General features: G+C 38.1%; 4 protein-coding genes across 6 annotated transcripts; 3 read left to right on the forward strand and 1 right to left on the reverse strand.

The window, feature by feature from the left end:
• Window positions 1-8358: 8358 nt before the first annotated feature.
• Window positions 8359-11652, forward strand: LOC132128980 (protocadherin gamma-B5-like). The gene is made up of 8 exons (XM_059540399.1): window positions 8359-8475; window positions 8661-8807; window positions 8894-9017; window positions 9107-9285; window positions 9727-9849; window positions 10006-10219; window positions 10309-10530; window positions 11558-11652. The coding sequence occupies exons 1-8, from the start codon at window positions 8431-8433 to the stop codon at window positions 11650-11652; spliced, it is 1149 nt and encodes a 382-aa protein (XP_059396382.1). The 5' UTR covers window positions 8359-8430.
• A 1291-nt stretch (window positions 11653-12943) lies between these two features.
• On the forward strand, window positions 12944-17989 carry rhoac (ras homolog gene family, member Ac). Of its 2 annotated transcripts, none has more exons than XM_059540279.1 (5): window positions 12944-13067; window positions 14297-14452; window positions 15151-15271; window positions 16136-16266; window positions 17121-17989. In XM_059540279.1, exons 2-5 carry the CDS (start codon window positions 14297-14299, stop codon window positions 17292-17294), a joined length of 582 nt encoding a protein of 193 aa, XP_059396262.1. In that variant the 5' UTR covers window positions 12944-13067; the 3' UTR covers window positions 17295-17989. The 2 variants fall into 2 exon arrangements, with proteins under 2 accessions (XP_059396262.1, XP_059396261.1); XM_059540278.1 differs by lacking the exon at window positions 12944-13067 and adding an exon at window positions 13070-13204.
• Window positions 17990-21402: 3413 nt separating this feature from the next.
• LOC132129702 (RNA-binding protein 10-like) lies at window positions 21403-41050 on the forward strand. Its single transcript, XM_059541375.1, has 23 exons — window positions 21403-21537; window positions 22064-22137; window positions 22517-23045; window positions 23164-23352; window positions 24694-24763; window positions 28354-28427; window positions 30758-30844; window positions 31628-31688; window positions 31787-31945; window positions 32893-33053; window positions 33161-33258; window positions 33435-33522; window positions 35992-36166; window positions 36247-36332; window positions 36466-36553; window positions 36747-36838; window positions 37083-37259; window positions 37403-37576; window positions 37658-37720; window positions 38388-38564; window positions 39371-39430; window positions 39589-39677; window positions 39821-41050. Exons 2-23 carry the CDS (start codon window positions 22121-22123, stop codon window positions 39894-39896), a joined length of 2790 nt encoding a protein of 929 aa, XP_059397358.1. The 5' UTR covers window positions 21403-21537; window positions 22064-22120; the 3' UTR covers window positions 39897-41050.
• A 3154-nt stretch (window positions 41051-44204) lies between these two features.
• On the reverse strand, window positions 44205-98169 carry LOC132129434 (FERM domain-containing protein 4B-like). 2 transcript variants are annotated; one of them, XM_059541035.1, is made up of 24 exons: window positions 97850-98169; window positions 72756-72821; window positions 72553-72647; window positions 71773-71865; window positions 71501-71585; window positions 70469-70525; window positions 70361-70383; window positions 69767-69850; window positions 68705-68770; window positions 68482-68539; window positions 67613-67699; window positions 60914-60990; window positions 59668-59806; window positions 58844-58982; window positions 58449-58582; window positions 57697-57813; window positions 56973-57201; window positions 56152-56208; window positions 55747-55888; window positions 54965-55129; window positions 53948-54732; window positions 53113-53248; window positions 44626-44755; window positions 44205-44495 (listed from the first exon to the last, which is right to left on the reverse strand). In XM_059541035.1, the coding sequence occupies exons 2-23, from the start codon at window positions 72819-72821 to the stop codon at window positions 44668-44670; spliced, it is 2922 nt and encodes a 973-aa protein (XP_059397018.1). In that variant the 5' UTR covers window positions 97850-98169; the 3' UTR covers window positions 44205-44495; window positions 44626-44667. The 2 variants fall into 2 exon arrangements, with proteins under 2 accessions (XP_059397018.1, XP_059397017.1); XM_059541034.1 differs by lacking the exon at window positions 97850-98169 and adding an exon at window positions 79171-79368.
• Window positions 98170-102635: the final 4466 nt, after the last annotated feature.

Here is a 102635-nt window from a genome sequence, read left to right on the forward strand (position 1 = left end):
ATGTTGTTTGCAAATGTTTAGTCGTAAAAGCTGATAACATTGCTTTTTAACAGTTAACATTTAAAGCTTTACAAACATGTTCTGTGATCAGTTTGTCGTTTACCAGTTCATAATTCAGTCGTGCAGCCTAATTATGACTGAATGAGAGAGGTAAATGTTTAAAGATATTTGAAATGCACTTTTTTTTCTACGTATTCACTGCTCTTTTTCACACAGCAGGTTTTTTGTGTGTCCGTTTTTTCTGGACAACCTTCTGATGGATTTTACTTTAAATTGTGAGTTCCATTCAGGTTTCATGCCATTGGCACTTTATTCAAAGGATTGTTTACAATTTCACAGCATAAGCTATAAAGCTGTTTCCCAGTAAATAATAAAATACAATGCACTGCAATTTTATTCTGTTTTATCCTTATTCTTCATGAAAATATGTTCTGAAAGATTCCTTAATAAGCTTTGTTCGGGATGTTAAACTACTTTAGGAGCCCTAAGGACTGCCATGGTGAAAACATTATTTGAAATCTCCTTGTGAAATTTGCTAGAGTATGGGTCAGTGTTTTGATTGCAGAAGAGTTTGACAAGGGATCACTAACACATAATAAAACAACTCCAGGTATATTTGTGATGAGGATATGACAATGCAAAATTATTAAAATCTCTTAAAAATCTATGCTGAATTATAAAGACCCTTTATTAATAATTTACTTTGGGGGAAAATGGAAAAAACTAAAATATAAGTACATAAACCGATTAATCGATTAATCATAAAAATAATCGACAGATTAATCGATTATCAAAATAATCGTTAGTTGCAGCCCTAGTGTTGGCCGGCGACAGCCTCTGACGTCGCTACCGGCGCGACTATAAATACACGCCTGTAGGACCCGTCACTTTATCTTCTTCGTGAAGCTTGTGTCTGAAGCATGGCAGGGAGCTAGAGGACGCAGTGTCTCGTCCCCTCTCAGGGAACCATGGTTACATTCGTAACCTGAGACGTTCCCTATCAAGGGAACTTCGAACTACGTCCTCTGAGGGGACACTATGGGGAACAGTATACCCACGCCGCCATGCTGAGGGGAGTGCAGACCAGAATCATGGCAAACACTAAGTACCAACTCTACCGCTTCACCGGGAGTCGCCCCTGGGACGGTTCGACGGCTGTCTATGACATTATCCCTTACGGCCAAAGGCCTAAGCTACATACCCAACTTACCTGTAGGGCCCTGGCCCGGGGTAGAGCTGAAGGCTTGGAATCACAAAAGACTCCTTTAAAGGGATACGGCTAAGAGCCTGGCACTTTCCTCTACCAAGTCTTTGCCTGTCACACAGGGGCTACTGCTAGCTTTCGCAAAAACTTGCCGAAAGAGCTGTCCCAACAGTACTCTAGTAGCGGCGCCCTGCTCTAGATAGGTATCAGAGGATACCTAGGTGGAGTGGTGCCCAAGATGAACGGGGCTTAAACAGACTCAAGAAAGGGCACGAAGCAGCAGCGCGAAGCCCTTACCATATAGGGTTTTAGAAAGAACGCCGAGTACTAGCGTGCAAACTTACCACAGTGTGGATTTCAGAAAGTGTGCAAAGACTTCACGTGCACACTTACCATAACATGGATTTACAAATACTGTTCTAAGGAGGGGCTCTCGTGGAACTCTGATAGAGCAGCTCGTAGATGGAATGGCCCAGGAGCAGAGCAATTGGAGGACGGAACATACAGATGAAGCCTCGGCCACGCCTGTACCATGGCGTCCAGCCCCCAATTGAGCTGGATGAGTCAGAGGAAGCCAGAGGGGATAGTGTGATGCTCTCCGAGCTGCAAAACCGATCCACCCAAGTCTGGCCAACCTCTCTAACTCTGCCTCAACACCTTGGTGTGAAGGCGCCATTCCCCGAGCCTCAGCCCCTGCCTCAGCAGGATGTCTGCTCTCACAGTGCGTCTCAAAACAGTATGTAGTACTGGAGCGCTCTGAAAGAACCGAGAATCAGTCCCCCAAGAGAGGAGGACTCCGAGCAGCATGCTCAGTGACCCTTTCAGAAAAGGGGAGCGCTGCTAAACTACCGCGAGAATTGCCCACACAGCCCCCCATGTTGAGGAGTCTTGCGTGCACACTTACCACTTTACGTGGATTTCAGACAGTGCGCAAAGCGTTAACATGCACACTGACCACCATGTGGTTTTGAGAAAGTACACAGGCTTAGCGTGTGTACTGAAAGGTTACCTGACAACCACAGTATGTGGGAGCTCATATTCAGAGAGACCTGTGAAGCCTGCTACCTGATAACCACAATACGTGGGAGTTCAGAGAGGCCTAGAGAGGCCTACTACCTGTTACCAGATAACCACCTCAAGTGGAAACTGAGAGTAATATGGAACTCGACTCCAGGGAGGCCTGGTGAGGCCTACTACCTGACAACCACAAACTGTGGGAGCTCGCTTTTTAGTGGAAACGCACAGTATGTGGGAGCTCGCCTTCAGAGAGACCTGGTGAAGCCTACTATCTGAAAACCACAATATGCTATTTAGTGGAAATGCACAGTATGTGGGAGCTAAATCTCCAGGGAGGCCTGGTGAGGCCTACTACCTGGCAACCACAGTATGTGGGAGCTCGCCTTCAGAGAGACCTGGTGAAGCCTACTATCTGAAAACCACAATATGCTATTTAGTGGAACGCACAGTATGTGGGAGCTAAATCTCCAGGGAGGCCTGGTGAGGCCTACTACCTGGCTACCACAGTATGTGGGAGCTCGCCTTCAGAGAGACCTGGTGAAGCCTACTATCTGAAAACCACAATATGCTATTTAGTGGAGACGCACAGTATGTGGGAGCTAATCTCCAGGGAGGCCTGGTGAGGCCTACTACCTGGCAACCACAATATGTGGGAGCTCACCATCAGAGAGGCCTGATGAACCCTACTACCTGATAACCACAATATGTGGGAGTCCACCCAGCCCCTCATGTTGAGGGAAGCGATGCTTGAGGTGTATAGCAAATACACACCGGCTGAATGAAGCCCATGGAACCCAGGGCTAATCATCTTAAGAAAGGGAACGAAGCAGAGTGCGTAACCCCTACCATACAGGATTTTAGAAAGTGCGCAAAGTCATGCGTGCACACTTACCACTTACGTGGATTTCAGACAGTGTGCAAAGTGTTCATGTGCACACTGACCACCATGTGGTTTTGAGAAGGTACACAGGCTTAGCATGTGTACAGAAAGGTTCCCAAGCATCGCAGAGGCGCTGGATCGCACGGGAGAGGTGAGCTCCAACCCTCAAGCGAGGGGAGCACCACCTGAGGCAGTTCATACAGAGGACTCCGTAACCACCACCTCCCCGGATGCGCCAAGCGGCCAGGCGGCCCCTCAGGGTGACCTGGCCGGACATCTATGGAATTCCCTGCAGTTCTGTACCAATTCTGATGATCAGCCAGGCTCCTCGGGAGGGGGTGTGGGATGGACAACCGCAGAGCGCTTGCCTCCCACGCACAGGTCTCACTCGGCGGTGGGTGTCGCGCCCCAGGGGGGCGGAACCCACGCGGTGCAGCCGCCTACCGAAAGCCTGTGATCTTGGCCACCTAGCTATTCCCAGAGCACTGTAAAGGAAACTCACAGAGATTGTTAGTAGACATATAACCACCAGCAATATAACATCCATAAACAGGTAAAGCAAGGGTTACCTAACTCACCCACCCTCCTGTACTGGAGTCCTGCTTGCGGGGCGCCCCCTTCTGGTCCGGTCCGTCAGTAAGGCGGTTACTAAGAACATAGAACCAACCAAAACATCATAGGTCCAGGAAGGAGACTGTTATGTGAGAGACTGTCCACCTAACCTCGATCAGGTGGAGAGCTGGTGGCTACAGGGGAATTAGGCAGGGGAGGACAAAAACAGAGGTTAAAAACATCCGGAGCTACTAGGTCTTTCTACCGCTCTGACCCGGGCGAGGACGCTGCCTCGTCTGAATCACGTCCCTCAGACCCTGCTTACCTCTCCGTGACCCGCGGTTCCTCTTGCCTCTGCCCTTAGGCGGGGGAGGAGCGCGAGCCGCGACATTGGCCTTCTGCGCCCGTCTACGATCCTCAGATCGAGATGGGCCAGGACCCCTTTGTTGTTCGGGCTCGGACCTGGACCTTCGTGGAATGAAGGATTTAAAAGCAGCTGAGCGCGCCCTTGCCTCCCTGAACTTTTCGACCACCATCTCGACGGAGGTACCGAAAAGCTCAGAAGGCGAGACCGGAGCATCAAGGAGAAACCCCCTTTCTTCCCTCCCGATGTCTGCCAGGTTCACCCACAGATGTCTCTCCGTTACCACCATGGCCGCCATAGACCTGCCCATGGTGGAGGCGGCCTGCTTGGTAGCCCGGAGAGAGAGGTCTGTGGTGCGGCGCAGCTCGGCTACCTGGTCAGGTGAAAGGCCCTCACCTGTATCCAGGTCCTTCAGCAGGTCAGCCTGGTAGGCCTGGAGCACCGCCATCGTGTGCAACGAAGCCACAGCCTGACCTGCTGCTCATAGCCGTTTTCGTGCATGCCCTCGATATTAGCATAGCTCGTATGCTGAAACCGGTGGATGCGAGAGGAAAACGGCCTCTTCCATTCCTTTTTGACTTCTGCATGCAAGTCAGGCAAGAATGGAAGGCTCACCTGGGCTGGAGAGCTATGGTCAGACAAATAATGCTCATCGAGGAGACCTCGTGACATTACCTTTCTGGCACGCTTCCATGGCAAATCTAATTTTGCCGTAATCCATAACCTCTAACAGCTCCTCATACGCATGGCAGGAGGATTGGGAAGGCTCAGCCTCAGCTTCTTCGCCACTCTCAAACATCTCCTGCTCTTTCTGGGTAGAACCCAGCAGAGCACTAACTTCAGTGTCAGAATGGGTTAATGATAACGCATCTTCCTCCCGAAGTTCACTCTCGTTCGCCGCCGGAGAGTGTGAAAGGGAAAGTCCCTCTCTACACTCCTCAGCGAGATCCATCTGTGATCCCCACGAGCTCATTCTCCTCCGTGCCTCGACAACGGCGGGTCCTGAACGGCGGGTCTCTTTTTCCTCGAAAAGAGAGACAAACGAGAGCGGAGCTTTCTCACAGAAAAACGCTCGCAGTGCACGCAGATCGCCCCCTCAAGGACATCGCGCGCGTGCTCTTCGCCCAAACAAGAGACCCAAAGAGTGTGTGTGTCATCGGGTGTCAGATAACGCTGACACGGATGCACACACTGTCTAAACGCCTTGCTAGTGGAAGCCATGGTGATAACAATAATAGATCGCTCTTACCGTTTCTCAGATGCACGCTTCAAACAAACAGTCAATGAAGACGAAGAAGATAAAGTGGCGGGTCCTACAGGCGCGTATTTATAGTCGCGCCGGTAGCGACGTCAGAGGCTGTCCCGGGCCAACACGTTGGCGTTTTTCAAAGTATGCTTCAGACACGGGTCACGACGAGGTGTTCCCCATAGTGTCCCCTCAGAGGACGCAGGTCGAAGTTTCCTTGATAGGGAACTTTATTTAGTAATCAGTAAAAAACTTTTTTTATTTTATTGATCATCAGTAGGTCCAGTAGCTGGTATATTTTTTATTATTATTACTTGATTTTATGATTATTTTTTGTTTTATTATTATATGTTAATTTTATTTGAAAGTCAAAACATTTGCCAAGTATGGTAACCCATATTCGGAATTGGTGCGCTGCATTTAACCCCTACAAGTACACACACACAGCAGTCAGAAGTGAACACACTGTGCACACACACCCGGAGAAGTGGGCAGCTATAGATCCAGCACCTGGGGAGCAACTGGGGGATCAGTGCCTTGCTCAAGGGCACTTCAGTCATGGGTTTGAGGGTGGGAGAGAGTGTTGTTCATTCACTCCCTCCCACCTACAACTCCTGCCAGCACAGAGACTCAAACCTGCGACCTTCGGGTTACTCTCTAACCATTAGGCCACAGCTGTGAACTGTATTTGCACGTTTGTGTGTTTTGATATGAATATGAATTGACACATTTGTACATCTTGAAAATGTCAGTTGTATTTTTACACATTCTTGTACATTTAAATAAAATATTGTAAAATATATTTGAAAAATTTTGTTCCTTGAATATTAAAATAAAATTTGTAATTTACAACAAAGTAGTTTCAAAATATGGTTGTATTAAGTAATTTTTAATAAAAATACTGATGTTAATTAATATAAATAATTAACTCAACTGTTGAGTAACTTTTAACCCAATGGGTTGGGTTGAAATAACCCACCGATGGGAAGGTGCTATACCAACCCATAGTTGGGTTACAGGTTGGGTTATTTATAACCCAACATTTTTTAGTGTGTACTAGTAAATAGCCAGTGTGCTAGTAATATATATAGTGAGAATTGGTACTTAAAATAAAGCGTTAAGCGTGGCAAAAACAAGCTTCCATATATTTCTTGTGCATTGACTAGATCCTCAAAACAATGTTTCCATTGTATTTGTTTGTTTACTAATTACTACTTTAGTCTGTTTGTCTATAAATAGCCCAGACAAGTTATAATAGTCTTCCATTTCACCTTTCACGATATGAATTGCAATCGCTGTGTCTAATCAGTATTTCCAAACTTTTTGTTATTTAAAGGGACTGTTTTCAACACGTCAAAAACCACAGCAGATCAGAATGTAAGCTGCTTGCCTCCTCATGACACTTCTTTCTTTCTTTCTTTATTTTGATGACTGATTGATTCACTAGAGAGCAAAAAGTGACAATCTTCCCTATAATCTGGTTAACCAAAGAGCAAAGATGATTTGGTCTAACAAAATGTTTTTGGTATGACCTGTGCATATATATTTTGCACAGTTAAAGACCATAATTAAGACCAAGCCCTTCTGTAACACTGAAAGTGTACTCTGGGTGAAAAGTCTACGTCTTTTCAAAAAGTGGAAATAAGACATCTTCTGATCATCTCCTTTTGACTATTGTGAATCCCCTTTTCCTTTCACCAAAGGCCTCTGACCTGACACTAGATTTAAAAAAACTAGCTGATCAGAAATGTCCAAATTATGTTGTTATCTTAGTTGCATGCTGTTGTTAGACTTAACAGAAGGTTTTCCACTGGAAACAATTAAAATGAAATCCTCAATGCAGATCACAGAATAATATGATTTTGAACTCTGGAAATGCTGATACCTGTTTACCTTCAAACATGAAAATCTGCAGTCAATAGAGCTACATTAAACACATTCCACATGGCTTATTTACAGTATGTCTGTTTTACAAACATTATTTACTGAGAGTGTAACTTTTATGCAGTTTGTTGTGTTTAGTCAGTAATGTGAAGTGGGGTTTGTTTGCTTGGAAGGATATAAATGGATTAATAAAATATCATGCCTATAAAAGTTGACTCAAGCTGAACTCATCACAGAGAATAGAACAATAGGCACACTCCTGACAGATTACAGTGTTATCAAACCAGAACCAGAACCTGTTTAAGAAGCCTGTCATACTTGTTAAAGAATGCCTGGACTCTTGCCACAATCCTTCATGCATCCTTCCTTAAAAAGCTCATCAGACAATAGGGTGCTAAAGCTCTTAAAAATGTATCTGATTCAATGTATTTCCAGAGAAATCTTGTCAAATCTTCCTCCTTCGGCTATAAAAAGAAGCAACAGTCAGCTTGCTTCTTCACATGAACTTCAAAGCAAAGCTGAAGCAGGATAAAACAACGATCCCTCTCGCTGCTTAATATGAAAACTGTGATTATTTTCCTTGTTGCAGTAAGTAACAGAATGGATTTGATTTACTTATTTTTATCAGTTTCATTTTTGTTGCACATTATTTTAAGGTGCCCTTATTATAGTGTAATTATACAGTTACAAATACTGAGCGATAGTAATCAACACCATACACTTTCTTAGTTTGAGGGTTTGGTTAAGGGTTAGTTGCTTGTAATTAGTTTGTGCAGAATTTACTCTTCTTATACTGCAATATGTACTTGTAACGTGTAACAGGGACACCGTAAAATACAGTTTTACTAAAACATTTTATTTCGTAAAAACAAATACTGTATTTTAAAATCACTAATTCTGACTAGTTTTATAATGTGTTTTTTTTCTCCTAATTTGCTGCTTATTAATATTTAGTTGGATGGTTATGCAGAAGACGACATTAATATGTGCTTCATACTGTAGTTACTAATAAGCAGCCAATATGCTAGTAATAGGCATGCTAATAAGAAACTAGTTAAAAGTGAGAATTGGTCTTTAAAGTAATGTGTTACTATTGCATTATATCCTCCAGAACATAATATCTAACAGGTTAGAACTTGAAATGAACAGAATATATTATTGAGTTTTTAACTGATCAATGTTTTCTACAATATTTTCTCTTCCAGAGTGTCTGTATTCAATGTGCAACCCCATCAAAATTACACATACGCAAAAAACGAGCCTGGATTGTGGATTCACTGTCCATGGAAGAGGAGCACACTGGTCCTTTCCCATATAAACTAGGAGATGTAGGTTACACTGACACTTTTCTTTAGTAATCAGCCACTTTTATAGCAGAATATCAACTGATTAAACTCATATCGAATAGATAATCCATGGATAGTTTAGGTTCTTGAAAACAATGCAATATTTTTATTTGTACGAGCTGTTCTCAATCAAATGAATCATTTTGAATGTTTCCATCCTTTCTCAGTTAAATATTGAGAAGAAAGTTATCGAAGAGTACTCCATTCATGGACAGGGCATCGACAAAGACCCCAAAGGGATTCTCTCTGTGGACAGAAATGGGTCCGTTTATGCTCATGGAAAAGTTGACTATGAGGAGTACAAGAGACTGAGAGTAAGTCCTACAATAAGCAGTGACTACATTAGACGAGTATTTGTATTAGTTAATGCTGAATGTTTTTTTTTTTTGTTGACTTGCAGATCACACTTTCTAAAAAACACACAATAGTCGCTGTGGATATTGATATCATGGATGTTAACGACCACGCTCCTGTTTTCAATCGAGATGTGTATGAGCTCACAGTAGATGAATCAACACCACAAGGTACCGACTCTCATACACAAAACCAGCTGGTTTCCAGGTGAAAAAAGAGCAACATTTCACTTGATCCTCTTGTATTGTTTTACCCAAAGGTAAGCCTCTGGTCACAGTGCTGGCCACCGACAACGATCAGCCTGGCACAGCGAACGCTCAGTTTACTCTGAGCATCGTCTCAGTGTCTCCCTCTGCCTCCAGTGCACTGTTCTTCATTCAGCAGAGAACAGGAGAGCTGACAGGAACCATCTCTTTCAAGGGATCCCTTGATTATCCGGTAACATATACACAGTTTTTCCACCCTGAAGTCCTTTTGTCAATGTTATACTGCAGATATAATATATTATTATTTAACATTAGAATTCCTGCAAATGTTCAACATCCGTTGACAAATGAATAGTGTCTTATCTTAACATTCTTGATCAGGTACGCTACACAGTCAAACATTTCAAGTCAAGTCACCTTTATTTATATAGCACTTTTAACAATACAGATTTTGTCAAAGCAACTGTACAGCATTAAATAGAAAAATAGTGTGTTAATTTGCACTCATCTCATTCGGTGTTCAAATTATTTACCACATTTTAGAAAAAAAAAAACAATCTTATTGTGTATTCGATTGTATAAATAGGTTTGCATTCCTGCAAGCTTTTTTGATCCAAAGGTCAAAGATCATCTGACACAGGTATTCAACTTCGCTGTGCCTTTTTCAATGCAGGAGACCCAGAAATACACGATTCTGGTTGAAGCGAAGGATCATGGGGAGAAGATGCAGCTCTCCAGCACAAGCACAGTGATTCTGAACCTCATCGGCAAACACAACCAACTCACAGAGAGAACAGTAAGTCAAGGAAGTGTAAACTTGTTTCTGTCTTCAGAGCTTTCAGATGTTGCTATTTCAGTCGGGTTATGCCAGTTGAATTGTTTTTGATGATGAGTTGAGAACAAATAGCCAATGAGGAAAAGTCCAGATCCTTTCCAATCACCATTTATTCAGAAAGATGGCGGTGATTCCTCAGTATTCATGAAACAAGTGGGTGTAACGGAGAGAAAGGAGACTGGACCGATGCTGGATGCCAACAAACTGGCCATGTGTCTGTCTGAGGAGATGGTTGATATTACAGCTATCAATCCAGACCTGTACAGCCCACCCTTACACTTCCAGCTGACTGGAGACATCCAGGGCAAATGGAGGCTTCAGTCTAACTATGGTAATTGAACAAATCCTCTTGTTTGACATTGTGATAGCTTTCAAATGTACCTGTTTCCTCTGTGATACCATGCTCTGTTTTCCTCCCAGGTCCATCTGTGAGACTGATCAAAGAGAGCGCTGTACGTGCAGGAGATCATGAAGTGACCCTGGAGATCTCTGACAGTCAGGGCCAGCAGTCCGTCCAGACGCTCTCGCTGCGTGTGTGCGACTGTGATGTTTCTGCACACTGCACTGCGCTCAGAAACCCAACAATAAAGCTGAACGCCGCTGCCATCGCTGTCTTAATCATCTGCATCCTGGTGCTGCTGGGTAAGAAGACCCACAATCCTGGCTTTCACGTTCTCGTCGAGGAGTCGGCAGAAATGTTTGTTTGGTTCATCCAAATTATCAAATTCTGCATTATATTAAACTGAGACTGAGGCATGGATTTTAATATCAGAAACATTAAATAAACTGCTAATTTTATATGAATCAATTCACACTACTATTTAAACGGTTGGGTCAGTAAGATTATTATTTTTAAGAAATCAATACTTTTATTCAGCCAGATTAAATTAAATTGTAAAGACATTTTATTTTGTTACAAAATATATTTCAAATAAATGCTTTTTGTTTGTTCATTCAAAAAACCCTGAAAACAAAAAATAACACGTATTTAACAAATATTAAGCAGCACTACTGTTTTCACCAGAAATCAGAAATGTTTCTTGAGGAGCAAATCAGTATATCTGAATGATTTCTGAAGATCATGTGACACTGAAGACTGGAGGAATGATGCTGACAGTTCAGCTTTGCACACATTTTAAACTATATTCACATGGAAAGCAGTTATTTTGAATAATACAAATGTACAGTATTACTGTTTTTACAGTATTAATATATTTTACTGTAATGTTTTTGATCAAGTCAATGCATCCTTGGTGAGATTGAGACATTTTACTGACCTCAGACTTTTAAACGCGAGCGTATGTGCCTGAAGTGAATCTAATGATCTTATGTGTGTGTGTTTATGTGATTTGAAACAAAAAGGGGCCCTGCTGATGTCCTGTCGGATCAGAACAAAGAAAGGGACCAGACCAGACCTCGTGGAGGGACCAGACCAATCTCTTAATCCTGACGTCAAAGAAATGCGTTGAACTTGGCTGCATGGTAAGAGTTATTTAGCTGTTTTATTCATTAGGATCATCTAGCACCAATTTCAGCTATTTCAACAGTATTTGTTATTAAAATAGCCTTTGCATATGATATGATAAATTGATCTGATTATGTAAACTAAAGGATCTGTTAAACAGCAAGATCTAGATCCAATCAGATTAATATCCTCTGTGTTATCCAGACAGAGCTTTACTTCAGATGAACTCCTCGAGCCAGAGCTGGATCTCTGGTGCTGCTGGACGTCAGCGTGTCACTGAATGTGTGCTGAAAATATAGAGGACATCAAAAAATGAAGCGGATGAGTGCACTTTGTGTCAGACTGCTTGCTTTAACACTGTGAATTAAAAGGAAGGGTGCTTTGGTTGTTTCAAATGTACGATCATTCAATTTTAATGACTTTAGGAAGAGATTGATGATTAATTCTGCTTTAAATGCATGGTGTGAATGAATATTTAAGTGTCATGATTATATCAGCTAATGCAAATGTGAAATCATGTGCTCAGACTGGGCAGGTGATACTGTATAGATTGTATAGACTGATACTGTTATATATTTATAGTTTTTATATGAAGGAATTTCTTTTTGTAAGTGAGAGCTGTGTATGTTGTGATTGTGTTTATATATATATTGTTTATTGTCATTTTTTTATTGTGGTCAAATAAAAGAAAATAAAAAGAATCTGTTGCTGATCACTTGAAAAATAATCATATGTTATTAATACAATCTATGAGGCCTGGATTTACCTTTGAACTTCCTGGAAGTGGATGCTTCCTAGATTTCCAAATGATGGTCCTACACACCCAAAGAAAGAACAATTATGTCTTTTCAAATCTGACAGTACAAGCGCATGTGTTCATAATGAGAATCATATCACCAGAAGACCATCACTCAGTAAAGGGCACCTTCACATACCTCCAAAAACAATGCTTCAGAGAGACACGATTTGGCAAATTAGACAAAACCGTGGTATAGACTGTTCAAATTCTGTCAGCAGGGGAAACTAGAGTTTAACAAGATAACACTGCTGCTTTAACCTAACTGTGAGGAATGTGTAAGACACATGACTGCTGTAATTTGGTTATGCGTTTCTGTCTAGTACTTTTTAGTAGTGTTGTTAAACTAGAGTGATTATTGAAATAATATAAAAACATTTTGTGTGTGTGTGTGTGTGTGTGTGTGTGTGTGTGTGTGTGTGTGTGTGTGTGTGTGTGTGTGTGTGTGTTTGTGTGTGTGTGATTTAGCCATGTGTGTTTCTCGACAGGTCTGGTGCTTATCTTAAAGAAGACTAAAAAATAAACTATTTTATTTATATATTTCAGAACCGACTTGAATAATTCTATTATACATCTGAAATCACCATTTATTCTATGGTGGAAATGACATTATAATCATTTGGGGAATAAATAAACTGACTCCTTTGACTTCTCTGGGCTAAAGAATGTTTACACATAAATAAAATATATTTTAATACTTTTGCATAATTCAACAAATATCCATTATTGGGATAATAATAAATGTATCCCAAGGTACATTTAGTGAGTCCACCCTGATCAAGGTGTGTGTTGGAGTCAGTCGGGTGTACTGTAGGGCGGGTGTTGTCTCGTGGCAGCACTGAAGATGGGCGGACTTTAAACCCTGCCAGGAAAAGACAGGAAAGCCGATACTTCCCCGGAGCACAACAGGAAGAAACGGTAAATGTTTTTAAATGTTTTTGTGTAAATGTATCAAGTTAACGCGAAGCGACGATCGGTTGGTGAGGAAACGGAGAGATTTTCCACGGTTTTTATGTATTTCCTCTCTATTCAGCGGCCTGAAGCTCACTGTGACCGTAAATACAGATTTTCACAAGAGTTGTATAAATTCTGATGATTCATGACAACTAGTTTGAACAAAATAGTTAAAATTGCTCTGATGATCGTGATTAATATTAATATAAAGCTCTCTGTGTTTTTTTCACCAGAGTTTTATTTTTACATCAGCTGAATATCGAGACCATTTGAAGCGATTAATGAAATCCATGACATATGTTAATAAATGTTTCAGTAACGTTAGATTAAAGCAAGCATGATTTCAGTTTGACCTCGGTTTGATCTTTGTTTATCGCAAAGATTGTGCCACTTCGCGTTACATTACAGCGTGTTTCTAAAGGATTGGCTTACAGTGAGATAAATGTTGATGAAATAATGTTGTACACTTTGTTCCCGACAGACAGGTACAGATTTCGTACCATTATGTAATGTGCTCTCGGCCTTTTTTCTATTTAACTTATTTCATGTAAACCCGTTTCTCTCTGCGAATTGTCGGCTAGCGGCTAACATCCCTTCACTTCACATTTATCACTTAATAGGCATCCTGTTTATTTTTTGTTATTTTTTTAATGTTATTTTCCATGTCAGCATATGTATTTGGGTGGTTGTTAATGTTTCGCGGTGTATTATAAGTCTTATTTGTGTGAATGTTTTGATGGTGGGCGCGGTAACAGGCCTTGCGACACTTCGCTTTATTATCATCCATATCTCGAGCTTTACACGCATTAATACATCTAGATAATCGTTAATGCGGTGTTTTGTACTTCTGGCCTTTGGTCGTTAGCTCAATATTGTGGAAAGATATTGGGTAATATTGTTTTTTTCTTTTTTTTTTAACATAACGATCCAGATTCAGTGTAACTTCCGGTCAAATGATACTTCCGCAGCTGTGTTTCCGGTTCAAGTTGACTATAGAAATGAGTCCCAGAGCACGTCTGACTTCCATATCTATCTATCTATCTATCTATCTATCTATCTATCTATCTATCTATCTATCTATCATGTAAACTTTACACTTTACAGTTGCTCTTCACTCTTTTTCTCTTTCTGAAAATGTTTCAGATCTGTAAATCGGTTTTTGCTTATAGTTTGCCTCTTCTCTCTCCTCTCAGATGGCTGCCATTCGTAAGAAGCTGGTCATAGTGGGCGATGGAGCCTGTGGAAAGACCTGTTTGCTCATTGTTTTCAGTAAAGATCAGTTTCCTGAAGTCTACGTGCCTACAGTCTTTGAGAACTATGTTGCAGACATCGAGGTCGATGGAAAACAGGTATGAAAGCATGTTTTCTGGGAGAATGCATTATCATCAACAGCAATACGTACTTAAATGTGAACGTGTCTTTTACACAAAAATGTTTTAGTCTGTGAATAGTGGGACTGTGCTTTGAGTGACGATAAACAAATCTTCGAATGAGTTAATTGAACTTCCCAACTGTAATGCTGTTTCTGCTACTAAAGTTTAAATCCCGGATGGCATTGACCTTTAGGAACTTGTATACCAAAATACATCACCAGGAAGAATATTCCAGATGTATTCCTGCCGTATTGCGTAGATGTGGTTACATTGGTATAAGTTACACCTGCACCAAATCTGTGTAGATTTAGACAGGATTAGTGACCACTTTATTTTTCAAAGCGGAAGTAAGCTGTTTTCTAGGAGTGTGTGAGACTTCCGCTTCATTAGCCACGGTAGGGAAGAATAACAGATACAACCCAGTGTGTTTAGAATTAAAACAGTACATTAACATACTGTGGTAAGAGACACAAGTTTGTCATATCAAGCAGCAAAACGAACTGTTTCGTACAGTAAAACAGCTGGAATACTTTAGGAACATAATGTTGATAGTCAAAACAGACAGAAGAGACCCAAACTTGTGACTAAAGTTCTTACTATGTAAATGCACACAGTTGTGTAAGAGAGGAATGTTGTTTAGTTTGGCACATGGACTGATATCTCTCTTCTTACAGGTGGAGCTTGCCTTGTGGGACACGGCTGGACAGGAGGACTATGATCGGTTAAGACCGCTCTCGTACCCCGACACAGATGTCATTCTGATGTGCTTTTCTGTTGACAGTCCCGATAGCTTGGGTAAGACGTCCCCATAAACAATTAGATGTTACCAGCCCAATCATCACACTTGAGTTCTTAATGTTGAAGAAAGATTCAAATCGGCATGAGATGAAAACAAACCTTATGTATTTTCTGAATGGATTGAACTTATTGTGAATGATTCATCCATGCACATTTCTCTTTTTTTAATGTATGACCTCCTAATTTTTAATCAAAATAGCATAACTCAATTTCTCGGTGAAATAACTTCTTACAGCTTACATTCATTAACCAGTTTTATGTCACAATACAGAAGAATGCTCTGCCAGTAACTCCATTTGCTCTCGACCTTACGTGTGTTTAAACACAAGGCTTTCACATCAAAGTGACATAGTTAATGAAGCAGAACTGGAGTTTTGCCTTTGCTATCAAAGATTGCATACAATTAAACATTTAGCATGAGTTAGCAATTCTTTTTTTATTAATTGAGTTCTTTTTTTTCAGCTCTATTTTAATAATCAGGGTATGTGATGAACACATTGAGTATGTTGGTCTGTACAGTCAAATGCTCATAAGTCAAAAATCAGCTATGTGAGAGAACTGCATTTTCTAGAATGATCCGGTTTTTATCTGGCCTTTACATCAAAACGTAAACAGACATGTGCATTGAATAATACAAACATGAGGTAATGGGCAAAGATTGAGGTGTCAGTTTTCAGTTTCAGTTTTTATGAACTTTCTGAAAAAATAAATAAATAAATAAAAAACTCTGTTTAAACAATATAAATTGCTTTACTCCTTGAAGCCATTAAATGCTTGTCATGATTTTAAAATAAGGTTTATTAATGTTGTGTAATGTGGTTAATGCAATTATTGCTCTCTCTCTCCTTTGATCCATTCCAGAGAACATTCCAGAAAAGTGGACACCAGAGGTGAAGCATTTCTGTCCGAATGTTCCCATCATCCTCGTTGGTAACAAAAAGGATCTCCGAAATGATGAACACACACGAAGGGAACTTGCCAAAATGAAACAGGCAGGGCCTTTTTACTTTGTAAAATGTATTATTCTTAAATGAATAGTTTACCGAAAAGCTTAAATTTGCTGAAAATGTACTCGCCCTCATTCCATCCAAGCTGTGGATGAGTTTGTTTCTTCATCAGATTTGGGGAAATGTAGCATTGCGTCACTGCCTCTTCAATGGATCCTCTGCAGTGAATGGGTGCCGTCAGAATGAGTCAAAACAGCTGATAAAAACATCACAAAAATCCACAAGTCTATGCATGAATTTGCTTTCAATGGAGAAATATTTTAACCGGAAGCAATGGTTTGGAGTTAAAAACATCACTTTTCACTTCACAAGTCATTAACTGATGGATTGGAGTGATGTGGATTACTTGTGGATTTTGGTGATGTTTCAATCAGGTGTTTGGACTCTCATTCTGACGGCACCCATTCACTGCAGAGCATCCATTGATGAGACACTGATGCAATGATGCATTTCTCCAAATCTGTTCTGATGATCAAACATACTCATCTACATCTTGAATGAATTGAGCTGCTCTTTTCCGTACAACAAAAGTGGATGGTAATTTACAATGCCAAACTCCAGTAGATTTGTGAATTTAATGTACGATCAGTTACTCAACACAAGTTGTATGGACTAATTTTATGATGTTTTATATCTGGTGTTTTTTGGTGCATTAAGCTAGGATATTCTGCCTTACATGTATTTTGTCTTTTTAATGGAAGATTAAAAAAACACTGTAATCAATCAATGTGAATGAATGAATGAAATGAAAATGTTCTTATTTTAGGTGAAGTATCCCGTTGATATTGGGTAGACACTTAGACACATTTGTAATATAATTGATATATTTGTTCACTCAGGAGCCTGTGAAGCCAGAGGAGGGGCGAGACATGGCCAACCGAATCAACGCCTTTGGTTATCTAGAATGCTCAGCCAAGACCAAAGACGGTGTGAGAGAGGTGTTTGAGATGGCCACCAGGGCGGCGCTGCAGGCCAGGAAACGGGGCAAAAAGACGGGCTGCCTGCTGTTATAGAAACCTGTAGAAGAGAGGATGTCAGTTAACAGCCCAGGAGACTTCAGAGCAGGGAGGGAGGGATGACTGATACTGTGACATCATGTCAGACAAACCACAAGAGACCAGCGGAAAGACTTCAGGAACAAGATGACATCATTTCCTGTCATCACAAAGTTTGGGATTAAGAGTTTTATGGTCACATCAAGCAAAAAATTTGATTTCTTAACTGACTCTATACCTAGGATAAATAATGTTACAACCCCCCCCCCCCCCCCCCCCCAACTCTTTAGTCCCCCAAAAAAGGTTCTTTTAATAAGCATCCCGTCTTCAGCAACTGTTTTGTGCATTGGACAGACTGTATGTATGTTTGTATATGTAAGAATATGAATGTTTGTGTCAAATGAGCGCATGTCCGTCTCCAGGTTGCCATCTCTTCTTTGTATATGTGTGTATCTGCCCGGCTTTATTCTGTTTGAATATTTTTTGTTCAACTAAAGCACACACTGAACATTGAAGTGGGCTGTATTGTGTATAACCTTCCACTTCACGCTTTTTCCTTCTTTTTTTTTTTTAAATCGCTGATGTCTCAAAGGATTCTGGGCTGTACATTAGGGATCTAAACCATTTAGTGATACTGATTTATTTAAAGCATACAGTTTTTTTTTTCTTTTTAAATCATTTGCATTTAGAAATAAAATTTAAAGAAAATCAGATTTGAAAAGTAATTTTTCATTTACTCAAATTCCTTCAGCTTGTGTTTCATAAAGGTGTGCTACTTACTCAATACTGCACAGGGTGCTATAGTGAGTGAAACGGTAGTATGCTATATTGTTGCCATGTAAGGTCACTATGGCAGCATAAAATATCTATATCTCGATATTAATCGATTCTCATGTTTACGGAATGTTATCATTCTTAAATCTCACGAATCAATTAGAGTAGCCTGTTTTCAGTTAATGGACGGAACGTCCCATCCAATATATCGCAATAAGCATTGTGCTTTGGCACTTTTAAAATGAAACAAATTCTCAGATTTCAAATTCTGTCCGTTGTATTGCAGTATTTAAACAATAAATGCTGTTTTGGCGCAGTTTAATGTGAAGTGACCAAAAACAGTGACAGATCGCCGATAAACTCATCAGATAGAAAAATAAACTGTAGGGAAGGGCGTTTTGCTAAATATATGCCCCATATAACATTCATTATACATTTTACTGTTCTTAAATGTTTATGTTTCAATAAATCTATCAAGATTTAATGACAGCCACCATTATGTTTATATAAAAAAATATTATGTAATTGTAACTTTATTATTTTAAAAACTTTTTTAATTTTGACAAATCAGCCAATTATAACTTTCAATATTATAGTAATGCAGTACCAACTGACTCTTTTGTACATTTTAAAGCATTAGTTGAGAGATATCTTTTCCTTGAGAAAATCTGGCATGTACCATACCTGATGTATATCCAAATAATCGATATCTATAAATCTAATCTGTAATACAATTTCATCAAATCACTAGTTTGTGAATGAGAATCGAATAGTGAAATCTGTCAAAGCCCAGCCCTACTGCATAAGGAATTGCATTCTTCCATACTATATAGTAGGCAAAAAAAAAAATATATACACTTATGTGAACAGAGTAGTATATCCAAATTCTATTTCCAGCGAGATTCTGAAGTGTGCATCTGATGGACACCTTACTTTCCCATGAGGCCACAGGATAAGAGCTGGAAATGGCAGTGGAGCGCCGTAACTGATGTGGGTAGGTCACATGACGATGACAACAAGTTGAATGTAGTATGCACAGATTATATTCATACAACACACATGCCATGTAGTTTTCAAAGAAGCCTAAATGACTTGATTAGCTGGATCAGGTGTGTTTAATTAGGGTTGCATCTAAACTGCAGAGCTGTGGCCCTCCAGGAACTGAGTTTGGCTCCCCTGGGCCCAAGTGTTCAAGTGAACATGAAGCCCACATATGTCTGTACAACTTTTCATTACATGATTGAACATACTTATAGTGTTTTAAATACACAAGTGTTTACAGTGTTATATATTTTTTTTCAATACTTTGCATTTTAAAATCAACTTCTAAATGTCTGTTCAGTAACAGTTGACACAATTTAATTTCTGGTGCTTCTAATTAAGTGATAAAAAGCATTTGCAAATGTACTACAAGCTAATTATACTAATCTTTGCAGCAATAAAATGTGTAGCACTTTGTTTTTACTAACAAATTATGTATAATGTCTTATTATTATTATTAATATTTAACGTACACTGGAAAGGTTTCCATGACCTCTCTAATTAAGAAACCACAACTAGATCCTCGTGAACTGGCAAATTATAGGCCCATTTCAAATCTTCCATTTATGTTACAATTTTAGAAAAAGTTGTGTATGCTCAATTGTGCTCCTTCCTGCAAAAAAATAAAATAAATGATCTGTGTGAAGAATTTTAGTCAGGTTTCAGGCCCCGCCATAGCACAAAAACTGCACTTGTTAAAATGACAGATGACTTGCTTCTTGCATCAGATCAAGGCTGAATCTCATTGCTTGTTTTACTTGATCTTAGTGCTGCGTTCGGCACCATAGATCATGACATACTCATAGATCGATTACAACACTATACAGGTATTCAAGGGCAGGCGCTAAGATGGTTTAGATCCTACCTGTCCGATCGCTACCATATTGTTTCTTTAAATGGTGAGTCATCTCATTTATCATCAGTAAAATATGGAGTGCCACAAGGATCTGTCCTAGGTCCTCTTCTATTTTCAATATACATGTTGCTCCTTGGTAATATTATTAGAAAATACGGAATTAGCTTCCACTTTTATGCTGATGATACTCAGCTATATATCTCAACAAGACCAGATGAAACTTCTAAATTATCTAAGCTAACAGAGTGTATTAAAAATGTAAAAGATTGGATGGCCAATAATTTTCTCCTATAAAATTCGGATAAGACAGAGATATTAATTATTGGACCAAAAAACATTACACAGAATCTTGTAGATTACAATCTGCAACTAGACGGATGTACTGTTACTTCCTCTAAAGTCAAAAATCTTGTCTTTTGAAATCCATATTTCCCATGTTACAAAAACTGCATTCTTCCATCTTAGAAACATTGCCAAGCTACGAAATATTGTTTCTGATGCAGAAAAGCTAGTTCATGAATTCATGACCTCTAGACTGGACTATTGTAATGCACTTCAAGATGGTTTATCCAGCATCTTCAATAAACAAGCTATAGGTAGTCCAAAATGCAGCGGCTCTGGCTACCTATTAAGTTCCGTATTATTTACAAATTATTATTAGGCCCTAAATGGTTTACCTAACTAGCCTTATACCACGCTACAATCCATCGCTTGGGTTAAACTAATTAATTTTACTTTGTTGGAACAGCAGCTATGCTAATGATGTCTCTATTTTTTTCTCCAGTCTGGATCCAGAAGACCTGAGAAGAAATGATGCCAACCCCTCAGATGACCCCAGATGATGCTAACCCTGAAACAACACCAGAACTAACAAATATTTGCTACTTACTATGCAATCACATAATAATTGCTTTTAATAATGTTCATCGTCTGGTTGACTACGTCTTGTATTACTTTTTCTGAAAATTCATGTCATATGCACATAAACTGACAGTCACCACTGATAAGCTACTACTAAATATTGTAAAAAGCGTTATACAAATACACTTGAATTGAATTGAACCTCTCGTTGCAGTCTTGGAAAAAAAAATCTCAAGATTTAATTGCAGAACATGATGCATGATGGGATAAGCAGATTCTGCCCTATTGAACCTCTCGTTGCAGTCTTGGAAAAAAAAATCTCAAGATTTAATTGCAGAACATGATGCATGATGGGATAAGCAGATTCTGCCCTTAAATATCTCTGAAACTGGTGTTCACGTTATTTTGTCCAACCCCTGTATGTAGGCAATCTTGATTTTTATATTTTATTGTTGGCAATTTAACGAACTGACATCTTGTAGTTTACTACTTTACCAGACATTGTGCCCAGAGGCCTCTGGATTGTTAATCCGGGCCCTGCTAGTGAGGGTTATTTAACCTTATACACATTTCTATGCGTGTGCATGCCAGTGTATTTGCAGCCAATCAGCGTGCGAGCGCAGTCCCCGCCTCCCGCACTGAGGCCATCTTACACTGAGCTGCTGTGGGGCGTCACACATATACACTGTATCAGTTTCGGTGCTTATGTGACGCGGCTGCTCTATAGAGGTAAGCGACTGCATGGTGTTGTTATTACGCGATTAAAAACGATTTTAAGAAGTTTAGCTGATCGCGACCCTAGCCACGCTATTCTGCGGATGCTCGCGCGCACAGTGTCGTGGCTCGTGCCCTCTTGACTGATCCCTAAGCTGTCATGCATGCTACTTTACTCAACCCATGAGTCCCAAATACTATTTATTGGGACAAACAGAGGTAGAACTTTCAGTGACGGTTGTTATTTATGCTTTCAAATATATTTTTCTATAGATTAGTGTCAGGCTCAGTTTAGCATCTGCAGAGTTGCAACTATTTAATATCATATCTGACAGCGGGTTTTACACCTTTTTTTTCTTTTCTTTTTTTCTAAATGGCGTAAAAGAAATATGCAAACGAGTTTTTGGCTCGGACCAATCCAACGCATTGTATACAGCTCACTAGTGTTTAAAAAAAAGCATTAGAAGTCGACATCTCTTTGTTTTTATGCATTTTTATTGTTATTATAATGATTGTTGATCAATACATATTTTGTCACCAGTTGTAAATGAAGCAGGTAGAGAAAAAAGTGGCCCTTTCTGTGGACTTGTACTGAAGCATGGATTATGAGAGGAGGTAGGTCAAGAGTCCATCAGCCTGCAGTGTTTTCTTCTCTTTTTAATATGAATTTGCATTCAACCACTGGATGCATAGATGTTCTGACATTATTACTTAACTGCATGTGGTTAAATTTAAATTTGTAAATGGCAAATAACAGACATTAACTCTTTTAATGCAGTATATATGTAATGTAAATGCAGTATATATTTAAGGTACTGCATTTTTTTTTACCTTTTCAACATCAGCTTTCTGAAGTTTATTTAAATAGTCCTGCTGTGTAATAGAAGGATTTACAAATAGGAAATGAGAAGTGTCCCATGCTGTCCATAAGTTAAGGTTAACTATTCCTTTAAGCTACAGATTGCCTAAACCTTTCTCTTTTACGCTGTCATAGGGGCGGTCGTGGTGACCGCATGGGTCGCTACGGGAAAGAGTCCGATGATCACGACTACAGGGACATGGACTATCGTGGCTATGGGCAAGGAAATCGACCGAAAAGCGTCTTAACAAATTCTAGACGTAATGAGTCTGATAGTAGTTTTGCAGGCATGAGAGACTTTGCCTCAGGTAATTTCTCAAATAACCGACCCGGATTCAGACAAAAGAGGAACCATGGGTCTGAAAACAACCAACTTGGAAAGAGTCTCCTCCAAAGTCCCCCAAATGATAATCTCCACTCAAGATTCCAGCAAGATGATAATGATTATGAGTTTGAACCAGAGATTGATGCACACAGAAGGGGTATGCAGACATTTAGATCAGGACAGAAGGTGTACCTGGATGAGCAAACCCCAGATGAAGGAGAAAAAAATGAGGATAACACCTGGAGCAGAGTTGGAGGGCGGTACAACTCTCAGGGCGAATACAGTGCAGAATGGAGAGCTGAGGAGGACAAACATATCAGGCATTCTGCACACAAACAAGTGAGTAGATTTATATTGTTTACTGATTAAACATTTTAACATATCTAAACATTTCTCTTTGTTATTAAGAACTTGAAAAGAGTAATCTATATCTAGGGGAACTGTCTTCCTGATTTAGGGCTTTCCTGACCAAGCCCAACCAGCTAGGGACAAATTAAGAGATGGAAGTTTTCATCATGCCCTGGACATGGGCCAGGAGGAGCCAGAACCCCGTGACCAGGACTACAGGTCGGATACAGAGCAGGCCCAGAAACCCAGCAACATTGTCATGCTGAGAATGCTCCCACCAACTGCAACTGTTAATGAGGTTTGTCTTCGCTTTTATTTCTTGATATGAATACAGTAACCTTTTCAGTTAACATTTGTGGAGTATTGATACAATCAAAAACAAAACAAAAATAGATCTGCACTTACATTGCAATAGAAATCTGTATTGCAGTTGTTGTTTGTTTGCACTATAGACTTGCATTGTGCATAGCACATAGTTTTTATAAACTATGGGATAGGTTGACTTTTTTTTTGTTCATGTTATACATAGCATGCAGAAATTAAAGGAATAGTTCAGCTAAAAAATTACAATTTGCCCTCACCCTCATTCCATCCAAGATGTAGATTAGTTTGTTTCTTCATCAGATTTGGAGAAATATATCATTACCTCACTTGCTCACTGCAGTGAATGGGTGCCATTTGGGGAAGTCGTGGCCTAATGGTTAGAGAGTCGGACTCCCAATCGAAAGGTTGTGAGTTCGAGTCCCGGGCCGGCAGGAATTGTGGGTGGGGGGAGTGCATGTACAGTTCTCTCTCCACCTTCAATACCACAACTTAGGTGCCCTTGAGCAAGGCATCGAACCCCCAACTGCTCCCCAGGCGCCGCAGCATAAATGGCTGCCCACTGCTCCGGGTGTGTGCTCACAGTGTGTGTGTGTGTGTGTTCACTGCTCTGTGTGTGTGCACTTTGGATGGGTTAAATGCAGAGCACAAATTCTGAGTATGGGTCACCATACTTGGCTGAATGTCACGTCACTTTCACTTTCATCAGAATGAGAGTCCAAACAGCTGATCATCACAATAATTCACATGTAGTCCACTCCACACCACTCCAGTCCAATAAATTAATGTTTTAACTTAAAACCATAAATAAAATATGTGTCATTATTTTGCTTTGATGAAAGAGTCACCTCGTCTGAATCAGGAGAGAAATAAGTGAAAATGGTCCAAAACATTTCTGAACAAATATGTCAGTGGATTTTGATGTGAAAGGAAACAATGGGATGGACTTTTACACTAGAGGAAGTGCTGTTACAGATTATGGAATCGTATTTAAGTCCTTAATGATGAGTGTTTTATAAACCTATAGGTATTCACTTTTTCAAATAAATCGATCGACTGGAGTGGTCTTTTTATCAGTTGTTCTGTTTTTATCGTCATTCTGACGGCACCCATTCACTGCAGAGGATCCATTGATGAGCAAGTGATGGAATAATACATTTCTCCAAATCTGTTCATATGAAGAAACAAAGTCATTTACATACTGGTTAGACTGAGTGTGAGTAAGGTTTCAGCAAATTTCATCCAGTAGCATACCCACTTTACTTGAGGTCCTGCTCTGATGTTTTGGTCTAGTTAAGCATTGGTGTTTGATCTTTAGATTCGTGCTCGACTGCAGGAGCAGGGGATCCAGCCCAGAGAGGTTCGCCTCATGAGGAACAAGTCTTCAGGTAAGCATGCTCTACCAGGGGGGCTTCTCTGTACCCCAGACTCACCTCCAAATCTCTCTTCCTCTGCCTTTCATAACAAGCCTTAGCTCACTCTTGCGTCTGCCTAGTTCAGTGTGTTATTTCAATGCAGCATCTTTTCGTTCTCACTTTCCTACTGGTGTGGTTGAGTTGGGTAAAGATGCTGTTCAGTACTGGTGCTTTGAAATCTTCAGGCGTATGTTTCTTTAACTCCCTGCACATCTTTTCGTTTAAGCCATCACTGATTATTTCCTGTTCTCTGTTGTGTGTTAATATTTTCTTACCATACCCCTTGTCAGACTGTTCTTAACCAGACAACATACACACTCACAATACATCCACAAGCATGGGAATAACAGAAACATGTACACTGGCACACAAGCACAAACATAAGTACTCCCAAGTTCACATGTCCTGCCAGCCTTATCCCTCATCTCACTTTGATTGCTCTTGTCCTGAACTCTGGGGAAGATCTTGCACCTTACATTGTGTAAGTATTTTGCAATAGCTGTGTTGAGATGATAAGTGTGGCTGACCATTACATGAGCAATTTTTGGCTTTTTTTTTCATGGGTATGAAAAGGTTTTGGAATTGTGTGTCCTCAGCTAAAAGGGTGGACAAAATAATGTAAACACCATTTAAAAAGTTTTTCAGGTCATTTAATTACACCGCTACATAGGTGAGTCAGTGTAGGTTTATTAGTCTTAAAGAGTACAGATGCTTTGAGGAGTCGTCTTTGGTCTGTGTTTTAATGGATTTACATTTGAAGAAGCCAAATAATGCATTTTAATCCGTGTTTTAGGAAACTCTTAAATATTGATCCTAATCCATAAAGGAATAGCTAAATCTCGGGAATCATTATCGCCTGCCCATCCAGTCCTAGTGGTTAATGGTAAACAAACTTGGTTTGCTGTCCAGGCTTGGCTTGAGCTTCAAATTCAACCCCGGCCACTGCGGTGCTACATAGAGATAGAATAACAGAAATAGAGGCGGTGATGGGGAGGTGGAGGGATGCCAAAAGGGTCGTCGATGGGATGGCACAATGACTGCTGCTTATATAGGCTCATAATCATGGGAAATTACCCTCCAAAAGATCATTTGAAGTCATTGTTGTGTTAAATGAGAAAAGATCTGAAAAGACATCAACATGTAGCTTTAGAAATATTAGCTATAGAATTTGTTACACCTAAACCTTTAAGGCTACATTCATTTAGTACTGCCCTTCATGAAGCAACAGAAGATACTTGCATGTTTCCCAGAAGACAAATTAAGTACAATTTATCTTGATCTTCAAATTTAAAGGTTTTCACCCCCGGCTCTTTATGCATCGGGTTTCCTTCAGTCATGGATTGTCCAGGCAGGCACAGTATTAAAAACTGTAGGACTGAAGTATTAAGAGTTATTAATAATTTCACTTATTTTTCTTGTGGACTAAAAGTAAACATCTTTTATGTAAAATATCTTACTCAGGACAGTACTAAATAAGAAATAGCGTGACATACATCTCATTTTGTTAAAATAATTAACATTTTCACAGATTCTGCAAGAGATTCCCAAACTTTTGCATACCACAGTATAATCATATGATATACTGTAAATATAAGACAAAAACCATATGGGGCATTTTTTTTTTAATCTTATGGGCATATAACTGCATTCTCATAGGCTACATCATTTAGTCATTTGTAGGGCTGGGCGGGGCGTGCTGCATTAATAATTTATAATATATATATATATATATATATATATATATATATATATATATATAATTACACCAAATGAACATGTTAAATCAACTACTCTAATAGTTACATAACAGAGGACCAGTGACCCCTGAGAGGAAACACTGTTGTCACATGCTGTGGTCTAATACTTTTGCAAGAATGACTTCTTAGACCGCTTCCATGATGTTGCTCATTACCTGATGTAAATGTCATTGTAAAAATGTTGTGTACGAGTTGCTCTTCCCCTTCCTTACACCTCAAAGAAGAGCAAGAATGGTGAATGGTTCCCAAACGGTTGAGGACTTGTATGACAGCATTCCAAGGACAGAAGCTGTCTGAAGGCAAACAGGGTATAGGTCCTTGATACTGATGTATTAATCAGGTGTTTCCTTTATTTTTTCCACCCCACTTATGTGTCAGTAACATAAAGTATTATGGTAGGAGATTAAAGTTCAAGGAAAACTATAGACTTTTCAGGCATGTGAAATAGCTATTGACCACCGTTTTAAAGATTAGTCAATTTAATTTGAATTAAAATAGTTATGGTTCGAATGTAATGTTGTTCTTTAGTTATTATAGCATTGAAACATTTGACTGTATGCTGTGTTTGCAGTAAGGCTGCTTGGAATGCCTCTTTTTATGAGCTTTATTTTTAATCCAATGTGAGCAGTTTGGCCAGAGACCTTTGTTTAAACCCAGTCCTTTGGCATTTCAGGCCCACAGGTATCCACCTGTACTGTACCGACTGTTGTGATTTCAGACGAGTTTAAACCTATAATCAAAATTAGATCAGAGGTATTATAAGTTAGACTTTTATGCACATTGGTGAATCAGACAGTGTCAAAATGTTACAAACAAAGATCCATAAAGTTGCATAAGTGTCAGTGTAATGTAAGTTTTGTACGCAATTACTTAAGTCTCTCTCTCTCTCGCTCTCTCTGTCTTGCTCTCTCTCTCTCTCTCTCTCTCGCTCTCTCTGTCTCTCTGTCGCTCTCTCTGTTGCTCTTTCTGTCGCTCTCGCTCTCTCTCTCTCTCTCTGTCGCTCTCTCTGTTGTTCTTTCTGTCGCTCTCGCTCTCTCTCTGTCTCTCTCTCGCTCTCTCTGTCGCTCTCTCTGTCTCGCTCTCTCTCTCTCTCTGTCTCTCTGTCGCTCTCTCTGTTGCTCTTTCTGTCGCTCTCGCTCTCTCTCTCGCTCTCTCTCGCTCTCTCTCCCTCTCTCTCTTTCGCTCTCTCTGCCGCTCTCGCTTTCTCTCTGTCTCTGTCTTGCGCTCTCTCTCTCTCTGTCGCGCTCTCTCTTTGTCTCGCTCTCTCTCTCTCTCTCTGTCTCTCTCTGTCGCTCTCCCTCTCTCTCTCTCTCTCTCTCTCTCTCTCTCTCTCGGTATATATATGATTTAAATTGCTCACAAGTGACAGTAAAATTTTTAAGATAAAAGTAAATGCTGTACTTTCAAACATTCTATTCATCAAAGAATCCTGAAAAAAGTATCATGATTTCCACCCAAATATTTATCAGCACAACATTGATGATAATATTAAGTTTCAGCAATGATTGACTGGAGTAATGATGCTGAAAATTCAGCTTCGCATTCTAAAATGTATAAAAATAATTTTTATTTTCAGACATCTAATAGTTTTGTGTGTACCCACATTGTCTAATAATGTCTTTTGCAGATAATGGTAAATTAACTGGTGTTAATATCAGTTCTAGCTGTGATAGAATACAGCTATGGCTCTTTCTACCATCTATCTGTCTCTTTCTTTCTCCCTCTCTCTCTCGATATGAAAACACTAACCCCTCACTGCGTTGTTGTTGTTCTGTCATTGTGGCCCGGCGATGGCTGTGTCTCCAGGTCAGAGCAGAGGATTCGCCTTCGTCGAGTTTAATCACTTGCAGGAGGCCAGCCGCTGGATGGAGACCAACCAGGTCACTTCACACTGCACACACACATACACACTACAAGTCCACACGTGTATGGATATAATATACCCCTTTACGCCTGGATTCCTTATGATTTCACAGATTTCGCCATCTCTTAAGAATGAGGTCTGTCTGTTATCTGTATTTGACACTGCCACTAGTTGGGTATTTTCTGTCCAAGTTCAGTATAAACTCAGCAGCGTTAACCTGAAAGCTCAGTTTGTGCGTGCTATTATCTCCCTTTTTCAGTCCGCTGCTCTCAGCCGTAAGATCCTAGTGTGAGATCTGCCCTATATTTCGTTTTTCTCTTGTTGAATCCACATGGCTTTGAAACATGTTCCAAAACAGCATGAGAATTTGCTGTTCCTCTAATGCATCTTCTTATTAAAGGATACAGTTATTACCAGTAAGTCCGTAGATCAGCTGACCTGTATACTGAATGTCAGTTTACATGAAAGCTAGGAAGAAGTTAGTAATAATGTGATACTGTGATGCTTCAGGTCCTCCTTTGCTGAAGTGCTAGAGAGCATCAGAACCAATTCTAGTCCAAACTGCAGCTTATTTTGACCAGACAAGGAGAGCTTGTTTGACAGTCATGTAAATTGTGCGGATGATGCCACAATAATAGGTCATGTGGAAGAAAATCTGATCTAAATAATGATGTCTTTGTTTCTTCATACAATTGTACAGAAAACTCGGGAAAAATCTGAAGAAGAATGTGGATTTCAACAAGAAGTTCTTACAGAATTAATAAGTGCTAATTATTTCACATAAAAAAAACAACAACAATGTGAATTGAACATGGATATCTTGCCTCTAACGGCCTTGCAGATTTAGGCCTAATCCAAAGATGCATTCTTCCTTAAAGGGATGGTTCCCCCTTAAAGAAACTCCCACAGGTTTGGAAGAACTTTAGAGAGGGTAAATGATATCAGAATTAAAATTTCTGGATTAACCGTCCCTTTAAGTGAACTAGCAGACCAATACCTATCTTTCTTTCATGCTGTGCACCCTGATTTCTGCTATTTCTGGTCTAGCAGTCAGCCAGTCAGATTTGGTATTGGCTATTTCAGTCAGTGCTTGCCATTTTTGCGTGTAGCATGATGAAGACGGTTTGTGAATGGACTGTGGGTGGTCTGTAGTCTGAATGGGATTTGAAACGACAAACCCAGATACAGATTTTCACAATGCTGAGAAAATGTTATTTCTGTACTTGTTTTCGAGTATAATGGGGTGCTATAGCAAATAATTGGACCTGAAACGGTATCTAGGCGTAATTGTTTTCTGTACATAAGTACAGGGTCATGTTATTTGTCTTTATATATCAGGCCTCTGAAGTGCTCCAAATAAGGCAATTGGATAGCTATTGGTTTTTGAAGTATTCAGTTACATTAAGGATGTTTTCTTAAAGGGATAGTTCACCCAAAATGACAATTTGCTGTTAATTTACTAAACCCTGCCGGCCATCCAAGATGTAGATAAATTCTTTCCTTTCAGTTTTTTTTTTCTCTATAAAAGTCAAAGGTTGCATTCACTTTAATAGTCAAAGACGCATATCAGGCAATGCTAAATTAACACCAGCATGGCTCCTGATGATATATTAAGGTTTTATGAAGTGAAGTAATTAGTTATTTACAACATTATCTGTCCTCCAGAGCCTCAGGCAAACGGTCCAGAGTGATGTCTGGTTCATGAACAAATCATCCTTCTGAACTCGTTCTTTTTAGTGATTTCAGCTAAAATCTTCTTGTGTGTTCTACTTCAGAAAAAAGTCACCTACATCTTAGATGGCCTGAGGGTGTGAGTACATTAACCGCAGTTTTCCATTTTTGGGTGAATTATCCGTTTAATGCCTGTTTGACGTATAGCTGGAATGAGGGATGTTCGCGTTTATTTTTAACCATCCAGATCCTGAAGGATTTATTTTTGGCTCAGGTTCAGCAATACACTCAGGTCTTTATTCTACATCTCCTGTCATCGCTGTATGAATTTGCTTTTGTGAAACGTCTGTCTGGATGTTTTTTTTGTATTTGTGGCTTAATGTGTGTTTGAGGGTGGGCAGGAGTGAGCGTGACCTGTTTGTGTTCCCCTGAATGGGGGAGGTGAAGGCTTCTGGCCGGAGAGGGTGTCCGCACACACTCTCTCACACGCAGGCCGGCGCGTCTTTCTGAGTCCTCTCAAGCTGATGGTGATATCTGTCTTCCTCTCTCTCTTTTATCCAGTCTTCTCCCCTCTTGTGTGAGATGAGGTCTCAAGTGTGCCAATTCCACCCTGAAAATGACATTTACCCGGTTTTATTCTTTTGTCCCCTCTTTTCCTCTGTGTCTCACTTTCAGAGAGTGCTCTCTATATTGGGACAGCGAGTATCTATGCACTACAGTGACCCAAAGCCCCGTGCCAATGAAGACTGGCTCTGCAATAAGGTCACTTTCATGCAGTCTTTATTTCAGTTTATTTAGTTGTTGAATTAGTATGTCTTTAAAAGGTTCGTTCATTTGAAAATGAAAAGTCTGTCATCATTTACGCCATGTTGTTATAAACCCATAAGACTTTTGTTCGTCTTCGAAATACTAATTTAGATATTTTTATTGAAACCTGAGACTTTTGTCCCTTAACTTGCCAAAAGTTCATAAAGATATTATAAAAGCAATCAATATGAATTGAACAGTTTAATCCCAAATCTTTTGGAGAGAGACTTTTAGATTGCATTTAATGATTGAACAAATTTGATTTGGGCTTTTATTCACATATTAACATTAATCAATACATACAGAGCTCAGCTGTTTATTGTATTTACAAAATTAAATATTACAGTTATACTGATTATGTCATAATAATAGACCAAGTGAAAATAACATTCAGGTAATGGTGCAGTTTTTGATGTATTCATCAGCGTTTATTGTGAAAACCAAAGTGATTGTGTCTCTTCAAAAGACTTGGATTTAACTGCTCCATTCAAATCGATTACTTTTACAATGGCTTTGTAAACTTTTTGAAGCATCAAAGTTTGATGGAATTGAGTTTCAATGGAGGGGACAAGAAAATATCTTCATAAATCTTTATTGATTCAAGTTAAAGAAAAAAGACGTAGGAATGACATAAAGGTGACCAAACGGTGACAGAATTTTTATTTTGTGTGAACTTTGCTTTTCAGTAAACAAGATGTTCTCCCTTGTGTTTTCCCAAACATCTGTTTTGATTCACAGTGTGGAGTGCAGAATTTCAAACGAAGAGAAAAGTGTTTCAAATGTGCAGTTCCTAAATCAGGTGTGAATTCAAAGGGGTTTGTTTCAGTTATTTGTAACCGCATGGTAAAAACATGAATATGAATGTAAATCCTTGTGCATATGGCTCTTTCTTGTCAGAGGCTGAGTTGAAACTGCCTTTGGTGCCAGTGAGTTTACCTCTGGGGCAGTTAAAGGACTCGGCTCAGGGTTTACTGCCCCTTCCTGCCATATACCAGACAGCAGCTCCATTAATCAGCTTAAGTTCCTCGTCTCAGGCTGCGGAGATGGCCAATGACAGTACGTCACACATTTAAAGACATAGTTCACCCAAAAATGAAATTTTGCTTAAGGTGACCATATGAGCCATTTTCCCAGGACGCGTTCTTGCCAGGATTTCTTTATTGCCTAAAACATCCAAAGTAGTTTGACCAATTACATGCAGGTATGGTACATAATCAACCAATCGTGGCGTGTGAGAAGGTGAGATCTACAGAGAACGATCAAAGTAATGCAAATACACGTACATGTTAGGTGTTTGTTCGTTCATTCAACTTGAAGCGTCGCTGTGCACCGATCATCGTACGACACCAAAGTACCAAGAGAGTGATTTAAATGCATAAGGAGCCGTCTGCTCTTGCTCTCTATAGCTCTTATGAATGCCATACAATGATCGATCTGCACAGCACAAACAGCTAAAATCTGGATATTTGAGGCAATAAAAAAAATCCTGGCAAGGACGCGTCCTGGGAAAATGGCTCATATGGTCACCCTAACTTTGCTCTTAATTTCCTTTACTTTGTCTTTTTTTCTTCTTCTTCTTCAATAGAACATTAAAGAAGATTTTATTTACATTTTTTTCACAATAGTCAATGGCTACCATCACTTTAGTAGTCAGAAACATGTTTCAGGCAATGCAAAATTAGTGCCTGTGTCTCCTGGCGATATATTGAGGTCTTATGAAATGGTCGGTCTGTGCAAGAAATTGAATAATATTTACAGCATTTTTACCTGCAATGCAAAACCTTAATTAAGTAAGCCAGGCATTAATTTAGTGTTAACTGACATGCTTTTTTCACTCTCAAAGTGATGGTAGCCATTGACTTTCATTTAATGAATTACCAAGGACCACAGTTTCCAGTAAAAGTCTTCTTTTGCTGTTCTACTGGGGGTAAAAAGTCAGCTACATCTGTGATGGACTTTCATTCTGGAGTAAGACACTTCACTCACCTCTATTGTCTCTTCAGCTCTGATACTGAGGAACCTGGGACCCCATACGACGCTGGAGGCCATTTTGTCAGCTCTGGCCCCATTTGCTACTCTCTCACCTTCAAATGTACGGCTCATCAAAGACAAACAGACGCAGCTCAACCGAGGGTTTGCTTTCCTGCAGCTCACTACTATTGTGGTAAGACAACGACAGTACTTGTAAATGGCATCTGCTTCTTCTGTTAGGGCTGTATCGCGGCTACAAAACATGTACACAGAACAGGTATTACATTGTGTGTGTTTTAGGAGGCTTCACAGCTGCTCCAGATCCTGCACTCCCTGCAGCCTCCTCTCTCTATCGATGGGAAGCTCATCTCTGTGGAGTTTGCCAAGGGCTCCAAACGGTACGAGTTCATGCTGTTCTGATGCTGATCCTGCAGCGTTACGCTGATCTCATAGTTATGTAATAGGGAAAGGAGAATGCAGTTAAGCCACTCGTGTTAGAGAATGTTTACAGAACACGCTATTACTGTAATAATAATGCTTTACATTGAGTTTAATGAGTCTCTCTGTCTCTCAGTGATGTTTTTCTGACAGAGGGGAATCGGGTGAGTGTGGCGACAGTAGCGAGTACAGCTATAGCTGCAGCTCAGTGGGCCGTCACTCAGGTACACACAATACAGGCAAACTAGGCTTGATTAACTACATAAACACTCATATGTAGGAAATAATTAACTGTAAAATGTTGAATGAACATGCACACAAGGTGTAAATGAAGCTGTGTAGCAAAGCAGAGTGAATTGGAATCAAGCGTTGGTTGTGCACAAGGTTGTGGGTTCAATTCCCCGGAAACACATGATAGGTAAAAATTGATAGCCTTGAATGCACTGTAAGTCGCTTTGGATAAAAGTGACTGCTAAATGCATAAATTCAATTTTTTATTTAATTTTAATTTAAATTCATTGTTGAAATATAAACATTTAAAGGTGGCTGTAATTAAAACTTATTGTTTACTGTTTGAATTACATTTGAAAATTGGCAGAATTGACAAAGCACAAAGCTTATTATTGCTTATTTCATCAGCTGAAATCAGCATGGACTATAAGATCTCAGTTCATCAAAATGAAACTTCGTGAAATCAGTCTTGTCAGCTCAGACCATGTTTAGCTGTTCTAGTTTATCCAAGTTGTGTGCATGAAATAGACTCTGACAGCCTCATAATGCACCATCAGAGAAGCACTAATTAAACGCCACCATTCTAGTCGATGGCTTTGGATCTCCAAAACAGATCAGACAAAACCATGAAATCAGTTTTGGACAAATATTTTTGGTTGCAGAAGTTTCGGTGAGTCACTACTTTGAAGGGTTTTCCTAAGGAAACGTTACATATATTGATTTATAAAAGATTGATTAAATTAAGTCTGTTTTTAGGTTGATTTAAAATTTTTATAGAAAATGAACCTCAACTTCAGACTTTTGCATAACACACAGGTCCTTCTAAAAAAATTAGCATATTGTAATAAAGTTCATTATTTTCCATAATGTAATGATAAAAATTAAACTTTCATATATTTTAGATTCATTGCACACCAACTGAAATATTTCAGGTCTTTTATTGTTTTAATACTGATGATTTTGGCATACAGCTCATGAAAACCCAAAATGCCTGTCTCAAAAAATTAGCATATTTCATCCGACCAATAAAAGAAAAGTGTTTTTAATACAAAAAAAGTCAACCTTCAAATAATTATGTTCAGTTATGCACTCAATACTTGGTCGGGAATCCTTTTGCAGAAATGACTGCTTCAATGCGGCGTGGCATGGAGGCAATCAGCCTGTGGCACTGCTGAGGTGTTATGGAGGCCCAGGATGCTTCGATAGCGGCCTTAAGCTCATCCAGAGTGTTGGGTCTTGCGTCTCTCAACTTTCTCTTCACAATATCCCACAGATTCTCTATGGGGTTCAGATCAGGAGAGTTGGCAGGCCAATTGAGCACAGTAATACCATGGTCAGTAAACCATTTACAAGTGGTTTTGGCACTGTGAGCAGGTGCCAGGTCGTGCTGAAAAACAAAATCTTCATCTCCATAAAGCTTTTCAGCAGATGGAAGCATGAAGTGCTCCAAAATCTCCTGATAGCTAGCTGCATTGAACCTGCCCTTGATAAAACACAGTGAACCAACACCAGCAGCTGACATGGCACCCCAGACCATCACTGACTGTGGGTACTTGACACTGGACTTCAGGTATTTTGGCATTTCCTTCTCCCCAGTCTTCCTCCAGACTCTGGCACCTTGATTTCCGAATGACATGCAAAATTTGTCCAACAGTCCAGTGCTGCTTCTCTGTAGCCCAGGTCAGGCGCTTCTGCCGCTGTTTCTGGTTCAAAAGTGGCTTGACCTGGGGAATGCGGCACCTGTAGCCCATTTCCTGCACACGCCTGTGCACGGTGGCTCTGGATGTTTCTACTCCAGACTCAGTCCACTGCTTCCGCAGGTCCCCCAAGGTCTGGAATTGGTCCTTCTCCACAATCTTCCTCAGGGTCCGGTCACCTCTTCTCGTTGTGCAGCGTTTTTTGCCACACTTTTTCCTTCCCACAGACTTCCCACTGAGGTGCCTTGATACAGCACTCTGGGAACAGCCTGTTCATTCAGAAATTTCTTTCTGTGTCTTACCCTCTTGCTTGAGGGTGTCAATGATGGCCTTCTGGACAGCAGTCAGGTCGGCAGTCTTACCCATGATTGCGGTTTTGAATAATGAACCAGGCTGGGAGTTTTTAAAAGCCTCAGGAATCTTTTGCAGGTGTTTAGAGTTAATTAGTTGATTCAGATGATTAGGTTAATAGCTCGTTTAGAGAACCTTTTCATGATATGCTAATTTTTTGAGACAGGCATTTTGGGTTTTCATGAGCTGTATGCCAAAATCATCAGTATTAAAACAATAAAAGACCTTAAATATTTCAGTTGGTGTGCAATGAATCTAAAATATACGAAAGTTTTATGTTTATCATTACATTATGGAAAATAATGAACTTTATCACAATATGCTAATTTTTTGAGAAGGACCTGTATTGACTCAATGCTGAGATGTGAATTCCTGCTTCAACACATGCTTTCAAATATGTGGTTCTTGTTCCAGACGGCCCAGAGCGGTGATATCAGTGTGCACCCGCAGGGGCCAGCAGCAGCTGTGTTTGGGCAGGAGCCCGTGCAGGTCATCAGTGCAGAGGCACACGCCTTTAAAGGGCCAGTGTCTGCAGTACTGACCAGCCACACAACATTAGGCGCTCCTGACGGAGGAAGAGTCTCCACAGGTATAATCACAGCTCACTTCCATCTGCTGTCAGCCACGAGTCTTGAATTTGTGTAAGTGTGAGTGTGTATTTGATCACAGGAGAAGCAGGTGCTACCTCTATATTGGCGCTCGCAGCATCCCAGACTCAACTTGTCGCCTCGACAGCCTCCAGACAGGCCAGTCAGGTAGAGTTCTGTTTTTACTGCTCATTCAAGGTGATTTACTGTGTTGCTATTAAAGCTCAGTGAATATGTCTTTTGCTTTTCTGAAGCACTAATTGTCTCTCTTTACACTGTGTATGTGTGTGTCTGTTCAAAGGTCCCGGTGGAGATCATTGGGAGACCTCAGCCTGCTGCCCTGAACCCTCCTGCTACACCTGGAACCGCTCTGGAGCGCCAGCAGTACCGTAAGCACAGCATGCTCAAAGCATGAAAATCACTTGACATCTCATGACCAATTAATGCAGAAAACCAATTCCAGTGGGTTCACACACTTTTTCTTTTCACTGATTGTATAGTTATTTTAGCTGAATTAATGATTTCCTGTGCATGTTCAGTTTCATTTGAGTGAGGTGCAGTTGTATTCCCTCTTTCCTGCAGCGGATCCTGACGTCTCCACGTACCAGTACGATGAGAGCTCTGGCTATTACTATGACTCTCTTACAGGCCTCTACTACGACCCAAATTCACAGGTACTGAAGAGTTAACTCAGATCTGGCACTGGAAGGCCACTGTGTGGCACGTGAAGCCACAATTTAAGATTAGGTTTTATTCTGTTCATTAAAAAAAAAAGACCTTGAATAGCTGGTTATGGTGTGTTTAATTGGGGTTGGAGCTAAAGCCTGCCGGACATTGACTTAATGAGCAGCTAATTACAGCTTCTTCTACAAGCTGATACTGATAATGTCACTGTTTGTTTTTGTGATGTTCTTCTAGTACTACTTTAACCCTCATACACAGCAGTACATGTACTGGGATGGGGAAAGACACACGTATGTTCCTGCCTCGTCCGAGTCGTCTGACGACATCACAGGAGTGACCTCTGACCCTACAGCTGCTCCCAACAGCAGCAAGGACAAGAAAGACAGGCCCAAGAATAAGACCGCACAGCAGGTACTCCCAGAAATCAGAGAGGCTCGCTGCTTGGGAATTATTTTGCACGTTCAGGTGTAATAATGTGTCCCGGAGGGTGAGGTTTTGAAGGGGTGTCAGTTAAATTTAGTATCTCTTCCTGCTGTGCCTGTACGTTTCCTCAGATTGCTAAAGACATGGAGCGGTGGGCCAAAAGTCTGAACCGGCAGAAGGATAATGGGCGAGGGTCCTCCTCTTCCTCGCTGAGCACAAACTCTCGACTGATGGTGCAGGGGAGACCCGATGACAGACGGGAATCTGCCAGCGCTGATGCAGGCTACGCTGTCCTGGAGATGAAGGTTGGGTTTTTTATTCGTCCGACGAAAGCTTTACTCTTAAAATGCCATGTTTTTCATTGGTCGTATGTGTTTTTTCTACAGGGTGCCTTGCTGGAGAGACCTCTGATTCTGATGGAGCAGATCAAACATCCAGAAGAAAGACAAGTGTGTTTACTTTTACTTGTATTTTCCTTTCCTCACTTTTGTTTTTGTTTTATTTGCTTTCTTTTTATTATTGTAATAGTATTTGTTTGTTTTTTGTTTTTGTTTTGTAGGCTTTGTTTTTAGTATGTCATCGTGTTTGTTTTATTTAGTTTTTGTTTTATTGGCTTTGTTTTTCTGTCATAGTGTTTGGTTTTTGTTTTATTTTGTTTCATATTTTTGTTGTTTGATATGCTACAGTACATTATGGTTTTTATTTTTTGATTGGCTTTAAACATATTCAAAGCAAGGGATTTGAACAGTGCGACTTCAGATTCTGATGGAAAGAGAAAACATCCAGAAGAAAGAAAAGCGTGATTTTGCTTTTTGTTTTGTTTTTATTGTTACTTTATTTTATGGTGTTTGAATTTCATTTATTTTGGATTTTCAGATATTGCTTAATCTTATGTTACATTATGTTTTTTCTTTTTCTTTTTACTTTTGTCCCTTTTTACTTGTATTTAATGTTTTGACTTGTTTCATGTTTTTCTGTCTTGTTTTATTTTGTGCATTTACCATGGCACTCACCACTTGCATCTTTCGTGTTGTACCCTGTTAAACCAGGTCTATTATTGGCACTGCAGTGTTTTCAAAATCTATTTTCCTGTATACGGGTCTGGTCTCTCGGCAGAGTCCTCCTCAGGGTCTGGTGGCAGGATACAGTGGAGAGACAGACAGCGAGGAGGAGGCCGGAGAGAGAGAGGAGAGACTGACAGACTGGTCCAAACTGGCCTGTCTGCTGTGCAGGAGACAGTTCCCCAGTAAAGAGGCTCTGATCAGACATCAGCAGCTCTCTGAGCTACACCGGGTGAGTCCTGCACGGCACATGAAGCCTTGAGATCTGCCAGACCTGATCGCTCTTATAGAGCTCATTCAGAGCAGTGCCATGACTGGCTGTGAGGGACAGTTTTCAATGGTGAAAAGTTGTATACAGTCCCTAGATCACTTATAATTTTCCACAGCTCATGTTGTCTAGAGTTCTTTGTCTATTCATTTTCTGGAAAATGTATTTTTGCAGTGTTTCATCAGCAGAACAATCCTAAAACATATTAAATAACCCACTAAAGAGATGTATGTCTTTTTCTCACAGCGTTGCTTTCATTCCCATTAAAAATCAAAGATGGCGCTGCTGTGAATAATGTCCGAGTCTTAATTTTTGAATAAAAAAATATATTACTAGTAATCAGTGTTATTACTATTAACTGAAACAAAATCTATTAAAAACCTTGTAAATAAGTTAAAGATGAAATATAATAAAAAAAATTAGACGACATCATTAGATGAAGAAATTAAGTGTAAAAAATACTTTTTACACTTGATTACAAAACTAAAAACTAACTTACTGCAATATAAATATCAATATTTTCTAAAAAAAAAAAAAAAAAAGTTATAAAAATTACAAAAGCACATACTGTAACAATATTGCTAAAACATATGCAAATATAAAAATTAATTTAAAATTAAAAAAATTTAAATTAATCTCTGGCATTAACGAGACTATTATTAGTTTTGCATACAGTCCAGTGATTCATCGAGCTCAAGGCACCTGAACAAATTAATGAACAGAATAATGCATTAGTTTGATGTTTTTGATCTTTGTTCATCCATGTGCAGCAAAATCTGGAGCAGAGGAGAGGCAGACCGAGCCAGACACAAGAGAGATCAGAAACAGAGGTCAATACTGCCTTCACCTTCTTCTCAAAGTTCCTCTGATACATTCAAGAGTGTCTAACTACCTTTTTACAAAGAACTGTTTCCTCTTATTTTTCTCTATGATTCCTTGTTTTGTCACGTTTAAAGTATTGACCTCTGGGTGGCGCTCTTCATTTTAGCTTAAATACAGAGACCGCGCTGCAGAAAGGAGAGAAAAGGGGGCCGTCCCACAAGCACCAGATGTAAAAAAGAGGAGATTCAGTCCTGTGTAAGTCAAGTCCTACATCATATATACTGTCAGTTCAATGCAATGCTTTCACAGACACAGTAATACCATGTTATCTGGGGGTGTACCATGGTAATGCCATGTTGTTTGAGTATAATGTCTTTTGTGCTCTTGCTCGTGGTCAGCAGTGGCGTGGGATCTCAGATGCTTCTTGGAAGAATGGAAAAAGGCTTTTTCATACAGAACCTGCCAGTGGAATAATGCTGTATGTCTTTGGACTTCCTTCAGTGCTAAACGAAATGCCTCGTGAGCAGTTTTTAATCATATGGTGCAGAGCAAGTGCACAGCGCAACTAAGACACCATCTTCAGGATGTTTCACCAAGAATAGAACAATGTGGAAATGTGCAGATTTATACACACACACACACACAAATGTGTGTACTTACTTTTTGGGATTCAGGTTGATTTAAAGAAAAGGCCTCAGGACCCTGAGAAATATAGATATAAAAAAAAGCTACTATAGATCGCACAGACACTGTAAATACGATCCAACTGTGTTTCATTCTTATACTTTATCCCATTGTCGGCTTCCCAGAAAGCAGTTGTAAACATTTGTAGATGGCTTGAGTTTATGTGAAACATTTTTCATTTCTGGGAAGCTGTGAAAATGATGTCAGGATGGAAAACTTGGATCTTCCAAGAAACTATTTCTTGTACGTTTCAACTTTAAATACATCTTTGTGTCCCTTTAAGTATGATTTGAATAACAGCCATCATGGGCCCTAAGGAGAAGCTTTGCTAGTAAGTGTGCTATGCATTTGCATGTCTTGTATGACATGACAGTCTATGCAGAATGACAGACAGCAGCTGTCTGGGTTGACTTGCACAGTAGATTAGACTTTTGTGATTTATCTTGACGAAAAGGCACAGCAGATGATTATTGTTTACCTATACAAAATTTTATTAACCTGAATTGCAGTGTGTATCATATTAGACTATATAAGCTGTATATAATTAAATAAGCTGGTATACAGTTGTTGTTTTTTTCATGTGAATTTAAGGTGGACCGAGTGAATTAGTGAATGTATGTCCTTATGAGCACCAAGTGCCATTGTTGTTGTTTTTTTGTTTGTTGTTGTTTATGCACACATATGAAATCATGTTAACGACTTTCAAATTCTAATTTAGTTTAAATGTCATCAAAAAAAACTGAAAACCCATTGTTGATAAATTTGTTTAAATAATAATAAAAAAAGATTGCTAATGAAAAACAAGTAAACCATATGAATATTGAGAATTAAATTCTGAAGTCTGAGAAATGTACATATGTGTCTCAATACAGTAAGAGAATCTCACGAAACCTGTCGAGAACATGTCTGGGTCTTATTTACTCCAAATAAAAATTGTAAGAAAATCGGATTTAATTTACTGCTTTACTAAATTGTATTTAATTATACAAAAAGATTGAGCTTATTTTTAGGATGCTTAAGAGTTTTCGTATTGTATTGTGACTATTTTCACTCCAATTAAGCATTTTGTGTGTAGTATAATTATTTTTTTTGCTGTGAAATATGTCTTTGTCAGATTGACCCATGCAGATGTTCGTGATCTAGTGACCCTGTAATGTTCTGGGACTTTTGCAATGAGTGAATGTGTCCCTCAACCATCCATATGTGTCGAAAGAATGCATTTGCACAAAACAGCTTCCTGTTTTGACATCAGTTTGGTCGTTCTGTCATATTATGTACAAGTCACAATACATTTCTAATAATTAAGGTTTTCCAGGCCCACATGCATATAAAAAAATAATAAATAAATATATTTAAATAAAAAAATGTATGTTTTTAATGAAATCTATTATGCTCACCAAGACTGAAAAACACTAATATTGTGAAATATTATTACAATTTAAAATAACTGTTTTCTATTTTAATATATATTGGTAAAATGAAATTTATTACTGTGATGCGCAGCTGTATTTTCAGCATCATTACTCCAGTCTTTCAGTGTCACATCATCTTCAGAAATCATGATAATATGCAAAGGTGTGGGGTATGTGTGATGAATAGAAATGAATACTTTTATTCATTATTATGCATCGAATTGAACAAGTCTGACATTAAAAAACTTTCTAATGTTACAAATGCTTTCTTTTCATCAGAGAATCCTGAAACAATGTTTCCACAAAATATTACGCAGCAAAAACCTAATTGTGCATCAATTCAGTTTATTAGAATAATGATGCTAATAGTAATGATGCTGAAAATACAGCTTTAACATTCATAGGAGACTTCATTAAAAACACATTTCTCTTTCTTGGTATCCCAGTGTGTCTCAGGCTGCATGTCTTAGATTTTTGTGGTGAGGTTGTTGATTAGTTTTATTACTCAATGAAATAGCTGCGCTGCATGGGAAGTCACGCATTCACTGCACAAGCTGGGCTCTGTACCACAACACAGGCTGAGTGTTCAAGAGCTAACATGGGAAAGACTCTTGTTAGGACAAGACTGCTGCAGCACAAGGACTGTTGAGATCATTATATTACCAGCCATGCAGCAAAGGAACCTGCTACATACAAACAAAGTTGGCATGGCACTATTAACTATTAGCAAGTGAAGTCTTGTTGGCTGTCAAAGCAGAATGAATAAGAAAAAAGTTGTTGAATTAAGCGTCCTTGGGAAAGTATCTTAGATAATGGCCAATATAAGCAAAGGCAGATAGGAAATGCATGCTTATTCAGTTTTCCTCCCTGTCCTGAAGGGAGCGTTATATGTGCAACACAAATACTGCACAGACGTGTCCAAACACTGCCTGCCAGCTCTTTTCTTTATGAATCGATTGACTCGATGTTAAGTGTTGCCTCTGTGACTAAAACAGCACAGACTGAGATGATCTAATATGAGACACTGTGATGTAAGACCATGTTTAATTCACATCCCGCTCTAAAATGAATGAGTGATTACTGATTCAAGGAATGAACAGTTCATGGTTTCAATTGAAAGGTGTGCTGGGTCAATGTTCACATTCAAACCGTACACTTAAAAAAATAAAAAACACTAAACAACTTTCTAAAAGGTGTGCTTTTACATCACATGCTTCTAAGCCACAAATACAGACATTACAGGAAATACATCAGATTGACATTCAAAGCAGGATGTTCCTACATGGCACATGGGCATTCGGTTCGTGAGGCTTAAAGGAATGGTTCAGACTCGAAACAGGTCGAGTTTGTTCTGTGACAGCTATAAAAAAAAGAATTCAGTAAAGCACTTACAATGGATGTATACGGAACAAGATGCTGCACTGGGATAAACATAAAAATACACAAAAATATTTATAGGGGTGTTGTCAGGCACTTCGTGCTATGCCTAACAATGCTCCTTAACCGAAACTATCTGTTTAAACATGTTCAGTTATGTATTGTTCATGCTAGCTCACATCCACTGTATAATATTATCAGATGCAACCTTTGGTTTTAATTACATAGGAAACACTGAAATTTGCACTAAGATTAGTTAATGCATTAGAGGTATTTTGATAGTTCATGTTTAATAATGTAGTTAATTAATGGAACCTTACTGTAACGTAACCAAAATTACTTGAAAAATGATCCGTGAAAAGTTATATTATTACATTTTGAAGTATAGCTTTTATTTTAATGTTTTAGTTAAGTAATTGTATGTGCATTTCAATTTTATAAGTATTATAATTATTATCATTAATTTAGGTTTAATTTATATTTATTTCTGTTTTAGTTCAGTTTTATTTATGTCCAATGTTAGTGCTTATACTTGAGCTAGTTTAAACACTTGTTTAAAGTTTTCATCTATTATTCCTATTTTATTTCATTACAACTTTACAGCTCAAATAAGACTCTTTTTTTTTTTAAGGAAGAAGATAAAATAAGTGCTTTAACAAACATACAAGCTTTATATGTCTTGCGTTCCATTGTAAGTTCAGTTGTGTACATGTGTGTGTTTGGACACGCAGAGCTCTGACACAAACAGAGGATTGAGTAAATGATCTACTAATCAACAGCATACTTCAGATGCCGTCCTACAGCGCAACCTGTGCTGAACCCGAACATTCCTTTAAGAACACTGACAACATCCTTAACGTATGTTTTTAGGCTCAAACTGTTGGGTTGATGTTTTTTTTTTTCTTTCTTAGAGCAGAACAACTAACGTCTGTATTTTCCAGGGTCTTGCCAAGCTTCACTCCATTCAAGTGCTGTTCTATCAGAATTTGTGCAGAACAAAATATCTACAGTAATAAGCAAGCAAGCCACTCACTTGTCATGTAATGGTACCCAATCAGAATCAGAATCTACAAGCACAGACAGCTCAATAAATTACAAAATAAAATGGCATTTAAAAAACAGCCACTCAGTCATAATAATATTTACATTATTTTGTTCTTGCCATGTTTTGAGATTTTAATATTATTGAAGTTCAATCCTATCACTCTTCTGCATGAGACAACGTAAAAAAGGTCATGTGACATGGCTAGTTTCTTCACTCTCTCAGAAACTCCTGTATGAAATGACATTCACTATAAGTGTGCACATCTCGTTTGGTAGGTTTATTATTCACACCACAGAACTGAGCGTGAACACCGATGCTCTCACAGTCCAGGGCAATTTACAAGTCATTTGTTAGGCTAGACGTCCACTAGCATGGCCACAGCGGTTCTCCTGTCACTCTAGGCACGAGATAGAATTAGGTCCATGTTGTCCACATCTGTCCGTAAGGTGCTTCTGTATCCTTTCTACTTTCTGTTGTGCCGGTATATCTTTTGGTCCTCCAGAAGTCGTAAATACAGCAGTCGTGTTGCTGAAGTATCAACGTGTGCTCTGTGACGTTGATACTTCAACTGACACGCATAATGAGCTTTTCCAAAAAGACATTTCATTCATGTGGGCATAACAAGTGCTTTAAATCATTACTGTCAGTGTCAGTCTCTAACATGTAAAAAATTGAATCATATTAGTGAAAGATGACAGTTTGATGGCTGACCGGTCCTCATTACTCTTTAATGGTCTGTGTCAGAACAGCTGGCCATGGCTCCAAACACCTCTACCGGCTCTGATGTGTGAGAGGTGGCACTTTCTGACGGGAACCTGCCATAAGGTACAGGAGAAAATGCAAACATTAATACACATCAACAGCTGATGAAGTTGAGGTGGGCAATAAACAAACTTTCTTAAGAGTGATTTTTGAAGGGGACACAAATAATACAACTAAAATTTTATTCGTAAGGATATGTATACACAGAGTAAACCCTGCTATTAGTGGAGCAGGGAGACCCTGCCCAAATTGGGCAAGCTGACCAAGCACTTCAGGATGTGCAGAAGGGGGAAGAGAGCCGGTGTGCTTGCTTAGCATCCCTCTGGCAATCCCAGACAAATAAGGATTTCTCACACTCTGTTGCCCTGTGTTTCATGGAAACCTGGCTGAAGGATGCTGTACCGGACAGCACGTTAAATCTGACAAGTTTCCAGCTGTTCAGAGTGGATGGCAAAGCAGAATCAACAGGAAAATCATGCGAAGGTGGGACATGCTTTTACATCAACAAAAGGTGGTGTACAGATGTAACAGTGTTAAAGAAGATGAGCTGTCCCGACCTAGAAGTGTTCTTCATTAATTGCAAGCCGTTCTATTTGCCGTGGCTCATTCTCGTGAGTGTTTACATTCTCCACAAGCACACGTGAGCTCAGCTTTACAGAAACTCGCTGATCAGATCACAGACACAGAACAACAACACCCAAAGTCTTGGGGACTTTAATAAAGCAAATCTCTCCTGCCAAAAACAGACAGCACATCAGATGTCCCAAAAGAGACAGTAATATACTGGATCACTGTTACACCACAATAAAGAATGCATATGTTAATGATAAATCCCCATTGATGTTAGTGCTGGCTGCACATAGTGTTAATTGTTGGTGATTTTAATATCCATGTTGATAATGAAAAAAATTGCATTGTGATCAGCATTTACAGACATACTGAACTATATTGGGGTTAGACAACATGTCTCAGGGCCTACTCATTGTCGAAATTATACTCTAGATTTAATACTGTCACATGGAATTGATGTTGATGGTGTTGAAATTATGCAGCCAAGCGATGATATCTCAGATCATTATTTAGTTTTGTGCAAAGTTCATATAGCTAAAACTGTAAATTCTACTGGTTTTTTTTTTTTACTTTACTTTAAAACCATCACTTCTACCACAAAAGACTGCTTTGTAAGTAATCTTCCTGATGTATCCGAATTCCTTAGCATATCCAAAATCTCAGAACAACTTGATGATGTAAAAGAAACTATGGACTCTCTCTTTTCTAGCATTTTAAATACAGTTGCTCCTTTACTCTTAAGGAAGATTAAGGAAAACAATCCGGAAACCGTGGTATAATGAGCACATTCACACACTGAAGAGAGCAGCCCGGAAAATGGAGCGCAGCTGGAGGAAATCAAAACTAGAGGTATTTCGTATTGCTTGGCTGGAAAGTAACCTATCCTACAGAAAAGCTTTAAAAACTGCTAGATCTGATTACTTTAAGTCTCTTTTAGAAGAAAACAAACATAACCCCAAGTATTTATTCAACACAGTGCCTAATTAACGAAAAATAAAGCATCATCAAGTGTTGACATTTCCCAACATCACAGCAGTAATGACTTTATATTATTAACTACTTTACCTCTATAAAAGGTCGATACTATTAGAGATAAAATTGTAACCATTCAGCCGTCAGCTACAGTATCGCATCAGACAGTGCACTATAGATCCCCTGAGGAACAGTTCCACTCATTCTCTACTATAGGAGAGGAAGAATTGTATAAACTTGTTAAATCATCTAAACCAACAACATGTATGTTAGACCTTATTCCATCTAAGCTCCTAAAATAGGTGCTTCCAGAAGTCATAGATCCTCTTCTGACTATTATTAATTCGCCATTGTCATTAGGATATGTCCCAAAAACCCTGGCTGTTATTAAGCCTCTTATCAAAAAACCACAACTTGACCCCAAAGAACTAGTTAATTACAGACCAATCTCGAATCTCCCTTTTCTGTCCTAGATACTAGAAAATGTAGTATGCTCACAATTATATTCCTTCTTAGAGAAAAATCTTTATCTGTGAGGATTTCCAGTCAAGATTTAGACCATATCATAGTACTGAGAGTCCTTAGAGTTACAAATGACCTTCTCTGATTTGAGTACCTACGATCTTATCATCTGATCGTGGTTGTATCTCTCTATTAGTGCTATTAGATCTTAGCATTGCATTCGACACTATTGAACATAACATCTTTTGCATAGACTACATAGAAAACTTTGTTGGCATTAATGGAAGTGCATTAGTATGGTCTAAATCATACGTATATGACCGCCATCAATTCGTATCAGTGAATGAAGAGATTGGTATTTGATACCAATCTTTCCTTAGAAAGCCATGTTTCTAGCATTTGTAAAACTGCATTTTTCCATCTCAAAAATATATCTAAATTACGAGCTATGCTCTCAATGTCAAATGCAGAAATGTTAATCTATGCATTTATGACCTCAAGGCAGGGCCGTCGCTAGTGGGGTGAAAGGTGGTGACGATTATAGGGGCCCACGGATGGGGGGGGGCCCCCAACGATCTCAACCGCCTGGCTGAGGCGGTTGACGGGCCACAGCTGCGCATCGTCACAAAAGCTTATATTTTTCACATGTTTTTAAGGCTTACCGCTTGTCAATTTAAATATTAAAGCATCCAAACACAAGGCGCGGAAAAGCTGAACAGAGCTGGTTACTCGCGCGCTGTGTTCGGTGCGCACGAGAGAGATCAAGAGAGAGCAGCGTATCACCGACAGTAACACAGAACCGAGCTCTCTTCTGCAAAGTTCTCCTCGAAGTCCCTCCTGCACCTGAAAGAACAAATACAAATCGCAGTTTGAACAAATAAAAAGATGTGAAAGAGCCCAATTCAGCACCGCGGTGTTCTGGTGTTCAGGCTCACACAGAGAAAGGCGTCTCAAAACACTTGACACCGAATTTGGTTCTTTTTGCTCGTGTGCCGACAAATACATACAAAATATCCGCCTTGGAAACTATGCTCGAAAAAACTGTCAGTTATTTCTTAAGTGAAAGTAAACAGTTGAGGAAAAAAATGGGATGTGTATTATATTGGATGCGTTCATCGTCTCTTAAAGTGACCGCGCCTAATTTAGCTTCTGGCTGCTGTAATGTTAATCCAAGAAAATGAAAATGAAAATCACTCACTGCTCTTGACTGAATTATTTTGTAGTTTTAACAGTCAAACCAAAAATTATTCAGACACCAGATATAATTAAAAACTTGATTATGTAACAGAAACTATTAAATCTATATTATATATATATATATTTATAAATATAAATAATTGGGACCAAAAATTATTCAGCACCTTATAAAGCACCATGTATTGCTTATGTGTTTTTTTTTCTTTTTTTTGAATTGCTAATGCAAGCTTTTCACACCACAGTCTGAACAAAATTAAGAATTGCATGGTAATTGGTGAACAAAGTATTGATAGTTGTGTAAATATTGTCATAATAACAGTTGTCTGTAGTTTTGGTTGATTGTAATCCATTACATACATTTCTATCTAAGTTATGAAATTATCAAGACAAATTTGTTCTGACAGTTTAACTAAGTTCTTGTTATATTTTATAACCATTTTACAAGCGATAGCAAATAAATTGTAATAATGTGAGAAATGTTGAAGGTGTCTGAATAAATGTAGGTTTGATTGTATATTTCATTTTTACATTGAAGACTATCCAGTGCTATTTTACATTTAATTATTCAGTTTCTGTACCTTGACACCTACAAACTTGAAAAAAAAATTATACATTGTGTAAATAGCACAAATAAATAAAAATAAACGAACATACAAATTAAACAATTTCAAACAGGGCCCACTGGTACAAACTTCACGGGGGCCCCGCTGACCCCAGCTACGGCCCTGCCTCAAGGTTAGATGATTTCAATGCTTTATTGGGTGGTTGTTCTGCACGCTTAATAAATAAACTACAGCTAGTCCAAAATGCAGCAGCTGGAGTTCTTACTAGAACCAGGAAGTATGACCATATTAGCCCGGTCCTGTCAACACTGCACTGGCTCCCTATCAAACATCGTATAGATTTTAAAATCTTTCTTCCTTGCTTACTTTAAAATCTCTGCTACTTGAATGGTTTAAGCAACTCAGTATTTGAATGAGCTCTTGTTACATTATAATCCTCTACGTCCGCTGCATTCTCAGAAGTCTGGCAACTTGATAATACCTAGAATATCAAAGTCAAAAGCGGGCTGCAGATCCTTTTCCTATTTAGCGCCTAAACTCTGGAATAACCTACCTAACATTGTTCGGGAGGCAGACACACTCTTGCAGTTTAAATCTAGATTAAAGACCCATCTCTTTAACCTGGCTTACACATAACATACTAATATGCTTTTAATATCCAAATCCGTTAAAGGATTTGGGCTGCATTAATTACGTAAACCCGATCCGTGAACACTTCCCATAACACCCGATGTACTTGCTACATCATTAGAAGAATGGCATCTACGCTAATATTAGTCTGTTTCTCTCTTATTCCGAGGTCACCGTAGCCACCAGATCCAGTCTGTATCCAGATCAGAGGGTCACTGCAGTCACCCGGATCCAGTACGTATCCAGACCAGATGGTGGATAGGCACCAAGAAAGGACCTCAACATACCTGAAAGACAGCGGAGACCAGGACAACTAGAGCCCCAGATACAGATCCCCTGTAATGACCTTGTCTCAGAGGAGCACCAGGACAAGACCACAGGAAACAGATAATTCTTCTGCACAATCTGACTTTGCTGCAGCCTGGAATTGAACTACTGGTTTCGTCTGGTCAGAGGAGAACTGGCCCCCCAACTGAGCCTGGTTTCTCCCAAGGTTTTTTTCTCCATTCTGTCACCGATGGAGTTTGGTTCCTTGCCACTGTCCCCTCTGGCTTGCTTAGTTGGGGACAAAATCATTGACTTGATTGCAAATGATTGCACAGATACTATTTAAACTGAACTGAGCTGCATGATGACATCACTGAATTCAATGATGAGCTGCCTTTAACCTGTCATTTTGCATTATTGACGCACTATTTTCCTAATTAATGTTGTTCCGTTGCTTTGACACATTCGGTTTTGTTTAAAGCACTATATAAATAAAGGGGACTTGACTTGATTTAAAAAGATGGACTAATGAAGCAAACCAGGATTTACAAGTTTGTTTTGACCTCACTGATTGGAGTGTTTTTGAAGCTGCTGCCCCCGATCTGGACGAGCTCACAGAGACTGTAACATCATATATTAATTTCTGTGACGATATGTGGATTCCTACCAGGAAGCATTTAACTTACAACAATGACAAATCATGGTTCACTGAAAAAATTAGACAGCTCTGTCAGGCCAAAGAAGATGCTTACAGGAAGGGGGAAAAAGTCTTGTATAAACAGGCTAAATACACACTGGAAAAGGAGATCAGAGTGGCATAGATGGACTTTTCTAAAAAATAAAGACTCAGCATCAGTGTGAAAAAGTCTGAAGTAGATCACCACCTACAAGACACCATGCCCCAGCACTGTGGAGCATCAACAACTGGCAGACGATCTGAATGAGTTTTACTGCAGGTTTGAAAAAACACAACACACACGCTCTGAACACCTTTCCGCACAAACATTCACACCATTCACTCCTCATGCAACCTCTCCTCTCCCCCACACCTGCAATTCATATCAGTGAAGACTAAGTGTGCCAGGTCTTCCGGAAGCAGAAAAGGAATAAAGCACCATACAGGATTTCTGTATTGCCTAAAATATCCACGTTTTGGCTTTGTTTGCACTGCGCAGGACAATTGTTGTATGATAAAGTACAGTGAGAGCTCTAGAGAGCAGACAGCTTCTTGTGCTTTTGAATCGCTCTCACAGTACTTTGATGTCATACACCGATAGGTCTGCTCAGTGCTGATTCAAGTAGAACACAAACACGTATTTGCATCGCTTTGACCATTCTCTGTAGATCCCAACTTCTCATGCACCACGATTGGTTGATTACGTACAATGTCTGTATGTAATTGGTCAAACGATCATTACCTTCATTAAAGGAGTCATGACCCACAATTTTCACTTTTCCACGAGAATCAATGTATGTTATGATTGCCTAACGATTATACACTGGCCGGGAAGCCGATATTTAAAAGTGAAGCGTTTGTTTACCTCAGGGTTTGTAAAATAGCCCACGTGCACGCGCACTCAAATACGAGATTTTGATTTCTTCCCCGTCTTGACGTCAAGACGGGGCAGGATATACCATATATGGACACCGCAGCAGGAAGCTCGCCCTTCCCCTCTCCCCCTCATATTCAGTTGCGAAAGATGCTGGAGTAGTGCACACGTGAGTTGCTCTGTGGTTGACTGCCAGAATCAACATGTAAATGTGTTTTCTCTACCAAGAACGGACCTAGCTATCAGAGACCAGTTGATTAAATTCATTTTTAATGACGCGGTTCCTTCAACCTTTCCACTGGCTTATCGTTACGTGTTTGTGCTAAACATTGTACGCCGAAATCCTTCACAAATTTGGGGCAATATCAGGCGAAGTTGGCATCGAAGCTCGGGAAAAGCGCCATTCCAACAAAATTCCCTGCAATTGAAACGGTAAGACTGTGTTTTTATTGCTCTACTGTGTGTAACAAACAGCATCTAACTGCTAATGCGGCTATTGTATGCTGCTATTACGTCTGTCACTAGATAAATAAACGAAAGACTGGAGGTGAAGTAATTATTTATGTTCCCTGTAAACGGACAGCAAAAACGGACTTTTGACTGCATTATAATGATTTCTTAATTCAGAATATGATCAAGATTGCGTAGGTTGATGTGTTCGGGGAATTTGCCAGTTAATAGTAACATTTAAAGCCCCTTAAATGAACGAAATGACTCGAAAAAAGATTTGTTCATTTTGATGAGCGACTTTGAACAAGAGAGTCTGGCGTTGCCAGATTGGGTGTTTTTTCCGCTACATATTAAGGCCGGTTTACGGTGTGTTTTCGCCTGGAAGGCTTTATAGAAATCTGGCATCCTACTGAACGAAGTTAAACTGAGAGAGAGCGTGCAGACACCAGAATGAACGACTTCACAGTAACGTTCATCAGGCAGTAATGCGGTACGTTCAGTTCATGTTCGCCCAAAATATGAACGAGTTCATGAACTATCGTTCAATGAACGCGTTCAGGCACAACACTGGCAGGAGTATTAGCTTCAAGGTATGGGGAATGGCTGCTAACGTACTTTGCAAAAAACAAATGACTGAGATCATCATGAATTCGGTTATTGATTATTTATTGCCTAATGCTTACATGAGGCCCCGTCTAGTTTGTGTGTGTGTGTGCTCACGTCTTATATTTGTGTGTGTGTGCTGTGCTCACGTCTCATATGAGTAACTTTATGTGCGTAGATAGTTCATATACATGTATGTGTGACTAGTACTTAGTATATATGCAAGCGTGTATCATATGTGTGCGTGAATGAAGTTTGATTTAAGCCCTAAACGGCGCTGGCCGGGAAGCCGGTCGCATTCATTCACAACTTGCGCCATGATGCCAGTTTGTAATGATATGCTAAAGCGTTACCTGCGGTGTCAACCCCCCTCCTTCCTGCAACCAATCAACGTGCCCCTCATTTGCATTATTATAATGACCGTCCACGACAGCCAAAATATCGCATCAGATCTCGCGAGACAATAATGCCTACAGAGATAAGGGTCTGAGGAGCTCTGTGTTTATTTTTTTTCCAATTTTCTTTTTTAGAAGGGCCTGAAAGACTATAATACAGCAGTAGGTATCCAAGGTAATACGAGGGTATGACTCCTTTAAGTATGAAAACAGGAAACCATAGCCAAACCTGGATATTTTAGGCAATATAGAAATCCTGGCCAGGACGAGTCCTGGGAAAACGGCACATTTGGTCACCCTATCAAAACACAACATGTTGTAAACATTAGCTGTTACCTAGGGCCTTAAGCCAGGGTGTCAAATACTATCCTGCAGAGTTCAGCTTCAGTCCTAATTAAACACCCCTTAACCAGTTCATCAAGGTCCTCAGAATCGCTTGAAACTTCCAGGTGGGTGTGTTTGAACTCCCTCCAGGAACAGGACTGGCCTTAAGCCATTATGACATAATAACAGTCTCAAAGCCTCATTTTAATTTGTGAAAGTTTAAATTTGTAAATTTTATAGTCACCTGCTACAGAACGCCAGTCAAAAGTCACAGAAAGGTTGTCCAATTCTGGTCCTGGAGGGCCACTGTCCTGAATAGTTTTGCTTAAACCCTAATTAAACACGCTTGAACCAGCAACTCAAGGTGCCAGAATAACTAGATACTTCTAGAAAAGACTGCAGACAAAAGACTGCTTTTCTGTCTCACCTGTTGTGTGTAGGACTGCGACTGTATGAAGGACTGTATGCCCCAGCACTCAAGGGACCGTCTGGCAATTCACCATCAGTCAGACCCATGGCTAAATGATTCTGCCAGTTTCCCCCTCCACTGGCAGTAGATGACACTAGTGAGGAAGAGAGGTGTGATATGGTAAGTAATGTTAACTTAAATTTCATAATCCACTTTTGATATTCTACTAACTTTATAAGTAACTTTGCAAGAATGTCAACTAGTGATGGGGAAGTCGTGGCTTAGTTATTAGAGAGTTTGACTCCTAACCCTAAGGTTGTGGGTTTGAATCTCGGGCCGGCAATACCATGACTGAGGTGCCCTTGAGCAAGGCACCGAACCCCCAACTGCTCCCCGGGCACCAATGCATAAATGGCTGCCCACTGCTCCGTGTGTGTGTTCACTGCTGTGTGTGTGCACTTTGGATGGGTTAAATGCAGAGCACGAATTCTGAGTATGGGTCACCATACTTGGCTGTATGTCACGTCACTTTTTTATGTCATTTTAGTGATAGGAAGTCCGGTTCTTTTCTGTAAACTGGTTCTTTTGGACAGTTCGTTTCAATTAACCGATTTAAAAAAAAAATGGTTCATCTGTTCTTTTACGCTCTAACATAATGACGTCATTCATGATAACTTAATGATATCAAGTCTATCATCCCAGGCTGGGATGAAAATACACATTCAAATATATAAAGTCAGTTATCATAACGTCAGTCAGTTAAAACATCATAATCATGGGGTGGTGTTGGCGCAGTGGATAAGTCACGCCAATATGATTGATTTTATACATTGTGTTATGTTTGAGGACCTACCTGAGGAGAACGAGTTGGTTCTGCTGGAGTGGGTGAAGGGTGCGGGCAGCGTCTGGTAGCCCAGGCTGTGCTGGGAACCTCTGTCATATTTGTAGGTGTACACCAGCTGATAGGCACCTGGTTCCCTGTGCCCAGCACTGCGATTGTACCATCCCTTCAAATGCTCCGCCACCAAAGCCTTGTACATGTTCTTCGTCAGCACCTGATTCAAGGGTCCCTGTCGTCCTCTAGGGGGCCTCACGGTGGCATATGGATTCTGTGACAAATTATCCGACCCTTCTATTCCATAATGCCTGTTCCGACTACGACTCTGGTAACCATGTGCTGGGTAAGTGGGGTTGATGTTATAGTGACCCTCAAGCTCACTTTCGTAAACGTAAGCTCCATTAGAACAAGGCTCATATTCAAGCCCGGGATACCCAGTCATGTAGCACGCAGTAGGGCCATAGTGATTCTGCTGGTAGCCATAACAGCTGGAGTTTTGAGGGACCAAGTTAGGCATGCTGCCTGTATTTCCGTAGATCTCCACTTTGCGGTGGAGCCGGTAATCATGGGATTGCGAGTCTAGCATGCGGCGGGGAGGAGTGGCTGAGCAGGGGAGGCAATAGTCCATGCTGGACATGCTGGTATAGGATGAGCAGTCGTCCAGCACCTCAGTGCTGTTGCTACGGCGGGAAGGAGACAGAGGAAAAGCCAATTTGTTTGCGCAGTGAGAGTGGAGAAGTTGTGACTGGGACTCCAAACTGCCGCTGCGGTGCCGGAAACCACGGATATAACCTTCCGATCTACAGGAGACCAATAAATATCATTTGTTTTGGTGAAAGAGAGTGCACTGAATAAAATAAAATACCTAAAACATATAAAAACCACAAAGACAACTAGACTTTTAAAATTTTTGAAGAAATTTTCAGTTGTGTTTGAATTGCGTCGCCACCACAATTCTAGGGTGTTGTGATGTTATGAGTGTTGTTACGCTAAGATTTTCCAAGTAGTTTTTAATGGACCAAGTCAGCTCACCTGAGTTGGCTGCTGCTGTAGGCGTTACGGGGCATGACGGGGGTTTGGGGTAAGCTGCGGGGGTCCTTCGGCATTCTAGGTAAAGTTTTACACGGACTGCTTTGGGCAGAGAACACCTCTCGGGGGGTGTAATAATGTCCTGGCCCTTGGACCTCATGATCTAATCTAAATTAAAACCGGCAAAAGAATACTTCAGATGAAAGAGAAATGTCAGGTGATGGCTAAACCAAGAGCTCAGACATTAAATCTTACGAAATCTGTCAAGAACCTGTCTGGGTAATCTTTAACCCGATATCAAGACAAAAAATAATAAATATTGTTTTTGCATAAGGACAATGCTGCTTTTTTCCATAACCATGGGTTATGCGCAACAGACTTTTTTATTTCGATAACTGGGTCTCATCGCTTCTGGTTCAAGTGTTTTGCTTATGCTTCGTTAAATATGAAGCAGTTTTACTCAAGATGCCTTCAAAGTAGATAACAATGATGATCATAACCAATGTCCATCACATATGCAGACTGATATCTAAATGTTTTTTTATTTTTATACCTTTCACTAACATTTAGATATAAAAATGAAATAAATGTCAACAATAAAAATAGCTTGATAGTTTAACTGATAATCTTAAAAGTCCATAGATTTTGCTACTATTTAACACCGCTGTTAACACGTTGTCCGGCAAGCGGAAGCGATGAGACCTGTTTTCTGGGTTTGGTCAGGTAACGTTCAACATATACCCTATTGAGCCTAGAAGATCATGTTGTACTGTGAGTATTCACACCTATTAAGAGCTCTGTCGTGGTGTGTGTCGCTGGATGAGGATCGTCTCTCTGTGTCGTATTCCAGGCCGGACGATGACAGAGGAGGACTAAGACACGGGGAACACTGGACGGAGCGGGAGCGCGGCCTCTGGCCATCATCTTCTGAAGACACAAATATGGTTTTTGACTGCTGTGTTTTCTGCTCGGCTACATTTGATTGCATCCCGATCAAATAATATTATATGAATTCATTGTTGGTTCTGCATGATAAATGATCTATTATGAGTGTGTTGATGTGCATGACTCAGTGCCTACGTTAGAGAACAATGCTGAGAGAGAAGCACTGGAAGTGAAGTAGTGTATTCTAATAAATCTTAATTACATAAGTAGAGAGCTGATAGTGGGTTCATAATTGATGTCATTACCATCATCTAGAGGAAGACTTTCACACAGGGAGCTGCACTCGGACTGAGCCAGTTCATCTATGGAAAAAAGAGAATGATGTTATGTTAATAAAACACTACATTAATTAAATCAAACATTTAATTGAATTAACAACATTAAATTATTAATCAAATTAATCAATCACATTTATTGTTGTTTGATTGATTATGCCCTATTATTTTTTATTATTAATCACACAAATTACTGTTTAAACTTCTATGTCATGTATTTAATTAGTAATTCGTAATGATAAATTAGCAAGTTGGTCCTTTTAAAAATCTAAACTTTAAATGTAATTTTGAATAACGCACTACGTTAAAATTCCAATCAAGTACTTTACGTGTGCTTTATTTTAGTCAACACATTAAAATAAGTGTACTTCTTTAAAACACTATGAAAGATTATTAAAACAATGATTTAAAATGTACTTTTAAGTATAACATTTATGACATGCACTTTTTAAAAGAAACAGTTATGAAAGCATCTCTCTTTGAGTCACTTAAGTGGCCTTTTATTTGATTAATATTATATTATCAGTAAGTACAGTTTTTTTTAAATATACGTTTACGACTTGAACACAAGTGCACTTTCAATAGAATTAAGCACATTTCTTTTTGACAAGGCTCTATCAACAGATGTTAAAACTATTCTAAATAAATATGGATAATATGACTAAGGATCAGGTCAAGATTTTTCATGCATGTGGGAATAATTTTTTTTTTTTAATCTTGTAGTTTTTATGCATGACGGGTTGTCCTAGACCTGTGACGAGCCACTTCAGTGAACATCTGTCTTAACATACCTGCTATTATCACAGAAGCCCTCTGTGTGGGTTTCTGCCCTTTCTTCAGTCTGTATTGATTCATTTCATCTTCGATCTCCTGCAGCTTTTGCATGGCATCCAGACAGTTCCTCCTCCTTTTTTTCCTCACTAATTTAGAGATGTCAGGCTCGGCAGCGAGCTTCTTGGCTGCCTCCACGATTTTCTGCTGCAATGCAAAGCGACTCTCCAAATTTCTGAGGTATGGATCCTGGGAAGTCAAAACAATGTCGATTTTAAATCGGTCCAGAAATGTAAATACGCCTGTTGGTATGAGTGAGCAGAGTCATCAGTATTTGTGCTCTTTTTAGTAAAATGCAAAGAGATGCTTATTTTGTCAACTTTTACACATGTAGATTGCCTCACAGCTAATACAGATGAATATAACTCATAAAATTATAACCTGTCATGATCCCATGGGGTCTTTAATTAAGGCCAAAACCTAAAAAAAGCTGTGGGTGAAGCCACCAATCAACAAGCAGAATTCTTTGTACAAAACAAGCACCTTTTTTCCAAGATTGATCTCCTATACAAGGCCACAAGCTGAAATTATTTGGTAGCTAAAATCTTACAGGTGTAAATGGACAAACGCTTCCACATACAGACACACGTGAGCTAGAAATAGCATGCTGGCATTTGACCAGTTCAGGACAGTCTCATAGCAATAGACCCACAACACTGTTGTGTGGCAGTGTTTCACACTAACCTCATTATAGGGGAAAAGGTCATCTAATTTGAAAGCCGTCCCGACTCTCCTCCGAACATGAGGAGGAGTTTCGCCTTTGATGTGGGGAAACTCTTTCGGAAGTTTGCCAGTAAGTTGCTGAAAAAAGATAAAACATGCTGTTAATGGATGAAAGTCACAAAGAAAATGCTCAGGAAACATTTCTGTATATACACATACATTATATATATGTGTGTGTGCGTGTGTGTGTGTGTGTGTGTGTGTGTGTGTGTGTGTGTGTCTGTGTGTGTGTGTGTGTGTGTGTGTGTGTGTGTGTGTGAATTCTGAGGAAAACATGATACATTTTATTTTTCAGGATTCGTTGATGAATAGAAAGTAAATAATAATAATAATAATAAATAAATATCATTTATTTGAAATAGAATAATTTTGTTACATTATAAATGACTTTACTGTTGCTCTTTTATCAGTTTAATGCATCCTTGCTCGCTAAAATGACGAATTTCTTCAAAATTAAAAAGTTGAGCCCAAACCTTTTAACGGTATGTACAGGTTATACAATTTAGTTCCACTGGCTACTAAAAAAAAAAAAAAAAAAAACTGGTTGAGTTTTTTCAAAGCTTCCCAATTTTCTGGTTTACTGATTAGCGTAAAAACAATACAACTGTTATAATACATAGTATATGTACTATTCTGTTATTTATAAGACTGGATGTTTTATAGTGTTCACAACACACACACACACACAAAAAAACACTGTTGTTTGCTCTTACAGCCTCCCGCAGGCATATTTCTTTCAGCTCTGTCAGTTTTTGGCTTAGCGTGTCCTGGAGCTCTCTCTCTTTCTTTCTCAGCTCCGCAAGTTTCTCTTTTTTCTGGTCGTCATTCATTTCAGAGTCAGCAGAACCTGTGAAATAATGCATGCGTTCATGGTGACAGGTAAAAAAGAAAAAAAGACCATGTCAATGAACTTTAAGTCTACAATGAGTCTGCAGGAAAGGCTTGAGAGAAAGCAAAAAAGAAAAGAGAAAAAGAAGCCATCTGAGCAGCTCATTAACGCTAAATAAGTGAACGGATATCTGTGGATGTGTGTAGACACGCTGGTAAACAGAGGCTGACTCAACCGTCAAATACTGTTGAACTATTCTGGGGATCAGAGCTCAAGTACCTGTTGAAACCAGACTCCCGTTACTGGCCATGATGAGCTGATTCTTCACCCCTGCACTCAGTTTGTTCATCTTTGATGCTCCGTTCTCTGTCAGGTCAGTCGCGATGTCTCCTAAACTTCTGGCTGTGGTGATTTTTGCCTGTTAATTGATATAAATAGGATACAGGATATTAAACTAACCCTATTAAGTCAACTACATAGGTCTCTAAATGATCAGCATCATCAAAACCTGCTGTACACAATCTACTACATGCCTTCAATGCTTAGTCTCATCAAAAAGTGTCACTCTTCAGGTCATGGTTTACATGTCTTTTACTTCACGCTTTTAAATCTTTTATAAAGTAAGCGTAAGATAACTTTTATATTGTTAGTAAAATTTCAATATGATCGTTTACTAGAAGCAGCTTTGGTCTACTTGATTATTCATAAATTATTTTAGTTTAGTTTTGTAGATTTTTTTGAAAATATATTTTTCAAAAAATGCAATATATTGTTCCATTTAAAAAAATGTATGTATGTCAGGCTTTACAGGGTTAAAAACTAATTTGTGATCTTTCCTTCCTGTGGGTTACAGAATTGTTAATTTTGTTCTAGATGAAAATAGATAGAACCTGAAAACATGAAAATTGATGAAACACAAACACACACAGTCCTCTGCTCTGCCACAAGACATGGGTGTAGAGTGACTATTATTAAGAACAGGAAATGTTTCATAATTCTGAAATGGTGTAACGCCTGATGTAACTTTTTGGCTTTGAATCTTATCAGTCCTTATGAATCTACTGCACTTATATAATCTTCAACCGTGGTGTGTGGTGACTTACTTTGCTCTGTTTTCTGTTCAGGTAGAACTGGTGTTGGCTGATGGCCATGACCCAAATGGTTTTGATCAATGAGTGACTGGCATACCAAGTGTGGATCACCAGCCCCGTCTGACCAAATGTGCGTTTAGTCACTGTTCGCCTGCACGCACGCACACACACACACACAGCATGATCACTGGAACACGTTCACAGAAGAAACTGCAAAACACTCAAATTCACACTCAACTAACAACTCCAGCAACTAACACATTGCATACTAAGACATTTTTTACATGTACTAATCTTTTAATAACTTTTAATAGATATTAATAATACATTTGCATTTATTACATTAAGAGGCATTATTATTTTACACTGTCAAAATATTTTTAGAATCTTCGTTTTATTTTTAACATTTTCATTTTCTTGTTGCATTATATAAGGCTTAATATATATCTTACACCTTTAAAGAATTACAATGCAAATTAAACTGATTCATATACTGTTTATATATATATATATATATATATATATATATATATATATATATATATATATATATATATATATTAAAAAAATTGCAAAAAACTTTTTTTATTTTATTTTTATTTGTGAGTTGAGATCAAGCCATAAACAGTTAAAGCTAGAGATTTAACTACCATTTCGAAGGTTTGGGATCAGTAAGATTTTCGTTTGAATAAACTAATACTTTTATTCAGCAAGGATGCATTGAATTAAATACAAAAATAAATACATTTCAGAAGATTTCTATTTGAAATAAATGTTGTTCCTCTGAAATCTCCATTTATCACAGAAAAGAAAAACAGAAAAAAAAATGATCATGGTTTCCACAAAAATATGTAAATATACATAAAAACTGTTTTCAACACTGATAAGAAACAGAAATGTTTCTTGAGCAGTGAATCAGCATATTAGAATGATTTCTGACGATCACGTGACACTGAAGAATGATCGAGGAATGATGCTGAACATACAGCTTTACATAAGAGGAAAAAATTACATTTTAAAAATATTCAAAGAGAAAAGAGGTATTCAAATTGTAAAAATATTTCAGAATATTACTGTATTTTTGATCAAATGAATGCAGGCTTACTGGGCCTAGAAGAGACTTCTTAAAAAAAAATATCTCACCAACCCCAAAAACTTTGACCAGTAGTTTATATTTGGTGGAAAGCAGCTCTCATATGATCTCTTATGCACACACACAGATCCAAGATCAGTCTTCAAAACAAGCTTTTCTCCTCACCTGTGAGGGTCATTCACCTCCACAGCAAATTTCTTCTCTCTGAAGTACAAGTTCTCCAACTGCTTCCACTGGAAGAGCTAATGCAGGACAAAACAACATGCGAGAGAGAGTTTCACAGCCGACAGTGAGTCCAGGTGCTTCACTGACTACACCTCACTGCAAAATGACTCGCTACACGTCAACCTGACAACCGCTGCAGTACTGTATGTACATATATAAATAATAACTGAATACATACTGAAGTTGATTCAATCATATTGAGTACACATACACTGTCATTCAAAAGTTTGGGGTTGGTAATATTTGTGATGTTTTCAAAAAAAGTATCTCCTGCTCACCGAGACTGCATTTTAAGTTTTAATTTTACAATAAAAAATTATGAATTCATTTTTTTTTTTTTTTTATCTCTGACCCCAAATCTTTGAAAGGTACTTTTTTATTTAGACATTTGACAGCACTCCTAAAATTTCTATGGTTATTCTACCATTAGTATATATATATATATATATATATATATACACTACCAATACTTTACCGATAAACATTATGAAATACAGTATAAACACTTTCTCCTTCACGGTTTTACACGATCACATTTCAGCAGAGGAATCTGCAGGTTACCGACAAGAGCAAACTCTTTCAAGACTTATTGAAACATCTGAAATTTAATTATCCAGCTTTTAGAGCCTCTTACCGGTGGTTCTGAAGGTCAAATGATGTTAATCAAATCCTGAGCTTCTTCATTATGTTAACGTCTACTCTGCCGAAGCAGTCTTTATTTGCGGTTCCTGACTTGTCTCATCAGGTTTCCTACAGGAGCTGAGGCACGCAGTGTTGGCCCAGCCTTTCTGCTCATGACATCAGTCAGATACCAGAGCAGCAAGGACTCGTGCATCCCAGGCTCTCCTCCCTGCTGTGAAACTTAGCTAAAGTCCAGGGTGGATCACTCTCACTCAGACTGGGTCACTGCTCCACCTGTTCTACCCTAGCCAGATTAAACTAAACCATTTGTTCGGTTCATAATCCCATCTGTGTGTGTTACATAATTTTGTGCATTATCAGTGCCACAATTTCTCTACTATGATTTTAGGGCCCAATGAGTTTCACGAAGAGAAAAATGTGCACGGAACTGTGGAACCAGTCATAAGAATGGGGTTTACTGTTTTCAGCCTCTGCAATCCCACTATATAAGACATGAACCATGAACACATGAACTTCATCCCCAGAGCTGCCCTGTGAGTCACTTCTTGAGCATTTTACTGATTCATTGGAGGAAATTTACTGACAGATAGACACAGAAACTCAAAGGTCTGTACAGCAGGGTGACCAGGTCTCAGAAACAAAACCAACCCAACTGTTCATCAATACAAACCCAATCACGTTCTGTCCCCTTCATGGAAATAACACTTTAAGAAATAGTAAAAAGTTTTGGTTCCTTGCCGCTGTCACCTCTGGCTTGCTTATTTGGGGACACTTAATTAAAAGGCGTTTTTGTCTTGATTGCACAGATACTATTTAAACTGAACTGAGCTGGATGATGACATCACTGAATTCAAAGATGAACTACATTTTTGCTTTATTGACACACTATCTTTCTATTTAATGCTGTTCAGTTGCTTTGTTACAATCTATATTGTTAAAAGCGCTATACAAATAAAGGTGACTTGACTTGACTTAAAGATAATAGTAGGGAAAACTGTGGACTTGGCAACACTGCTTCACGGCATCCCGTCCACAGTTTGGTTTAACTTGAAGAAATTATGACAGAAATATAACACTAATATACTAATATAACTACTAATATAACACTTGTAGAGTAGAGTGTACTTCAATGTAATACTAACACTAACAAAATAATTATTAAAACTTTTTTTTTCTTTTAATTTTAACAGCAAACCACTGTTCAGTTTAGCCAAAAGATAAATGAATTGTTTATTTATACTTGATTAAAATATTAATTAAATTGTTGAAGTTTTATGACTTCATTTGATTACCAGAAAAATGTAAATACACTACACCGAATTTCTGAGAAAAAAAATAAATATAACATTTTATAGGGCCCTATTTTTGTAAAATATGTAAAAAAAAAAAAAAAAAAAAAAATTACAATGTTTTTATGAATTATGTTTATTAGAAATGTTTTATTATTATTATTATTAAAATCAAATTAAAATGAATGAAAATGGATTAAAAGAATATTTAATACATCAGATATGTACAATGCACACCGGTATAACAGTTGTTTTTTCTTCTCGTGTGTTTCATCTGCACACTGTTTAATGCAGTGGTGTAAAAAGTACCTGAAAGCCATACTTAAAGGTGCAATATGTAATTTTTCTGCTTTAAAAATAGCAGATATCACTATATCTATGTTATATATATTTTTTAGTTGTGTACTTACATTATCCCGAAAGTTTCCATGAACTTTCAAATCCAGAGAAAATTATAGTTTAATTAGAAGACACGGCACGTTTTTTTTTTATGTTTTGTCGCCCGTCTATGGCGTCATATAAACTTTGACCCCTCTAGTTTATCTAACTTCCTGCGGAACCGCGAAATACAAAGGTGAACAGAAGCAAAGACGAGACGAAGAAGAAAAAGTAGTAGCTAGCCTTGGTCGAGACTATTATATTTTATATTTATATTGTTTATATTCGTATTTATACCTCAATCAATAACTAAGTGGATTCCATCAGAAGCTGTTCAGAGTGCAAAGTCTGCGCTTCACTTCAGAGATGTGGTTGGACAAGTTCAGCATGGGAGGGCAGGGTTCGGACTCATCCCAAAAACTCCTCTGTGGCATAAAGCAACATCAGTGCAGAAGAGACAGCTAGTGGTAGAAGAAGTTAGGAGACAGGAGGAGGGAGAGCGACATGCCAAAGCCGTCTCAATGGCCAAGCAAGGGAGATGGACCAACTGGGAGTGTCTGGAGAAAAGAAAGATCAGCTGGCGTGACATCTGGCAGATGGAGGGAGCACGGCTGAGTTTTGTCATCAGAGCTACATACGACCTACTACCCTCCCCCCAAAATCTGAAAGAGTGGTATGGAGAAGATCCCACCTGTTCCCTGTGTCAAGTACCTGCATCCCTAAGGCACATTCTATCAGGGTGCACTACAAGTCTCACCCAAGGGCGCTATACTTGGCGGCATAACCAAGTACTCAGAGAGCTGGCATCAATACTGGATCAGAAGCGAACCACCACAAACAATCTCCCACAAACATCGGCAGGACAGGTCAATTTCACAAATTTTGTACCAGCTGGCCAGCATCAAGAGCATAGAACAACACCTAAGGATGCAAGCATCCTGCAGTCAGCGCGGGATTGGAAATTGGAAGTGGACCTTGATAAGAAGCTTGTGTTTCCCCCAGAAATAGCGGCTACAACACTCCGGCCAGACATGGTCCTGTGGTCTCCAACAACAAAGCTGGCATATGTTGTGGAATTAACAGTACCATGGGAAGAGGGGGTTGAAGAGGCCTATGAGAGAAAAAAGAACAAATATTCCGACCTGGCAGCTGAAGCATCCCAGAATGGCTGGAAGACCAGCATCTTCCCAGTAGAGGTGGGCTGCAGGGGATTTGTTGCCACTTCTACCACCAGTTTGCTGAGAAAATTAGGGGTGAAGGGTCGCTCTCTCCAACAGGCCATCAAGTCCATGTCAAGTGCTGCCGAAAAAAGCAGTAACTGGCTCTGGATTAAACGTAAGGACCCCAACTGGGCAGCAAGGTAGAGACAGATGGTATGCGGTCAGGCTTAGGCCCGACTCAGGGAGAAGGGCGCCCCTGCCAGCAGAGCCCACCAGGAATATGGAGGGTATGGTATGGAGGGGGGTGTACCTGGGACGCTGGGTACACCGTTGAGCCTTCTGGAGACGTTGTGGGCCTCAATCAACGAAACGTCGATGAAGCAGGGTGCCCACCTGATGACCCCAATGACATACCTTACCCTCCTTTCGCCACTCCACACCGATTGCTACTGTCAAGGGTTTCCTACTAAAGGGATTGAAACATCTAGTTCTATTAGCTATACTTAGTTATGGATCATGATTATGCTTTGCCTGCACGTTCTGTGAAGCGCAAGTGTACGGGTGAAATAAATGACCCGGGAAGGTTTTGGGACAAGAGAACAAACAAGACACGGGTAAATATTGGAGTTGCATTTCCAAGATAGAGAGAGCTTCGTGACAAGCTGAAACTACAGAGAGATGCTTGCATTCTAATAAACAGGTATGCATCCATTCAGCTAACTATATCTATCCGTATATTTTGTGAAACGATGATGTCTTGTGTAAAACGCAGACGGACTAGCTCTCACTTAGAGTATAATGTAAATCTACATGTGTTCTATATCTAGCTGGATAAAGTAGCTTCAAATGCAGTTCACTATCTTGTTCGATATCATAGTATAAACGTAATTATAATTATTAATGAAAGGTAACTGTGTTTTTTTTAACATATATTACTACTAGCTAGATGGAATATTGATTTGATAGGGGTCTGATAATTCATACATCTCTCCGTTCGAAAAGATGTGATTGTCAAAATACTAGGCTGCTGCTGCTGTAGGTAAAGGGAGACCGCTGACAGACCAGGCTCTTGTCTTCATGACAACAATATCTATACTTCATGTTGAACATAAATATAAAGCCTACTGATAAAGGACAATGTCAACAGTATTGACGGCAAAATAGACTATAGACAGGTGCAATATTTGAAAATCAATAATTATTTATTTATTTTTTAAATTACATTTATATCTGAATTTATGTCAACCTATAGACTTTCAAACATCAAAATGTCATGAATTAATATGTATTTGTGTACAAAATTACATATAAACATATTTTCCTATTATATTTTGCCTGGAAACGCTTCCAACACGTGTGCGTGTCGCGTGAAATATAGGCGTCGGTTCTATTTCTAGCAAGCATGCGTTTTCCGCGCGCCTTGAGGCACAGGCAGTCTGCAAGCTCTAACCTATTAACATGGGAGCCGAATTAAAAACTGACACGCCACGCAGCTGAGACGCTTGCGCCACGCATCCAGTGTGTCGCCGGCCTCAGTTAAAATGAGTGAGGAATGTGGGGAGCGACAGAGCGCGTGTTCCAATGAACAACAACTCCCATGAGCCTACGCTCTTTCCCGACGTCATCAAAGTACGTCTTATGTTATTATTTTGATTGAGTGACCCCTGGTGGCCAAAAATTCCATACTGTACGTTTAAGTAAAAGTACAGATATCTTACCAGAAAATTACTTTGGTAGAAGATGAAGTCATGTAAAATCTTAAATGGACTTTAGTATTGAAAGTACAAGTTGGAAAAGAAGCAAATATAAAAATGTTCATACACAGCTTGAGTAGCAAGATTGTGTTCAGTTTGAACTCTTTCTTCCATTTTGTATCTTTGGGTAAGAATAAGAAGCACTTCATCCGGTTCTTATATTGTCTTTCATTCCAACATAAGAAAACATTTCTGGAATCTGCATCTGACATAGCATTTAGATGTATTCACACAGTTTATGTATCTCAGAGGCGACATGGATGCATTTAACCAGCAGTTAAAGATGGATAAATATTGTTTTGTTTTTGACATAAAATGCTGAATACTGGTATTTGAAATATTTAAAAACATGAAAGAAAGTGTCGAAATGTGAAATTAAAACCGCCAGTAGGTGTTAGCAAGTGACTCTTTATGAGCGAGTCATTGACATTCAAGCGATTCATTCAGAAACAAAGCATTTGACTGTGTTAATGAATGATTCACTGAATCATTTATTCAACTGATTCGTTCAAAAAGCTGATTCATTCAATAAGTAAACACCATAGCTCAAAGACGCAAAGTAATGCTGCAATCTTTTTATGGAACAATTTTCGTTGGCAAAACTTAGCAAAAACAAGAAATATTGTGTCTAAAGTCACTTATTGCTAACTTTAACTTTACTCTTTGTGTGATATTAAGTTTAAATATAAAAAGCATACAGAAGCATTTTTGCCATCTACAAATTAGAGTGCCATGCATTTTTTATTTTAATAAACTAATAAATCACGTACGTTCACTCTGTGATTTGGTGATATACTTGATAAGATTGCACATCATTACAACAACATTTAACATTATCACAGATATACTGTATCGCACACCTCAGACTCGACTTGACGTGAAAATGAAATCATCCGCAGTTGTGCGAGGCGCGCCCTTGCTTGCTTGTGAGCAAAAGTGTTTTTAGGAGTCTAACTTGCAAACGCCAGACCACTGATTCATCAAACCTGCTTTCTTGCAGTCTGTCTTCTTCTGACTATTGTAGTAAGTAATGAATATACTTAGGGGAAATGTGTCAGAGTAAAAGTATACATTTTAATTAGAAAATGTAGTGGAGTAAAAGTAAAAGTTGTCTGAAATATAAAAACTCAAGGTAAGTATAGAAACGCCCAAAAAGTACTTGAGTACTGTAACAAAGTATTATTAGTTCGTTACATTATGAGACATGCAGACTATACATGAAGAATGTTACACCTCATTTCTATATCATCATAGCCTCAAGTGCAAATAAACCTTGACAGCAAGTGCTGACATGCTGTCTCATCTGGGGGAATCAAAAAGCTTCATTACACATGATAGACTGAGCTCAATGACTCATAATTCCTTTAATATAACAAATATTCCTCCAATGCCTAGAGACAGGAAAACACAGCATACCTTTCGAGGTTTGACTTTATCTTGGTGGTCATACTGTCCTATGCCTTTATAGCTGATGCCCAGCCACCACGGAAGTCCTTGCTTATCCTGCCAGACAAGAAAGACCTTTCCATTAGTTACACGCCAACAGCCTGCAAGACTGATACCATTTTTTATTAATAAATATTTATCTGGCAACACTTTATACTTTATAAGGTGACATACTGACACATAGTAATGTGTAATGCGTACTTACTAGGGCTGCACGATGTGTCGTTTAAGCATCGATATCGCGATGTACGAATCCACGATAGTCACATCGCAGGATGTGCGATGTAGGCTGTCGTAGTTGATCCCTTATACATTAACTGTATGGGCCAGAGAGCGCGCGAGAGAGAGAGAGAGAGAGAGAGAGAGCGAGCGCGAGAGAGCGAGAGCACGAGAGAGAGAGAGAGAGAGCGCAAGAGAGAGAGAGCACGAGAGAGAGAGCGCGAGAGAGAGAGAGAGAGCGCGAGAGAGAGAGAACGCGCGCGCGAGAGAGAGCGTGAGAGAGAGAGATAGCGGGAGACAGAGAGAGAGAGAGAGCGCGAGAGAGAGAGAGCGAGAGTCTTGCTCTCTCTCCCTCGCACATATTAATCAATTGACACGATGGTGTCGATGTTTAAATCATTTAAAATGAAAGTGTAAGTGTGCTCACCCCATTTTTGTTTGCAAGAATTTTTTTTATTAGATTTCATATCGCAATATATAATTGCAGAAAAATAAAATATCGCAATGTAATTTTTTCCCAATATCGTGCAGCCCTAGTACTTACTATAGTAAATATACAAATATATTATTTTGACACATAAAAGGGTATGGCAATTGGTCTGATACACTATAGTTTTTACCTTCACTTCATAATAATGCACTCCGTATGTGGGCAGTGACTCCACCAGGGTCAAGTACCTGAAACAGATGTAATGATCAGTTACATGTTTGATGTTGAACAGTGTCTTAACTATACACACAATCAGCTCGCATCAGGCCTGAGGTGTGGGCGTGAAGGATTTAAGCAGGTCTCCCCTGATTGCCCGCCCCCCTGAGGCTAATCAATGTTTTTCCGATACTCACTGCACAATGGCCTGTCCTCTGGAGAGCCCTTTCAACAGCTTGTGGTGCTCAATCACACGCTCCTCGCTGCAAAAGAGAAGGATGATGAAACCTGCTCCACGGATGACATATTCCCAAACCTCAGTGCATCAGCATGAAGACAGCAGAGCACATAAAGCTCTCATGATGGGCTATAAATGCAGCTTCAGCATCACCGACTCATGGACTCAATGTAAATCTCCCAGCTGTCTGTGCCTCTGCCTTCAGTGACACATCAGCACTGCTAGTAATTTAACAGCATTAGACTGTGAGAACAACATATCAGACAACAAGGCACTTCATTCCATCTTTTAGCAAGCTATTATAAACATATACATTAATTGTAATCACATTTTAAACAGTATTTTGTCTTGTCGTTAAGTTACGATATTTAAAAATAAAAAGATTAATTAAAAAAAGATGCATTTTTACGAGAAGCAAAATGTGTGAGATATTTCAGACTCGTTTTCAGAAAATATACACTACTGTTCAAAACTCTGGGTTAATATTGTGTTAATAATGTTGAAAAAAAATTCCCCTTGCTCACCAAGACTGCCTTATTTGATCAAAAATACAGTAAGAATTGCGATATTGTGAAATATTATTATAATGTAGAATAACTGTTTTCTATATTTTAACGTTTTAACATTTTAAAGCTGTATTTTCAGCATCATTGCTCCAGTCTTCAGTGTCACATGATCTTCAGAAATCATTCTAATATACTGATTCACTGCTCAAGAAACATTTATAATTATTATCAATGTTGAAAACAGCTCCTTCATATTTTTGCTTCATGGAGGAATAAACATTACATTTATTTTCTGTCACCATTGATCGATTGAATGCGTTCTTGCTGAATAAAAGAGATGCATTAATTATAATTTTGTTTATAATAACAGTATTAATTAAAAAATCTCAGACTTTTCTTTTTATGCAATTGAAAGAGAAGGTATACCCCCCCCCCCAATAACTGGGAATGAATGAACTTCATTAATATCTTATTATCTTACAGAGGTGTTTTCTGTTCAGATAAGCATGTTTTACCAGTATGCCAGGGACGGATGCTCCTTCAGGACTTTAGTGGGCAGTGCTGGAAGCTTCTTCAGATCTGCTCTGGTGTTTTCATCACTAAAATCAACACAAATACACTTCAACATGCAGCGAGTTTTAAATGAAAGACGTGATTCTGAGTAAACGATGATGGAATATATTCCTTTAAAAAGTCAAACTTTCCTGATCCTATTATAAAAAAATGCACTTTCATTATTGCATAAGTCTAATCTCATGCTGACCTTGTTTCTCAATTAACAATGCTTAATGTCTTTTGCAATATCTTAAATTCACTGTACTGTCTGACAGAGAGAGCTTTACTTTAAGGGGAACTTATCTCTCTTCAGAAGCAACCAGTTCATTTTAAGATTAATTATGTCGGTGTGTGTGTGTGTGTGTGTGTGTGTGTGTGTGTGTGTGTGTGTGTGTGTGTGTGTGTGCGTGTGCGTGTGTGTTATATCATTCCACAGGCCTCCTGCAGTACCTTCATATACCCCTTGGTAAAAACTTTAAAAATCAAAGTTTTATCTCAACTATCTGACATTATGGTCTTAAAATAGGTATAATGTGGTAAAACTGAGTACACACCTTGTATAGTCTCCTTTAGATTCCTGTAAAACAAAATGTGCATTTAATGCATGACACTGACTAAATCAATCGAAAGCATGTCGTGTCTTAAAGCTCTGCTAGTCTCACCTGCAGTGCATGAGCAGCTAATTTAAAAACCAGCTCACTCTCCACCTCGATGTCACCCTGTGCACAAACAAGCAAACCTTCACTTCAAGAACTCAGTCTGAATCACTGCTAATGTATTCTGTGAAGAACAACGCTTTCGTGGCCATATATTAACGGCATGAGAAAATGTGCCACAGACTATGCATGTGATATTCCTGCCACGGGCATCAATTTGTTTTAGTGAAATGGCTTGGCTCATGAATAATGATTAGGCTATACACAAATAATTTACAATGATCTTTTACAGTTTTCACCAGTAAGTAGTCTGTCATATATATGAAATATTCAATCAACCAACTGCCCTAATATAAACATTCATTATAATAAAGGAAAATTACCACCGTACACGAGACACATATTTATATGATGTGATTTAACTGTATAATGTTTAATCCAAATGGATGGAAATTTTATTTACCATTCAAATACATAAATCTTACATTTATAAAAGAAAACGGTAACACTTTACAATCAGGTATCATTAGTAAATATCAGTTAATGTATTTACTTACACGATCTAAGGATAAGATTCAATATTTACAGTATTTATTAATCTTTAGTTAATGAAAATGCAGTCGTTCATTGTTTGTTCATGTTATTTCACTAATGAACCGTATTGTAAAGTGTTATAAAGTAAACAGCTGTCGCGTTCTGCCAATCTCAACAACCAGCAGCGACAAATTAAAAATAAAAGACTTCAGTGCAAACACAAATTACATTTTGCCTCTGTATTAAATACAGTTCTGCCGCAAGTGGTGAGGAAAACCCGGACCATAATGAACAGTGGGAAAAAAATCTTGATGGGCTTGATGATTATGAAGAATCTTGCAAGAATGTATTTTTTTCTTGATTGACAAGCCAATCAGAGACACATTCCCTTCTTATGGCCCTGGGATGCAATTCCTCAAATTAACTGTCTGAGGTCTGTGGCTTCTTAATTGTTTATAGGGGTGAGAAATGAATCAGTGGCTAAACAGACACAAATGTACTCACATTATAGATGGCCGACTTGGCATTCAGATAGAATAACTCCACAGTTGTGTGCTCCTTCAGAAGTGAAATACTCTCAATGTAAAACCTGCAAATGACAAATCACAACTTCGTAGCTCTAAACAAGGCAAGTCACAGCCGTAGACAAAAAACGCACTTCAAATCTAAAACAAGGTGCTTTTTTGGAGCAGTGATTGAGTGCAGGAATGTGCTGCATTCTGTGGTGGCTGTGGTCATGTGACTTCAGACATCATGAGGAGGCAGAGATCACATACCTCACCAGGAACTGAAGCGCATTAGGCCCAGATTTCTTGGAGAAGTCGTGTTCCAGCACTCTGCGGTCCAGCTGCAGCCATTTGCACTGACCACTAGAAGAGAAAAGGTCATCTGACTGAAATGTGCTAGCTAATAGATGAAAATCTTCTCCACAGAAATGACTTCAACAGGACTGAAGTGGAACTGAATAGAAATACAAGAGATTTTGCCTCATAGAGATTATTTTAAATGATTCACTCAAACCAATTTGTAAAGAGTTTGTATAACATTTGACTCTAAAAGAGTAAAAGTAAGTTAGGGAGGAAAGCAGAGAGATGCATTGGAATAATAACACTAATAAAAAGTGCCATTGTATTAATAGTTTTATTTATATAGTACCTTGACAATACCATGTTTTCCATATATACACAATAGTGACACTGTAAATATATATTTATGTAAAACAATACTATATTATAGTACCACAACATTATATTGTCTAAGGGAAACGACACGTATGCAATCTACATATCATAAAACAGTGTTAAACAGAGGTATTTAACAAAAACATTTTTTATGTATTTTATATGGAAGTTTGTATCTGCCATTGAATAAAAAAAAAGTTGATTGCGACTTATCGAACAGTGATTATTAATGACAGAATTAACTGAACTATGCCTTTAAATTCAGGTTTGCCATGTTCCTTCATCCTTTATGTTTTCATAAACTAGATTTGTACAAATGTTTCATGGGAATGAGGAGCCTCTATACACAACATTATCATTAAAAGAGGTACTCACATGTCATCCACATAGGTGAACCCAAAGTATTCCTTCTCTTTCAGGTTAAAATGGGATGAGACTAAATCCAAGAGTTCACGGGACAACAGCTTTGGCTGCGAGAGAAAATCCATTGATCAATATGATGTGAGACAGTGAGGTTTACTGAGGTCCATTACCCTTGAGTGGGAGGTATAATAGACTAGAACTGTGAAGCATTCTACCTGAACCAAGAGCTCCAGCTTCCTGTCGTCCAGGAGCTGCACCTGGCAGAGCCGTCCCTCGGTCATCTGTGGACACAGGGATGACATCAGATGATTGACAGTGCACTAGCTCCACCTCCTCACTCACTACTGCGACCGCCAACTGAACACTTACTTCACATATTAGGTTTGAAACTCAAGTTGTGCAATGTTTTCTTTTAGTTGGTACACAGCTAAGGATACAGACAGAAATATTTCACTACCACTGTATATAATAATTATCATCTAGAGCAGAGTTATGAGGCACAAGGTAACTCTCAGAAACAGTCAAACAATCCAGAACAGATCAGTTATGACAGCATATTGACCAGGTTCTGCAGATGAGATGTTTCTGCAAATGGCAGATTGATTCTCAGATGCCTGAAAATACATTTCATTTCAGTGTTAGACATTGTTATTCTTATTTTCAAATTCAATATATATATATATATCAAATTAACCTATATTATTAGTAAGTTTGGAATGTATAAGGCCAATTCACACTAATGTAATCTGGTGACCACTGACGCTGGTCTGCATCAGTCAGTGAAGTGCCTGTACACTCACAAAATTTGATCTGTGCCACATATTACATGTGAAACAAACAACCAAACAATCAATTAACCAAAAACAAACAACCAGTCAATCAACCAGATAACCAAACAAACAAAGAGGGAAAAAACAAACAAACAGCTAATCAACCATTTAAACAAACAACCAGCTAACAAACCAACCATATAAACAACCAAGCAATAAACAATTCAACCAACAAAATTAAAACAAACAACCAGATAACCAACCAACCAAACAAACAAAAACGAGCAAAAAACAAACAAACAAACAGCCAATCAACCATTTAAACGACCAACTAAACAAACAAACAAACAAACAAACAGCCAGCTAACAAACCAACCAACATATGAACAACCAAGCAATAAACCATTCAACCATCAAAATAAACAAACAACCAGCCAATCAACCAGGGGCCCGTTCTTCGTACATCGCTAACTCAGCTGGATTTGATTGTTGACAATTTGGCGTGATCTTGGATCGTTTGGTTCTTCGAAGCTTCGAAGCGAAGATCGTTTGGTTCTTCATCCCGGAGCTGCTGTCATAGCAACAGGTCCATAAGCTTAAACCTGCTCGGGAGCAGGCTTATTTCATGTAAACAGGATTAGATCGCTTCTTTTCAACCAGAACTGATACTCAAAATATGTCTGCTACCACCGCTACTTTATTACAAGTGTATCGTACTGATCCAGGGACAATAATTTAAAATAATAATAATTTAAAAAATTATTTAAAAATAATATAAAAATGCTGTGTAGTCCATAACAGCCTACTATAGACACAGCCAGTTTTACTCACTGAAATATTTATTTGTCATAAAATTATTACTTCATAATTGTATTAGAGTCTTACACACATGCTATAAAGATAATAGAGTCGTGCATTATTTTGAGTGATGTCTGCTATTATAAGAGTTGCTTGATGGAGTGCAGGAGATGCAGATAACATGATATTGACCCTTAAGAAACTTTCATTAATGCTGTCACGTAACAAATATGTCTAATTATAAAATGAAATGAATAGATAATTTCTAAATTGAAATAAAAATGTAAAGACTGTACAACTATTATAAATTGCGAATATAAATAATTGGGAATCATGAAAAAAATTCTAATAAAATAAAAACATGTATCTATTATCTGTTTCATCTATCTATTATAACATTTATGTAGATTTGTTTGCTTGGCTGTTTCCTTATAAAAGTCCAGAAATTTGTCAAGTTTTTCATCGGGTGTCATTTTAAATTATATGACGTCATTACTAGGGCTGTCAACTTTAGTCGTTTAGTCGACTAATCAGTCGATGACGTCTTGGTCGACTGACATTTATACTGGTCGACCTGTTGCACCATTTTTTTTTTTTTTTCTTTCACCAATGAAGAAATTTTCATTGATTTACTCCTTGATATTTATTCCTTTTATTACCAGTTATATATTACTGCATTCTAAATCTAATTAGCCTATGTTTTATCCCAAACTTTAAATGCTTTAATTTAGACATAACAGCGCCAGAGTTTAGCGCACCACGTGAACACTCGGGAACCGTGCCTGTGGCTGGCTGCACTGCTGCTTCGCGCTCAGTAAGGAATATAGGTAGGTTTGCTGTATTCATTCAGTCAGAACGCTACTTGTTTTGGCTTTTGTCGACAAAATGTCCAAGGAATTTAAATCTTTTGTCTGGCCGCATTTAAAAAAAAACAAAAAACGACAAGACCGTTACTCCAATCCTCCCTGGCTGTAGGTCTCGCATCTGATTTGTGATCTTCGCTTAGAATGGAGGCATACATGACAGTTAAAGCCCATTTTATCGATGCGGACTGTAAAATGAATAGCGTTGTGTTAGAAACAAAGCAGCGCACACGGGAGAAAATGTCACTCAAGTCGCGGACGCTTACCACATTCCACCAGAGAAGCGGGTGTCAGTGGTAACAGACAACGCTGTCAACATGCTCTCGGTGGAATTACTGAAGGGATCCGGTCAGTGGCCAGACGTGAGCTCCTCACTTTGCAGTTAAAAAAAATCACTTATACAAGAATATAAGAATTGTATTATTATTATAGTTTTATGTATTATTGATGTTTTTTTGTTGTTGTTTTATAAATACTCTATGACAATTGTTTAATAAATTTTCAATCAAAACATCGCGTCTTTTTTCTTTTTTCTTTTTTTTTTTAGTCGACTGATCGTTGCGCAGGACAGGACTTTGGTCGACTAAGCATTTCTTTGGTTGACTGATTTTGGTTGAAATACCTCGAGATGCTATATACACTTAGTGAAAATCATGATATATTCTATTTACCATGTAAAAGTAGCAGTTATTTGCAACAGGCTAAGTGTAAATAATTAGATGCTATTTATACTGGCAGATACATACTATTTGCACCTCAGTATTTTTGTACAATAAAAGGATGCAATAATAACAGATTGTAAATGATTATATTTATTACAATTATGAATACTTTTATCATTACCCTTATGAAAAAGTAGTATACTTCAAGTTTATTTTAATAAGTAAACTTAAGTAAAGTCCAAGTATATTTTTAAGTATACTTTAGGTAGCAATTATTCAAATATCAGTGTTCTAGTGGTATACTATAAGTGTACTGTTTCAATACTCCTTGGGACTAAACTGACCCACTTTCTAGTATATTAAAGTATACTTTTAAGTATACTTTAAGTATAACTGTAGCAAACTTTGAGTAGATTACTTCTATGTTTGTAGTTTGTACTGCAATTATACTAAAAGTGAACTTATATTTATACTTGTATAGTCATAGTTTACTATTTAAATACTTTCTACACTTTAAAGTATAGTCTCAGTAAACTACTAGTTTAGTAGATTTATACTCCAAGTATACTCATAAGTTTTCATTAAGGGAACTTTACATCATACTTTATATATACTACTATGTCCCTATTTAGGTTTTAATTTGTTTATATTTTGATACATGAATCTCTGAACATACAAAACATCCAAAGAAAGAACAGTATTTGCTTGTAAACAAAAATATTTTATTCTATCTTGATGCATTATTTTTTTAAACACTTTAATGTGTTACATACAAAATAAAGAAATAAAATTTTGAACAAAGAGCTGAAAAAAAAAACTATGAATTGGATTCAGAATGATAATCAAAACGTAGATGGAGTCGATCAACACCCCAAAGCTTGACTGTAATTATTACCTCTTCATCAATCGACAATTTATTCCACAACATTACAGTTTTGATGCTGTTTCATGTCAGATGATCGTGTTATGTGTTAGTATCTGGTGTTTATTTTTTATTCCTCACTTGTGTTTTTTTTGGAAATTCTGTGCAGAAGATGTGTACAGCACTAGCACCCTCTACCGTGTAAGTGTAAGTCAAGTATACTTAAATATCATTTTAAGTATATTTATGAGCAGTACATAAAGCCCATTTCTGAGAAGTACATAAAAAGTAAACAAAGCATACTTTCCTATTTTTAGTTTAAAAGAAGTATACTAATAGCACACTTGAATAAACTTATTTTTCGTAAGGGTATTAAGCACTCGTTTTAGAACATTTTCTTTATTTTTGCTGAAAATAAATTTGAATGTGATATGTGATGGGAAAAGTGTGAAGAACGAGCTCGACAGAAGTCAGACTCTACCCCAGTAATCGTGTTATAAGCTATTTCTCCACACCGAACGCATTACTGCCCATAGTTACTATACTGAAGCTGTTATTCACATGCGTCATATTTAACATTGTGTGACACTGGAGGGCGGATCTACAGTAGATTTGCATTTAGACACTCCGAATAATCTTGTTTTTCTTTTGCATAAAGATTATTTTTATTACCACATTGGCATATAATTTTCCTTAACAAGACTAAGTTGCCTTTCTTTCAGAAACGGGCTCGACTAACCCTGCTTTCTCGGGTTTGACAAAAATTCTCCCATTCTGAGACAAAAAACCCAGAGTTTCCCTCATTTCAGGGTAAACATAGTTTTCATTTAATCTCCTTTCTGAAACGGGCCCCAGATAACCAACCAAAGAGCCCCCCCAAAAAAAAACTAAACAAACAAGACAATAAACCATTTAAACATCCAGCTAACAAACCAACCAACCAACCATATAAACAACCAAGCAATAAACTATTCAACAAACAAAATAAACTAACAACCAACCAAACAAACAAAGAGCCCCCTGAAAAAACAGGCAATCAACCATTTAAACAACCAACTAAACACACAAACAACCAGCTAACAAACCTACCAATCATATAAACAACCAAGCAATAAACCATTCAACCAACAGAATAAACAAACAAACAAACAAACAGCCAATTAATCATATAAACAAACAAACAAAGAACAAATCACCCATGAGTTGAGTTACAGTGTTAAAAGTTTGTAAAAAAAAAAAATGTCTCTGCGTTTTGTAAAAATTTTGTTTTTGGGATCGCTGCTAATGCAAGGGAATTTGTCGACAAATTCTAGAATTTTTTTTTTTTTTTTTTTTTTATAAGATGCATTTAAACCGTTTTGTTTTTTTTTTCTTTATTTTCAAAAGGACTGTAGAGATTCTTCATGCATTTGCTATGCACATGGATTATAGTGGAAAAGCACACAGTCGGTGTGCAGAACAAACCAGAAACTAGTTATTTCTCGGTCACTGTAAATAACAACAGGATGTTGGACGAAGAAACAAAGTTGGTGCATTTTTAAAAAGATAAAACATCTGTTAACAAACCAGTTGAATCTTACATAACCACAAAAACGGCACAAAATTGCTTTGTTTTTCAGCTCAACTCAAAGACTGTGTGCTATAAACCGACCAATACCAAAAATGTCTGTTTACAATATGCTGTGGTGGAGATGATGTATAATTTAATGTAACTATTGAGGTGTTCTTGTAAAAGTCCAGTCCAAATGACTCAAAATATGATACAAGCTTTGGTCAGGATAAATGTGGAAAATAATACTTTAAGTTTTATTGGCAGACTCGATTTCATGGCAGATTATTGGTATGGAAATGTGTTTCCTAGCACAGATCTTTGGGTTGAACTCCTGAGGCTAAATTTGTGCGCAGGATTATTGCATTATGAGACTAATATGGGAAAGTTTCAAATGCTCTTTTTTTAAGTCAGTAATTTCTGTCTGCATTTCAACACAGTTCAGAGACCACTAAGTGAAAAAAAGCTTTATTTGGCATTTGTTTAATTCAAATATCTTTTATCCTATTACAATTTATAGTCTCAGCATGTAAAATGTAACGCAAGTGTCCAAAAAAACTGTTCTTACAGAAACAGTTCTTCTTTAACAACACAACTCTTCTTTGTTTAAATCCAGAAGCTTTCGGATTATTTTGAGACAGATTTTCAATATGCTCTCAGACTTTGAACTACACAGAAAATATGAATGTTCAAAAAATGTTTCCATTCTCTCAGCTGCGCCATGAAGACAGCAAGTGAATCACAACTGTAATTCAAAAAATAAATAAATAAATAAAACCTTACAGTGGCAGCAAAGCATCAGCATTGTCTTAGGTGTTTCACCTTAAACTTAGGAGAACATTTATCCCAAGAGAACTAAAAAGACAAAACTAGACAATTTTTGTCAAAGTTAAGAGTATAGAGCTGTTATTGTGTATAGATCAGATCACTCATCCTGGAAAATCTCGCACTTTAAATAGCAGACTTGAAATGAACAAATTTGAAATTAAATGCAGACCAAACTATGATCTTCTGTAAAACACTTAAAGAATCAAAAACTGATACAGGACTCGTAAACCCTGACCCAAATCACTGCAACGGTGCCAAAGCAAACTCCAACCTGAAGCTGATATGAAAGAGCTGATACCTGATATACGTCGCTCAGGTAGAAGCAGGTTGGTAGGCACTGCTGACATGACCTCATCCTCTGCAGGTAACACCTCCGGATCATCCACACAACCATCTGCCAAATGAAAGTGCCACTCCACAGCAGCAGAGCTTCCAGCCCACACACTAAACCCCAAGCCATGGCCGCTCCGCCACCGGCTGCTCCCCGGCTCGCCCCCACCTTACACAACCAAACCTAGTCTGGGTCAAACTCTCCACAGAGCCTTCTTTCACCAGCTCCTGATCTTTGCTCCCTCGTGCAAGATCGACAAGTAGGTGGCATGCGTTTCGACTACATTCCCCATGTGCGTGGAGACTCCTCCGTGCTCCTGGAGAAAAGAGCAGGGGAATTTCTTTTCGAGGTTAGAGCCGGAGACTCTGGGAGGGCAGCCAGGCAGTGAAGGAAAGAGCTGAGGTTTGTGGGCTGCACTGCCAGCCACAATTTTAGCTCACCATTTTACTGCACTTTTTCGAGCACACATGAAACTTAAAGGACAGCTTTGTTCGCACACACACACACACACACACACACACACACACACATACACAGTCCTGCCATTTTGCTTCCAAAAGTAAACCTGCCTCTGCCACATCGCTTTCTGCGAGCCTGTCCACGTGTCCGAAACACTGCTGCCGTCCCTCCTTTACTGCTTGACTTGAAGCCAGAGGACTTAAAACACAGATTAAAATACACATAACAATCCTATAGCGCCACAAAATGTCTGTGGGATTCAACAGTGAGAGGTTTATTGGGTTTGACCATCTTTCTCTGAAACAGCTATGGGAGTAAATGCAAAGTAAAGGAAGATTTTGCTTAATGTAAATCTACTGTTTCACTGTCACTCTAGAGATTCTAGAGATCTCTGCTCTATGTTCTTTGCCAAAATGCCTGCATCATTTCTCCATCATCTTATCTAAAAATAAGTGATGCACCGAGATTTTGTCATCCAAAATATTTGACTGAAACAGGAAATCAATTTTTTTGAGGGATAAGAAGAAAAAAAACAATGACAGGGTTTCTGCAGGTTTATCAAGGCCAGTTTAATTCTTGTTAAACCCTTTTTAAAACCAAGTAAAGAAACCCTCAAGACCAATTTGAAGGGAGCTCAAAACTTTGTTCTCTAAATGTAAATGTCGAAGGAGCAGGGAAGTAGTTGTAATTGAAAATACACTTCCAACAGATCTCCATTATTTTTTTAATTCATTTTAGAAAAAAGCTTTACTGTACTATGTTCCAGTGCATGCATACATTATTTAATCATATGACATAAGGATGATGTTTTCTGTAAAACTTTATGATTAATGATTTAAAAAAATAACAAATATCTACCAAATGCCTCAGAAAAATGTTTGCACTTCAAGTAAATTCATTTTGATTGAAGGCTGTTTACTGTAGGTATTTGTATTGGAAAACAAGACAAAAAAAATGATGAATTTTATTATATTTTTTCTCTGATTTCGAACTTTTTTAAAGACTTTTAAAGATCGTTTTAACTAGCAGAAACCTTAATTGGTCAGAGTGTTTAATAACCACTATCAAATCACACATTTGTAATGTATCAGCATTATTTTGTGCACACAATGAACAGTAGATAATCTAATACAGGTGAGTGTGAACACAGGTTCAAATTATTTGACTGAAATATCAGCTCATTGCTGAAGAACTTTACTACAACTGATTTCATTTATCACCTAAGAACACGACACTTTAAAAAGCACACTGAGATTAAATACCAACTTACAATATTTACCCAAACTTTAATTTCCATTTCAGTGTTTCAGTGCATCACTATTAGAATGCATGTAAAAAGCATGCATGTAAAAATGACATGTTTTTAAATTCATTTTGATATTTGTGTTGCATGAAGTCAGAAATGTCAGTGATATGGAACTGCCCTGATATCATAATGAAGAAAAAGGCCCGGCTCTTGAGCTAACAGTCAGTATCTTGGAAGAATATTTTCTTGATGCGACACATCTGTGTCTTGATGTTCAGAGATATTTTTGGATGCAGATGATTCCAGTGAGGGAAGACAAATTCCTCTGGTGAACTGACTCGGCGTGCTACGACACGACATCTGTCAGGCTCATGGTTCATCATTACTTCATAACAACGGTTTATGAGTACCAGGACATGCATGGACCAACTATACCCATTACACTGCATTTTATTAGCAGGGTTTCCAGAAACGGATTTATACGATTTATTGTTCTGCTTTGATACATAATTCAGATACATGTATATGAGAGATGATGTTGCTCATCAGATACAGAGTGAGAGATCAGATACAGAACAGAGAAAGCATGTGACCAGCATTACGCCTCCACAACAATTAACACCCCAATCAACAGCCTTATTATAATCTAGCCATCAAGAGCCGGCTGCCTGTCCCCAACACGCTAAAGCAATCTTCATTGTTTGGGCTCATTTGAGAGAAAATGGTCCTGGTCAATTATATATTCTCTGCAGCAAATGAGGGGCGAGCAGAACACTATTTTGGTAATAACTTTCATCTTCAACCATTGCGTCTTTATTGGTTTCCAGCAGCATAAAAATATGATTCATGACAGCTTGAAACCACTCATTCAAATAAAACCCGCTGGTTGAGAAGATAAACCTGCGAGGGTTTTGAAAGCGTGGATGATATTTGCCATGACAGATATTAGATGTTTATCTATGGACATGGCGATCTTCTATTTCTAAGCGGCTCAGAGCTCATATGCTGTCGAGGATCTCTGCATGTTGTAATTACATGTGCTGCCAGCAGATGACAGAACATTTCACATTCAACTTACACAACATTAAACCGGTCAGTCCTCTGTCATCTGCCTGCCATGCTGACAAACCTATGTCAAATCTATTACTAAACGATCTACTCCGAAAACAGTAGAATATTATGACAACAGAAAAAATAAAAATGTAAAAAATGTATTAGTTATTTGTCACACTAGAGCAGTTTCTTAGTCTTGAGCAAACATTGAGCAAATGTGAAAACAGGTGAAAGAAATGTGCCTTTGTTTCAAGAACTGTTTGGGAAATTGGACTAAATTAATCTGTTATCTGTAAGATTTTTCCTAATATGTGACCCTGGACCACAAAACATTTTTTTAAAGACATCATCATGCATCATCATCATATGAAAGCTGAATAAATAAGCTTTCCATTGACGTATGGTTCGTTAGGATCGGACAATATTTGGCCGAGCACCAACTATTTGAAAATCGAGTGCAAAAAAAAAATCTAAATACTGAGAAAATCGTCTGTAAAGTTGTCCAAATTAAGTTCTTAACAATGCATATTACTTATCAAAAATTCAGTTTTGATATATTTACGGTAGGAAATTTACTAAATATTGTGACGGGACCCAGACAGCACGTTCGGTCTTACCAGCGTTGTCAATTGGAGGGCACCAGCGGCAAAGTATCGGAAGGGGTTTTTCCCCCTGCACACCAAAAAACTTAGGTGGGTAAACCATCGGCGGGATGAGTCTACAGCCACTCCAATTCATGCACACTCTGGAGATCGGCGGAAGAACCGTGAGGAACCATTTTGCCGATCCCGCTTCTTTTTTTTTCAAATTTTTTTTTTTTTCACAATGCTGCTGCCTAGATCTAACCGTTGGTCCACATGTAAGCGCGAAGGTGTTGAACTTTTGTAAAATCTGTATGCCACAATTTATATGATGATAATACCCAACAAACATGAGACGTCCAAAACAGGTTCAGAAAAAAAGATATAAAAACGTTTGCAATTAAAACGACAAAATGAGTTCTGATTCAAAAAACGTAAACATATAGTCTTTGTGAGAAATTTTGTTTAGATTTAATGTTATCTTTATATAAATTAATTTTCAAGCGCGGGCCAAAATCTATACTGCATCTCTTTTGAGTAGAATTTTTCAAGTGTGATTTACAAAAGTAAATTGCCTTTTTTTTTTAACCAAGGGGGTGTTTAGGTGGCGCGCGCGCGCACGTTTTTATGCGCGTGATCAAATCTACACAGAAGCATCGCCTCGGTAGTAATAACGGACTCTCTTGTGTTCAGGTATGTTTATCCATTTCAAACACAAAATTTTCAGGCCTGTATGTGTTTATTTTGTTTTGTGTACTTATTTTTTAATTGAAAAATATTCTTTTGTTGGAAAAACGTCGAGTTTTCTGAGAAATGTTTTCGATAAACGGATGACAGAAATTGGCGCCGGAGGATTAACAAACGTTAGCAGCTAACGTAACGTGTTTTTAGACTTGGTTAAGGTAGTTGTTTTAACTAGGCTAACTGTTGACTTGGTTTGTTATTATTAACTGACTGTTAATATGTTCGCGTATTAAATATTTTCACAAAAGCCCTGATTTATCGTCAGATAAGACACCTCTATATAGAGTATAGATACTCTTTTGATCCTGTGAGGGAAATTTGGTCTCTGCATTTATCCCATCCATGATTAGTGAAACACACAGAGCACACGGTGAAGTGAGGTGAAGCACACACAAACCAGAGCAGTGCTACAGTGGCGCTCGGGAAGCAGTGAGGGGTTAGGTGCCTTGCTCAAGGGCACGTCAGCCATGGATGTGGGCATGGGAGAGCAGTCAAAGACAATGTAATACAGCAGGTTGTGAAATGGGATTAGTTAAATGTATCTTTTACTTTACAGATAACTAAACTGTCATTGTCTGGTGGGAAGAGTTTAAAAGGAAACCGTTTGGAAAGTCTGCACAAAAATATTTGATCAGAATCTTTCAACCCAGATGAACTGGTGCGGTAGGGGTCAGAAGACAGGCCTTAAATCACGGCCTGTTCATCAGGTACTCCTGAGTAAGTCCTACAATGTGTTGAAGCAACATTCTGTCACTATTTATATACTGTCCTCACACTATTCTCAACCAAATGTCTTTTAAGGTTTTTTTTTTTTGGTTTTTTTTTTTTGTGTAAAATGCTCTGACTTTTCGGAATTGTCTTTATAGAAACGAAGATACAGACTTTTGTGCTACTGTCTTATTTTTTCCCCTGTTGCTTTATTTATTTTTTGTTTAGGTGCTGTGTTAAGAAATCCGGCTCAACAAAATTCCACCGAGGCTGACATTGAGATGACCGTGAGAAACTGGCTGCGGCTGAGCAGGGACAGGAATGGGGGGCGGCAAAGGCGGGGCGAGCAAGCATCTTAAGGGAAATGATTGATAATTGATTGGACTGATTTTTCTTTCTATTATTTTATTTATTATTTTCTTAATTCTTATTTTTGTTGTTGTTTTCTGTGTGATTTGTAGAGTGTTAAAATAAATGATACTGCTTTTGCTAAAACAAAGTAACAAATATAATAAAAAATAAATATAAAAAATATAATAAATACATTTTCAAGGTCATCTCCCGGTGCCCTCCTGTTTTTTTATTTTGTTTTGTTATTTCTCCTGGAAAACTCCTGTAGCCTAATTTGCATAACCATCAAACTTAATTTTAAAATCACTGATCCATTCTTTTTTAGGTTATACTGACATTTCCCAGGTTGTCAGATTATGTATGAAATACACCCTACACATAAACAAATCACTTACTTTAAATTTCAACTTTTTTTGTCATAAAACCTGGCAACTCAAATATAAGGAAGGGGCTGCAGACTGCACAGCCACGGAGTCTCGCATGCGTGGGCTAGTTGCCTACTTCTCAACTAGCTCTTGACAAATTGTTAGGGAATACATTTTATGATTAACACATCACATAAACTGTTATTGAGTGTTGTTGATACACAATAGGAAACTTGTGTCCTTGGAACACAATCTGACAGCAGTTAGCCTAAACAAATCCATAAGACCTAATATAACGGTGGGATCCTACTAGAGCGGCGACAAGCATTCAGACGCCTCGCTCCCTTTGACTTAACACTGGAACAGCTGATTTTCAAGCATGCTGTGGCGTTTCCCGCAATGCAGCCGAAAATCAGCTGTTCCAGTGTTAAGTCAAAGGGAGCGAGGCGTCTGAATGCTTTTCGCCGCTCTAGTAGGATCGCGCCGCATAGGTCATAATTATTTCGGGTTTACGTTGGCTCACGGTCGGCGATCATTCTAATGCCACCGTCTTCCCGATTAGCTACCGATCTCCATAAGACATCTCACCGAGGCACTTTATGTCGGGCAGGCACATGCGCCCCAACGTCGGCAAGACCTAATTTGTTGTCTGGGGAGGAGCACAAGACAGACACAGTGGGCGTGGCGTCAGGCCTCGGAGAGGCTTTTATTAACAGAAATCAAATAAAACAGGGGATAAAAGTGGCCAAAGGGGAAGAGTGTCCAAAATAAACAGAGAATCTGGTGTCCTTGTCGTGCTGCGGGGTTCGTGTGGGTCAGGCAGTGTTCATGGAGTAAGGGTCCAGGTAAGGGGCGAAGTCCGGCATCTCTCTCGTTAGCCGCGGCGCTGGCAGGGGATGGACGGGCGGGATCCTGGCCCGTCTGCCGTGTAAACGGGTGCGGTTCCCATCCGGATCGCGGGTCCGGCGGCTCACGTCTCTGGTGGCGCGGGAGTCCCTCAACGCACCCTTCCTGGACCCACGAGGACACCAGTGTGCATGCACGGGGAAGAGACCGGTCTCCCGAGGAGAGGCGCGTTGGGCTTTTAAGCAGCGGCGGTGATGAGGCTCCATTTCCTTCAGGTGTGACCCATCACACGCCGCCAGCCCTGACTCGTCCAGCGCCCCTCCTCTCACACACCCACTCCAGTCGGGAGCCTGGTGAAGGGTGGCGATTTAGGACGGGGTGCCGGTGACAATCAGGGAGGAGGCAGCTGACTCATCATAATATCTTCATGGAACATGATCTTTACTTAATATCCTAATGATTTTTGGCATAAAAGAAAAATCGATAATTTTGACCCATACAATGTATTTTTGGCTATTGCTATAAATATACCCCAGAGACTTCCGACTGCTTTTCTGCTCCAGGGTCACATTTATTGTTTCTTTATATGTAGCTACCAAGACCTGCACATCAAGAATAAATAAATAAGGTGTGTGTGTTTACTTCAATTAAGTTTTACTGATTATCAAAGATAATTATCATCTGTGACGACTGAATTCACCACACCACACAGTGAATAAAGAGTAGAAAATAAAAGGACTTGTTTCTTCCTGTTTTCTGGTCAGTAGGTCATAATAAAGAGAGGACTGAAAGTCTCTTTCTCAGCTTGCGGCAGCTGACTGAAAGCTTGATACAAATCACATTAGTAACATGCTAATGTGAGACGTTAATAAATGGAAATTTAATTTTGAAAATGAAACATGGATTTTTATCCTTGAACTTGATTATGCTCCCACATTAACAGCAGCTATGGTTTTTGTAAAAAAAAAAAAAAAAAAAAAGAGAACATTTATAAGCCATAAAAACATTATTTTTGCGAGGAATAAAGTTTAAAAAAGTCATGCATATAGTCTACAAAAATGCACAGCACGTGTGTGTGTGTGTGTGTGTGTGTGTGTACACCACCGGGGAGGACACACAAGACGTGACCCTTGGGTTGTGTAAAGTTAAAGGACACTTTTAAACTGTCTGTCCTGAGTAGCAGACGACCTCTAGACTCCAGTAAATCCAGGAAAAGCCTCTAACAAAACCCTTTTGTCCTTTTATCAGAGCTCTCCAACTTATTAACCAGAGAAACCTAATTTAGTCGGATGACTTACAGGTTTCCCAGTGTAGACACATTTAAAACCCTTTACAAACTCGGAAGACAAGTCAAATACAGAATCTAAAGAAACAACTCGGCTTAAACAGATGACAATATTACACTGTCTCATCATTTGAACATTGATGGGATGGACTGAAGACCCTCTTTTAGAGAGGAAAGGTGTACCTGTCCACTTAGCTTCACTGAAGATAGCAAAAAAATACATGCAGCTGAAGCCCCATTATCAAAAACACCTCCATACAAATCTAAGTCTCTTTAAGGTGAGTGGGTTCATACAGTGACAGACAGTGGAGTGCCGCTCCATCTGCTTGAATGGGAAAGACCAAAATATGTTTCCATAACATGTTGCAACAGCAATAAAATCTGACATCAGCTCAATCATAAATGTAACATAGAAATGTTCAAAACATTCTTTCAGGCTGGTTCAGTTGCACATTAAACCTACTTTCTTTACTGAAAATTATTGCTTTCTCTTGTTAAAAAGGGCTTAATTATATTGAATGTGCACTTGTGGTGTACTTAACGTCTTAAAAGTACATGTCAAAAATATTAATGAAATTACTAATAAAATATTAATGAAATAAAAGCTACTTAAAAAGTGTTCGCTTTCATTACAATCTTTCTTAACACTCACGAGTGTAAGCGCACTTTGTAATCATGTCAAATTAAAAGTTTAAAGTACATTTTAAGTCTTTTTTATCTTTTGTCATATTTTAATGTACACTTGACAATAATTTTAACTGTGTGTTTTTCAATATTACATTTAAAGTTAATATATTTTAAATGTACAAAAATTGCAACTTCAACATTACAAATTTGTAATTATAAAAAACTTGGCATAAAAGTTTCACTAGAAATTACATTAAAGTATATTTTAGTTAATCATGAATGCTTGTCACTGCATTCAGTATATTTCAATATCAAGATTCAAGACACAGCTATCAGCTGTTCTGTGTTCACTGACAAAAACTCTGAAGTGCAGCTATTTGAGTTTAATATAAATTCAGAAATAATACACTTTAAAGGAATTCATGAATTAATGTGATGCACGATATATCGGCCACTTTTATTTTTATCTTATTATTTTCATCAACAATATGGTTTAAATTAATTTCATTATTGTCAGTGCGGAGTCTATTCCGTTTAATTTATCCATGGCACATGATTTTAGATTGTTTAGTAGTAGTGCTGTCTAGGGACTTGTTTGCATCATTTTATCAATTTGTAAGGCAGCTTTATGTTTGATTTATGTTGAAGTGTTTAATGGCTTTAAACGGTGAGATTTTTTTTGTAATCAGGCAAAAAAAAAAAAATGATATAACATATTGGATTTAGATTTATCGGCCAGAATATCGGTTATCGGCTTTCATATATAAAGAATTATCATTATCGTATCGGCCAAAATGTTCATATCGGTGCATCCCTAACAAAATGTAATATATTCAGACACTTGTTAACTGCAATTAAATGAAAACAGTACTCTTTTTAAAAAAAACATTACAAAGTGTAATTAAGTGTGTTAAGAAAGTGTAATGAGTGTCTGTCTTTAATTCATTTAAGTGACCTTTTATTTCAATATTATATTATCTGCAAGTACTTTTTAAATAAGCTTTTTAAGATTTGAAGTGCACATTCAGTAAGGTGTGAGATACCTCAGGTACCTCACTTTAAACATTTGCATAAAAATCCGAGCAAATGATACAGTATGAAACATGGCACCATAACACATGCTTCAGTAAATCAAGGACTTTCTTCACTAGTATGTCCCCCATTAACATAAATCTCTAGGATATTGCCACATGAGGAGCACTTGACAAACAGTATGAAATGACTATGGCACACCCATGTTTGCACGAGAAGCCACACTGAATGTGTTTCCACATTCGTAATGGCTTGAATTACGCTGTTACGCCTCACCACGACCAAACAGATAAAACACCCAGAAAATTCATCTCCGCACCGCAAGACTCGTTCTGGTAGAAACTGCATTCAGAAGGAATCCAGCAATCTGCCAGCACACAGACGCATCTCTGTTAGATATCATGTGTGAGTGAACTCAAGCGGGAGTCTTTATCAAACCCCGTCCCAGTCAGTGTTCAGTTTATCTCTGTTTACATGTGATGAATAATTGAACAGCACTTGAGTCACGGTCTGTGCGGATTCGAGCAGAGACACACTCTGAACATGCTCTTCTGATGCTCTGAACATACATTTCTTTAATTCGAATCGGTCTAAAGATCAAGGCTAAATGCATATCTAACATTATCAGTTCCACTGCCCAAAAATTAATTTTTTTTGTTTTGTTTTTTTGCATCATGTATCTTTAATATGACTGTAAATGTTATGTAAATCAACATGCAGTAGTACTCAAGATTTAAAAGAATTACATAGAAAGCTATTAAATAAATACAAAGCAATTACTAATTACTAGATCGGTGAATACGGATGGGAATAGAAAAAATATATATAATATACATAGAAATAAATACATTTCAAAGAAACAACATTTAACTTTGACTCTGATTAATGATTACAGCTCATTAATAAATACATTATTGTTTTACTACTTTTACTATACACTAAGCGAAAATAATGCTTTTAATGTTACCAAAAATAACATTGTTTTGTTTGTTTTTATTTATCGATTAATATTACATTTAAATTAGATTGGTGTTATTATTTAAAGCACCATTTAAACAAAATAACTTTTGTGCATTTCTTAAACATCTGCCATTACATAACTTATTTTATGTCAGCTTTCGTTTAGTTTAACTTATTAAATGTATTTAGCATATTAAAATTACTTAAATCTAAAACTGAAATAAAAATGTTGGCATAATATATATATATAAATAAACACAAACAAAATGAGTAAAACCGTTATTAATATTAATACAGAAAATATAAACTAACTAACCGAAAACATTAATAAAACTGAACTAGTATCTAGTTAAGGTAAAACTAAAATAACGCTGTTTCTGGCTGAATCACTAATGGAAGTGAGTGTAATGAAAAACATTCGGTTCCTTTATTTTAAAAATACACCTGACCCTCAGTTCATCTTTTCACGGATGTTTTTTCCCAGGTCTTGAACTCGCGGCACAGACACACGTTGTGATGTTATCAAGTCTCTGTCTCTGTCTGACTCTGACCAATACAATGTCTTCCTGTCAGTCTACATCCCTGTAAACATGCTCACTCACTCAGGACACACTCTCAAACAATCAAGTGCTTGTGCACCTCATGTTTACCGCAAAACCAATTCTGAAGAAAATCTCTTGAACAGAGCTGCCTTTCTGTTGAATTCTTATGGTTCATAGTGTGTGTGTGTGTGTGTGTGTGTGTGTGTGTGTGTGTGTGTGTGGCACTCTCTCTTTCTCTCTATAGTCCGATTTTAACACTCCTTTGGTTTCTTCAAGTGCTCGATCATGACCTCTGACCCTCAAATCAGAGTTGGATATTATATATATATAATTTATTTTAATTTCAGTTTTTATTGTATCAATTTAAGCACTTTAAAGTAAATCTATTTCACTTAATTATCAATGACTGACATGTATTGATATTTAAATTCTTGGAAATAATTATGGCCAATAACTGATAACTGTCTATAAATGCATACTATTATGTTGTAATTAAAACATAATAATAATAATAAAAATAGAAAACTCAAATTATACAAAAAATAACCTTAAACTATGAAAACATTAACAGTTTCTACCATTATAACAAACTGATCATAGTATATGAAGCTTCAGAATCTATTTCATTCATTTGTTAATGTATGAATTAATAACCATAGAAAGTGAGACACTTTGGTGGAGTTTATCATGGGTTAAACTGAAATGAGTATGCTAAGGCTTCAGTGTTAGTAAGCGGTTTATTTTGAGTAGTGATCCCATGTTGATGCTGGGCTCGTATCGGAGGGGAACTGCTCCACAGCAGCATCATGCAGAGATCTGATAGAGGAAGTGGACTGCAGCAGAAACCACTGTAACCAGCTGTGTACCAATCTGTAACCTGTGCTGACAGCCGATCTGTGCACATGTGCAGCATTTTGCAGATGCTGAACTGAAACACACATAGGTAGAAAGATTATGTGCCTCATATAGTGAGCACTGGTAAGAATACATTGTTTACGAACTGAATGTAATGTTTTAGAAACAAAACTGCACATTAATTGCCATTAAATGAAGGAGGGACCTGAGCCTCTTTACACCAAAATATCATAAAGGCTTGATGGTGCACCAGTAAACAATTGCAAACCACCCACACCATAAAATCCTGGCAGCGATTTTGGTACAGGCAGACAAAAATCTAAGAGATTTAAATACCAAGACCTATCCCGATAATTGTGCATCCTGCCCTTTTTAAATCACTTTTTGCTGTGGATGGAGACATCTGTCCATGCAGGCGGTAGACATCGAGTCAGCTCATTAGACAGTATGTTGAGACGGAGCCACTGCTCTGAGCTGGTTTATTTCTGGTAAACTGGACACTGCTGGTGTTGTGGTGCGTTATGACGTCCACTGAGAGGCTGTTTAGGGGTTAAGAGGCTCAATCAAGGCTCTTTGAGCTTGAATGGTTAATATTTCATTACTCCAATGGGCCATGGTGCCATTATTGGGGAATAAAGACAGCAGCACTGCTGCTTCATCTGTGAAACCTGTGACTGGTGGATCAACATGTACGCTTGTACTGCTAATGCATTTTACAGCATTATATTGTTGTTTTTCGTATCGCCTTTATATATGCTGGTTGCATTTACAATAAATCTAATAAATAGATTTTAATGACAATTTCTAAGCATTTTATGATGGAATCAGCTGCAAATATTTACAAACTTATTTGTATGCTTTTTTATAATCTCTAGTGTTAGATTTAGGTTGGCGCTTTCATGGTGATGTTTCACCTACAAATGTTTGGATTCATATTCAGATTTATATTAAAACAAATACTCATGAGATCAGGTTGTCCAAAAACCAAGATAGTCCACTTGTATCCCCATTCTAAGGCAGTGCTGCAGTGTTCACGATCAATGAAATAAATCACTCAGGACCTGAGAAGAATGTCGATTACAAACACTGTGTATTTCATGAAGTGCTTAAAGTATCTAGTAAAAACAGAGCTCATTAAAGAGCTTTCACTCTTAGCTTTGCAACATGCTGACTGCAGACTCTTTTGAAAACAATTATTGTTTATTATTATGTATTTGTGCATGCATGTGAGTTATACACCTCATGATTGGCTTGATGAACTGTGTTCTTTCTTGTTTTGGCATACAGTATTGAAACACCATATATATATCTGTTTCAGTGTATGTGTATATATTGTGTATGTGTGTGTGTGTATATATATATATATACACACACACACACATACACAAACACACACACACACACAGAGACTAAACTGAACACTGATTTCATTTCACTTCATGTAAAATAAACCAAGGCAATGTTTCACATTTTGGTTTAGTTTAACCAAGTACTAAGATAAATAAAACCAAATGAACTAAAACTAATAAAAAAAAAGTGAATGAAAACTAATATGACTAAAAGACATAAGAAACATACTAATGTCTAATTAAAATGAAAGAAAATAGAAATAAAACTACATTTAAAATATTAACAAACCTGTAAAAGTATTTCAAAGATAAAAAAATAAAAAAATAAAATAGGGAAAAAAAACGTATTAACTTCTTGATAATGCTAATTATGTTTTCTAATGCTATTAGCATTAAGGTGAGGAAAATTCTCATTCTAGAGATAATTTTATTAGCCAAAAATTGGGATAGGCTTGCAAAGTCCAAGTCAAACAATATTTATATAAAAAGTTACAGTGAATATTTAAGCGAATTGCTACTAGAGAGTATCAGTCACTTATGAAGTTTAATAACAATTCTGATGCTGCATTAGACAGCAGCTGATAACACAGTTATAAATTATAATAAAACAGAGCATTGAAGTGCATTTTACAAGGCAGAAGAAAGCAAGCTGCTCGCCAGATTCATTTAACATCCCCATAAGATGCTGATATATTTATTTTAATAAGGACATGAATTCTTTATATTGAGTCTCAGTAAGACTCAGCAGACACTAGCGGTGAGATCCTCAGCCGGTGTAATGCTCCACTGTACTGGTCATCATACAGATACGGGAGGCTAGACCACTGTCTCTAGTTTCTCTCAACAATAGAGGTTGGTATCACAGCATAGGATCAAGCCCCAGACACACACACACACACACTGTGCTGCCGGCAGCTCATATCCTATGGTGATTAGAGCTGGTTGTCTGCCAGCTGCTCGGGCAAGAGATTAGGTATGTTTGCAAACCTCAGGGACGTCAGTAAATCCACCTGCGGTTCATAGTCTAAACAGAAGCTGCTAGAAACAGGGTTTATTCTGGATTCTGAAGGCCAGTGGCACTACAACAACGATTTAAATCCAAATGCTGATCCGATTATCGGATGTTTCTTCCAAACACTACACTTTTCTTCTGAGGTCTCCCACAGGTGTGAGATTATCCACATGGGAACTGGGAACTAAATGCTTTGGGTTTGGAACTGGTTTTAGGCTCTGTGAAATACTGATTATCATGAAAATAAAATAAAACAAACACATAAAGAAAGAACATTTTGCATAAAGAAAATGAAGCCTATTTTACAATCTTTAGAGTTCATTTGTTTGTTTTGGACTATATGCGTACTAATTAAGAACATTTGCAACTAAATTATAATTACTGTAATGCAAAAAAATCGTATTACTGTAATAAAGAAATGTTATGCTATTATTCCTTTATTCGATCTTAATATTTTATTATTTATTAAAATTGGCATAAAAAGTCAAATAAATATTGTTACAATGTTGTCATATTTTATTCTTTAACAATTATTATTAATATTCATCAAGAGCACATTAAATCGATAAAAAAGACAGTAAAGATAATTTTATATATATATATATATATATATATTTATTAATAAAACCTGTTCTACTGAACTATCTATTCATCAAATAACAAAAATATGAAGCAGCAGAACTATTTTCAACATTGATATTAATAATAAATGTTTCTCGAGCATCAAATTAGTACATCAGAATCATTTCTGAAGGATCATGTGTCACTGAGGCTGGAGTAACGATATCAGGAATTATATTTTTAAATCTATTCAAATAGAAAACAGTTATTTTAAATTGCATTTTTTTAATTTAATTAATGATATAAGACTTAAAATTTTAAAACTTAAAAAGACCCAAACTTTTAAAGGATAGTTCATGTCATCCAAAACTTGAATGAAAAAAATAATAAATAAACATAATTCAAATTAAATCAAATTTGTGAACTGGGTCAACAGACTGATGGTAAAGAACCAACATTTTTTCTAAAATTTAAATGTGTAAATAATGGCGGTCTTCTCATCTATAGGTCAGTGGTTCCATTCATGGTCCTTTGTTGGAAAATATAACTTTCTCTTTTGATTTTAGAGTGAAATATGACTGATATTTCTTAGGGCTTTGTGAAAATCCTTATGACTATCATGAGCCTCTGTGAGTGCAGACTCTGTACCTGCAGCTATGAAACGCACACGTCCAGCTGAGCCGAGAGAAGTAGAGTTTCAAGAAGCTCTCATCAGATAGAAAGGAGAAATGACACAGAACTAAAAATCAGCTCAGACACCAGGTCATCTACTCTTAACTAAATGTATACTTAAAAGCACAGCGCGAAATGTAAACACTTTAAAGGAAGATATGCTACTAGTGAAAAGGATGTGATAATGTACAGTCACAGAAAAAAAACACTGTCACTTCCACTGACTTGCTGTTGCTTCAGGGGCAACCCAGCACAGAAACAATGAGCTCTACAGTACCTTCCCTAATTTAGTGTTTAAAATTAGTTGCGGTCTGTTTGTGACAGGGCTTCCTAACATTCATTCCTGTAGTGGCTTCTCACAGAAAAGATGCTTGCAGCTTATTTCCACATCCAAAGACTCTTCTTTAACTACCAGTTCCTGTTTAGAAGACTGACAAACTACACGTCAAAGAGACTTTCCCTGAGAGATATGAGGAAAACAAAAACGCTATAAAAACAGGTGAAGGGCATACAGAAATAATGTACGAATGGGAATTTTTATAGATCCCATTATTGTTCATGTCCAAATTTGAGGCCATAAATGGCTAGTGTACTCCTAAAAGCTAACAATTTTTAAAATGGCTTTAAATTGAAAACCATTCTGTTACATGAAAACCGACATAAACTATTGGTGACATCAGGTTGCACTCACAGTATATCCAAATCACTGTACTTTAATAAAAGCATCTGCCAAATGTGTCAATGTAAATGTATGTCTCATTAGGTTTGTGCAGTGCTATTGGTGCAGCTGCTAATTTTCCAGTCAATGATTTTGGGAATTTGAAACATACTTTAAAAATCATAACAGCATGATTTCATATGCTTTTAGAAAGTATCGCCCGTTTTTAGAGCACCAACACCATGGCATGCAAATGCAGTGGTGCAAATATTCCTCCAGCAGCCTGACCTTATTTTACTTTCAGGTAAGACTTCGAATATGAATGAGCTAGTGTCCTGTAAACATGTGTGCCCCGTCTGCTCCCCAAATTACCTCAAAATTCTGAAGCTAAATCAACAAAAAACTTAGATACCCTTTTGAAAAAAACAGCAAATGCTGGTTAGGTATGTTTTGACGCTAGGATTCTGGTTTATGTTGGTCATATGCTGGCAAAAGACCAGCGTAAACCAGCAAAGGACCAGCAAAAGACCAGCATAAACCAGCAAAGGACCAGCAAAAGACCAGCATAAACCAGCAAAGGACCAGCATAAACCAGCAAAGGACCAGCAAAAGACCAGCATAAACCAGCAAAGGACCAGCATAAACCAGCAAAGGACCAGCAAAAGACCAGCAAAGGACCAGCATAAACCAGCAAAGGACCAGCATAAACCAGCAAAAGACCAGCATAAACCAGCAAAGGACCAACATAAACCATCAAAGGACCAGCTCAAACCAGCAAAGGACCAGCATAAACCAGCAAAGGACCAGCAAAAGACCAGCATAAACCAGCAAAGGTCCAGCAAAAGACCAGCATAAACCAGCAAAGGACCAACATAAACCAGCAAAGGACCAGCTCAAACCAGCAAAGGACCAGCATAAACCAGCAAAGGACCAGCATAAACCAGCAAAGGACCAGCATAAACCAGCAAGGGCCAGCATAAACCAGCAAAGGACCAACATAAACCAGCAAAGGACCAACATAAACCAGCAAAGGACCAACATAAACCAGCAAAGGACCAGCTCAAACCAGTAAAGGACCAACATAAACCAGCATCCCAGCATCAAAACATACCTAACCAGCATATACTGTATTTTTCAGCAGGGTTAAATAGAGAAAGGTAAAGAAACTATATAGACTGTACACAGCTACTGTACACTGACCTTAGAAATAACAAGACAAGACAAAGGTTATTATATTAGATTCTAAAAAGGAACAGGTCACCCAAAAATGACAACACTAGCTCATTGAAAAAACAGGACTCTACCTAAACTCCAGAAATGCACATATCCTGTATTTACAATTCACTGCAGTTTACAGGGGAAATGAACACTAGAGGCAGTAAAACACCAACAAGTTTCAATCATTTTCACACAAATTATGCTTAAAGGGCAGATTATCGATTTTATAAACACATCTTTTTGGTGGTTCCTTACACATAATATTTTATGACCTCAAAACCCCTTTATAGTGCATAATTTGTAAATGAATATATTGACTTGCATCAGATAATCAGTTCATTATCTATGGGTTTTTTGACATAGTAAACTTGCTCGGTAGCGCACCTGGTACAGCGCTGTACACTTGAGGTGTGAAGTACTGGAGCGCGAGCCCTGTTAAACATAGGTCACGATAAAAAGAGCTCAAACGCTTAAATACCATGGTTGCTTCAGCAAATGCCTTTTCATCTCATGTTTACTTTTGTTAACATTATTCATTGAGTTTAGAGTAGGGCTGGGTTTAGGTAGTATGGTATTTTAAATTGCTAAAGAGATTTAACCTTTTAGCATTCTGCGATACATGCAACAACCAATATATTAAAAACTTGTCAGATTCATGATCATCTGTTGAAACTTAACACGCTTTTAGTGCCACTTTAATGAACATTTCACTTTGAAAGTGTCACAAAACGTGCAAGAAGCAACATAATATCATTTTGCACAAATGTCATCACAGGCATGTATTTCTATTTTGGGTTGGAAAAAGAACAATTTTATCATAAAAATGACTAAGCTTGCTTCTAGCATTATTGTGTTCTTGAACAGAATTATAAAAAGGACTTGACAATTACTACAGTTTCATTGTAATTTTATATAACTTAACACTGTAGCTTAGCACAAGTAGTAACCAATACAAATCTGCTTAGGCGATATATGCAATATTTACTTAATGACATTTGGAAATCTCATGCAATTTCTTGTTTCCTCATCAGAGAGGTATTAATTTCACAGACCACTATGTCTGTGATACTGTGTGTGTTCAGAAACAGATAACTAGAGAAGAACTAGCCACACTGGTAATAAACCCCAGTGAACTGCCTTGTAATGTAAAGATGCTTCAACAAGACATAGTGACCATATTAAATTAATAAATTAATATTTTCTTATCAACGCTGAAATGAACGGTTAAATACAGGTTCCACCTTTCTATTTCCCCTCATAGAAAAATAAATAAATAACTAAAAATAAAAATCATATAGCCTATCCCATCGTCGTTTTGCTGAATACTGCATATGAGCTTACACAAACCCTATTCAATCAGAAGAAGGGAAGAATAAAAAAAGAGAAAAAAGCCTGAACATCGTCCCTTTAATCTGTCGTCTTTCACGTGCTCCGGTGCAGCCTGTTGTCAAAGCCGAATAACAGACGAAAACGAGAAATAAAAGAGATTCATTTGATTAATGCACGAGCGCATAAATCTCACCTCTGTCTAAAGGGCGTTTCCGCTCGGTTCACTCTCTCGCTGTCGGATGTGTCCTCGCATCTGCTTCGTTCCCTCATCAGTGGCTTCTGTGATCAGACTCACTCACCACGCCTTCCCCTTACCGGCGACAAAGACACAGACCGGGCCACACACACCCGCTCACGTCTGTGTGTGTGTGTGTGGATCTCTTACACACGCCCTCCGCTCACTGACAACACACACACAGCTCGCTATTACAGATCCTCAGACTAATGCTGTCCGGAAATAGAGTGCATTTCGAATTCGCGATATTTGATTAGGCTGTAATAATATAGAACACGTGATAATTGACTCAATGAATCGTTTGAATTAAATCACTTGGTTCACTGATTCGTTAGATGAGTGCTCTAAGGAGCGTTCACGTTTATCGATGCTCGGCGAAATTTTGCGGCCAAACATCTTTGCCGATTTTGCGCGTTTGTGAGTTTGGCGTAAGAGCACACGGACATTTCTCTCATGTCCACAAGTTCTGCGCTGACCATCAGAAATCTGCTTTGGTTTGGAATTGACTCCTGGGCAATGCGCTACAATGGACAATAGACACTGTAAACACGAAACTGCAATTCATATGACCGCACCTTACGTTGCCACGATGTTATTTAGCCCTCTGGGCTTCTTCGCCCGAAAACGGGCGAAAACTTGAACTTTTGAAATGTTTAATTTTTTTGCTTCATCGGATGGGTATGAAACTTGGTGACTTTTGTTGTATTACCTATATGAACACACAAAAAAATCAAGGAGATGATTCTGATATGTTAAAGGGTCGTAAAAAAAAAAGTCACACTTAGCTTCCTCCCGCCCGAAAACGGGCGACATAGGAAATGAATGGGAAATACAAAAAAATAGGAAAACTCAGAGAAACTTTTGGTGGTACAAGCTACAGATCAGCGACTGTGCTGAAAAAAAGTGTACAGCAATGAAGGGGTGACACTCTAGAACATCAAGAGTGCAAATAAGACCCCCCCACACACACACACACACCCACGCACACAAACACACACACACATACACAGATAAACTGGCGACTGCAACAGCAAATGTGTAGAATATTCCACATAAAATCAATAAATGAAAAAAAAAACTTGCTCAAATGCACACACACACACACACACACACAGAGAGAGAGAGAGAGAGAGAGAGAGAGAAAGAGAGAGACTGGTAAGACTGCAACAGCAAATTTTGAGAATATGCAAAAATAAATAAATAAAAAATACAAAAAGAGACTCTCGCTCAAATGCAACACACACACACACACACACACACACACACACACGCACACACACACATTCACTCACACATACACACACACACACACATTGTGTTCCCTTTCTAACCAAATGCTATAGTTAAGAAAGAAAATAAAGTATAAGAAAATAAAGTAATCATCTTTTAGAATATCTAAATGTATATCTAAATAAAAAAAACGAATAAGATAGAGAAATCATGTCTAAAACAACAAAAGGAATCAAAAAGCCTTTCTATATAGGATATATAGGAAGCTATAGACAGCCTACAGGCTGGTACAGGACATTACACAAAAGTGGCTATTTTTTAAAGCCACTAGATGAAGTTCTTCTCCTGGAACATTTTTTTTTTAGGCTGGCACTCTATTTTGATGTGAAATGCTGCATTTATTGAATTTTGTTTTAAAAATAAATATAAAATAAAAAATGATATATTAATTCTAATGGAAAAAATAGCTCATAAAAATTATATAATTAATGCAAAGTATCATAAAAAAATCTAAAAATTCTAAATAATAATAAAAAAACATTATAGAACAAAAATATATTTGATTGGTTATCCTGGGAAAAGTAAAGTACAATTTTAAGGCTTCGCCCGTTTTCGGGCGGGAGGAAGCTAAGTGTGACCCATTTACGAAGAAGCCCAGAGGGTTAAACATTGATATGGAACTTTTCTGAAACGTTTTAGTTGGTTGTTTGTCTGTTTTTTTTACTAGCCAACTTGTTTACTACTTGTTTCAGAGCATTCAGAGAACATTCAAAAGTAAAATGCTGGGTTGTTTCAACCCAACTTTTGGTTAAATATGAACTAACCCAAGTGTATGGGTTAAAACAACAGCGCAATTTATTTATTTATTTATTTTTATTTATTTTTTTGAGTGTAAGCACCATTCCTATAATCTTTTAAAATGATAAAATGGAATGTTCCCTTGAAATTTGCGTTTAAAAAAAAAAGAAAGAAAAGAAAAAGAAGAAAAAAATGAAGTTTGAGCATTTCGAGAACATTCAAAAATAACATTTGGTAACACTTTTAAGGTATTCTTGTTAAATATTACATGTAATGTCAATTCATTATGCATAATAAAATGCAAGTAACCCTAAATCAAACCCTAATCCTAACCCTAACATAGTTATTAGCCTACATGTACTGTAGTTAATTAATATAACTCAGCACTTAAATGTATAATTACAGTGCAACAAGGACACCTTAAAATATTTTTTAGCCTACATTTTTGAACAACCTAAGAACACTGGCAAATATTCTTAGAAAGTATTTTTGTTATGAATGGTTTGTGCTAACTAATCCAGTTAGTCATTTATATTCAATTAATCGTTTAATTAACCATTCTTTGAAATAGAATAACTTTGGATAAGTGCTGATGAATTAGCATAATCGTTCAAACACTGTCATATGTTAACTTTACAGCAAGCACTGAATAATCATACTGAACTAAACATACTAATCAGCCTGTTTTATTGTACTGTGTGTATTTGCATATTGTTAGGCTAGTAATTAATTATGCATGAAATGTGTAACATGCACTAATAAATGTAATCCAAACAATCTCAAATCACATTTACATTAAACATTAGCAACTTGCCAAAAGTTGTGATCTAGAGAGGTAAATTAGGAAATCTTTTCTTTTCCACTATAATTTAATAAAGCTGCACACTATGTGAAGATACATTGGCATTATTGAACGATAGTCAAGCAAAGCGCCTTCTCTGTAATTCTCGACTGTAATTCATAGTCATTACTCTTCATGTACAGTACACAACTGCTGAAAGGTTTCCATGTATAGCCAAACTGAACTGGATAGAGGCTCAGGATCTTGGGTTTGACAACAATATCCCAGACATCTGAACAAAGTGGTTTATTTGTATCTTCTCAGTGCCCATGGGATCCCCCTTCCCTCAATGTTCAGTGTTCAATGTTCATTCCAGCCAGAAGCTAAAATCACACAAGCATACGGAAACCCACTGCATAATCGCAATTAAGCGAAATCACGATGTGAATTGTAAAAAAAACATATGATTTTTAGAAAGAAATATATATATATATATATATAAAAGAATGTCTGCACCTTAATATAACTGTCACTGGAGCTTAATATGATCCTATACTTCACAAATGAGATTGATACAAATTAGCCACCAATTTGCCAAAATGTTAAACATTTGTCTGGCCCTGAAAGATGTTCTTAATGAGGATCTCTAAGTGAAATCTCTGGTATTAGAAAGTGAAGTCATCATACACTCAATACAGGACAGAGCAGATGTTGAGGAATCATACAGAAGATACAGTTCACATTTGAAAGATTCAGTTTGGTTGATCAGAATATTGATTCTTCTCAGTGCTGGCTAGTAATTTATTAAATATAATCTGGATTACATGACACGATTCCAAAATGTAAGTATTTATATTCACAATACATTTTAAAATATTCATAATCACAACACAGATACTTTTTAAATTGATTACATGAATACATAATATTCAAACAATGTCAGTATTTTTTTTCTTTTCTTTTTTTGTCAGCTAAACCTCTGACATAAAATATTTACTTGAAATACCCCTGAGATTTTAATATTTTAACAGCACCCTCACATGTTCACTGATGTTAGTTAATGGTCACATGACATGTAAACAAATAAAAATATAATGTAATATAAAATTATGTATTATATAAAATGATATGTGTATATATATGAAGAGTTCAAATGCAAAAACCTAAAAGTGTCATCTGAAATTTTCTATTCTGTTATTTCTGTTATTTTCAATGCCATTAAAGTGAATTAAAGGAACATAAACATAGAAGCCTGAAAAAAATTCTAATTTTTTATGAGCATTTCAGATGGCACTTAAAGGATTTTGCATCTGAACTATTCATATATATATATATATATATATTTTAGTTGTACATTTTTATGATTTATTTAATGATTAGCTCTTCATCACCTCATAAGCCCCAGTTTATATATATATATATATATCACCAGGAGTTCTGTCTTTGTAAGGTTAAGCTGAAGTTGATGACAGTTGATGGTCATTCATCCAGCTAGAAATGTCACTCAGACAGGCTGAAATGCGAGCAGCTACCGTCGGGCCATCTGGTTGGAATGAGAAGTAGAGTTGGGTGTCATCATTGTAGCAGTGATAAGAAAAGCCATGCTTCTGAATGACAGATCCTAATGATGTCATGTAGATTGAGAAGAGAAGTGGTCCAAGTACTGAGCCTTGAGGAACCCCAGTAGCAAGGTGTTGTGATGTAGAAATATCACCCCTCCAAGACACACTGAAGGATCTGTCAGAGAGGTAGGACTTAACTCACAGGAGTGCGGTTCCAGAGATGCCCATCTTTCTGAGGGTGGACAGGAGAATCTGGTGATTAACAGTGTCAAAAGCAGCAGACAGGTCCAGTAAGATGAGTACTGAGGAATAAGATGAGTACTGAGGAATTTGAAGCTTTTCTTTGCCAGTCACAGGGCTTCAGTAACCAAAG

Source organism: Carassius carassius, chromosome 46, assembly GCF_963082965.1.
Source record: "Carassius carassius chromosome 46, fCarCar2.1, whole genome shotgun sequence".
NCBI lineage: Eukaryota > Metazoa > Chordata > Actinopteri > Cypriniformes > Cyprinidae > Carassius > Carassius carassius.

Excerpts from the sequence above, each read along its gene's own strand:
- LOC132128980 (XM_059540399.1), top strand. The coding sequence starts at position 8,431 with ATGGAAGAGGAGCACACTGGTCCTTTCCCATATAAACTAGGAGAT. Across the intron at positions 8,476-8,660 it reads TCCCATATAAACTAGGAGAT|TTAAATATTGAGAAGAAAGT; the intron begins GTAGGTTACACT and ends ATCCTTTCTCAG. Across the intron at positions 9,850-10,005 it reads ACCAACTCACAGAGAGAACA|AAAGATGGCGGTGATTCCTC; the intron begins GTAAGTCAAGGA and ends CCATTTATTCAG.
- rhoac (XM_059540278.1), top strand. The coding sequence starts at position 13,082 with ATGTTTTTGTGTAAATGTATCAAGTTAACGCGAAGCGACGATCGGTTG. Across the intron at positions 14,453-15,150 it reads TCGAGGTCGATGGAAAACAG|GTGGAGCTTGCCTTGTGGGA; the intron begins GTATGAAAGCAT and ends CTCTTCTTACAG. Across the intron at positions 16,267-17,120 it reads AACTTGCCAAAATGAAACAG|GAGCCTGTGAAGCCAGAGGA; the intron begins GCAGGGCCTTTT and ends TTGTTCACTCAG.
- LOC132129702 (XM_059541375.1), top strand. Across the intron at positions 30,845-31,627 it reads AAGACTGGCTCTGCAATAAG|TGTGGAGTGCAGAATTTCAA; the intron begins GTCACTTTCATG and ends TTTGATTCACAG. Across the intron at positions 36,839-37,082 it reads ACTACGACCCAAATTCACAG|TACTACTTTAACCCTCATAC; the intron begins GTACTGAAGAGT and ends ATGTTCTTCTAG.
- LOC132129434 (XM_059541034.1), bottom strand. The coding sequence starts at position 79,332 with ATGGCTTGGGGTTTAGTGTGTGGGCTGGAAGCTCTGCTGCTGTGGAGT. Across the intron at positions 58,583-58,843 it reads CGGGAGTCTGGTTTCAACAG|GTTCTGCTGACTCTGAAATG; the intron begins GTACTTGAGCTC and ends ATTATTTCACAG. Across the intron at positions 53,249-53,947 it reads AACCAACTCGTTCTCCTCAG|TGTCATCTACTGCCAGTGGA; the intron begins GTAGGTCCTCAA and ends CTTCCTCACTAG.